General features: G+C 47.9%; 1 protein-coding gene and 1 long non-coding RNA gene across 6 annotated transcripts; both read right to left on the bottom strand.

Moving 5' to 3' along the window:
- Positions 1-26,079: 26,079 nt before the first annotated feature.
- ttll4 (tubulin tyrosine ligase-like family, member 4) lies at positions 26,080-105,081 on the bottom strand. Of its 5 annotated transcripts, none has more exons than XM_052492706.1 (19): positions 104,945-105,078; positions 102,170-104,049; positions 101,767-101,864; positions 100,565-100,625; positions 96,410-96,534; positions 81,769-81,879; positions 81,563-81,639; positions 74,550-74,744; positions 67,183-67,265; positions 66,825-66,953; positions 57,803-57,925; positions 53,722-53,820; positions 40,966-41,100; positions 39,701-39,829; positions 36,609-36,768; positions 35,321-35,531; positions 32,484-32,551; positions 28,530-28,591; positions 26,080-27,960 (listed from the first exon to the last, which is right to left on the bottom strand). In XM_052492706.1, exons 2-19 carry the CDS (start codon positions 103,966-103,968, stop codon positions 27,804-27,806), a joined length of 3,822 nt encoding a protein of 1,273 aa, XP_052348666.1. In that variant the 5' UTR covers positions 103,969-104,049; positions 104,945-105,078; the 3' UTR covers positions 26,080-27,803. The 5 variants fall into 5 exon arrangements, 4 of the variants coding, with proteins under 4 accessions (XP_052348666.1, XP_052348664.1, XP_052348667.1 ...); XM_052492704.1 differs by having other exon boundaries at positions 100,565-100,628; positions 104,945-105,077; XM_052492707.1 differs by having other exon boundaries at positions 36,672-36,768; positions 100,565-100,628; positions 104,945-105,075.
- On the bottom strand, positions 73,057-74,128 carry LOC127914919 (uncharacterized). The gene is made up of 3 exons (XR_008089403.1): positions 74,046-74,128; positions 73,842-73,909; positions 73,057-73,671 (listed from the first exon to the last, which is right to left on the bottom strand). It is a non-coding gene; the product is annotated as an uncharacterized LOC127914919 (long non-coding RNA).
- Positions 105,082-120,552: the final 15,471 nt, after the last annotated feature.

Genomic DNA, 120,552 nt, shown 5'->3' with positions numbered 1-120,552 from the left:
CAGATGTTATTGGTCACATGGTTAGCAGATGTTATTGGTCACATGGTTAGCAGATGTTATTGGTCACATGGTTAGCAGATGTTATTGGTCACATGGTTAGCAGATGTTATTGGTCACATGGTTAGCAGATGTTAATGGTCACATGTTTAGCAGATGTTATTGGTCACATGGTTAGCAGATGTTATTGGTCACATGGTTAGCAGATGTTATTGGTCACATACACATGGTTAGCAGATGTTAATGGTCACATGGTTAGCAGATGTTAATGGTCACATGGTTAGCAGATGTTATTGGTCACATGGTTAGCAGATGTTAATGGTCACATGGTTAGCAGATGTTATTGGTCACATGGTTAGCAGATGTTATTGGTCACATTGTTAGCAGATGTTATTGGTCGCATGGTTAGCGGATGTTAATGGTCACATGGTTAGCAGATGTTATTGGTCACATGGTTATCAGATGATATTGGTCACATTGTTAGCAGATGCTATTGGTCACATGGTTAGCAGATGTAATTGGTCACATGGTCATCAGATGTTATTGGTCACATGGTTAGCAGATGTTATTGGTCACATGGTTAGCAGATGTTATTGGTCACATGGTTAGCAGATGTTATTGGTCACATGGTTAGCAGATAATATTGGTCACATGGTTAGCAGATGTTATTGGTCACATGGTTAGCAGATGTTATTGGTCACATGGTTAGCAGATGTTATTAGTCACATGGTTAGCAGATGTTATTGGTCACATACACATGGTTAGCAGATGTTATTGGTCACATGGTTAGCAGATGTTATTGGTCACAAGGTTAGCAGATGTTAATGCTGAGTGTAGAGAAATGCTTGTGCTTCTAGTTCTGACAATGCAGTAATATCTAACATGTAATCTAACATTTCTCCAACAACTACCTTATACACACAAATCTAAAGGGGTGAATGAGAATATGTACATATAAATATATGGATGAGCGATGTCCAAGGGGGATAGGTAAGATGCAGTAGATGGTATAAAATACTGTATATATGTGATGAGTAATGTAAGATATGTAAACATTATTAGAGTGACAGTGTTCCATTTATTAAAGTGACAGTGTTCCATTTATTAAAGTGACAGTGTTCCATTTATTAGAGTGACAGTGTTCCATTTATTAAAGTGACAGTGTTCCATTTATTAAAGTGACAGTGTTCCATTTATTAGAGTGACAGTGTTCCATTTATTAAAGTGACAGTGTTCCATTTATTAAAGTGACAGTGTTCCATTTATTAAAGTGACAGTGTTCCATTTATTAGAGTGACAGTGTTCCATTTATTAAAGTGACAGTGTTCCATTTATTAGAGTGACAGTGTTCCATTTATTAAAGTGACAGTGTTCCATTTATTAAAGTGGCCAATGACTTGAGACTGTATGTAGGCAGATGATGTTTATGGCTTTCCTGTGACATACATAGAGTAAGATACAGTACAATAGTATAGAATACAGTGTTCCATTGAGATATTAATGCATGACAGTGATCCATTTATTAAAGTGACAGTGTTCCATTTATTAAAGTGACAGTGTTCCAGTTTATGAGATGAGTAATGCATAGACTAAGATGCAGCAGATGTATGTTTATAGAATACAGTATATACATATGAGATGAGTAATGCATAGACTAAGATACAGTAGAATAGTATATTATACAGTATATACATATGAGATGAGTAATGCAAGATATGTAAACATTATTAAGTGACTAAGATACAGTAGAATAGTTTAGAATACAGAATATACATATGAGATGAGTAATGTATAGACTAAGATACAGTAGAATAGTATAGAATACAGTATATACATATGAGATGAGTAATGCATAGACTAAGATACAGTAGAATAGTATAGAATACAATATATATGAGATGAGATGAGTAATGCAAGATATGTAAACATTATTAACATTTATTAAAGTGGCCAGGGGTTTCAGGTCTGTATGTTGGCAGCAGCCTCTCAATGTTAGTGGTGGCTGTTTAACAGTCTGATGGCCTTCAGATAGAAGCTGTTTTTCAGTCTCTCGGTCCCAGCTTTGATGCACCTGTACTGACCTCGCCTTCTGGATGGTAGCGGGGTGAACAAGCAGTGGCTCGGGTGGTTGATGTCCTTGATGATCTTTATGGCCTTCCTGTAACATCGGGTGGTGTAGGTGTCCTGGAGGGCAGCTAGTTTGCCCCCGGTGATGCGTTGTGCAGACCTCACTACCCTCTGGAGAGCCTTACGGTTATGGACAGAGCAGTTGCCGTACCAGGCAGTGATACAGCCTGACAGGATGCTCTCGATTGTGCATCTGTAGAAGTTTGTGAGGGTCTTGGGGACCAAGCCGAATCTCTTCAGCACCTTCTTCACAATGCTGTCTGTGTGAGTGGACCATTTCAGATCGTCAGTGATGTGTACGCCGAGGAACTTAAAACATACTACCCTCTCCACTACTGTTCCATCGATGTGGATAGGGGAGTGCTCCCTCTGCTGTTTCCTGAAGTCCACAATCATCTCCTTTGTTTAGTTGACATTGAGTGTGAGGTTATTTTCCTGACACCACACTCCGAGGTCCCTCACCTCCTCCCTGTAGGCCATCTCGTTGTTGTTGGTAATCAAGCCTACCTCTGTAGTGTCGTCTGCAAACTTGATGATTGAGTTGGAGGCGTGCATGGCCACGCAGTCATGGGTGAACAGGGAGTACAGGAGATGGCTGAGAACGCACCCCTGTGGGGCCCCAGTGTTGAGGATCAGCAAAGTGGAAGTGTTGTTTCCTACCTTCACCACCTGGGGGCGGCCCGTCAAAGTCCAGGACCCAATTGCACAGGGCGGGGTTGATTCTCAGGGGCTCCAGCTTGATGATGAGCTTTGAGGGCACTATGGTGTTGAATGCTGAGCTGTAGTAAATGGCATATATTATATTATTATATATTATATCATTATATTATATTATAACAGCATTCTTACATAGGCATTCCTCTTGTCCAGATTGGATAGGGCAGTGTGCAGCGTGCATGGCTTCATCTGTGGACCGGTATGCAAATTGGAGTGGGTCTAGGGTGGGAGGTGATATTATCCTTGACTAGTCTCTCAAAGCACTTCATGACGGAAGTGAGTGCTACGGGGCGGTAGTCATTTATTTCAGTTATCTTTGCCTTCTTGGGTATGTGAAGAATGGTGGCCATCTTGAAGCATGTGGGGACAGGACATGCATTGGGTTGGGTTAGGCTACTGGTTGGGCTAGGCTACTGGTTGGGTTAGGCTACTGGTTGGGTTAGGCTACTGGTTGGGTTAGGCTACTGGTTGGGCTAGGCTACTGGTTGGGTTAGGCTACTGGTTGGGTTAGGCTACTGGTTGGGTTAGGCTACTGGTTGGGCTAGGCTACTGGTTGGGTTAGGCTTCTGGTTGGGCTAGGCTACTGGTTGGGCTAGGCTACTGGTTGGGTTAGGCTACTGGTTGGGCTAGGCTACTGGTTGGGTTAGGCTACTGGTTGGGCTAGGCTACTGGTTGGGTTAGGCTTCTGGTTGGGCTAGGCTACTGGTTGGGCTAGGCTACTGGTTGGGTTAGGCTTCTGGTTGGGCTAGGCTACTGGTTGGGCTAGGCTACTGGTTGGGTTAGGCTACTGGTTGGGCTGGGCTACTGGTTCTAAAGCTATAAGATGAATTTGTTATCAGTATAAAAGACACCTGTCCACAACCTCAAACAGTCACACTCCAAACTCCACTATGGTCAAGACCAAAGAGCTGTCAAAGGACACCAAAAACAAAATTGTAGACCTGCACCAGGCTGGGAAGACTGAATCTGCAATAGGTAAGCAGCTTGGTTTGAAGAAATCAACTGTGGGAGCAATTATTAGGAAATGGAAGACAAGACCACTGATAATCTCCCTCGATTTGGGGCTCCAAATCGGGTCAATCGGGTCAAAATGATCACAAGGACGGTGAGCAAAAATCCCAGAACCACACGGGGGGACCTAGTGAATTACCTGTAGAGAGCTGGGACCAAAGTAACAAAGCCTACCATCAGTAACACTCTACGCCACCAGGGACTCAAATCCTGCAGTGCCAAAGCCAGTACATGTCCAGGCCCGTCTGAAGTTTGCTAGAGAGCATTTGGATGTCCAGAAGAAGTTGGGAGAATGGCATATGGGACAAAAATAGAACTTTGTGGTAAAAACTCAACTCGTTGTGTTTGGAGGACAAAGAATGCTGAGTTGCATCCAAAGAACACCATACCTACTGTGAAGCATGGGGTGGAAACATCCAGCCCCAACATGCTTTGGGGCTGTTTTTCTGCAAAGGGACCAGGACAACTGATCCATGGCTTCGTAAGAAGCATTTCAAGGTCCTGGAGTGGCCTAGCCAGTCTCCAGATCTCAACCCCATAGAAAATCTTTGGTGGGAGTTGAAAGTCCATGTTGCCCAGCAACAGCCCCAAGTCACCCATTCTCACCCACACCAATGTACTGACCACTGATTCCCGGACTGGGTCACCCATTCTCACCCACACCAATGTACTGACCACTGATTCACCCCCAATGACTGGGTCACCCATTCTCACCCACACCAATGTACTGACCACTGATTCCCGGACTGGGTCACCCATTCTCACCACCACACCAATGTACTGACCACTGATTCCCGGACTGGGTCACCCATTCTCACCCACACCAATGTACTGACCACTGATTCCCGGACTGGGTCACCCATTCTCACCCACACCAATGTACTGACCACTGATTCACCCCCAATGTACTGACTGGGTCACCCATTCTCACCCACACCAATGTACTGACCACTGATTCCCGGACTGGGTCACCCATTCTCACCCACACCAATGTACTGACCACTGATTCCCGGACTGGGTCACCCATTCTCACCCACACCAATGTACTGACCACTGATTCCCGGACTGGGTCACCCATTCTCACCCACACCAATGTACTGACCACTGATTCCCGGACTGGGTCACCCCATTGACCACTGATTCACCCACACCAATGTACTGACCACTGATTCCCGGACTGGGTCACCCATTCTCACCCACACCAATGTACTGACCACTGATTCCCGGACTGGGTCACCCATTCTCACCCACACCAATGTACTGACCACTGATTCCCAGACTGGGTCACCCATTCTCACCCACACCAATGTACTGACCACTGATTCCCGGACTGGGTCACCCATTCTCACCCACACCAATGTACTGACCACTGATTCCCGGACTGGGTCACCCATTCTCACCCACACCAATGTACTGACCACTGATTCCCGGACTGGGTCACCCATTCTCACCCACACCAATGTACTGACCACTGATTCCCGGACTGGGTCACCCATTCTCACCCACACCAATGTACTGACCACTGATTCCCGGACTGGGTCACCCATTCTCACCCACACCAATGTACTGACCACTGATTCCCGGACTGGGGTCACTGACCACCCAATGTACTGACCACTGATTCCCGGACTGGGTCACCCATTCTCACCCACACCAATGTACTGACCACTGATTCCCGGACTGGGTCACCCATTCTCACCCACACCAATGTACTGACCACTGATTCCCGGACTGGGTCACCCATTCTCACCCACACCAATGTACTGACCACTGATTCCCGGACTGGGTCACCCATTCTCACCCACACCAATGTACTGACCACTGATTCCCGGACTGGGTCACCCATTCTCACCCACACCAATGTACTGACCACTGATTCCCGGACTGGGTCACCCATTCTCACCCACACCAATGTACTGACCACTGATTCCCGGACTGGGTCACCCATTCTCACCCACACCAATGTACTGACCACTGATTCCCGGACTGGGTCACCCATTCTCACCCACACCAATGACTGACCACTGATTCCTGACCACTGATTCCCGGGTCACCCATTCTCACCCACACCAATGTACTGACCACTGATTCCCGGACTGGGTCACCCATTCTCACCCACACCAATGTACTGACCACTGACCACTGGGATTCTCACCCACCCAATGTACTGACCACTGGGTCACCCATTCTCACCCACACCAATGTACTGACCACTGATTCCCGGACTGGGTCACCCATTCTCACCCACACCAATGTACTGACCACTGATTCCCGGACTGGGTCACCCATTCTCACCCACACCAATGTACTGACCACTGATTCCCGGACTGGGTCACCCATTCTCACCCACACCAATGTACTGACCACTGATTCCCGGACTGGGTCACCCATTCTCACCCACACCAATGTACTGACCACTGATTCCCGGACTGGGTCACCCATTCTCACCCACACCAATGTACTGACCACTGATTCCCGGACTGGGTCACCCATTCTCACCCACACCAATGTACTGACCACTGATTCCCGGACTGGGTCACCCATTCTCACCCACACCAATGTACTGACCACTGATTCCCGGACTGGGTCACCCATTCTCACCCACACCAATGTACTGACCACTGATTCCCGGACTGGGTCACCCATTCTCACCCACACCAATGTACTGACCACTGATTCCTGGACTGGGTCACCCATTCTGTACTGACCACTGATTCCCGGACTGGGTCACCCATTCTCACCCACACCAATGTACTGACCACTGATTCCCGGACTGGGTCACCCATTCTCACCCACACCAATGTACTGACCACTGATTCCCGGACTGGGTCACCACTCACCCACACCAATGTACTGACCACTGATTCCCGGACTGGGTCACCCATTCTCACCCACACCAATGTACTGACCACTGATTCCCGGACTGGGTCACCCATTCTCACCCACACCAATGTACTGACCACTGATTCCCGGACTGGGTCACCCATTCTCACCCACACCAATGTACTGACCACTGATTCCCGGACTGGGTCACCCATTCTCACCCACACCAATGTACTGACCACTGATTCCCGGACTGGGTCACCCATTCTCACCCACACCAATGTACTGACCACTGATTCCCGGACTGGGTCACCCATTCTCACCCACACCAATGTACTGACCACTGATTCCCGGACTGGGTCACCCATTCTCACCCACACCAATGTACTGACCACTGATTCCCGGACTGGGTCACCCATTCTCACCCACACCAATGTACTGACCACTGATTCCCGGACTGGGTCACCCATTCTCACCCACACCAATGTACTGACCACTGATTCCCGGACTGGGTCACCCATTCTCACCCACACCAATGTACTGACCACTGATTCCCGGACTGGGTCACCCATTCTCACCCACTCCACTGATTCAATGACTGGATCACCCACACCAATGTACTGACCACTGATTCCCGGACTGGGTCACCCATTCTCACCCACACCAATGTACTGACCACTGATTCCCGGACTGGGTCACCCATTCTCACCCACACCAATGTACTGACCACTGATTCCCGGACTGGGTCACCCATTCTCACCCACACCAATGTACTGACCACTGATTCCCGGACTGGGTCACCCATTCTCACCCACACCAATGTACTGACCACTGATTCCCGGACTGGGTCACCCATTCTCACCCACACCAATGTACTGACCACTGATTCCCGGACTGCTGATTCCCGGACTGGGTCACCCATTCTCACCCACACCAATGTACTGACCACTGATTCCCGGACTGGGTCACCCATTCTCACCCACACCAATGTACTGACCACTGATTCCCGGACTGGGTCACCCATTCTCACCCACACCAATGTACCACTGACCACTGATTCCCGGACTGGGTCACCCATTCTCACCCACACCAATGTACTGACCACTGATTCCCGGACTGGGTCACTGACCACTGATTGCCGGACTGGGTCACCCATTCTCACCCACACCAACATACTGACCACTGATTCCCGGACTGGGTTACCCATTCTCACCCACTCCACTGATTCAATGACTGGTTCACCCACACCAATGTACTGACCACTGATTCCCGGACTGGGTCACCCATTCTCACCCACACCAATGTACTGACCACTGATTCCCGGACTGGGTCACCCATTCTCACCCACACCAATGTACTGACCACTGATTCCCGGACTGGGTCACCCATTCTCACCCACACCAATGTACTGACCACTGATTCCCGGACTGGGTCACCCATTCTCACCCACCAATGTACTGACCACTGATTCCCGGACTGGGTCACCCATTCTCACCCACACCAATGTACTGACCACTGATTCCCGGACTGGGTCACCCATTCTCACCCACACCAATGTACTGACCACTGATTCCCGGACTGGGTCACCCATTCTCACCCACACCAATGTACTGACCACTGATTCCCGGACTGGGTCACCCATTCTCACCCACACCAATGTACTGACCACTGATTCCCGGACTGGGTCACCCATTCTCACCCACACCAATGTACTGACCACTGATTCCCGGACTGGGTCACCCATTCTCACCCACACCAATGTACTGACCACTGATTCCCGGACTGGGTCACCCATTCTCTCACCAATGTACTGACCACTGATTCCCGGACATTCTCACCCACACCAATGTACTGACCACTGATTCCCGGACTGGGACTGACCACTGATTCCGGACTGGGTCACCCATTCTCACCCACACCAATGTACTGACCACTGATTCCCGGACTGGGTCACCCATTCTCACCCACACCAATGTACTGACCACTGATTCCCGGACTGGGTCACCCATTCTCACCCACACCAATGTACTGACCACTGATTCCCGGACTGGGTCACCCATTCTCACCCACCAATGTACTGACCACTGATTCCCGGACTGGGTCACCCATTCTCACCCACACCAATGTACTGACCACTGATTCCCGGACTGGGTCACCCATTCTCACCCACACCAATGTACTGACCACTGATTCCCGGACTGGGTCACCCATTCTCACCCACACCAATGTACTGACCACTGATTCCCGGACTGGGTCACCCATTCTCACCCACACCAATGTACTGACCACTGATTCCCGGACTGGGTCACCCATTCTCACCCACACCAACGTACTGACCACTGATTCCCGGACTGGGTTACCCATTCTCACCCACTCCACTGATCCAATGACTGGGTTACCCATTCTCACCCTCTCCACTGATTCAATGACTGGATCACCCACACCAATGTACTGACCACTGATTCCCGGACTGGGTCACCCATTCTCACCCACACCAATGTACTGACCACTGATTCCCGGACTGGGGTCACCACTGATTCTCACCCCCACACCAATGTACTGACCACTGATTCCCGGACTGGGTCACCCATTCTCACCCACACCAATGTACTGACCACTGATTCCCGGACTGGGTCACCCATTCTCACCCACACCAATGTACTGACCACTGATTCCCGGACTGGGTCACCCATTCTCACCCACACCAATGTACTGACCACTGATTCCCGGACTGGGTCACCCATTCTCACCCACACCACTGACCACTGATTCGGACTGGGTCACCCATTCTCACCCACACCAATGTACTGACCACTGATTCCCGGACTGGGTCACCCATTCTCACACCACACCAATGTACTGACCACTGATTCCCGGACTGGGTCACCCATTCTCACCCACACCAATGTACTGACCACTGATTCCCGGACTCACCCATTCTCACCCACACCAATGTCATTCCCGGACTGGGTCACCCTCACCCACACCAATGTACTGACCACTGATTCCCGGACTGGGTCACCCATTCTCACCACACCAATGTACTGACCACTGATTCCCGGACTGGGTCACCCATTCAATGTACACCACTGACCAATGTACTGACCACTGATTCCCGGACTGGGTCACCCATTCTCACCCACACCCAATGTACTGACCACTGATTCCCGGACTGGGTCACCCATTCTCACCCACACCAATGTACTGACCACTGATTCCCGGACTGGGTCACCCATTCTCACCCACACCAATGTACTGACCACTGATTCCCGGACTGGGTCACCCATTCTCACCCACACCAATGTACTGACCACTGATTCCCGGACTGGGTCACCCATTCTTCTACTGACCACACCTCACACCAATGTACTGACCACTGATTCCCGGACTGGGTCACCCATCACCCACACCAATGTACTGACCACTGATTCCCGGACTGGGATTTCACCCACCAATGTACTGACCACTGATTCCCGGACTGGGTCACCCATTCTCACCCACACCAATGTACTGACCACTGATTCCCGGACTGGGTCACCCATTCTCACCCACACCAATGTACTGACCACTGATTCCCGGACTGGGTCACCCATTCCAATGTACTGACCACTGATTCCCGGACTGGGTCACCCATTCTCACCCACACCAATGTACTGACCACTGATTCCCGGACTGGGTCACCCATTCTCACCCACACCAATGTACTGACCACTGATTCCCGGACTGGGTCACCCATTCTCACCCACACCAATGTACTGACCACTGATTCCCGGACTGGGTCACCCATTCTCACCCACACCAATGTACTGACCACTGATTCCCGGACTGGGTCACCCATTCTCACCCACACCAATGTACTGACCACTGATTCCCGGACTGGGTCACCCATTCTCACCCACACCACCGGACAATGTACTACTGACCACTGATTCCCGGACTGGGTCACCCATTCTCACCCACACCAATGTACTGACCACTGATTGACTGGGTCACTGATTCTCACCCACACCAATGTACTGACCACTGATTCCCGGACTGGGTCACCCATTCTCACCCACACCAATGTACTGACCACTGATTCCCGGACTGGGTCACCCATTCTCACCCACACCAATGTACTGACCACTGATTCCCGGACTGGGTCACCCATTCTCACCCACACCAATGTACTGACCACTGATTCCCAGACTGGGTCACCCATTCTCACCCACACCAATGTACTGACCACTGATTCCCGGACTGGGTCACCCATTCTCACCCACACCAATGTACTGACCACTGATTCCCGGACTGGGTCACCCATTCTCACCCACACCAATGTACTGACCACTGATTCCCGGACTGGGTCACCCATTCTCACCCACACCAATGTACTGACCACTGATTCCCGGACTGGGTCACCCATTCTCACCCACACCAATGTACTGACCACTGATTCCCGGACTGGGTCACCCATTCTCACCCACCAATGTACTGACCACTGATTCCCGGACTGGGTCACCCATTCTCACCCACACCAATGTACTGACCACTGATTCCCGGACTGGGTCACCCATTCTCACCCACACCAATGTACTGACCACTGATTCCCGGACTGGGTCACCCATTCTCACCCACACCAATGTACTGACCACTGATTCCCGGACTGGGTCACCCATTCTCACCCACACCAATGTACTGACCACTGATTCCCGGACTGGGTCACCCATTCTCACCCACACCAATGTACTGACCACTGATTCCCGGACTGGGTCACCCATTCTCACCCACACCAATGTACTGACCACTGATTCCCGGACTGGGTCACCCATTCTCACCCACACCAATGTACTGACCACTGATTCCCGGACTGGGTCACCCATTCTCACCCACACCAATGTACTGACCACTGATTCCCGGACTGGGTCACCCATTCTCACCCACACCAATGTACTGACCACTGATTCCCGGACTGGGTCACCCATTCTCACCCACACCAATGTACTGACCACTGATTCCCGGACTGGGTCACCCATTCTCACCCACACCAATGTACTGACCACTGATTCCCGGACTGGGTCACCCATTCTCACCCACACCAATGTACTGACCACTGATTCCCGGACTGGGTCACCCATTCTCACCCACACCAACGTACTGACCACTGATTCCCGGACTGGGTTACCCATTCTCACCCACTCCACTGATTCAATGACTGGGTTACCCATTCTCACCCACACCAATGTACTGACCACTGATTCCCGGACTGGGTCACCCATTCTCACCCACACCAATGTACTGACCACTGATTCCCGGACTGGGTCACCCATTCTCACCCACACCAATGTACTGACCACTGATTCCCGGACTGGGTCACCCATTCTCACCCACACCAATGTACTGACCACTGATTCCCGGACTGGGTCACCCATTCTCACCCCACCAATGTACTGACCACTGATTCCCGGACTGGGTCACCCATTCTCACCCACACCAATGTACTGACCACTGATTCCCGGACTGGGTCACCCATTCTCACCCACACCAATGTACTGACCACTGATTCCCGGACTGGGTCACCCATTCTCACCCACACCAATGTACTGACCACTGATTCCCGGACTGGGTCACCCATTCTCACCCACACCAATGTACTGACCACTGATTCCCGGACTGGGTCACCCATTCTTCAATCACTGATTCCCGGACTGGGTCACCCACCAACCAATGTACTGACCACTGATTCCCGGACTGGGTCACCCATTCTGACCATGTACTGACCTGATTCCCGGACTGGGTCACCCATTCTCACCCACACCAATGTACTGACCACTGATTCCCGGACTGGGTCACCCATTCTCACCCACACCAATGTACTGACCACTGATTCCCGGACTGGGTCACCCATTCTCACCCACACCAATGTACTGACCACTGATTCCCGGACTGGGTCACCCATTCTCACCCACACCAATGTACTGACCACTGATTCCCGGACTGGGTCACCCATTCTCACCCACACCAATGTACTGACCACTGATTCCCGGACTGGGTCACCCATTCTCACCCATGTACTGACCACCAATGTCACCCACACCAACTGACCACTGATTCCCGGACTGGGTCACCCATTCTCACCCACACCAATGTACTGACCACTGATTCCCGGACTGGGTCACTGACCACTGATTCCCGGACTGGGTCACCCATTCTCACCCACACCAATGTACTGACCACTGATTCCCGGACTGGGTCACCCATTCTCACCCACACCAATGTACTGACCACTGATTCCCGGACTGGGTCACCCATTCTCACCCACACCAATGTACTGACCACTGATTCCCGGACTGGGTCACCCATTCTCACCCACACCACTGACCACTGATTCCCGGACTGACCACTGACCACTGATTCCCGGACTGGGTCACCCATTCTCACCCACACCAATGTACTGACCACTGATTCCCGGACTGGGTCACCCATTCTCACCCACACCAATGTACTGACCACTGATTCCCGGACTGGGTCACCCATTCTCACCCACACCAATGTACTGACCACTGATTCCCGGACTGGGTCACCCATTCTCACCCACACCAATGTACTGACCACTGATTCCCGGACTGGGTCACCCATTCTCACCCACACCAATGTACTGACCACTGATTCCCGGACTGGGTCACCCATTCTCACCACCAATGACTGACCACTGATTCCCGGACTGGGTCACCCATTCTCACCCACACCAATGTACTGACCACTGATTCCCGGACTGGGTCACCCATTCTCACCCACACCAATGTACTGACCACTGATTCCCGGACTGGGTCACCCATTCTCACCCACCAATGTACTGACCACTGATTCCCGGACTGGTCACCCATTCTCACCCACACCAATGTACTGACCACTGATTCCCGGACTGGGTCACCCATTCTCACCACACCAATGTACTGACCACTGATTCCCGGACTGGGTCACCCATTCTCACCCACACCAATGTACTGACCACTGATTCCCGGACTGGGTCACCCATTCTCACCCACACCAATGTACTGACCACTGATTCCCGGACTGGGTCACCCATTCTCACCCACACCAATGTACTGACCACTGATTCCCGGACTGGGTCACCCATTCTCACTGATTCCCGGACACCCACCAATGTACTGACCACTGATTCCCGGACTGGGTCACCCATTCTCACCCACACCAATGTACTGACCACTGATTCCCGGACTGGGTCACCCATTCTCACCCACACCAATGTACTGACCACTGATTCCCGGACTGGGTCACCCATTCTCACCCACACCAATGTACTGACCACTGACCAATGTACTGACCACAATGACTGACCACTGATTCCCGGACTGGGTCACCCATTCTCACCCACACCAATGTACTGACCACTGATTCCCGGACTGGGTCACCCATTCTCATTCTCCCACACCAATGTACTGACCACTGATTCCCGGACTGGGTCACCCATTCTCACCCACACCAATGTACTGACCACTGATTCCCGGACTGGGTCACCCATTCTCACCCACACCAATGTACTGACCACTGATTCCCGGACTGGGTCACCCATTCTCACCCACACCAATGTACTGACCACTGATTCCCGGACTGGGTCACCCATTCTCACCCACACCAATGTACTGACCACTGATTCCCGGACTGGGTCACCCATTCTCACCCACACCAATGTACTGACCACTGATTCCCGGACTGGGTCACCCATTCTCACCCACACCAATGTACTGACCACCACTGATTCCCGGACTGACTGGGTCACCCATTCTCACCCACACCAATGTACTGACCACTGATTCCCGGACTGGGTCACCCATTCTCACCCACACCAATGTACTGACCACTGATTCCCGGACTGTCACCCATTCTCACCCATTCCCGGACTCCCCCACACCAATGTACTGACCACTGATTCCCGGACTGGGTCACCCATTCTCACCCACACCAATGTACTGACCACTGATTCCCGGACTGGGTCACCCATTCTCACCCACACCAATGTACTGACCACTGATTCCCGGACTGGGTCACCCATTCTCACCCACACCAATGTACTGACCACTGATTCCCGGACTGGGTCACCCATTCTCACCCACACCAACATACTGACCACTGATTCCCGGACTGGGTTACCCATTCTCACCCACTCCACTGATTCAATGACTGGATCACCCACACCAATGTACTGACCACTGATTCCCGGACTGGGTCACCCATTCTCACCCACACCAATGTACTGACCACTGATTCCCGGACTGGGTCACCCATTCTCACCCACACCAATGTACTGACCACTGATTCCCGGACTGGGTCACCCATTCTCACCCACACCAATGTACTGACCACTGATTCCCGGACTGGGTCACCCATTCTCACCCACACCAATGTACTGACCACTGATTCCCGGACTGGGTCACCCATTCCAATGTACTGACCACTGATTCCCGGACTGGGTCACCCATTTTCACCCACACCAATGTACTGACCACTGATTCCCGGACTGGGTCACCCATTCTCACCCACACCAATGTACTGACCACTGATTCCCGGACTGGGTCACCCATTCTCACCCACACCAATGTACTGACCACTGATTCCCGGACTGGGTCACATTCTCACCCACACCAATGTACTGACCACTGATTCCCGGACTGGGTCACCCATTCTCACCCACACCAATGTACTGACCACTGATTCCCGGACTGGGTCACCCATTCTCACCCACACCAATGTACTGACCACTGATTCCCGGACTGGGTCACCCATTCTCACCCACACCAATGTACTGACCACTGATTCCCGGACTGGGTCACCCATTCTCACCCACACCAATGTACTGACCACTGATTCCCGGACTGGGTCACCCATTCTCACCCACACCAATGTACTGACCACTGATTCCCGGACTGGGTCACCCATTCTCACCCACACCAATGTACTGACCACTGATTCCCGGACTGGGTCACCCATTCTCACCCACACCAATGTACTGACCACTGATTCCCGGACTGGGTCACCCATTCTCACCCACACCAATGTACTGACCACTGATTCCCGGACTGGGTCACCCATTCTCACCCACACCAATGTACTGACCACTGATTCCCGGACTGGGTCACCCATTCTCACCAATGTACTGACCACTGATTCCCGGACTCACCCCACACCAATGTACTGACCACTGATTCCCGGACTGGACCCATTCTCACCCTGACCACTGATTCCCGGACTGGGTCACCCATTCTCACCAATGTACTGACCACTGATTCCCGGACTGGGTCACCCATTCTCACCCACACCAATGTACTGACCACTGATTCCCGGACTGGGTCACCCATTCTCACACCACTGACCAATGTACTGACCACTGATGACCACTGATTCCCGGACTGGGTCACCCATTCTCACCCACACCAATGTACTGACCACTGATTCCCGGACTGGGTCACCCATTCTCACCCACACCAATGTACTGCCCACTGATTCCCGGACTGGGTCACCCATTCTCACCCACACCAATGTACTGACCACTGATTCCCGGACTGGGTCACCCATTCTCACCCACACCAATGTACTGACCACTGATTCCCGGACTGGGTCACCCATTCTCACCCCCACACCAATGTACTGACCACTGATTCCCGGACTGGGTCACCCATTCTCACCCACACCAATGTACTGACCACTGATTCCCGGACTGGGGTCACCCATGTTGACCACTGATTCCCGGACTGGGTCACCCATTCTCACCCCACCAATGTACTGACCACTGATTCCCGGACTGGGTCACCCATTCCCGGACTGGGTCACCCATTCTACCCACACCAATGTACTGACCACTGATTCCCGGACTGGGTCACCCATTCTCACCCACACCAATGTACTGACCACTGACCACTGATTGACCACTGATTCCCAGACTGGGTCACCCATTCTCACCCACACCAATGTACTGACCACTGATTCCCGGACTGGGTCACCCATTCTCACCCACACCAATGTCTGACCACTGATTCCCGGACTGGGTCACCCATTCTCACACCAATGTACTGACCACTGATTCCCGGACTGGGTCACCCATTCTCATGTACTGACCACACCAATGTACTGACCACTGATTCCCGGACTGGGTCACCCATTCTCACCCACACCAATGTACTGACCACTGATTCCCGGACTGGGTCACCCATTCTCACCCACACCAATGTACTGACCACTGATTCCCGGACTGGGTCACCCATTCTCACCCACACCAATGTACTGACCACTGATTCCCGGACTGGGTCACCCATTCTCACCCACACCAATGTACTGACCACTGATTCCCGGACTGGGTCACCCATTCTCACCCACACCAATGTACTGACCACTGATTCCCGGACTGGGTCACCCATTCTCACCCACACCAATGTACTGACCACTGATTCCCGGACTGGATCACCCACACCAATGTACTGACCACTGATTCCCGGACTGGGTCACCCATTTCTGACCACTGATTCCCGGACTGGGTCACCCATTCTCACCCACACCAATGTACTGACCACTGATTCCCGGACTGGGTCACCCATTCTGACCACTGATTCCCGGACACCCACCAATGTACTGACCACTGATTCCCGGACTGGGTCACCCATTCTCACCCACACCCACTGACCAATCACCCACACCAATGTACTGACCACTGATTCCCGGACTGGGTCACCCATTCTCACTGACCACTGATTCCCGGACTGGGTCACCCATTCTCACCCACACCAATGTACTGACCACTGATTCCCGGACTGGGTCACCCATTCTCACCACACCAATGTACTGACCACTGATTCCCGGACTGGGTCACCCATTCTCACCCACACCAATGTACTGACCACTGATTCCCGGACTGGGTCACCCATTCTCACCCACACCAATGTACTGACCACTGATTCCCGGACTGGGTCACCCATTCTCACCCACACCAATGTACTGACCACTGATTCCCGGACTGGGTCACCCATTCTCACCCACACCAATGTACTGACCACTGATTCCCGGACTGGGTCACCCATTCTCACCCACACCAATGACCACTGACCACTGATTCCCGGACTGGGTCACCCATTCTCACCCACACCAATGTACTGACCACTGATTCCCGGACTGGGTCACCCATTCTCACCCCACCCACTGACCAATGTACTGACCACCTGATTCCCGGACTGGGTCACCCATTCTCACCCACACCAATGTACTGACCACTGATTCCCGGACTGGGTCACACCAATGTACTGACCACTGATTCCCGGACTGGGTCACCATTCTCACCCACACCAATGTACTGACCACTGATTCCCGGACTGGGTCACCCATTCTCACCCACACCAATGTACTGACCACTGATTCCCGGACTGGGTCACCCATTCTCACCCACACCAATGTACTGACCACTGATTCCCGGACTGGGTCACCCATTCTCACCCACACCAATGTACTGACCACTGATTCCCGGACTGGGTCACCCATTCTCACCCACACCAATGTACTGACCACTGATTCCCGGACTGGGTCACCCATTCTCACCCTGATTCACTGATTCCCGGATCACCCACACCAATGTACTGACCACTGATTCCCGGACTGGGTCACCCATTCTCACCCACACCAATGTACTGACCACTGATTCCCGGACTGGGTCACCCATTCTCACCCACACCAATGTACTGACCACTGATTCCCGGACTGGGTCACCAATGTACTGACCACTGATTCCCGGAATTCACCCATTACTCACCCACACCAATGTACTGACCACTGATTCCCGGACTGGGTCACCCATTCTCACCCACACCATGTACTGACCACTGACCCGGACTGACCACTGATTCCCGGACTGGGTCACCCATTCTCACCCCACACCAATGTACTGACCACTGATTCCCGGACTGGGTCACCCATTCTGATTCACTGGGTCACCCATTCTCACCCACACCAATGTACTGACCACTGATTCCCGGACTGGGTCACCCATTCTCACCCACACCAATGTACTGACCACTGATTCCCGGACTGGGTCACCCATTCTCACCCACACCAATGTACTGACCACTGATTCCCGGACTGGGTCACCCATTCTCACCCACACCAATGTACTGACCACTGATTCCCGGACTGGGTCACCCATTCTCACCCACACCACTGATTCAATCACTGATTCACCCACACCAATGTACTGACCACTGATTCCCGGACTGGGTCACCCATTCTCACCCACACCAATGTACTGACCACTGATTCCCGGACTGGGTCACCCATTCTCACCCACACCAATGTACTGACCACTGATTCCCGGACTGGGTCACCCATTCTCACCCACCAATGTACTGACCACTGATTCCCGACTGGGTCACCCATTCTCACCCACACCAATGTACTGACCACTGATTCCCGGACTGGGTCACCCATTCTCACCCACACCAATGTACTGACCACTGATTCCCGGACTGGGTCACCCATTCTCACCCACACCAATGTACTGACCACTGATTCCCGGACTGGGTCACCCATTCTCACCAATGTACTGACCACATTCCCCAATGTACTGACCACTGATTCCCGGACTGGGTCACCCATTCTCACCCACACCAATGTACTGACCACTGATTCCCGGACTGGGTCACCCCATTCTCATTCTCCACACCAATGTACTGACCACTGATTCCCGGACTGGGTCACCCATTCTCACCCACACCAATGTACTGACCACTGATTCCCGGACTGGGTCACACCATTCTCACTGATTCCCGGACCCACACCAATGTACTGACCACTGATTCCCGGACTGGGTCACCCATTCTCACCCACACCAATGTACTGACCACTGATTCCCGGACTGGGTCACCCATTCTCACCCACACCCAATGTACTGACCACTGATTCCCGGACTGGGTCACCCATTCACTGATTCACCCACACCAATGTACTGACCACTGATTCCCGGACTGGGTCACCATTTCTGACCACTGATTCCGGACTGGGTCACCCATTCACCCACACCAATGTACTGACCACTGATTCCCGGACTGGGTCACCCATTCTCACCCACACCAATGTACTGACCACTGATTCCCGGACTGGGTCACCCATTCTCACCCACACCAATGTACTGACCACTGATTCCCGGACTGGGTCACCCATTCTCACCCACACCAATGTACTGACCACTGATTCCCGGACTGGGTCACCCATTCTCACCCACACCAATGTACTGACACTGATTCCCGGACTGGGATTTCCCAATGACTGGGTCACCCGGACTCTCACCCATTCTCACCAACCAATGTACTGACCACTGATTCCCGGACTGGGTCACCCATTCTCACCCACACCAATGTACTGACCACTGATTCCCGGACTGGGTCACCCATTCTCACCCACACCAATGTACTGACCACTGATTCCCGGACTGGGTCACACCAATGTACTGACCACTGATTTCTCACCCACACCAATGTACTGACCACTGATTCCCGGACTGGGTCACCCATTCTCACCCACACCAATGTACTGACCACTGATTCCCGGACTGGGTCACCCATTCTCACCCACACCAATGTACTGACCACTGATTCCCGGACTGGGTCACCCATTCTCACCCACACCAATGTACTGACCACTGATTCCCGGACTGGGTCACCCATTCTCACCCACACCAATGTACTGACCACTGATTCCCGGACTGGGTCACCCATTCTCACCCACACCAATGTACTGACCACTGATTCCCGGACTGGGTCTGACCACTGATTCCCGGACTGGGTCACCCACCCACACCAATGTACTGACCACTGATTCCCGGACTGGGTCACCCATTCTCACCCACACCAATGTACTGACCACTGATTCCCGGACTGGGTCACCCATTCTCACCCACACCAATGTACTGACCACTGATTCCCGGACTGGGTCACCCATTCTCACCCACACCAATGTACTGACCACTGATTCCCGGACTGGGTCACCCATTCTCACCCACACCAATACTGACCTGACCACTGATTGACCACCCGGACTGGGTCACCCATTCTCACCCACACCAATGTACTGACCACTGATTCCCGGACTGGGTCACCCATTCTCACCCACACCAATGTACTGACCACTGATTCCCGGACTGGGTCACCCATTCTCACCCACACCAATGTACTGACCACTGATTCCCGGACTGGGTCACCCATTCTTCAATGTACTGACCACTGACCGGACTGGGTCACCCATTGACCACTGATTGATTCCCGGACTGGGTCACCCATTCTCACACCAATGTACTGACCACTGATGGACTGACCACTGATTCCCGGACTGGGTCACCCATTCTCACCCACACCAATGTACTGACCACTGATTCCCGGACATTCTCACCCACACCAATGTACTGACCACTGATTCCCGGACTGGGTCACCCATTCTCACCCACACCAATGTACTGACCACTGATTCTCACCCACCCAATGTACTGACTGATTCCCGGACTGGGTCACCCATTCTCACCCACACCAATGTACTGACCACTGATTCCCGGACTGGGTCACCCATTCTCACCCACACCAATGACCACTGACCACTGATTCAATGACTGACCACTGGTCGGACTGGGTCACCCATTCTCACCCACACCAATGTACTGACCACTGATTCCCGGACTGGGTCACCCATTCTCACCCACACCAATGTACTGACCACTGATTCCCGGACTGGGTCACCCATTCTCACCCACACCAATGTACTGACCACTGATTCCCGGACTGGGTCACCCATTCTCACCCCACACCAATGTACTGACCACTGATTCCCGGACTGGGTCACCCATTCTCACCCACACCAATGTACTGACCACTGATTCCCGGACTGGGTCACCCATTCTCACCCACACCAATGTACTGACCACTGATTCCCGGACTGGGTCACCCATTCTCACCCACACCAATGTACTGACCACTGATTCCCGGACTGGGTCACCCATTCTCACCCACACCAATGTACTGACCACTGATTCCCGGACTGGGTCACCCATTCTCACCCACACCAATGTACTGACCACTGATTCCCGGACTGGGTCACCCATTCTCACCCACTCCACTGATTCAATGACTGGATCACCCACACCAATGTACTGACCACTGATTCCCGGACTGGGTCACCCATTCTCACCCACACCAATGTACTGACCACTGATTCCCGGACTGGGTCACCCATTCTCACCCACACCAATGTACTGACCACTGATTCCCGGACTGGGTCACCCATTCTCACCCACACCAATGTACTGACCACTGATTCCCGGACTGGGTCACCCATTCTCACCCACACCAATGTACTGACCACTGATTCCCGGACTGGGTCACCCATTCTCACCCACACCAATGTACTGACCACTGATTCCCGGACTGGGTCACCCATTCTCACCCACACCAATGTACTGACCACTGATTCCCGGACTGGGTCACCCATTCTCACCCACACCAATGTACTGACCACTGATTCCCGGACTGGGTCACCCATTCTCACCCACACCAATGTACTGACCACTGATTCCCGGACTGGGTCACCCATTCTCACCCACTCTCACCCACACCAATGTACTGACCACTGATTCCCGGACTGGGTCACCCATTCTCACCCACACCAATGTACTGACCACTGATTCCCGGACTGGGTCACCCATTCTCACCCACACCAATGTACTGACCACTGATTCCCAGACTGGGTCACCCATTCTCACCCACACCAATGTACTGACCACTGATTCCCGGACTGGGTCACCCATTCTCACCCACACCAATGTACTGACCACTGATTCCCGGACTGGGTCACCCATTCTCACCAATGTACTGACCACTGATTCCCGGATGGGTCACCCATTCTCACCCACACCAATGTACTGACCACTGATTCCCGGACTGGGTCACCCATTCTCACCCACACCAATGTACTGACCACTGATTCCCGGACTGGGTCACCGGACTGGACTGGGTCACCCATTCTCACCCACACCCACTACTGACCACTGATTCCACTGACTGGGTCCCATTCTCACCCACACCAATGTACTGACCACTGATTCCCGGACTGGGTCACCCATTCTCACCCACACCAATGTACTGACCACTGATTCCCGGACTGGGTCACCCATTCTCACCCACACCAATGTCTGACCACTGATTCCCGGACTGGGTCACCCATTCTCACCCACACCAATGTACTGACCACTGATTCCCGGACTGGGTCACCCTGATTCTCACCCATTCTCACCCACACCAATGTACTGACCACTGATTATGAATTATTCTTATGAAATACTTTTTTCTACTACATAGTTGAATGTGCTGACTACAAAATCACACAAAAATTATGAATGGAAATTAAATTTATCAACCCATGGAGGTCTGGATTTGGAGTCACACTCAAAATTAAAGTGGAAAACCACTACAGGCTGATCCAACTTTGATGTAATGTCCTGAAAACAAGTCCAAATGAGGCTCAGTAGTGTTTGTGGCCTCCACGTGCCTGTATGACCTCCCTACAATGCCTGGGCATGCTCCTGATGAGGTGGCGGATGGTCTCCTGAGGGATCTCCTCCCAGACCTGGACTAAAGCATCCGCCAACTCCTGGACAGTCTGTTGGTGGATGGAGCGAGACATGATGTCCCAGATGTGCTCAATTGGATTCAGGTCTGGGGAACGGGCGGGCCAGTTCATAGCATCAATTGCCTTCCTCTTGCAGGAACTGCTGACACACTCCAGCCACATGAGGTCTAGCATTGTCTTGCATTAGGAGGAACCCAGGGCCAACCGCACCAGCATATGGTCTCACAAGGGGTCTGAGGATCTCATCTCGGTACCTAATGGCAGTCAAGCTACCTCTGGCGAGCACATGGAGGAAATGAAAGAAATGCCACCCCACACCATGACTGACCCACCGCCAAACCGGTCATGCTGGAGGATGTTGTAGGCAGCAGAATGTTCTCCACGGCGTCTCCAGACTCTGTCACGTCTGTCGCGTGCTCAGTGTGAACCTGCTTTCATCTGTGAAGAGCACAGGGCGCCAGTGGTGAATTTGCCAATCTTGGTGTTCTCTGGCAAATGCCAAACGTCCTGCACGGTGTTGGGCTGTAAGCACAACCCCCACCTGTGGACGTTGGGCCCTCATGGAGTCTGTTTCTGACCGTTTGAGCAGACACATGCACATTTGTGGCCTGCTGGAGGTCATTTTGCAGGGTTCTGGCATTGCTCCTCCTTGCACAAAGGCGGAGGTAGCGGTCCTGCTGCTGGGTTGTTGCCATCCTACGGCCTCCTCCACGTCTCCTGATGTACTGGCCTGTCTCCTGGTAGCGCCTCCATGCTCTGGACACTACGCTGACAGACACAGCAAACCTTCTTCCCACAGCTCGCATTGATGTGTCATCCTGGATGAGCTGCACTACCTGAGCCACTTGTGTGGGTTGTAGACTCAGTCTCATGCTACCACTAGAGTGAAAGCACCGCCAGCATTCAAAAGTGACCAAAACATCAGCCAGGAAGCATAGGAACTGAGAAGTGGTCTGTGGTCCCCACCTGCAGAACCACTCCTTTATTGGGGGTGTCTTGCTAATTGCCTATAATTTCCACCTGTTGTCTATTCCATTTGCACAGCAGCATGTGAAATGTATTGTCAATCAGTGTTGCTTCCTAAGTGGACAGTTTGATTCCACAGAAGTGTGATTGACTTGGAGTTACATTGTGTTGTTTGTGTTCCCTTTATTTTTTTGAGCCGTGTTTAAACACATACACATCACTGGTTGAGTCTCAAAACAGCGCCCCCTAGCAGTCATCTAGTGTATATATACATATATATATACACACACATCACTGGTTGAGTCTCAAAACAGCGCCCCCTAGCAGTCATCTAGTATATATATATATATATATATATATATATATACATACACACACATCACTGGTTGAGTCTCAAAACAGCGCCCCTAGCAGTCATCTAGTATATATATATATATATATATACACACACATCACTGGTTGAGTCTCAAAACAGCGCCCCTAGCAGTCATCTAGTATATATATATATATATATATACACACAGTGAGGCAAAAAAGTATTTAGTCAGCCACCAATTGTGCAAGTTCTCCCACATAAAAAGATGAGAGACGCCTGTAATTTTCATCATAGGTACACTTCAACTATGACAGACAAAATGAGACATTGTTGGATTTTTATTAATGAATTTATTTGCAAATGATGTAACCCTTGGATTCCGCTGAGGCACGTCAATGTCTCATGAGACGGTTGAGGGAAAATAAGTTAATTATTTGAGTCAACCACCGTTGGCTTGGCAACCACCGTTGGCTTGGCAACCACCGTTGGCAGCTTGCAGTTCTCAGGAGATGTTGACTTCCCACACCACTCAGCGTCTTAAGTATTAGTTTCCCAGGGTGCCCAGGGGCATTCCCCACAGCTGTGTGTCAAGCATCCACAGGGGGTCAACTTTATTCGTTTCCTACCCAGGGTGCCCAGGGGCATTCCACACAGCCGTGTGTCAAGCATCAACAGGGGGTCAACTTTATTCGTTTCCCTCCCAGGGTGCCCAGGGGCATTCCCCACAGCCGTGTGTCAAGCATCCACAGGGGGTCAACTTTGACCTTTTAATAGTTGCTTGGTTGGTAGATTGTTGTAAAAATATGTTAAGTCCTTTTATCTAAACATTTATCCTTTAAAATGTTGAAAACTCCCTGCAATGTAACAACACGTTGAGATGTATTTAAAACTGCAAAACCCTTTGGCACCACTGCACTTTGTATACCAGGTCTTCTCTAGTCACTCGTAGGCTCAGGCACTGCTATACTTTTATTTATAAAGACATCTGGGGTTTACTACCTTTTTATTTGGGCATTTTTATTGTTCAGAAATGTGGTGGGTCGTCTCTTCGTTCGCTGGACTTTATCCTGCTAACTGTTCCAAATGTCCAAACTGAATTTGGTGAAAGGGCCTTTATGTACTCTGCGCCATCGTCTTGGAACGCCTCACAAAATACTTTTAAACTGGAAGAACTTGTCCCGATTGGTGTTTTTAAATCACTGATGGAGGATTTTCAGGCTGATTCCCTGACCTGTCAATGTTTTTAATTTACTGTTTTATACTTTTGTGAATTCTATGGTTTTTACTAGATTACTTGTAGTATTTCATGTTGTCTGTCTAATGTTTTTGTAATGACTTGGTGCTGACTATCTTGGCCAGGACGCTCTTGAAAAAGAGATTTAAAATCTCAATGAGCCCTTCCTGGTTAAGTAAAAAGGTAAAAAAAATTAAAAAAAATCCCTTTGAATTATTTAAAAGGAAAAGACTGAAATGAGTAATTCTTCAAAGATCAGTTTTAATGTATGAACCTGAGCAGTTATTTCCCTAATCTGGGACTGATAGAACGACTGTTAATTCAATTATTTATTCATAAGTTATTGTTACAACTTCAAATTGTGAAGCATATGTAAAATGACCAGCCAAATAAATGCAGATATATTTACCCATCCCATAGTAACAAGCCTGAAATGCAGTTACCCATCCCATAGTAACAAGCCTGAAATGCAGTTATATCTATATATACCCATCCCATAGTAGCAAGCCTGAAATGCAGTTACCCATCCCATAGTAACAAGCCTGAAATGCAGTTATATCTATATTTACCCATCCTATAGTAACACGCCTGAAATGCAGTTATATCTATATTTACCCATCCCATAGTAACAAGCCTGAAATGCAGTTATATCTATATATACCCATCCCATAGTAACAAGCCTGAAATGCAGTTATATCTATATTTACCCATCCCATAGTAACACGCCTGAAATGCAGTTATATCTATATATACCCATCCCATAGTAACAAGCCTGAAATGCAGTTATATCTATATTTACCCATCCCATAGTAACACGCCTGAAATGCAGTTATATCTATATATACCCATCCCATAGTAACAAGCCTGAAATGCAGTAATATCTATATATACCCATCCCATAGTAACAAGCCTGAAATGCAGTTACCCATCCCATAGTAACAAGCCTGAAATGCAGTTATATCTATATATACCCATCCCATAGTAAAAAGCCTGAAATGCAGTTACCCATCCCATAGTAACAAGCCTGAAATGCAGTTATATCTATATTTACCCATCCCATAGTAACAAGCCTGAAATGCAGTTATATCTATATATACCCATCCCATAGTAACAAGCCTGAAATGCAGTTACCCATCCCATAGTAACAAGCCTGAAATGCAGTTATATCTATATATACCCATCCCATAGTAGAAAGCCTGAAATGCAGTTACCCATCCCATAGTAACAAGCCTGAAATGCAGTTATATCTATATATACCCATCCCATAGTAACAAGCCTGAAATGCAGTTATATCTATATATACCCATCCCATAGTAAAAAGCCTGAAATGCAGTTACCCATCCCATAGTAACAAGCCTGAAATGCAGTTATATCTATATATACCCATCCCATAGTAAAAAGCCTGAAATGCAGTTACCCATCCCATAGTAACAAGCCTGAAATGCAGTTATATCTATATATACCCATCCCATAGTAAAAAGCCTGAAATGCAGTTACCCATCCCATAGTAACAAGCCTGAAATGCTAGAAACGAGCATCTCACTGCACCTGCAATAACAAAATTTGTGTACCAATAAATGTTAATTTATATTTGATGTAAACACACCTAGGAGTGGAACCTGATTGGACTGGCTCTAAGTAGGCAGAGCAGCCTTGGATTTTCTCCTCGGTCGATTGGCCAAAGCTGCTGTCTGTCCACCTGGTCCAGAGAAGACCCTCCCCCTTATCCAAGACCAACACTCCACATTATGAAAAACCCCCCATCAGAAAACCCAGCTGTTTGTCCCTCTCCAGTTCAGACTATGGTAGTGAAAAGAGGAATATGCATGGAGAGAGAGAGAGAGAGAAAGGTCTTGATGATGACCCTCCCATCACACCGACGGCGTTCACATCCCCTGCCCAAACGGGGGATGTGTTTCTGCCTTCTTTATGAAGTCAACAGTGTTAGGGTGCAGTGAGAGCCGGTTAACCCTCCAACTCCTCATCTCTGGGTGGCACGCTGGCTGTAGACTCGGTGGTCAGGCTGAGGCTGGAGGAGCCCAGGAGGGAGGTGGTGACCTCCTGGGAGAAACAGTACTCCTCCTGGTCTGGCTGGGGCCTGGTTCTGTGACTCACCACCACACTGGAATAGAGGAGGTGGAAACAGAGATTAGAGGTCAAAGGGAAACAATTCCAACTGTGGAGAAATGGAGTTATTTTCCCAATGGCGCTGTGAGCCACTAGGTGTGTGTGTGTGTGTGTGTGTGTGTGTGTGTGTGTGTGTGTGTGTAGTTACACTATAGAGAAGCTGTGAAGTTAGAGCCACTAGGTAGGTGTGGTGTGTGTGTGTGTGTGTGTGTGTGTGTGTGTGTGTGTGTGTGTGTGTGTGTGTGTGTGTGTGTGTGTGTGTGTGTGTGTGTGTGGTTACACTATAGAGAAGCTGTGAAGTTAGAGCCACTAGTGTGTGTGTGTGTGTGTGTGTGTGTGTGTGTGTGTGTGTGTGTGTGTGTGTGTGTGTGTGTGTGTGTGTAGTTACACTATAGAGAAGCTGTGAAGTTAGAGCCACTAGGTAGGTAGGTAGGTAGGTAGGTGTGTGTGTGTTGTGTGTTGTGTGGTGTGTGGTGTGTGGTGTGTGGTGTGTGGTGTGTGTGTGTGTGTGTGTGTGTGTGTGTGTGTGTGTGTGTGTGTGTGTGTGTGTGTGTGTCCACTCACCTCGATCTGCTTGGCTCCTGCCTGGGGTGATCAGACTTGGGAACGTAGGTCGACTTGGACCACTAGAAAATAACAGATAAATCATAAGGAATAAAGGTTTTGAAGTGTCTGTCCTATCTAGGAGATATAAGCTATGGAAATATATATACACACACACACACAGTGGGGCAAAAAAGTATTTAGTCAGTCACCAATTGTGCAAGTTCTCCCACTTAGAAAGATGAGGCCTGTAATTATCATCATAGGTACACTTCAACTATGACAGAAAAAATCCAGAAAATCACATTGTAGGATTTTTTATGAATTTATTTGCAAATGATGGTGAAAATAAGTATTTGGTCAATAACAAAAGTTTATCTCAATAGTTTGTTATATACCCTTTGTTGGCAATGACAGAGGTCAAACGTTTTCCGTAAGTCTTCACAAGGTTTTCACACACTGTTGCTGGTATTTTGGCCCATTCCTCCATGCAGATCTCCTCTAGAGCAGTGATGTTTTGGGGCTGAGGCTGGGCAACACGGACTTTCAATTCCCTCCAAAGACTTCCTATGGGGTTGAGATCTCCAGGACCTTGAAATGCTTCTTACGAAGCCACTCCTTCGTTGCCCGGGTGGTGTGTTTGGGATCATTGTCATGCTGAAAGACCCAGCCACGTTTCATCTTCAATGCCCTTGCTGATGGAAGGAGGTTTTCACTCAAAATCTCACGATACATGGCCCCATTCATTCTTTCCTTTACACGGATAAGTCGTCCTGGTCCCTTTGAGGAAAAACAGCCCCAAAGCATGATGTTTCCACCCCCATGCTTCACAGTAGGTATGGTGTTCTTTGGATGCAACTCAGCATTCTTTGTCCTCCAAACACGACGAGTTGAGTTTTTACCAAAAAGTTCTATTTTGGTTTCATCTGACCATATGACATTCTCCCAATCTTCTTCTGGATCATCCAAATGCTCTCTAGCAAACTTCAGACGGGCCTGGACATGTACTGGCTTAAGCTGGGGGACACGTCTGGCACTGCAGGATTTGAGTCCCTGGCGGCGTAGTGTGTTACTGATGGTATGCTTTGTTACTTTGGTCCCAGATCTCTGCAGGTCATTCACTAGGTCCCCCCGTGTGGTTCTGGGATTTTTGCTCACCGTTCTTGTGATAATTTTGACCCCACGGGGTGAGATCTTGCGTGGAGCCCCAGATCGAGGGAGATTATCAGTGGTCTTGTATGTCTTCCATTTCCTAATAATTGCTCCCACAGTTGATTTCTTCAAACCAAGCTGCTTACCTATTGCAGATTCAGTCTTCCCAGCCTGGTGCAGGTCTACAATTTTGTTTCTGGTGTCCTTTGACAACTCTTTGGTCTTGGCCATAGTGGAGTTTGGAGTGTGACTGTTTGAGGTTGTGGACAGGTGTCTTTTATACTGATAACAAGTTCAAACAGGTGCCATTAATACAGGTAACGAGTGGAGGACAGAGGAGCCTCTTAAAGAATAAGTTTAAGAAGGTCTGTGAGAGCCAGAAATGTTACTTGTTTGTAGGTGACCAAATACTTATTTTCCACCATAATTTGCAAATAAATTCATTAAAAATCCTACAATGTGATTTTCTGGATTTTGTTTGTCATAGTTGAAGTGTACCTATGATGAAAATTACAGGCCTCTCTCATATTTTTAAGTGGGAGAACTTGCACAATTGGTGGCTGACTGAATACTTTTTTCCCCCACTGTATATATTTTGTCCCGTGACACTTGTGGGGGGGTCGTAGAGCAAAACGGAGAACACCATCTCCGTCCCACAGGGCGGCACACAATTGGCCCAGCGTCATCCGCGTTTGTCCGGGGTAAGCCATCATTGTAAATATGTTACCTCTAGGTGGATTGAAACGCAGCCCATGGGGAAATAACAGAGATATCTAGGTGGATTGAAACGCAGCCCATGGGGAAATAACAGATATCTAGGTGGATTGAAACACAGCCCATGGGGAAATAACAGATATCTAGGTGGATTGAAACGCAGCCCATGAGGAAATAACAGATATCAAGGTGGATTGAAACGCAGCCCATGGGGAAATAACAGATATCTAGGTGGATTGAAACGCAGCCCATGGGGAAATAACAGATATCTAGGTGGATTGAAACGCAGCCCATGGGGAAATAACAGATATCTAGGTGGATTGAAACGCAGCCCATGGGGAAATAACAGATCTCTAGGTGGATTGAAACGCAGCCCATGGGGAAATAACAGATATCTAGGTGGATTGAAACGCAGCCCATGGGGAAATAACAGATATCTAGGTGGATTGAAACGCAGCCCATGGGGAAATAACAGATATCTAGGTGGATTGAAACGCAGCCCATGGGGAAATAACAGATATCTAGGTGGATTGAAACGCAGCCCATGGGGAAATAACAGATATCTAGGTGGATTGAAACGCAGCCCATGGGGAAATAACAGAGATATCTAGGTGGATTGAAACGCAGCCCATGGGGAAATAACAGATATCTAGGTTAAATTTACAGATTTTATTGTTATGTTACTTAAATAGACTCTTAAGGCTAGACTATAGACTCTTAAGGCTAGACTATAGACTCTTAAGGCTAGACTATAGACTCTTAAGGCTAGACTATAGACTCTTAAGGCTAGACTATAGACTCTTAAGGCTAGACTATAGACTCTTAAGGCTAGACTATAGACTCTTAAGGCTAGACTATAGACTCTTAAGGCTAGACTATAGACTCTTAAGGCTAGACTATAGACTCTTACGGCTAGACTATAGACTCTTACGGCTAGACTACAGACTCTTACGGCTAGACTACAGACTCTTACGGCTAGACTACAGACTCTTACGGCTAGACTATAGACTCTTACGGCTAGACTACAGACTCTTACGGCTAGACTACAGACTCTTACGGCTAGACTACAGACTCTTACGGCTAGACTACAGACTCTTACGGCTAGACTACAGACTCTTACGGCTAGACTACAGACTCTTACGGCTAGACTACAGACTCTTACGGCTAGACTACAGACTCTTACGGCTAGACTACAGACTCTTACGGCTAGACTACAGACTCTTACGGCTAGACTACAGACTCTTAAGGCTAGACTACAGACTCTTACGGCTAGACTACAGACTCTTACGGCTAGACTACAGACTCTTACGGCTAGACTACAGACTCTTAAGGCTAGACTACAGACTCTTACGGCTAGACTACAGACTCTTAAGGCTAGACTACAGACTCTTACGGCTAGACTACAGACTCTTACGGCTAGACTATAGACTCTTACGGCTAGACTATAGACTCTTACGGCTAGACTATAGACTCTTACGGCTAGACTATAGACTCTTACGGCTAGACTATAGACTCTTACGGCTAGACTATAGACTCTTACGGCTAGACTATAGACTCTTACGGCTAGACTATAGACTCTTAAGGCTAGACTATAGACTCTTAAGGCTAGACTATAGACTCTTACGGCTAGACTATAGACTCTTACGGCTAGACTATAGACTCTTACGGCTAGACTATAGACTCTTACGGCTAGACTATAGACTCTTACGGCTAGACTATAGACTCTTAAGGCTAGACTATAGACTCTTACGGCTAGACTATAGACTCTTACGGCTAGACTATAGACTCTTACGGCTAGACTATAGACTCTTACGGCTAGACTATAGACTCTTAAGGCTAGACTATAGACTCTTACGGCTAGACTATAGACTCTTAAGGCTAGACTATAGACTCTTACGGCTAGACTATAGACTCTTAAGGCTAGACTATAGACTCTTAAGGCTAGACTATAGACTCTTACGGCTAGACTATAGACTCTTAAGGCTAGACTATAGACTCTTAAGGCTTGCCTTCAACCCGTGACAGATTGAATCGTGGCCTCAGGATGACTGTGTGTAATGTCATCCACATATAGACATCTAATTGAACACCCAGAGAGACAATACTCACTAGATGTGCAGGGTCGGTGGTTCCTAGATGGACTCCTCTCTGACACAGACTCCTCAGCACACAGACTCCTACAAACAACAAGACAATGGTAATGAGTAGTGGGCCCCCTAGTGGCTGCATATGGAAGTGCATTAAGCATTCAGCAATACTGTCAACTTGCTTTAGACCAGTTTACATCCTAAATGAAACCTATTCCCTCTATAGTGCACTGCCCTTGACCAGAAACCTATTCCCTCTATAGTGCACTGCTCTTGACCAGAAACCTATTCCCTCTATAGTGCACTGCTCTTGACCAGAAACCTATTCCCTCTATAGTGCACTGCTCTTGACCAGAAACCTATTCCCTCTATAGTGCACTGCCCTTGACCAGAAACCTATTCCCTCTATAGTGCACTGCCCTTGACCAGAAACCTATTCCCTCTATAGTGCACTGCTCTTGACCAGAAACCTATTCCCTCTATAGTGCACTGCCCTTGACCAGAAACCTATTCCCTCTATAGTGCACTGCTCTTGACCAGAAACCTATTCCCTCTATAGTGCACTGCTCTTGACCAGAAACCTATTCCCTCTATAGTGCACTGCCCTTGACCAGAAACCTATTCCCTCTATAGTGCACTGCTCTTGACCAGAAACCTATTCCCTCTATAGTGCACTGCCCTTGACCAGAAACCTATTCCCTCTATAGTGCACTGCCCTTGACCAGAAACCTATTCCCTCTATAGTGCACTGCCCTTTACCAGAAACCTATTCCCTCTATAGTGCACTGCTCTTGACCAGAAACCTATTCCCTCTATAGTGCACTGCCCTTGACCAGAAACCTATTCCCTCTATAGTGCACTGCTCTTGACCAGAAACCTATTCCCTCTATAGTGCACTGCTCTTGACCAGAAACCTATTCCCTCTATAGTGCACTGCCCTTGACCAGAAACCTATTCCCTCTATAGTGCACTGCTCTTGACCAGAAACCTATTCCCTCTATAGTGCACTGCCCTTGACCAGAAACCTATTCCCTCTATAGTGCACTGCTCTTGACCAGAAACCTATTCCCTCTATAGTGCACTGCTCTTGACCAGAAACCTATTCCCTCTATAGTGCACTGCTCTTGACCAGAAACCTATTCCCTCTATAGTGCACTGCTCTTGACCAGAAACCTATTCCCTCTATAGTGCACTGCTCTTGACCAGAAACCTATTCCCTCTATAGTGCACTGCTCTTGACCAGAAACCTATTCCCTCTATAGTGCACTGCTCTTGACCAGAAACCTATTCCCTCTATAGTGCACTGCTCTTGACCAGAAACCTATTCCCTCTATAGTGCACTGCTCTTGACCAGAAACCTATTCCCTCTATAGTGCACTGCTCTTGACCAGAAACCTATTCCCTCTATAGTGCACTGCCCTTGACCAGAAACCTATTCCCTCTATAGTGCACTGCCCTTGACCAGAAACCTATTCCCTCTATAGTGCACTGCCCTTGACCAGAAACCTATTCCCTCTATAGTGCACTGCTCTTGACCAGAAACCTATTCCCTCTATAGTGCACTGCTCTTGACCAGAAACCTATTCCCTCTATAGTGCACTGCTCTTGACCAGAAACCTATTCCCTCTATAGTGCACTGCCCTTGACCAGAAACCTATTCCCTCTATAGTGCACTGCCCTTGACCAGAAACCTATTCCCTCTATAGTGCACTGCCCTTGACCAGAAACCTATTCCCTCTATAGTGCACTGCTCTTGACCAGAAACCTATTCCCTCTATAGTGCACTGCTCTTGACCAGAAACCTATTCCCTCTATAGTGCACTGCTCTTGACCAGAAACCTATTCCCTCTATAGTGCACTGCTCTTGACCAGAAACCTATTCCCTCTATAGTGCACTGCCCTTGACCAGGAACCTATGGCCCTCCTCTAAAGTAGTGCAGAGGAAAATAGGTGTCATTTAAGACATAGAAAGTACCTTTGCTCTTGTACAGACAGACAGACAGAGACCGAGGGACAGAGAGAGACCGAGAGACAGAGAGAGACCGAGACCGAGGGACAGAGAGAGACCGAGACAGAGGGACAGAGAGAGACCGAGAGACAGAGAGAGACCGAGACAGAGGGACAGAGAGAGACCGAGAGACAGAGAGAGACCGAGACAGAGGGACAGAGAGAGACCGAGAGACAGAGAGAGACCGAGACAGAGGGACAGAGAGAGACCGAGAGACAGAGAGAGACCGAGACACAGAGAAACAGAGAGAGAAACAGACAGAGAGAGAAACAGACAGAGAGAGAAACAGAGAAACAGACAGAGAAACAGAGAAACAGACAGAGACCGAGGGACAGAGAGAGACAGAGGGACAGAGAGAGACCGAGACCGAGGGACAGAGAGAGACAGAGGGACAGAGAAACAGACAGACAAACAGACAGAGAGAGAAACAGACCGAGAGACAGAGAGAGAAACAGACCGAGAGACAGAGAGAGAAACAGACAGAGAGACAGAGAGAGAAACAGACAGAGAGAGAAACAGACAGAGAGAGAAACAGACAGAGAGAGAAACAGACAGAGAGAGAAACAGACAGAGAGAGAAACAGACAGAGAGAGAAACAGACAGAGAGAGAAACAGACAGAGAGAGAAACAGACAGAGAGAGAAACAGACAGAGAGAGAAACAGACCGAGAGACAGAGAGAGAAACAGACAGAGAGAGAAACAGACAGAGAGAAACAGACAGAGAGAGAAACAGAGACAGAGAAACAGACAGACAGAGAGAGAAACAGACAGACAGAGAGAGAAACAGACAGACAGAGAGAGAAACAGACAGAGAGAGAAACAGACAGACAGATAGAGAAACAGAGACCAACCTTCTCTCCTGTTCTGTCCGTACTTAGTCTCCCACTGGTTGAGCAGGATGTTGAGGTAGCGTGGTTGTTTGAAGAAGCGCAGGTATCGTGATGAGCAGTGGGAGGGGAACACTCGTTCAAACTCCCCCTTCCTGCTCAGCTCGTCCTCCGTCTCAGCCAGGACACGTACGTCCTCTGGAGTCAGAACGTCCAGGATGGAGGAGAAGAAGTCCTACAGAGACAGAGGACATAGGCAGGTACATCAATATCGTGTTATAAAGCTGGTGTGTCTCACTCCCATCCTAACTGTACAATACAGAGGTTCTGACTGAGAAAGAAGCAGTGGAACGACCCTCCCAAGATGGACTCTTCAGTGGGAAAGTCAGAGATGGAGATGACGTCAGAGTTAACAAGTTGTGACATTTCATCACAGACCTTGAACCATTTCAACGAAAAGATTTTAAACTCATCAATGTGGATAATAAATGTAGCTAGTTTGACCATATTGTCAACGTTAAGCAAACTAGTTCACTTTATTTTTTAGCAATGTTAGCTAGCTCATCTATCTAGCTAAAACCTTACTGGTTGAAGAATGATTCAGACTTTAAAAGCACTTGAGGCCTCCCGAGTGTCACAGTGGTCTAAGGCACTGCATCGCAGTGCTCGCTGTGTCACAAGAGATTCTGGGTTCGAGTCCAGGCTCTGTCACAGCCAGCCGCGACCAGTAGACCCATGAGACTGCGCACAATTAGCCCAGCGTCGTCCCGGTTAGGAGAGGGTTTTGGCCCAGCGTCGTCCCGGTTAGGGGAGGGTTTGGCCCAGCGTCGTCCGGGTTAGGGGAGGGCTTGGCCCAGCGTCGTCCGGGTTAGGGGAGGGTTTGACCCAGCGTCGTCCGGGTTAGGGGAGGGTTTGGCCCAGCGTAGTCCCGGTTCGGGGAGGGTTTGGCCCAGCGTCGTCCCGGTTAGGGGAGGGTTTGGTCAGCAGGGATGTCCTTGTCCCATCGCGCTCTAGCGACTCCTGTGGCAGGCCGGGCGCAGTGCACGCTGACACGGTCGCCAGGTGTACGGTGTTTCCTCCGACACATTGGTGCGGCTGGCTTCCGGGGTTAAGCGAGCATTGTGTCAAGAAGCAGTGCGGCTAGGTTGGATTGTGTTTCAGAGGACGCACGGCTCTCCACCTTCGCCTCTCGAGTCCGTACGGGAGTTTCAGCGATGGGCCAAGACTAAATACTGGACAACTGGATAACAGGAAATTGGGAAGAAAAATGGTATAAAAATAATTTTTTGAACACAATCATGGCGGGACTTACGACTTCCTGTCTGGGAAACTTCCCAGTAGTTCCTTGGCTCTTCAGACGGCTGCATGACTGTACCTGATCTGCGAAGCGCTGGCTCAGGTAGAAGGCCCGCTTGACTTTCTCATCAGTTGAAATCTCAGGTCTGGATCTCTCCCGTGTCCCTCCACACAGACTACACAGCAGAATTCAACCCGTTATGACCCAATACATACAGCAGAAACAACAAGGCATTCATGAACAACTGACTTTTGTATGGGTGGTCCTCCTGTAGCTCAGTTGGTAGAGCATGGCGCTTGTAACGCCAGGGTAGTGGGTTCGATTCCCGGGACCACCCATACCACCTATACGTAGAATGTATGCACACATGACTGTAAGTCGCTTTGGATAAAAGCGTCTGCTAAATGGCATATATTATTGTTCACGGATGATGTTGATTTGAGCCCAGAGTGCGAAAGAGACAGACCCTGCCGGCCCCAATTCACTCCTTCGCCCTCGAACCCTTCAACGTCTGTCAAATTAAAGAAAAAGGTGAAAAGCTCAATCATTACACTGTCTATACCAATCCAGACCCTTCAGATTACACTGTTTATACCAATCCAGACCCTTCAGATTACACTGTCTATACCAATCCAGACCCTTCAGATTCCACTGTCTATACCAATCCAGACCCTTCAGATTACACTGTCTATACCAATCCAGACCCTTCAGATTACACTGTCTATACCAATCCAGACCCTTCAGATTACACTGTCTATACCAATCCAGACCCTTCAGATTACACTGTCTATACCAATCCAGACCCTTCAGATTACACTGTTTATACCAATCCAGACCCTTCAGATTACACTGTTTATACCAATCCAGACCCTTCAGATTACACTGTCTATACCAATCCAGACCCTTCAGATTACACTGTCTATACCAATCCAGACCCTTCAGATTACACTGTTTATACCAATCCAGACCCTTCAGATTACACTGTCTATACCAATCCAGACCCTTCAGATTACACTGTCTATACCAATCCAGACCCTTCAGATTACACTGTCTATACCAATCCAGACCCTTCAGATTACACTGTCTATACCAATCCAGACCCTTCAGATTACACTGTCTATACCAATCCAGACCCTTCAGATTACACTGTTTATACCAATCCAGACCCTTCAGATTACACTGTTTATACCAATCCAGACCCTTCAGATTACACTGTCTATACCAATCCAGACCCTTCAGATTACCAGATTACACTGTCTATACCAATCCAGACCCTTCAGATTTGACATTGAAGGTTTTAGGGCCAAGGAGCTAAATGGAACCGGCTATGGTCTCTGTGTCTGAGGACTTTAGTCCAGTGTTTATTAGGGGACTTTAGTCCAGTGTTTATTAGGGGGCTTTAGTCCAGTGTTTATTAGGGGACTTTAGTCCAGTGTTTATTAGGGGACTTTAGTCCAGTGTTTATTAGGGGACTTTAGTCCAGTGTTTATTAGGGGACTTTAGTACAGTGTTTATTAGGTGGCTTTAGTCCAGTGTTTATTAGGGGACTTTAGTACAGTGTTTATTAGGGGACTTTAGTACAGTGTTTATTAGGTGGCTTTAGTCCAGTGTTTATTAGGGGACTTTAGTCCAGTGTTTATTAGGGGACTTTAGTCCAGTGTTTATTAGGGGACTTTAGTCCAGTGTTTATTAGGGGACTTTAGTCCAGTGTTTATTAGGGGACTTTAGTCCAGTGTTTATTAGGGGACTTTAGTCCAGTGTTTATTAGGGGACTTTAGTCCAGTGTTTATTAGGTGGCTTTAGTCCAGTGTTTATTAGGGGACTTTAGTCCAGTGTTTATTAGGGGACTTTAGTCCAGTGTTTATTAGGGGACTTTAGTCCAGTGTTTATTAGGGGACTTTAGTCCAGTGTTTATTAGGGACTTTAGTCCAGTGTTTAGGTTTTAGGGGACTTTAGTCCAGTGTTGAGGACTTTAGTCCAGGGACTTTAGTCCAGTGTTTATTAGGGACTTTAGTCCAGTGTTTATTAGGGGACTTTAGTCCAGTGTTTATTAGGGGACTTTAGTCCAGTGTTTATTAGGGGACTTTAGTCCAGTGTTTATTAGGGGACTTTAGTACAGTGTTTATTAGGGGACTTTAGTCCAGTGTTTATTAGGGGACTTTAGTACAGTGTTTATTAGGGGGCTTTAGTACAGTGTTTATTAGGGGGCTTTAGTCCAGTGTTTATTAGGGGACTTTAGTCCAGTGTTTATTAGGGGGTCCTAACACTACACACCTGGGGTGGAATCATTATCCAAAACGCAATCCATTTGCTCCAAACAGAAAACGTTTCACAACGGAATCCATTTGCTCCAAATGTTGTGCAACAAAAACTACAGTTTCTATTTGACCATTTCAGTTTCCGTTTGGTTCCGATTGAAGAAAAGAAAATAAAAAACGGATTCCACTAATCAATGGTTTTGATGCTGCTGCCAATGACTGGAACGAACTATAAAAATCTCTGAAACTGGAAACACTTATCTCCCTCACTAGCTTTAAGCACCAACTGTCAGAGCATCTTACAGATTACTGCACCTGTACATAGCCCACCTATATTTTAGCCCAAACAACTACCTCTTTCCCAACTGTATTTAATTTATTTATTTTGCTCCTTTGCACCCCATTATTTGTATTTCTACTTTGCACATTCTTCCATTGCAAAACGACCATTCCAGTGTTTTACTTGCTATATTGTATTTACTTTGCCACCATGGCCTTTTTTGCCTTTACCTCCCTTCTCACCTAATTTGCTCACATCGTATATAGACTTGTTTGTACTGTATTATTAACTGTATGTTTGTTTTACTCCATGTGTAACTCTGTGTCGTTGTATCTGTCGAACTGCTTTGCTTTATCTTGGCCAGGTCGCAATTGTAAATGAGAACTTGTTCTCAACTTGCCAACCTGGTTAAACAAAGGTGAAATAAAAAATAAAAAAATAAATAAAATGATGAGTTCATTTGTGGTGCCAGGTGAAAGGTGTCAACATTTAGGTCCCCAGGACCATAAATAAGGAAACACTGTCTAATAGATATGGTGGAAGCCAGCATTATAACCCTCTCTCCATACCTGCTGGCAGAGCTGCTGGCGGAGGGAAGCACCTCTTCTCTCTGAGGCAGAAGGAACCCCGCCAGGTTCAACACGTCCCTGATCATCTGGCCCTTAATGGCCACGTCCAGAGCCGTGCTGGAGTGGAGGCTGTTGGGAGAGAGGAAGGAAGACAGTACTGGCACCGTCGGTGAGAGGCACCGGCCAGGACTATAAATAGTGCTAGTACTTGGGTTGCAAAAATTCCCAAAACGACCCCATGTTTTTCAGATATACAGTTGGAGGGTTTCTGGATTCAGCAGGAAATAGAATACCTGGTTCAGCAAACACCAGTCTTCTCCAACCCACCCTTAGACAGAGAACACCAGTCTTCTCCAACACCCCTTAGACAGAGAACACCAGTCTTCTCCAACCCACCCTTAGATAGAGAACACCAGTCTTCTCCAACCCACCCTTAGATAGAGAACACCAGTCTTCTCCAACCCACCCTTAGATAGAGAACACCAGTCTTCTCCAACCCACCCTTAGACAGAGAACACCAGTCTTCTCCAACCCACCCTTAGACAGAGAACACCAGTCTTCTCCAACCCACCCTCAGACAGAGAACACCAGTCTTCTCCAACCCACCCTCAGACAGAGAACACCAGTCTTCTCCAACCCACCCTTAGATAGAGAACACCAGTCTTCTCCAACCCACCCTTAGACAGAGAACACCTGTCTTCTCCAACCCACCCTTAGATAGAGAACACCAGTCTTCTCCAACCCACCCTTAGATAGAGAACACCAGTCTTCTCCAACCCACCCTTAGATAGAGAACACCAGTCTTCTCCAACCCCACCCTTAGATAGAGAACACCAGTCTTCTCCAACCCACCCTTAGACAGAGAACACCAGTCTTCTCCAACCCACCCTTAGATAGAGAACACCAGTCTTCTCCAACCCACCCTTAGACAGAGAACACCAGTCTTCTCCAACACCCCTCAGACAGAACACCAGTCTTCTGCTCTGCTATCCATGGATGGAGAGCATGTTGCGGGGTCAAGGACCCAACGATATGGGACTGAATGTCTTTAGGATATAAACCCAGCAGCACTCCAGTTCCCAGATCAAATCCCCCCTAATATTTTTCCAGCACCTGGCTTGAGATTTGCACCAACTAACTTCCGGGTACAGGTAGTTACAGGTACAGGTCAAACTCCTTAGCAACCAGGCTACCTACCAACAAGGAGGGACTCTTCCAACCAGGCAGAATGTCTGGTCTGTAGTGAAGGCTGTACTGTTTGTTACCTTGGTGAGATGTTGACCTCCAGAACCCAAGGCTTGAGGTTCTCATCCAGCATGATGTCAAAGCCAAACAGCTCGTGACAGCTGTAGGGGGAACGCAGGTGAAGCTTGACCAGTGTGTTGACATACGGGTCAGAGCTGAAACACAGAGAGACACAAAACATTACGATCTACTGCACGGGTCAGAGCTGAAACACAGAGAGACACAAAACATTACGATCTACTGCACGGGTCAGAGCTGAAACACAAAGAGACACAAAACATTAGAACACGTTATAAAGGCTCATATGTGCTTCTAACGATCTATGGAGGGTTATAACTGCATGTAGGGGTCAGACCTGAAACACAGAGAGAGGACATTATAAAGGCTCATATGCCCTATAACAAGCTAAAGCATTGCACCTGCATGTTTACCAAGACATAAACGCCCAGAGAACGACTGCCCCCCTCTCATTAAAACCATGGAAGATCAAAGCTGACCGCGGTACTGCAGGCATTGTTTGCAGAAGAACAGGATCCCCCATTATAGCGAATGAGAAAATTGCAATCTTTTGTGTAAAACTTTTTTGTGTGTGGGGGGCAATCATGGTAGAAAGAAAAAATAAAGACTGACAACCAATTCCAGCTTATTGAAACAGACAGAGCTGGGGATCCCCTGCTGCATACCCCCTGCTGCATACCCCTGTTGCATACCCCCTTCCCATACCCCCTGCTGCGTACCCCCTGCTGCATACCCCCTGTCCAGACCCCCTGTCCATACCCCCTGCTGCATACCCCTGTTGCATACCCCCTGTCCAGACCCGATGTCCATACCCCCTGCTGCATACCCCCTGCTGCATCCCCCTGTCCAGGCCCCCTGCTGCAGACCCCCTGCCCAGACCCCTGTCCAGACCCCCGCCGCCTCCCCCTTCCCAGACCCCCTGCCCAGACCCCCTACCAGACCCCCGCCCGCCAGAGAACCCCCTTCCCAACCCCCCGCCCAGACCCCCTTTCCAGACCCCCTTTCCAGACCCCGCCACCTCCCCCTTCCCAGACCCCGCCCAGACCCCCTTTCCAGACCCCCTTTCCAGACCCCCGCCACCTCCCCCCTTCCCAGACCCCCAACCCAGACCCCCTGCTGCATACCCCCTGTTGCATACCCCCTTCCCATACCCCCTGTTGCATACCCCCTGCTGCATACCCCCTGTTGCATACCCCCCTGTCCAGACCCCTGTCCAGACCCCTGCTGCATACCCCTGTTGCATACCCCCTTCCCATACCCCTGTTGCATACCCCCTGCTGCATACCCCCTGTTGCATACCCCCTGTTGCATACCCCTGTCCATACCCCCTGCTGCAAACCCCTGCTGCATTCCCCTGTCCAGGCCCCCTGCTGCAGACCCCCTGCCCAGACCCCTGTCAGACCCCTGCGCCTCCCCCTCCCCAGACCCCCCGCCCAGACCCCCTTTCCAGACCCCCTTTCCAGACCCCGCCACCTCCCCCTTCCCAGACCCCCAACCCAGACCCCCTGCTGCATACCCCCTGCCCAGACCCCCATCCAGACCCCTGCTGCATACCCCCACCCAGACCCCCGCCCAGACCCCCTTTCCAGACCCCCCACCGCCTCCCCCTTCCCAGACCCCTTTCCAGACCCCCTGCCGCATACCCCCTGCCCGACCCCCTGCTGCATACCCCCTGCCCAGACCCCCTGCTGCATACCCCCTGCTGCATACCCCCTCCCCAGACCCCCTGCTGCATACCCCCTACCCAGACCCCTCCCCAGACCCCCACCCAGAGACCCCCTGCCGCATACCCACCTCCCAGACCCCCTCCCCAATACCCCCTGCCCAGACCCCCTGCCGCATACCCACCTCCCAGACCCCCTCCCCAATACCCCCTGCCCAGACCCCCCACCCAGACCCCCTGCTGCAGACCCCCTTTCCAGACCCCGCCGCCTCCCCCTTCCCAGACCCCCCGCCCAGACCCCCTGCTGCTTACCGGAACGGCATTGATGTGAGATCACGTTTAGATAGTTTAGTTTAGTGTTTAGATAGTGTGAGATCACTTTTTGAGAACAAATTGTTTTTGGAGGAGCTGACAGGTGTATACAAATCGAGCACACAGCCATGCAGTCTCCATAGACAAACATTGGCAGTAGAATGGCCTTACTGAAGAGCTTGATGACTTTCAACATGGCACAGTCATAGGATGAAACCTTTTCAACAAGTCAGTTTGTCAAATTCCTGCCCTGCTAGAGCTTAACGGGTCAACTGTACGTGTTATTATTGTGAAGTGGAAACGTCTAGGAGCAACAACGGCTCAGCTGGTAAGTGGTAGGCCACACAAGCTCACAGAACGGGACCGCGGAGTGCTGAAGCGCGTAAAAATCATCTGTCCTTGGTTTCAACACTCACCAACGAATTCCAAACAACTGTTCGTTGGGAGCTTCATGAAATGGGTTTCCATGGCCGAGCAGCTGCACACAAGCCTAAGATCACCATGCTCAATGCCAAGCGTCGGCTGGAGTGGTGTAAAGCTTGCCGCTATTGGACACTGGAGCAGTGGAAACGTGTTCTCTGGAGCAGTGGAAACGTGTTCTCTGGAGCAGTGGAAACCTGTCCTCTGGAGCAGGGGAAACCTGTCCTCTGGAGCAGTGGAAACCTGTCCTCTGGAGCAGTGGAAACCTGTCCTCTGGAGCAGTGGAAACCTGTTCTCTGGAGCAGTGGAAACCTGCTCTCTGGAGCAGTGGAAACCTGCTCTCTGGAGCAGTGGAAAACTGTCCTCTGGAGCAGTGGAAACCTGTTCTCTGGAGCAGTGGAAACCTGTTCTCTGGAGCAGTGGAAACCTGTTCTCTGGAGCAGTGGAAACCTGTCCTCTGGAGCAGTGGAAACCTGTTCTCTGGAGCAGTGGAAACCTGTTCTCTGGAGCAGTGGAAACCTGTTCTCTGGAGCAGGGGAAACCTGTCCTCTGGAGCAGTGGAAACCTGTCCTCTGGAGCAGTGGAAACCTGTTCTCTGGAGCAGTGGAAACCTGTTCTCTGGAGCAGTGGAAACCTGTTCTCTGGAGCAGTGGAAACCTGTTCTCTGGAGCAGTGGAAACCTGTTCTCTGGAGCAGTGGAAACCTGTCCTCTGGAGCAGTGGAAACCTGTTCTCTGGAGCAGTGGAAACCTGTTCTCTGGAGCAGTGGAAACCTGTTCTCTGGAGCAGTGGAAACCTGTTCTCTGGAGCAGTGGAAACCTGTCCTCTGGAGCAGTGGAAACCTGTCCTCTGGAGCAGTGGAAACCTGTCCTCTGGAGCAGTGGAAACCTGTTCTCTGGAGCAGTGGAAACCTGTTCTCTGGAGCAGTGGAAACCTGTTCTCTGGAGCAGGGGAAACCTGTCCTCTGGAGCAGGGGAAACCTGTCCTCTGGAGCAGGGGAAACCTGTTCCCTGGAGCAGTGGAAACCTGTTCTCTGGAGCAGTGGAAACCTGTTCTCTGGAGCAGTGGAAACATGTTCTCTGGAGCAGGGAAACATGTTCTCTGGAGCAGTGGAAACCTGTTCTCTGGAGCAGTGGAAACCTGTTCTCTGGAGCAGTGGAAACCTGTTCTCTGGAGCAGTGGAAACCTGTTCTCTGGAGCAGTGGAAACCTGTTCTCTGGAGCAGTGGAAACCTGTTCTCTGGAGCAGTGTTCTCTGGAGCAGTGTTCTCTGGAGCAGTGTTTCTCTGGAGCAGTGGAAACCTGGCTGTTATTACAGCAATGTTCCAACATCTAGTGGAAAGCCTTCCCAGAAGAGTGGAAGCTGTTATCGCAGCAATGTTCCTACATCTAGTGGAAAGCCTTCCCAGAAGAGTGGAGGCTGTTATAGCAGCAATGTTCCAACATCTAGTGGAAAGCCTTCCCAGAAGAGTGGAGGCTGTTATAGCAGCAATGTTCCAACATCTAGTGGAAAGTCTTCCCAGAAGAGTGAAGGCTGTTATAGCAGCAATGTTCCTACATCTAGTGGAAAGCCTTCCCAGAAGAGTGGAGGCTGTTATAGCAGCAATGTTCCAACATCTAGTGGAAAGCCTTCCCAGAAGAGTGGAGGCTGTTATCGCAGCAATGTTCAACATCTAGTGGAAAGCCTTCCCAGAAGCGTGGAGGCTGTTATAGCAGCAATGTTCCTACATCTAGTGGAAAGCCTTCCCAGAAGAGTGGAGGCTGTTATAGCAGCAATGTTCCAACATCTAGTGGAAAGCCTTCCCAGAAGAGTGGAGGCTGTTATAGCAGCAATGTTCCAACATCTAGTGGAAAGCCTTCCCAGAAGAGTGGAGGCTGTTATAGCAGCAATGTTCCTACATCTAGTGGAAAGCCTTCCCAGAAGAGTGGAGGCTGTTATAGCAGCAAAGGGGGGGACCAACTCCATATTAATGCCCATGATTTTATAATGAGATGTTGGACGAGCAGGTGATCCGGTTGGTCATGTAGTGTAGTCATACGTACATTTGTGTGGCTCAAACTTTGGAACAGACGACGGTCCGTCGTTACGTTTACGTTGTAGCTGCCTTTACACAAAGACAGGGGGCAGCACTGAGCCTCCACCGTCACTTCCTGGAGTGGCCCAAACCCCCATGAGACGCCATCCGTCTTCATTAAGCTTCAATGAGCTATTGAGTCTTGACTCTTCGTATTCATTACTTTACACTTGTGTGTATAAGGTAGTAGTTGTGGAATTGTTAGTTAGATTACTTGTTGGTTATTACTGCATTGTCGGAACTAGAAGCACAAGCATTTCGCTACACTCGCATTAACATCTGCTAACCATGTGTATGTGATCATTAACATCTGCTAACCATGTGTATGTGATCATTAACATCTGCTAACCATGTGTATGTGATCAATAACATCTGCTAACCATGTGTATGTGATCATTAACATCTGCTAACCTAACCATGTGTATGAGGATCATTAACATCTGCTAACCATGTGTATGAGGACCATTAACATCTGCTAACCATGTGTATGTGATCATTAACATCTGCTAACCATGTGTATGAGGACCATTAACATCTGCTAACCATGTGTATGAGGACCATTAACATCTGCTAACCATGTGTATGTGATCATTAACATCTGCTAACCATGTGTATGAGGACCATTAACATCTGCTAACCATGTGTATGTGATCATTAACATCTGCTAACCATGTGTATGTGATCATTAACATCTGCTAACCATGTGTATGTGATCATTAACATCTGCTAACCATGTGTATGAGGACCATTAACATCTGCTAACCATGTGTATGTGATCATTAACATCTGCTAACCATGTGTATGTGATCATTAACATCTGCTAACCATGTGTATGTGATCATTAACATCTGCTAACCATGTGTATGTGATCATTAACATCTGCTAACCATGTGTATGTGATCATTAACATCTGCTAACCATGTGTATGAGGACCATTAACATCTGCTAACCATGTGTATGAGGACCATTAACATCTGCTAACCATGTGTATGTGATCAATAACATCTGCTAACCATGTGTATGAGGACCATTAACATCTGCTAACCATGTGTATGTGATCATTAACATCTGCTAACCATGTGTATGTGATCATTAACATCTGCTAACCATGTGTATGTGATCATTAACATCTGCTAACCATGTGTATGAGGACCATTAACATCTGCTAACCATGTGTATGTGATCATTAACATCTGCTAACCATGTGTATGTGATCATTAACATCTGCTAACCATGTGTATGTGATCATTAACATCTGCTAACCATGTGTATGAGGACCATTAACATCTGCTAACCATGTGTATGTGATCATTAACATCTGCTAACCATGTGTATGTGATCATTAACATCTGCTAACCATGTGTATGAGGACCATTAACATCTGCTAACCATGTGTATGTGATCATTAACATCTGCTAACCATGTGTATGTGATCATTAACATCTGCTAACCATGTGTATGTGATCATTAACATCTGCTAACCATGTGTATGTGATCATTAACATCTGCTAACCATGTGTATGTGATCATTAACATCTGCTAACCATGTGTATGTGATCATTAACATCTGCTAACCATGTGTATGTGATCATTAACATCTGCTAACCATGTGTATGTGATCATTAACATCTGCTAACCATGTGTATGTGATCATTAACATCTGCTAACCATGTGTATGTGATCATTAACATCTGCTAACCATGTGTATGTGATCATTAACATCTGCTAACCATGTGTATGTGATCATTAACATCTGCTAACCATGTGTATGTGACCATTAACATCTGCTAACCATGTGTATGTGATCATTAACATCTGCTAACCATGTGTATGTGATCAATAACATCTGCTAACCATGTGTATGTGATCATTAACATCTGCTAACCATGTGTATGTGATCAATAACATCTGCTAACCATGTGTATGTGATCATTAACATCTGCTAACCATGTGTATGTGATCAATAACATCTGCTAACCATGTGTATGTGATCATTAACATCTGCTAACCATGTGTATGTGATCAATAACATCTGCTAACCATGTGTATGTGACCATTAACATCTGATAACCATGTGTATGTGATCATTAACATCTGCTAACCATGTGTATGTGATCAATAACATCTGCTAACCATGTGTATGTGATCATTAACATCTGCTAGCCATGTGTATGTGATCATTAACATCTGCTAACCATGTGTATGTGATCATTAACATCTGCTAACCATGTGTATGTGATCAATAACATCTGCTAACCATGTGTATGTGATCATTAACATCTGCTAACCATGTGTATGTGACCAATTACATCTGTTAACCATGTGTATGTGATCATTAACATCTGCTAACCATGTGTATGTGATCAATAACATCTGCTAACCATGTGTATGTGATCATTAACATCTGCTAACCATGTGTATGTGACCATTACATCTGCTAACCATGTGTATGTGATCATTAACATCTGCTAGCCATGTGTATGTGATCATTAACATCTGCTAACCATGTGTATGTGATCATTAACATCTGCTAACCATGTGTATGTGATCACTTCCGGCATCGACTGAGATGGCCGCATTAACATCGCTAGGAAACTATGCAGCTTTTTGTTTTTTATGTTATTTCTTCATTAGTACCCCAGGTCATCTTAGGTTTCATTACATACAGTCGAGAAGAATACTGAATATAAGATCAGCGTCAACTCACCATCAGTACGACCAAGAATATGTTTTGATCATCCTGTGTTCTGCCTTACAAACAGGACACGGAATGGATGAGGACCATTGCAGCGACCCAAGGAAACGATACTGCTAACGGCGGTGTTCTGGTCAGACTCAAAAAGGGCACATCTGCGCACCACTTCCCAGTATTCTTCTTGCCAATGTCCAGTCTCTCGACAACAAGGTTGATGAAATCCGAGCAAGGGTGGCATTCCAGAGGGACATCAGAGACTGTAACGTTCTTTGTTTACGGAAACATGGCTTACTGGGAAACGCTATCCAGGGCGGTGCAGCCATGGGTTTCTCCACGATCGCGCGGACAGAAACAAACATCTCTCTGGTAAGAAGAGTGGCGGGGGCGTATGCCTCATGACTAACGGGACATGGTGTGATGAAGGAAACATCAGGAACTCAAATCCTTCTGTTCACCTGATTTAGAATTCCTCACAATCAAATGTAGACCGCATTATCTTCCAAGAGAATTCTCTTCGATTATAATCACAGCCGTATATATCCCCCAAGCAGACACATCGATGGCTCTGAACGAACTTTATTTAACTCTTTGCAAACTGGAAAACATTTATCCGGAGGCTGCATTCATTGTAGCTGGGGATTTTAACAAAGCCAATCTGAAAACAAGACTCCCTAAATTTTATCAGCATATCGATTGCGCAACCAGGGGTGGTAAAACCTTGGATCATTGTTACTCTAACTTCCGCGACGCATATAAGGCCCTGCCCCGCCCCCTTTCGGAAAAGCTGACCACGACTCCATTTTGCTGATCCCTGCCTACAGGCAGAAATTAAAACAAGAGGCTCCCACGCTGAGGTCTGTCCAACGCTGGTCAGACCAAGCTGACTCTACACTCCAAGACTGCTTCCATCACGTGGACTGGGACATTAACATCTGCGTCAGATGGGAATATTGAGAATACGCTGATTCGGTGTGCGAGTTCATTAGAACGTGCGTCGAAGATGTCGTTCCCATAGCAACGATAAAAACATTCCCTAACCAGAAACCGTGGATTGATGGCAGCATTCGCGTGAAACATCGCGAACCACTGCTTTTAATCAGGGCAAGGTGTCTGGCAACATGACTGAATATAAACAGTGCAGCTATTCCCTGAGGCTATTAAACAAGCTAAGCGTCAGTACAGGGACAAAGTGGAATCTCAATTCAACGGCTCAGACACAAGAGGCATGTGGCAGGGTCTACAGTCAATCACGGACTACAAGATGAAATCCAGCCCAGTCACGGACCAGGATGTCTTGCTCCCAGGCAGACTAAATAACTTTTTTGCCCGCTTTGAGGACAATACAGTGCCACTGACACGGCCTGCAACGGAAACATGCGGTCTCTCCTTCACTGCAGCCGAGGTGAGTAAGACATTTAAACGTGTTAACCCTCGCAAGGCTGCAGGCCCAGTGCATCCCCAGCCGCGCCCTCAGAGCATCGCAGACCAGCTGGCCGGTGTGTTTACGGACATATTCAATCAATCCCTATACCAGTCTGCTGTTCCCACATGCTTCAAGAGGGCCACCATTGTTCCTGTTCCCAAGAAAGCTAAGGTAACTCAGCTAACGACTACTGCCCGTAGCACTCACTTCCGTCATCATGAAGTGCTTTGAGAGACTAGTCAAGGACCATATCACCTCCACCCTACCTGACACCCTAGACCCAACCAATTTGCTTACCGCCCAAATAGGTCCACAGACGATGCAATCTCAACCACACTGCACACTGCCCTAACCCACCTGGACAAGAGGAATACCTATGTGAGAATGCTGTTCATCGACTACAGCTCGGCATTCAACACCATAGTACCCTCCAAGCTCGTCATCAAGCTCGAGACCCTGGGTCTGCCCTGTGCAACTGGGTACTGGACTTCCTGACGGGTGCCCCCAGGTGGTGAGGGTAGGCAACAACATCTCCTCCCCGCTGATCCTCAACACGGGGCCCCACAGGGTGCGTTCTGAGCCCTCTCCTGTACTCCCTGTTCAACCATGTGTACTGCGTGGCCACGCACGCCTCCAACTCAATCATCAAGTTTGCGGACGACACAACAGTGGTAGGCTTGATTACCAACAACGACAGACGGCCTACAGGGAGGAGGTGAGGGCCCTCGGAGTGTGGTGTCAGGAAAATAACCTCACACTCAACGTCAACAAAACTAAGGAGATGATTGTGGACTTCAGGAAACAGCAGAGGGAACACCCCCTATCCACATCGATGGAACAGTAGTGGAGAGGGTAGCTAGTTTTAAGTTCCTCGGCATACACATCACAGACAAACTGAATTGGTCCACTCACACTGACAGCGTCGTGAAGAAGGCGCAGCAGCGCCTATTCAACCTCAGGAGGCTGAAGAAATTCGGCCTGTCACCAAAAGCACTCACAAACTTCTACAGATGCACAATCGAAGCATCCTGGCGGGCTGTATCACCGCCTGGTACGGCAACTGCTCCGCCCTCAACCGTAAGGCTCTAACCAGAGGGTAGTGAGGACTGCACAACGCATCACCGGGGGCAAACTACCTGCCCTCCAGGACACCTACACCACCCGTTGTTACAGGAAGGCCATAAAGATCATCAAGGACATCAACCACCCGAACCACTGCCTGTTCACCCCGCTATCATCCAGAAGGCGAGGTCAGTACAGGTGCATCAAAGCTGGGACCGAGAGACTGAAAAACAGCTTCTATCTCAAGGCCATCAGACTGTTAAACAGCCACCACTAACAGTGAGTGGCTGCTAACACACTGTCATTGACACTGACCCAACTCCAGCCATTTTAATAATGGGAATTGATGGGAATTATGTAAATATATCACTAGCCACTTTAAACAATGCTACCTTATATAATGTTACTTACCCTACATTATTCATCTCATATGCATATGTATATACTGTACTCTACATCATCGACTGCATCCTTATGTAACACATGTATCACTAGCCACTTTAACTATGCCACTTTGTTTACTTTGTCTACACACTCATCTCATATGTATATACTGTACTCGATACCATCTACTGTATGCTGCTCTGTACCATCACTCATTCATATATCCTTATGTACATGTTCCTTATCCCCTTACACTGTGTATAAGACAGTAGTTTTGGAATTGTTAGTTAGATTACTTGTTGGTTATCACTGCATTGTCGGAACTAGAAGCACAAGCATTTCGCTACACTCGCATTTAACATCTGCTAACCATGTGTATGTGACAAATAAAATTTGATTTGATTTGATTTGAATAACATCTGCTAACCATGTGTATGTGATCATTAACATCTGCTAACCATGTGTATGTGACCAATTACATCTGTTAACCATGTGTATGTGATCATTAACATCTGCTAACCATGTGTATGTGATCAATAACATCTGCTAACCATGTGTATGTGATCATTAACATCTGCTAACCATGTGTATGTGACCAATTACATCTGCTAACCATGTGTATGTGATCATTAACATCTGCTAGCCATGTGTATGTGATCATTAACATCTGCTAACCATGTGTATGTGATCATTAACATCTGCTAACCATGTGTATGTGACCAATTACATCTGCTAACCATGTGTATGTGATCATTAACATCTGCTAACCATGTGTATGTGACCAATTACATCTGCTAACCATGTGTATGTGATCATTAACATCTGCTAACCATGTGTATGAGGACCATTAACATCTGCTAACCATGTGTATGTGATCAATAACATCTGCTAACCATGTGTATGTGATCAATAACATCTGCTAACCATGTGTATGAGGACCATTAACATCTGCTAACCATGTGTATGTGATCATTAACATCTGCTAACCATGTGTATGTGATCATTAACATCTGCTAACCATGTGTATGTGATCAATAACATCTGCTAACCATGTGTATGTGATCATTAACATCTGCTAACCATGTGTATGTGATCAATAACATCTGCTAACCATGTGTATGAGGACCATTAACATCTGCTAACCATGTGTATGTGATCATTAACATCTGCTAACCATGTGTATGTGATCATTAACATCTGCTAACCATGTGTATGTGATCATTAACATCTGCTAACCATGTGTATGAGGACCATTAACATCTGCTAACCATGTGTATGTGATCAATAACATCTGCTAACCATGTGTATGAGGACCATTAACATCTGCTAACCATGTGTATGTGATCAATAACATCTGCTAACCATGTGTATGTGATCATTAACATCTGCTAACCATGTGTATGTGATCATTAACATCTGCTAACCATGTGTATGTGATCAATAACATCTGCTAACCATGTGTATGTGATCATTAACATCTGTTAACCATGTGTATGTGATCATTAACCTCTGCTAACCATGTGTATGTGATCAATAACATCTGCTAACCATGTGTATGTGATCATTAACATCTGTTAACCATGTGTATGTGATCATTAACATCTGCTAACCATGTGTATGTGATCAATAACATCTGCTAACCATGTGTATGTGATCATTAACATCTGCTAACCATGTGTATGTGACCATTAACATCTGTTAACCATGTGTATGTGACCATTAACCTCTGCTAACCATGTGTATGTGATCAATAACATCTGCTAACCATGTGTATGTGATCATTAACATCTGTTAACCATGTGTATGTGACCATTAACATCTGCTAACCATGTGTATGTGATCAATAACATCTGCTAACCCTGTGTATGTGATCAATAACATCTGCTAACCATGTGTATGAGGACCATTAACATCTGCTAACCATGTGTATGTGATCATTAACATCTGCTAACCATGTGTATGTGACCATTAACATCTGCTAACCATGTGTATGTGACCATTAACATCTGCTAACCATGTGTATGTGACCATTAACATCTGCTAACCATGTGTATGTGATCATTAACATCTGCTAACCATGTGTATGTGATCATTAACATCTGCTAACCATGTGTATGTGACCATTAACATCTGCTAACCATGTGTATGTGATCATTAACATCTGCTAACCATGTGTATGTGATCATTAACATCTGCTAACCATGTGTATGTGATCATTAACATCTGCTAACCATGTGTATGTGATCAATAACATCTGCTAACCATGTGTATGTGATCATTAACATCTGCTAACCATGTGTATGTGATCATTAACATCTGCTAACCATGTGTATGTGATCATTAACATCTGCTAACCATGTGTATGTGATCATTAACATCTGCTAACCATGTGTATGAGGACCATTAACATCTGCTAACCATGTGTATGTGATCATTAACATCTGCTCACCATGTGTATGTGATCATTAACATCTGCTCACCATGTGTATGTGATCATTAACATCTGCTAACCATGTGTATGTGATCATTAACATCTGCTAACCATGTGTATGTGATCATTAACATCTGCTAACCATGTGTATGAGGACCATTAACATCTGCTAACCGTGTGTATGTGATCATTAACATCTGCTCACCATGTGTATGTGATCATTAACATCTGCTAACCATGTGTATGTGATCAATACATTTCATTTGATAAACTGTTGTATTTAACTCTGACTTACGCAATGATGGTTTTCATGACAATGTCCTTGATCTTCTCCCAGATCAGCGTGGTGTTGACTCCCTTACAACCCAGGTAGTGCCACAGCGCCTTCAGAGCCCTGCCACACACACACACAGGTGCACACACACACACACACACACACGAGTCCAATTATAGAATGAAAACCAAGTCGTGCTACCGACATGCATGTACACTACCGTTCAAAAGTTTGGGGTCACTTAGAAATGTCCTTGTTTTTTGAAAGAGTGTGCAAAGCTGTCATCAAGGTAAGGGGTGGCTATTTGAAGAATTTATAATATGTATATTAGAAAATGTATATTGAAATTGTATATATTTTTATATTTTTTTTTTTTGGGGGGGTTACTACATGATTCCATAATGTGTGTTATTTCATAGTGTTGATGTCTTCACTATTATTCTACAACAAAGAAAATAGTAAAAATAAAGAAAAACCCTTGAATGAGTAGTTGTGTCCAAAACGTTTGACTGGTACTGTGTGTCTTATGTGCTACTGGCATGTTATGTTATGTATGTATGTGTCATGACTGTCCTGATCAGGTCAGGTTACAGGAGACCACAACCCTACAGATGATCTCTCAACCCCAACAGAGGAGGAGAGATCTAGGCGTCTGAAGATGTGGAGGGGTTTTATGACCCCTGGTAAATGTTATGGAGTCTAGTTGATAGGTATTCCACTAGCCGGACTGTTCCCCGGACTCCATGTGTAGAGATTGTACAATACACAAACAAGGCTATTGAACCTGACATTGGTGTCTGTCTTTATTCCTTTATCCAACATATCGTACTGGAACAGTAAATCTCAGGCCACAGACAAATTCCTTTGTCCTGTTACTATGGAGAACCAGCCTCAGAACATTAAACATGAACTAAAGGGACTTTGGAACAACAACAATTCCATCAGCCACAATGGTTGTCATGACGATAGATGGACTATGAAAATGTATGTCATTTTTGTTTTGTTATTAAAAGTTTAATAGATGACGTTATTATGAAAACATTGTAACGTCAACAGTTTTCCTAGTATATGTTTGATGTTTATACATTGTACGTTGTGTGGAAAATGTCCAAAATCAAAGGGAATGTTTAGGGAAGATGAAATGTTAAGTTAGTTGTCTAAAATTGGTTTTGAGAAAATCCTAGACCTTGCTCTTAACTTGGTACGCCCAGAGAATTGCTCTAAAGGCGGTTACGCCCACTTCTGACCTGAGGGTATAAAACCTGTGAGTAAAGAATTTACAGAGAAGACTGACTACATGATCCAAGCTGCAGTCGAGGTAAAAAAAAAAAAAATCAATGAACCCAGAACGCAACAAGTTTGAAGACAAATAAATATTTTTCTACCCAAGCTACGGATGAGTAGCTGTGTCTAAGCGGGTGAATTCAAGCTGGACCCCCTAGCATCCAATCCCAGCGAATCGTGGTATCTAAATGGTTTCATCCCTATGCTGTGAGCTCTGAGCTACAGAGCTGTGTGTCCTCAGAAGACCCCTTCCAGAGCAAGGGCGAGGGAACAGACTCCTAAGCTAAAAGGACACTGACATCGTGAGGACGATCAGAGAGGTGCGCCGGAGAAGTGCGTCATCAAGCTGTCCCCTGAACGGTCCACGCAGAGAATCCCCCGAGGTCTTCCCCACGTAATTACATCATTATATTCTGACCCATAAGAGCAGCAGTTTGGGGCAAGGCTAGGGTTAGAATAGCATAGCTGACAAATTCACCCAAATGTATATTTCTCTCGTGTACTTTCTTTTTTCTCTCTCTCTTTTAAATCCCCATTGTGGGTAACAGGTTAATGAGTTAATAATTGCTTGATTCAGTTAATCACGCAATTAGAAACTTTTAATCATTCGATGAGCAACAGTCGTCACATTGACTAATACAACGTCACGACACGTTATGCATGTTATGTATGTTATGTATGTTATGTATGTTATGTATGTTATGCATGTTATGTATGTTATGTATGTATGTTATGTATGTTATGCATGTTATGCATGTTATGCATGTTATGTATGTTATGCATGTTATGTATGTTATGCATGTTATGCATGTTATGCATGTTATGTATGTTATGTATGTATGTATGTATGTATGTATGTATGTATGTATGTATGTATGTATGTTATGCATGTTATGCATGTTATGTATGTATGTATGTATGTTATGTATGTTATGCATGTTGTGCATGTTATGTATGTATGTATGTATGTATGTGCATGCATGTATGTATGTATGTATGTATGTATGTATGTATGTATGTATGTATGTATGTATGTATGTATGTATGTATGTATGTTATGTATGTATGTATGTATGTTATGTATGTAATGTATGTATGTTATGTATGTATGTATGTATGTATGTATGTATGTATGTATGTATGTATGTTATGTATGTATGTTATGTATGTATGTATGTATGTATGTATGTATGTATGTATGTATGTATGTATGTATGTATGTTATGTATGTTATGCATGTTATGTATGTAATGTATGTATGTTATGTATGTAATGTATGTATGTTATGTATGTATGTTATGTATGTTATGTATGTTATGCATGTTATGTATGTTATGCATGTTATGTATGTATGTTATGTATGTATGTTATGTATGTTATGTATGTATGTATGTTATGCATGTTATGTATGTATGTTATGTACGTTATGTATGTATGTATTTATGTATGTTATGTATGTATGTTATGTATGTTATGTATGTATGTTATGCATGTTATGCATGTTATGTATGTTATGCATGTATGTATGTATGTATGTATGTATGTTATGTATGTATGTATGTTATGCATGTTATGTTATGCATGTTATGTTATGCATGTTATGCATGTTATGTTATGCATGTTATGCATGTTATGTACGTTATGTATGTACGTTATGTATGTATGTTATGTATGTATGTTATGTATGTATGTTATGTATGTTATGTATGTTATGTATGTATGCATGTTATGTATGTATGTTATGCACGTTATGTACGTTATGTATGTTATGTATGTTATGCATGTTATGTATGTTATGTATGTTATGCATGTTATGTATGTTATGCATGTTATGCATGTTATGTATGTTATGTATGTTATGCATGTTATGTATGTTATGTATGTTATGTACATTATGCATGTTATGTATGTTATGTATGTTTATGCATGTTATGTATGTTATGTAATGTATGTTACGCATGTTATGTATGTTATGTATGTTATGCATGTTATGTATGTTATGTATGTTATGCATGTTATGTATGTTATGTATGTTATGTATGTTATGCATGTTATGTATGTTATGCATGTTATGCATGTTATGTATGTTATGCATGTTATGCATGTTATGCATGTTATGCATGTTATGCATGTTATGCATGTTATGTATGGTATGCATGTTATGCATGTTATGTATGTTATGTATGTTATGTATGTACAGTTGGAAGTCGGAAGTTTATACACTTAGGTTGGAATCATTAAAACTAGTTTTTCAAACACTCCACACATTTCTTGTTAACAAACTATAGTTTTGGCAAGTCGGTTAGGGCATCTACTTTGTGCATGACACAAGTCATTTTTCAACAATTGTTTACAGACAGATCATTTCACTTATAATTCACTGTATCACAATTCCAGTGTAAGTCGCTCTGGATAAGAGCGTCTGCTAAATGACTTAAATGTAAATGTAATTCATTCATTCATTCATTCACGTATGTATGTGTCTGTTATGTGCTACTGACATGCATGTAAGTCGCTTTGGACAAAAGAGTCAGCCAAATGGCATATATTTAAGCAATAAGGCACGAATGGGTGTGGTATATGGCCAATATACCACGGCTAAGGGTTGTTCTTAGTGCCTGGATAGAGCCCTTAGCCGTGGTATATTGGTCATATACCACACCCCCCTGAGGTGCCTTACTGCTATTACAAACTGGTTACCAACATAATTAGAGCACTAAAAATGCATGTTATACGGTCTGATATACCACGGCTGTCAGCCAATCAGCATTCAGGGCTCGAACCACCCAGTTTGAAATATCCATTAAAACATGGTTACCACTTGTGTCCCTGGCAGGCCTTGTCACTGTCATTGTTCTGATAGTCTGAGTTCCTCTTGTTCACGCTGTAGTTGGTCAGGTGCATGAACTTGTTGCCAAGGCTTTTCATAGACGACGAGTACCTACAGAGGAGAACAGATACAGTGACCAATCATTACACTGAACACCTGTCACAGTGACCAATCATTACACAGAACACCTGTCACAGTGACCAATCATTACACAGAACACCTGTCACAGTGACCAATCATTACACTGAACACCTGTCACAGTGACCAATCATTACACAGAACACCTGTCACAGTGACCAATCATTACACAGAACACCTGTCACAGTGACCAATCATTACACAGAACACCTGTCACAGTGACCAATCATTACACAGAACACCTGTCACAGTGACCAATCATTACACAGAACACCTGTCACAGTGACCAATCATTACACTGAACACCTGTCACAGTGACCAATCATTACACTGAACACCTGTCACAGTGACCAATCATTACACAGAACACCTGTCACAGTGACCAATCATTACACTGAACACCTGTCACGGTGACCAATCATTACACAGAACACCTGTCACAGTGACCAATCATTACACTGAACACCTGTCACAGTGACCAATCATTACACTAAACACCTGTCACAGTGACCAATCATTACACTAAACACCTGTCACAGTGACCAATCATTACACAGAACACCTGTCACGGTGACCAATCATTACACAGAACACCTGTCACAGTGACCAATCATTACACTGAACACCTGTCACAGTGACCAATCATTACACTGAACACCTGTCACAGTGACCAATCATTACACAGAACACCTGTCACAGTGACCAATCATTACACTGAACACCTGTCACAGTGACCAATCATTACACTGAACACCTGTCACAGTGACCAATCATTACACAGAACACCTGTCACAGTGACCAATCATTACACTGAACACCTGTCACAGTGACCAATCATTACACAGAACACCTGTCACAGTGACCAATCATTACACAGAACACCTGTCACAGTGACCAATCATTACACAGAACACCTGTCACAGTGACCAATCATTACACAGAACACCTGTCACAGTGACCAATCATTACACAGAACACCTGTCACAGTGACCAATCATTACACAGAACACCTGTCACAGTGACCAATCATTACACAGAACACCTGTCACAGTGACCAATCATTACACTGAACACCTGTCACAGTGACCAATCATTACACTGAACACCTGTCACAGTGACCAATCATTACACTGAACACCTGTCACAGTGACCAATCATTACACTGAACACCTGTCACAGTGACCAATCATTACACTGAACACCTGTCACAGTGACCAATCATTACACTGAACACCTGTCACAGTGACCAATCATTACACTGAACACCTGTCACAGTGACCAATCATTACACTGAACACCTGTCACAGTGACCAATCATTACACTGAACACCTGTCACAGTGACCAATCATTACACTGAACACCTGTCACAGTGACCAATCATTACACAGAACACCTGTCACAGTGACCAATCATTACACTAAACACCTGTCACAGTGACCAATCATTACACTGAACACCTGTCACAGTGACCAATCATTACACTGAACACCTGTCACAGTGACCAATCATTACACTGAACACCTGTCACAGTGACCAATCATTACACTGAACACCTGTCACAGTGACCAATCATTACACAGAACACCTGTCACAGTGACCAATCATTACACTAAACACCTGTCACAGTGACCAATCATTACACAGAACACCTGTCACAGTGACCAATCATTACACTGAACACCTGTCACAGTGACCAATCATTACACTGAACACCTGTCACGGTGACCAATCATTACACAGAACACCTGTCACGGTGACCAATCATTACACAGAACACCTGTCACAGTGACCAATCATTACACAGAACACCTGTCACAGTGACCAATCATTACACAGAACACCTGTCACAGTGACCAATCATTACACAGAACACCTGTCACAGTGACCAATCATTACACAGAACACCTGTCACAGTGACCAATCATTACACAGAACACCTGTCACAGTGACCAATCATTACACAGAACACCTGTCACAGTGACCAATCATTACAGAGACACAGTACATATGGGAACATGTTGACAGAGACACACACAGTACATATGGGAACATGTTGACAGACACACACAGTACATATGGGAACATGTTGACAGAGACACACAGTACATAAGGGAACATGTTGACAGACACACACACAGTACATATGGGAACATGTTGACAGAGACACACAGTACATATGGGAACATGTTGACAGAGACACACACAGTACATATGGGAACATGTTGACAGAGACACACACAGTACATATGGGAACATGTTGACAGAGACACACACAGTACATATGGGAACATGTTGACAGAGACACACACAGTACATATGGGAACATGTTGACAGAGACACACACAGTACATATGGGAACATGTTGACAGAGACACACACAGTACATATGGGAACATGTTGACAGAGACACACACAGTACATATGGCAACATGTTGACAGAGACACACACAGTACATATGGCAACATGTTGACAGACACACACACAGTACATATGGGAACATGTTGACAGAGACACACAGTACATATGGGAACATGTTGACAGAGACACACACAGTACATATGGCAACATGTTGACAGAGACACACACAGTACATATGGGAACATGTTGACAGAGACACACACAGTACATATGGCAGGCAACATGTTGACAGAGACACACACAGTACATATGGCAACATGTTGACAGACACACACACAGTACATATGGGAACATGTTGACAGAGACACACAGTACATATGGGAACATGTTGACAGAGACACACACAGTACATATGGGAACATGTTGACAGAGACACACACAGTACATATGGGAACATGTTGACAGAGACACACACAGTACATATGGCAACATGTTGACAGAGACACACACAGTACATATGGGAACATGTTGACAGAGACACACACAGTACATATGGGAACATGTTGACAGAGACACACACAGTACATATGGGAACATGTTGACAGAGACACACAGTACATATGGGAACATGTTGACAGAGACACACACAGTACATATGGGAACATGTTGACAGAGACACACAGTACATATGGGAACATGTTGACAGAGACACAGTACATATGGCAACATGTTGACAGAGACACACACAGTACATATGGGAACATGTTGACAGAGACACACACAGTACATATGGGAACATGTTGACAGAGACACACACAGTACATATGGGAACATGTTGACAGAGACACACACAGTACATATGGGAACATGTTGACAGAGACACACACAGTACATATGGCAGGCAACATGTTGACAGAGACACACACAGTACATATGGCAACATGTTGACAGAGACACACACAGTACATATGGGAACATGTTGACAGAGACACACACAGTACATATGGCAACATGTTGACAGAGACACACACAGTACATATGGCAACATGTTGACAGACACACACACAGTACATATGGGAACATGTTGACAGAGACACACACAGTGACAGAGACACACACAGTACATATGGGAACATGTTGACAGAGACACACACAGTACATATGGGAACATGTTGACAGAGACACACACAGTACATATGGGAACATGTTGACAGACACACACAGTACATATGGGAACATGTTGACAGAGACACACAGTACATATGGCAACATGTTGACAGAGACACACACAGTACATATGGGAACATGTTGACAGACACACACAGTACATATGGCAACATGTTGACAGACACACACAGTACATATGGCAACATGTTGACAGAGACACACACAGTACATATGGCAACATGTTGACAGAGACACACACAGTACATATGGGAACATGTTGACAGAGACACACAGTACATATGGGAACATGTTGACAGAGACACACACAGTACATATGGGAACATGTTGACAGAGACACACACAGTACATATGGGAACATGTTGACAGACACACACAGTACATATGGGAACATGTTGACAGAGACACACACAGTACATATGGGAACATGTTGACAGAGACACACACAGTACATATGGGAACATGTAGACAGAAACACACACAGTACATATGGGAACATGTTGACAGAGACACACACAGTACATATGGCAACATGTTGACAGACACACACAGTACATATGGGAACATGTTGACAGAGACACACACAGTACATATGGGAACATGTTGACAGAGACACACACAGTACATATGGGAACATGTTGACAGAGACACACAGTACATATGGCAACATGTTGACAGAGACACACAGTACATATGGCAACATGTTGACAGAGACACACACAGTACATATGGGAACATGTTGACAGAGACACACACAGTACATATGGCAACATGTTGACAGAGACACACAGTACATATGGCAACATGTTGACAGAGACACACACAGTACATATGGGAACATGTTGACAGAGACACACACAGTACATATGGGAACATGTTGACAGAGACACACACAGTACATATGGGAACATGTTGACAGAGACACACACAGTACATATGGGAACATGTTGACAGACACACACACAGTACATATGGGAACATGTTGACAGAGACACACAGTACATATGGGAACATGTTGACAGAGACACACACAGTACATATGGCAACATGTTGACAGAGACACACACAGTACATATGGGAACATGTTGACAGAGACACACACAGTACATATGGCAACATGTTGACAGAGACACACAGTACATATGGCAACATGTTGACAGAGACACACACAGTACATATGGGAACATGTTGACAGAGACACACACAGTACATATGGCAACATGTTGACAGAGTTGACACACAGTACATATGGGAACATGTTGACAGAGACACACACAGTACATATGGGAACATGTTGACAGAGACACACACAGTACATATGGCAACATGTTGACAGAGACACACACAGTACATATGGGAACATGTTGACAGAGACACACACAGTACATATGGCAACATGTTGACAGAGACACACACAGTACATATGGGAACATGTTGACAGAGACACACAGTACATATGGCAACATGTTGACAGAGACACACAGTACATATGGGAACATGTTGACAGAGACACACACAGTACATATGGCAACATGTTGACAGAGACACACACAGTACATATGGGAACATGTTGACAGAGACACACAGTACATATGGCAACATGTTGACAGAGACACACACAGTACATATGGGAACATGTTGACAGACACACACAGTACATATGGGAACATGTTGACAGAGACACACAGTACATATGGGAACATGTTGACAGAGACACACAGTACATATGGGAACATGTTGGCAGAGACACACAGTACATATGGGAACATGTTGACAGAGACACACAGTACATATGGGAACATGTTGACAGAGACACACACAGTACATATGGCAACATGTTGACAGAGACACACACAGTACATATGGGAACATGTTGACAGAGACACACACAGTACATATGGGAACATGTTGACAGAGACACACATGTTGACAGAGACACACACAGTACATATGGGAACATGTTGACAGAGACACACACAGTACATATGGGAACATGTTGACAGAGACACACAGTACATATGGCAACATGTTGACAGAGACACACAGTACATATGGGAACATGTTGACAGAGACACACACAGTACATATGGGAACATGTTGACAGAGACACACACAGTACATATGGGAACATGTTGACAGAGACACACACAGTACATATGGGAACATGTTGACAGAGACACACACAGTACATATGGGAACATGTTGACAGAGACACACACAGTACATATGGGAACATGTTGACAGAGACACACACAGTACATATGGGAACATGTTGACAGAGACACACACAGTACATATGGGAACATGTTGACAGAGACATATGGGAACATGTTGACACACAGTACATATGGGAACATGTTGACAGAGACACACAGTACATATGGGAACATGTTGACAGAGACACACACAGTACATATGGGAACATGTTGACAGAGACACACACAGTACATATGGCAACATGTTGACAGAGACACACACAGTACATATGGGAACATGTTGACAGAGACACACACAGTACATATGGGAACATGTTGACAGAGACACACACAGTACATATGGGAACATGTTGACAGAGACACACACAGTACATATGGGAACATGTTGACAGAGACACACACAGTACATATGGGAACATGTTGACAGAGACACACAGTACATATGGCAACATGTTGACAGAGACACACAGTACATATGGCAACATGTTGACAGAGACACACACAGTACATATGGGAACATGTTGACAGAGACACACACAGTACATATGGGAACATGTTGACAGAGACACACACAGTACATATGGGAACATGTTGACAGAGACACACACAGTACATATGGGAACATGTTGACAGAGACACACACAGTACATATGGCAACATGTTGACAGAGACACACACAGTACATATGGCAACATGTTGACAGAGACACACAGTACATATGGGAACATGTTGACAGAGACACACACAGTACATATGGGAACATGTTGACAGAGACACACAGTACATATGGGAACATGTTGACAGAGACACACACAGTACATATGGCAACATGTTGACAGAGACACACACAGTACATATGGCAACATGTTGACAGAGACACACACAGTACATATGGGAACATGTTGACAGAGACACACAGTACATATGGGATCATGTTGACAGAGACACACAGTACATATGGGAACATGTTGACAGAGACACACACAGTACATATGGGAACATGTTGACAGAGACACACAGTACATATGGCAACATGTTGACAGAGACACACACAGTACATATGGGAACATGTTGACAGAGACACACAGTACATATGGCAACATGTTGACAGAGACACACACAGTACATATGGGAACATGTTGACAGAGACACACAGTACATAAGGGAACATGTTGACAGAGACACACACAGTACATATGGGAACATGTTGACAGAGACACACACAGTACATAAGGGAACATGTTGACAGAGACACACACAGTACATATGGGAACATGTTGACAGAGACACACACAGTACATATGGGAACATGTTGACAGAGACACACAGTACATAAGGGAACATGTTGACAGACACACACACAGTACATATGGGAACATGTTGACAGAGACACACAGTACATATGGGAACATGTTGACAGAGACACACACAGTACATAAGGGAACATGTTGACAGACACACACACAGTACATATGGGAACATGTTGACAGAGACACACAGTACATATGGGAACATGTTGACAGAGACACACACAGTACATATGGGAACATGTTGACAGAGACACACAGTACATATGGGAACATGTTGACAGACACACACAGTACATATGGGAACATGTTGACAGAGACACACACAGTACATATGGGAACATGTTGACAGAGACACACACAGTACATATGGGAACATGTTGACAGAGACACACACAGTACATATGGGAACATGTTGACAGAGACACACACAGTACATATGGCAACATGTTGACAGAGACACACAGTACATATGGGAACATGTTGACAGACACACACAGTACATATGGGAACATGTTGACAGAGACACACACAGTACATATGGGAACATGTTGACAGAGACACACACAGTACATATGGGAACATGTTGACAGACACACACAGTACATATGGGAACATGTTGACAGAGACACACAGTACATATGGGAACATGTTGACAGAGACACACAGTACATATGGGAACATGTTGACAGAGACACACACAGTACATATGGGAACATGTTGACAGACACACACAGTACATATGGGAACATGTTGACAGAGACACACACAGTACATATGGGAACATGTTGACAGACACACACAGTACATATGGGAACATGTTGACAGAGACACACAGTACATATGGGAACATGTTGACAGAGACACACAGTACATATGGGAACATGTTGACAGAGACACACACAGTACATATGGGAACATGTTGACAGACACACACAGTACATATGGGAACATGTTGACAGAGACACACACAGTACATATGGGAACATGTTGACAGAGACACACACAGTACATATGGCAACATGTTGACAGAGACACACACAGTACATATGGGAACATGTTGACAGAGACACACACAGTACATATGGCAACATGTTGACAGAGACACACACAGTACATATGGCAACATGTTGACAGAGACACACACAGTACATATGGGAACATGTTGACAGAGACACACAGTACATATGGGAACATGTTGACAGAGACACACACAGTACATATGGGAACATGTTGACAGAGACACACAGTACATATGGCAACATGTTGACAGAGACACACACAGTACATATGGGAACATGTTGACAGAGACACACACAGTACATATGGGAACATGTTGACAGACACACACAGTACATATGGGAACATGTTGACAGAGACACACACAGTACATATGGGAACATGTTGACAGAGACACACACAGTACATATGGGAACATGTTGACAGAGACACACACAGTACATATGGGAACATGTTGACAGAGACACACACAGTACATATGGGAACATGTTGACAGAGACACACACAGTACATATGGGAACATGTTGACAGACACACACACAGTACATATGGGAACATGTTGACAGAGACACATAGTACAAGCCATTATAAAAGCTCACACATGCTATATAACATGCTATATAACACGCTATGAAACACGCTATGTAACACGCTATGAAACACGCTATGAAACACGCTATGTAACACGCTATGTAACACGCTATGTAACAGAACACATTACAAAGATGGAGATAAAGAACTGTGACTGAATGAAACATGTAACCTATGAAAACGAAATACTTACTTGCAGCTGGCGAAGCGGACAAGCCCGTCCTGGAAGATGTAAACGCGGAGCGGGTCGTAACAGGTCACATACACATAGATACGCAGGTCAAACTTATTCCCACTGATGAGGTAAGGCTTGTGCAGGTACCTGAGAGAGATACAACGACGTTTAGACTCGGAGACAAATCCCCAAACAACGCTACGACGTCAGCATAATCCATTGCAGGTTACTCTAGACTGGCTGGTCCCAGATCTGCCTGCTCCGTCTTGCCAACTCCTATAGTCGTGAGAAGGCAAGACGGCACAAACAGGTCTGGGACCAGGCTAAAAATCACATTCACAACACTAGGAGTATCATTCTCAGGGTGCTGACATACTTCTGAACCAGGAGTGGTCTCTTGCATGGCATCTGACTCCACTTGTGAATAACCTGGATTCCAATACCCCGAGCAGACGCAGGCTACAGGAGAGAGAGAAATAGAGGATTATTAAACCTGGCACCATCCCTACGGTGAAGCATCATGCTGTCGGGATGACTGGGAGACTAGTCAGGATTGAGGTAAAGATGAACGGAGCAAAGTACAGAGAGATCCTTGATGAAAACCTGCTCCAGAGCGCTCAGGACCTCAAACTGGGGCGAAGGTTCACCTTCCAACAAGACAACGACCCTAAGCACACAGCCAAGACAACATAGGAGTGGGTTTGGGACAAGTATCTGAATGTCCTTGAGTGGCCCAGTCAGAGCCTGGACTTGAACCCGATCTAACATCTCTAAAGAGACCTGAAAATAGCTGTTCAGCGACGCTCCCCATCCAACCTGACAGACCTGGAGAGGATCTGCAGAGAAGAATGGGATAAACTCCTCAAATACAGGTGTGCCAAGCTTGTAGCATCAAACCCAAGAAGACTGGAGGCTGTAATCACTGCCAAAGGTGCTTCAACAAAGTACTGAGTAAAGGGTCTGAATACTTACGTAAAATTCAACAAACCTGGTTTTGCTATGTCGTTATGGGGTATTGTGATGTCGTTATGGGGTATTGTGATGTCGTTATGGGGTATTGTGATGTTGTTATGGGGTATTGTGATGTCATTATGGGGTATTGTGATGTCGTTATGGGGTATTGTGATGTCGTTATGGGGTATTGTGATGTCGTTATGGGGTATTGTGATGTCGTTATGGGGTATTGTGATGTCGTTATGGGGTATTGTGATGTCGTTATGGGGTATTGTGATGTCGTTATGGGGTATTGTGATGTCGTTATGGGGTATTGTGATGTCGTTATGGGGTATTGTGATGTCGTTATGGGGTATTGTGATGTCGTTATGGGGTATTGTGATGTCGTTATGGGGTATTGTGATGTCGTTATGGGGTATTGTGATGTCGTTATGGGGTATTGTGATGTCGTTATGGGGTATTGTGATGTCGTTATGGGGTATTGTGTGTAGGTTGATGAGGGAAAGAAACAATTTAATCCATTTTTGATTCAGGCAGTAACGTAACAAAATGTGGGAAAAAGGTCAAGGGGTCTGAATCCTTTCTGAATGAAGTGTACAGCCATCCCCTATACTACCAGTACAAACACACATCCCCTATACCAACACACATCCCCTACACTACCAGTACCAACACACATCCCCTATACCACCACACATCCCCTATACCACCACACATCCCCTATACCACCACACATCCCCTATACCACCAGTACCAACACACATCCCCTATACCACCACACATCCCCTATACCACCAGTACCACCACACATCCCCTATACCACCACACATCCCCTATACCACCACACATCCCCTACACTACCAGTACCAACACACATCCCCTATACCAACACACATCCCCTACACTACCAGTACCACCACACATCCCCTATACCACCACACATCCCCTATACCACCACACATCCCCTATACCAACACACATCCCCTATACCACCACACATCCCCTATACCACCACACATCCCCTATACCACCAGTACCAACACACATCCCCTATACCACCACACATCCCCTATACCACCAGTACCAACACACATCCCCTATACCACCACACATCCCCTATACCACCAGTACCAACACACATCCCCTATACCACCACACATCCCCTATACCAACACACATCCCCTATACCAACACACATCCCCTATACCACCACATACCACCACACATCCCCTATACCACCAGTACCACCACACATCCCCTATACCACCAGTACCAACACACATCCCCTATACCACCAGTACCAACACACATCCCCTATACCACCACACATCCCCTATACCACCAATACCAACACACATCCCCTATACCACCACACATCCCCTATACCAACACACATCCCCTATACCAACACACATCTCCTATACCACCACACATCCCCTACACCACCACACATCCACTACACCACCACACATCCCCTACACATCCCCTACACCATCACACCCCTATACCACCACACATCTCCTAACCAACACACATCCCCAACACCACCGCACATCTCCTATACCACCACACATACCCTACACCACCACACATCTCCTACACCAACACACATCCCCTATACCACCACACATTCCCTATACCAACACACATTCCCTATACCACCACACATTCCCTATACCACCACACATTCCCTATACCAACACACATCCCCTACACCACCACACATCCCCTACACCACCACACATTCCCTATACCACCACACATTCCCTATACCACCACACATTCCCTATACCAACACACATCCCCTACACCAACACACATCCCCTACACCACCACACATCCCCTATACCAACACACATCCCCTATACCAACACACATCCCCTATACCACCACACATTCCCTATACCAACACACATTCCCTATACCAACACACATCCCCTATACCAACAGTACCACCACACATCTCCTATACCACCACACATTCCTTTACACCACCACACATCTCCTATACCAACACACATCTCCTATACCACCACACATCTCCTATACAAACACACATCCCCTATACCACCACACATCTCCTACACCACCACACATCTCCTATACCAACACACATCTGCTATACCACCACACATTCCCTATACCAACACACATTCCCTATACCAACACACATCCCCTACACCAACACACATCCCCTACACCACCACACATCTCCTATACCAACACACATCCCCTACACCACCACACATCTCCTATACCAACACACATCCCCTACACCACCACACATCCCCTATACCACCACACATCCCCTATACCAACACACATCTCCTATACCACCACACATCCCCTACACCACCACACATCTCCCCTATACCACCACACATTCCCTATACCACCACACATCTCCTATACCACCACACATCCCTTTACACCAACACACATCCCCTATACCACCACACATCTCCTATACCACCACACATCTCCTATACCAACACACATCCCCTATACCAACACACATCTCCTATACCACCACACATCTCCTATACCAACACACATCCCCTATACCACCACACATCTCCTATACCAACACACATTCCCTATACCACCACACATTCCCTATACCAACAGTACCACCACACATCCCCTATACCAACAGTACCACCACACATCTCCTATACCACCACACATCTCCTATACCACCACACATCCCCTATACCAACACACATCCCCTATACCAACACACATCCCCTATACCACCACACATCCCCTATACCACCACACATCCCCTATACCACCACACATCCCCTACACCAACACACATCCCCTACACTACCAGTACCAACACACATCCCCTATACCAACACACATCCCCTACACCACCACACATCCCCTATACCACCAGTACCACCACACATCCCCTATACCACCACACATCCCCTATACCACCACACATCCCCTATACCACCACACATCCCCTATACCACCACACATCCCCTATACCACCACACATCCCCTATACCACCACACATCCCCTATACCACCACACATCCCCTATACCAACACACATCCCCTATACCACCACACATCCCCTATACCACCACACATCCCCTATACCACCACACATCCCCTATACCACCACACATCCCATATACCACCACACATCCCATATACCACCACACATCCCCTATACCACCACACATCCCCTATACCAACACACATCCCCTACACCACCACACATCCCCTATACCACCACACATCTCCTATACCACCACACATCCCCTATACCACCACACATCCCATATATCACCACACATCCCCTATACCACCAGTACCACCACACATCCCCTATACCAACACACATCCCCTATACCAACACACATCCCCTATACCAACACACATCTCCTATACCACCACACATCCCCTATACCACCACACATCTCCTATACCACCACACATCTCCTACACCAACACACATCCCCTACACTACCAGTACCAACACACATCCCCTATACCAACACACATCCCCTATACCACCACACATCCCCTATACCACCAGTACCACCACACATCCCCTATACCAACACACATCCCCTATACCACCACACATCCCCTATACCAACACACATCCCCTATACCAACACACATCCCCTATACCAACACACATCCCCTATACCACCACACATCCCCTATACCACCACACATCCCCTATACCACCACACATCCCCTATACCACCACACATCCCCTATACCACCACACATCCCCTATACCACCACACATCCCATATACCACCACACATCCCCTATACCACCAGTACCAACACACATCCCCTACACCACCACACATCCCCTATACCAACACACATCCCCTATACCAACACACATCCCCTATACCACCACACATCCCCTATACCACCACACATCCCCTATACCACCACACATCCCCTATACCACCACACATCCCCTATACCAACACACATCCCCTATACCAACACACATCCCCTATACCAACACACATCCCCTATACCACCACACATCCCCTATACCACCACACATCCCCTATACCACCACACATCCCCTATACCACCACACATCCCCTATACCACCACACATCCCCTACACCAACACACATCCCCTATACCACCACACATCCCCTATACCACCACACATCCCCTATACCACCACACATCCCCTATACCACCAGTACCACCACACATCCCCTATACTACCAGTACCAACACACATCCCCTATACCAACACACATCCCCTATACCACCACACATCCCCTATACCACCAGTACCAACACACATCCCCTATACCACCACACATCCCCTATACCACCAGTACCAACACACATCCCCTATACCACCACACATCCCCTATACCACCACACATCCCCTATACCACCACACATCCCCTATACCACCACACATCCCCTATACCACCACACATCCCCTATACCACCACTACCACCACACATCCCCTATACCACCACACATCCCCTATACCACCACACATCCCCTATACCAACACACATCCCCTATACCACCAGTACCACCACACATCCCCTATACCACCACACATCCCCTATACCACCACACGTCCCCTATACCACCAGTAGCAAAACACATCCCCTATTCCAACACACATCCCCTATACCAACACACATCCCCTATACCAACACACATCCCCTATACCACCAGTACCAACACACATCCCCTATACCAACACACATCCCCTATACCACCACACATCCCCTATACCAACACACATCCCCTACACCACCACACCACCACACATCCCCTATACCAACACACATCCCCTATACCACCAGTACCACCACACATCCCCTATACCACCACACATCCCCTATACCACCACACATCCCCTACACCACCACACATCCCCTATACCAACACACATCCCCTACACCAACACACATCCCCTACACCACCACACACGCCCAACACCACCACACATCCCCTACACCAACACACATCCCCTACACCACCACACATCCCCTACACCAACACACATCCCCTATACCAACACACATCCCCTACACCAACACACATCCCCTACACCACCACACATCCCCTACACCAACACACATCCCCTACACCAACACACATCCCCTACACCAACACACATCCCCTACACCAACACACATCCCCTACACCACCACACATTCCCTATACCACCACACATTCCCTATACCACCACACATCCCCTATACATCCCCTATACCAACACACATCCCCAGTACCAACACACATCCCCTATACCACCAGTACCAACACACATCCCCTATACCACCACACATCCCCTACACCACCACACATCCCCTACACCACCACACATCCCCTACACCACCACACATCCCCTACACCACCACACATCCCCTACACCACCACACATCCCCTACACCACCACACATCCCCTACACCACCACACATCCCCTACACCACCACACATCCCCTACACCACCACACATCCCCTATACCACCACACATCCCCTATACCACCACACATCCCCTATACCACCACACATCCCCAGGAGAAAGGCACCATCACCTGGAAATGGACCCCAGGAGAAAGGCACCATCGCCAGGAATGTAACCCAGGAGAAAGGCACCATCGCCTGGGAATGGAAGCCAGAAGAAAGGCACCATCACCTGGGAATGGACCCCAGGAGAAAGGCACCATCATCTGGGAATGGAAGCCAGGAGAAAGGCACCATCACCTGGGAATGTAACCCAGGAGAAAGGCACCATCACCTGGGAATGTAACCCAGGAGAAAGGCACCATCGCCAGGGAATGCACCCCAGGAGAAAGGCACCATCACCTGGGAATGGAAGCCAGGAGAAAGGCACCATCACCTGGGACTGGAAGCCAGGAGAAAGGCACCATCACCTGGGAATGTAACCCAGGAGAAAGGCACCATCGCCAGGGAATGGACCCCAGGAGAAAGGCACCATCGCCAGGGAATGTAACCCAGGAGAAAGGCACCATCGCCTAGGAATGGAAGCCAGAAGAAAGGCACCATCACCTGGGAATGGACCCCAGGAGAAAGGCACCATCACCTGGGAATGGACCCCAGGAGAAAGGCACCATCACCTGGGAATGGAACCCAGGAGAAAGGCACCATCACCTGGGAATGGAACCCAGGAGAAAGGCACCATCGCCAGGGAATGGACCCCAGGAGAAAGGCACCATCACCTGGGAATGGAACCCAGGAGAAAGGCACCATCACCTGGGAATGGAACCCAGGAGAAAGGCACCATCACCTGGGAATGGACCCCAGGAGAAAGGCACCATCACCTGGGAATGGAACCCAGGAGAAAGGCACCATCACCTGGGAATGGACCCCAGGAGAAAGGCACCATCACCTGGGAATGGAACCCAGGAGAAAGGCACCATCACCTGGGAATGGACCCCAGGAGAAAGGCACCATCGCCAGGGAATGGAACCCAGGAGAAAGGCACCATCACCTGGGAATGGAACCCAGGAGAAAGGCACCATCACCTGGGAATGGACCCCAGGAGAAAGGCACCATCACCTGGGAATGTAACCCAGGAGAAAGGCACCATCACCTGGGAATGGAACCCAGGAGAAAAGGCACCATCACCTGGGAATGGACCCCAGGAGAAAGGCACCATCACCTGGAAATGGACCCCAGGAGAAAGGCACCATCACCTGGAAATGGACCCCAGGAGAAAGGCACCATCATCTGGGAATGGAAGCCATTTCAGACACAGCCCAAAACTGATTTAGATACACTATCCACCTACCGGCTTGATGATCCATTTCTGCCTGCTACCACTGTCCTCCCAGGCTTTTCTCAGTAGCTTGATGTCCTGAGGAAGAACGAAGGAGCGAGGGAAGAAGCTGAATTCCCTCTTACCAAACTGAGCCTGCATCTTAGACAGGTTCCTCCACAGACGGTCCTTACGACCGATCTGGAACGAGCCGGGGAAGTGGTTTAACTAGAGAGAGGACACACAGAGAGACAAGTCAATATGCAGATTGAATCAATAATAATCAATATGATTCTTGTTTGGCTGGTGCTTTCATCTAGTCCCAGATCCCTCGGGGCGTGACAATGACGAAAGGAGTTGGCAATATGGCACAAAATGATCTGGAACCAGGCTAGCATTATCCCTTCATAGGTTCTTTTTAAATCTGGAACCAGGCTAGCATTATCCCTTCATAGGTTCTTTTTAAATATGGAGCCAATTTCTTTTAAGCAATTTTATTTTGATGAATGATAAAAACATCTCGTCTCTCAGCAGCAGACAGTGGATTCATGAAGGAATTACTACTTGTTCTAAAATGGATTAAATAAATATTTTCACTCAATCTACACAGTACCCCATATTTTTGCAAATGTATTCAAAGTAAAAAACAGAAATACCTTTTATAGTACTCAGACCCTTTGCTATGAGACTTATAATTGACCTCAGGTGCCTCCTATTTCCATGAATCACCCTTGAGATGTTTCTACGACTTGATTGGAGTCCACCTGTGGTAAATTCAGTTGATTGGACATGATGATTTGGAAAGGCACACACCTGTCTATATAAGGTCCCACAGTTGACAGTGCATGTCTGAGCAAAAACCAAGCCATGAGGTCGAAGGAATTGTCCGTAGAGCTCCGAGACAGGATTGTCTTCGGGGCACAGATCTGGGGAAAGGTACCAAACATTTCTGCAGCATTGAAGGTCCCCAAGAATACAGGGGCCTCCATCATTCTTGAATGTAAGAAGTTTGGAACCACCAAGACTCTTCCTAGAGCTGGCCACCCGGCCAAACTGAGCAATTGGAGAAGGGCTTTGGACAGGGATGTGACCAAGAACCTAATGGTCACTCTGACAGAGCTCCAGAGATCCTCTGAGGAGATGGGAGAAACTTCCTGAAGGACAACCATCTCTGCAGAACACCACCAATCAGGACTTTATACTAGAGTGACCAGATGGAAGCCACTTCTCAGTAAAAGGCACATGACAGCCCGCTTGGAGTTTGCCAAAAGGCACCTAAAGGACTCTCAGACCATGAGAAACAAGATTCTCTGGTTCACCTTCAAACAGGACAACGACACTAAGCACACAGCTAAGACAACGCAGGAGTGGCTTCGGGACAAGTCTCTGAATGTCCTTGATTGGCCCAGCCAGAGCCTGGACTTGAACCCAATGGATCAACTCTGGAGAGACTTGAAAATAGCTGTGCAGCAACGCTCCCCATCCAACCTGACAGAGCTGGAGAGGATCTGCAGAGAAGAATGGGAGAAACTCCTCAAATACAGGTGTGTCAAACTTGTAGTGTCATACCCAAGAAGACTCTAGCCTGTAATTGCTGCCAAAGGTACTTCAACAAAGTACTGAGTAAAGGGTCTTATGTAAATGTGATATTTATGCTTTTCATACATTTGCAAACATTTCCAAAAAACTGTTTTTGCTTTGTCATTATGGGCTATTTTGTTGATTGAGGGGGCAAAACGATAATCAATTTTAGAATAAGGCTGTAACATAACGTTTTGGTCCACCAGCCACTGTGGCAGATACATCCACCAGCCACTGTGACAGATACAAATACATCCACCAGCCACTGTGACAGACACAAATACATCCACCAGCCACTGTGACAGATACAAATACATCCACCAGCCACTGTGACAGATACATCCACCAGCCACTGTGACAGATACATCCACCAGCCACTGTGACAGATACATCCACCAGCCACTGTGACAGATACATCCACCAGCCACTGTGACAGATACATCCACCAGCCACTGTGACAGATACAAATACATCCACCAGCCACTGTGACAGATACAAATACATCCACCAGCCACTGTGACAGATACATCCACCAGCCACTGTGGCAGATACAAATACATCCACCAGCCACTGTGGCAGATACATCCACCAGCCACTGTGGCAGATACAAATACATCCACCAGCCACTGTGACAGATACAAATACATCCACCAGCCACTGCGACAGATACATCCACCAGCCACTGCGGCAGATACAAATACATCCACCAGCCACTGTGGCAGATACATCCACCAGACACTGTGGCAGATACATCCACCAGCCACTGTGGCAGATACATCCACCAGCCACTGCGACAGATACATCCACCAGCCACTGTGACAGATACATCCACCAGCCACTGTGACAGATACAAATACATCCACCAGCCACAGTGGCAGATACAAATACATCCACCAGCCACAGTGACAGATACAAATACATCCACCAGACACTGTGGCAGATACAAATACATCCACCAGCCACTGTGACAGATACAAATACATCCACCAGCCACTGTGGCAGATACAAATACATCCACCAGACACTGTGACAGATACATCCACCAGCCACTGTGGCAGATACAAATACATCCACCAGCCACTGTGACAGATACATCCACCAGCCACTGTGGCAAATACATCCACCAGCCACAGTGACAGATACAAATACATCCACCAGCCACTGTGGCAGACACACCCACCAGCCACTGTGGCAGACACACCCACCAGCCACTGTGGCAGACACACCCACCAGCCACTGTGGCAGACACACCCACCAGCCACTGTGGCAGACACACCCACCAGCCACTGTGGCAGACACATCCACCAGCCACTGTGGCAGACACATCCACCAGCCACTGTGGCAGACACATCCACCAGCCACTGTGGCAGACACATCCACCAGCCACTGTGGCAGACACATCCACCAGCCACTGTGGCAGACACATCCACCAGCCACTGTGGCAGACACATCCACCAGCCACTGTGGCAGACACATCCACCAGCCACTGTGGCAGACACATCCACCAGCCACTGTGGCAGACACATCCACCAGCCACTGTGGCAGACACATCCACCAGCCACTGTGGCAGACACATCCACCAGCCACTGTGGCAGACACATCCACCAGCCACTGTGGCAGACACATCCACCAGCCACTGTGGCAGACACATCCACCAGCCACCACTCCACCAGCCACTGTGGCAGACACATCCACCAGCCACTGTGGCAGACACATCCACCAGCCACTGTGGCAGACACATCCACCAGCCACTGTGGCAGATACATCCACCAGCCACTGTGGCAGATACATCCACCAGCCACTGTGGCAGATACATCCACCAGCCACTGTGGCAGATACATCCACCAGCCACTGTGGCAGATACATCCACCAGCCACTGTGGCAGATACATCCACCAGCCACTGTGGCAGATACATCCACCAGCCACTGTGGCAGATACATCCACCAGCCACTGTGGCAGATACATCCACCAGCCACTGTGGCAGATACATCCACCAGCCACTGTGGCAGATACATCCACCAGCCACTGTGGCAGATACATCCACCAGCCACTGTGGCAGATACATCCACCAGCCACTGTGGCAGATACATCCACCAGCCACTGTGGCAGATACATCCACCAGCCACTGTGGCAGATACATCCACCAGCCACTGTGGCAGATACATCCACCAGCCACTGTGGCAGATACATCCACCAGCCACTGTGGCAGATACATCCACCAGCCACTGTGGCAGATACATCCACCAGCCACTGTGGCAGATACATCCACCAGCCACTGTGGCAGATACATCCACCAGCCACTGTGGCAGATACATCCACCAGCCACTGTGGCAGATACATCCACCAGCCACTGTGGCAGATACATCCACCAGCCACTGTGGCAGATACATCCACCAGCCACTGTGGCAGATACATCCACCAGCCACTGTGGCAGATACATCCACCAGCCACTGTGGCAGATACATCCACCAGCCACTGTGGCAGATACATCCACCAGCCACTGTGGCAGATACATCCACCAGCCACTGTGGCAGATACATCCACCAGCCACTGTGGCAGATACATCCACCAGCCACTGTGGCAGATACATCCACCAGCCACTGTGGCAGATACATCCACCAGCCACTGTGGCAGATACATCCACCAGCCACTGTGGCAGATACATCCACCAGCCACTGTGGCAGATACATCCACCAGCCACTGTGGCAGATACATCCACCAGCCACTGTGGCAGATACATCCACCAGCCACTGTGGCAGATACATCCACCAGCCACTGTGGCAGATACATCCACCAGCCACTGTGGCAGCATCCACCAGCCACTGTGGCAGATACATCCACCAGCCACTGTGGCAGATACATCCACCAGCCACTGTGGCAGATACATCCACCAGCCACTGTGGCAGATACATCCACCAGCCACTGTGGCAGATACATCCACCAGCCACTGTGGCAGATACATCCACCAGCCACTGTGGCAGATACATCCACCAGCCACTGTGGCAGATACATCCACCAGCCACTGTGGCAGATACATCCACCAGCCACTGTGGCAGATACATCCACCAGCCACTGTGGCAGATACATCCACCAGCCACTGTGGCAGATACATCCACCAGCCACTGTGGCAGATACATCCACCAGCCACTGTGGCAGATACAAATACATCCACCAGCCACTGTGGCAGATACATCCACCAGCCACTGTGGCAGATACAGATACATCCACCAGCCACTGTGGCAGATACATCCACCAGCCACTGTGGCAGATACATCCACCAGCCACTGTGGCAGATACATCCACCAGCCACTGTGGCAGATACATCCACCAGCCACTGTGGCAGATACAAATACATCCACCAGACACTGTGGCAGATACAGATACATCCACCAGCCACTGTGACAGATACATCCACCAGCCACTGTGACAGATACAGATACATCCACCAGACACTGTGGCAGATACAAATACATCCACCAGCCACTGTGGCAGATACAAATACATCCACCAGACACTGTGGCAGATACAGATACATCCACCAGACACTGTGGCAGATACAAATACATCCACCAGACACTGTGGCAGATACAAATACATCCACCAGACACTGTGGCAGATACAAATACATCCACCAGCCACTGTGACAGATACAAATACATCCACCAGCCACTGTGACAGATACATCCACCAGCCACCGTGACAGATACATCCACCAGCCACCGTGACAGATACAGATACATCCACCAGACACTGTGGCAGATACAGATACATCCACCAGCCACTGTGACAGATACATCCACCAGACACTGTGGCAGATACAACCACCAGCCACTGTGGCAGATACAAATACATCCACCAGCCACCGTGGCAGATACAGATACATCCACCAGCCACTGTGGCAGATACAAATACATCCACCAGACACTGTGGCAGATACAAATACATCCACCAGACACTGTGGCAGATACAAATACATCCACCAGACACTGTGGCAGATACATCCACCAGACACTGTGGCAGATACATCCACCAGACACTGTGGCAGATACAAATACATCCACCAGCCACTGTGACAGATACAAATACATCCACCAGACACTGTGGCAGATACAAATACATCCACCAGACACTGTGGCAGATACAAATACATCCACCAGACACTGTGGCAGATACAAATACATCCACCAGACACTGTGGCAGATACAAATACATCCACCAGACACTGTGGCAGATACAAATACATCCACCAGACACTGTGGCAGATACAAATACATCCACCAGACACTGTGACAGATACATCCACCAGACACTGTGGCAGATACATCCACCAGACACTGTGGCAGATACATCCACCAGACACTGTGACAGATACATCCACCAGACACTGTGACAGATACATCCACCAGACACTGTGGCAGATACAAATACATCCACCAGACACTGTGGCAGATACAAATACATCCACCAGACACTGTGGCAGATACAAATACATCCACCAGACACTGTGGCAGATACAAATACATCCACCAGACACTGTGGCAGATACATCCACCAGACACTGTGGCAGATACATCCACCAGACACTGTGGCAGATACAAATACATCCACCAGACACTGTGGCAGATACAAATACATCCACCAGACACTGTGGCAGACACAAATACATCCACCAGACGCTCAGATTTTTTACCAGAAAATATTTTCCCCATAATTACACACAAAAAAACATGAGCTTTGTAAGTAAGAAGTAAATAGAGTATATTTCTTAATTTCATTTTTGTAATCTACTTAATTTAATCAATGTATGTTAAAATCATTTTAGATACAATAGTAAAAAGTTATACAACTGAACATAAATAAATCAACAAAAAGTGCCCTGCAACAAAAACAGAATTTTACACCACGCGCTTTACAAGAAGTACACGATGTGCTCTTAAATAGAAACAGAGGCACACAAATAAATCTAGAAGAATGAAAGTGAGTGTTTTAACGATAACAAAATGACTAAAAGTTCACGAATAAAATATTAGGAGTTATCCATGCTCAAATCACACACAATCATTAAGTGAGACAAATATTCAGATGCCCCTTTAAAAGAAAGGGGCGGGCCGTTACCGTGGCAACTTGGAATCTCAGACTGATGACTTCCTAGCAGCAGACAGCTGCAGCTAACATTTTGAAAAACAAATTAGAGTTTGAACAAAACAACGTAACGAGCAAAGAAACACGAGGACAAAGTCATTTTTGTAAGTAGTACTTTGACAATTCCATCAACTTCTACAATGTGTCCTTAAAAAAAAGAATAAAATCATAAAATCAACAACAAAAAAAAAGTTCTGAAATGCTCTGTGCCAACATGGCTGTTCAAATACACCTTCCTGTCCAACAATGACCAAATATACCCATATTTAGCGAGTGTCAGGTGTGACATTTCCAACCCTATTCCCAGTCCCATCTAGCTTACCTTCTGGTATTCCCTGATGGCCTTGAACCCAGGAGACTTCATATGGTGACCCCAGCAGCCAAGCCAATCATGACTTCCTGCAACAACAATTAACTTCATTAACGTTTTTTTTATTTTTTATGAACAGATGAACAGACATACAAGACGTCTTTAAAATGTCAAATAGGCAAAAGACGGAGGGATTTCAAACCCCTTAAGGAACTCACTCTTGGTGACTTTAAAGTGTGACCTGGCGATGGTGTGTTTGACTATGTTGGGAGTCACAGTGCTCATCTTCCATTTGAGCAGCTTCCTCTGTTCTGGTGGCAGGGGCTCCACTGAAACAACACATTACAGCCACAGGAATAGGACTACAGATGGAAGCACATTCCCTACAGGCCCTGGTAGAACCAAGTGCACTACGAAGAGAGAAGGGTGTCATTTGGATTCAAATGATATACAATAGAGCTCTCGATGGGGCTAGAGAACGCAGTAGTCTCTACTGGGGGGGATAGGACTAGAGGCAGCAGCCTCTCTACTGGGGGGGATAGGACTAGAGGCAGCAGTCTCTCTACTGGGGGGGATAGGACTAGAGGCAGCAGCCTCTACTGGGGGATAGGACTAGGGGCAGCAGTCTCTCTACTGGGGGGGATAGGACTAGAGGCAGCAGTCTCTCTACTGGGGGATAGGACTAGAGGCAGCAGTCTCTCTACTGGGGGATAGGACTAGGGGCAGCAGTCTCTACTGGGGGATAGGACTAGGGCAGCAGTCTCTACTGGGGGGATAGGACTAGGGGCAGCAGTCTCTCTACTGGGGGATAGGACTAGAGGCAGCAGCCTCTACTGGGGGGATAGGACTAGGGGCAGCAGTCTCTCTACTGGGGGGGATAGGACTAGAGGCAGCAGTCTCTACTGGGGGATAGGACTAGAGGCAGCAGTCTCTCTACTGAGGGGATAGGGCTAGGGGCAGCAGTCTCTCTACTGAGGGGGGATAGGACTAGGGGCAACAGTCTCTCTACTGGGGGGGATAGGACTAGAGGCAGCAGTCTCTCTACTGGGGGATAGGTCTAGAGGCAGCAGTCTCTCTACTGGGGGATAGGACTAGGAGCAGCAGTCTCTCTACTGGGGGATAGGACTAGGGCAGCAGTCTCTCTACTGGGGGATAGGACTAGGGGCAGCAGTCTCTCTACTGGGGGATAGGGCTAGGGGCAGCAGTCTCTCTACTGGGGGATAGGACTAGGGCAGCAGTCTCTACTGGGGGGGATAGGTCTAGAGGCAGCAGTCTCTACTGGGGGATAGGACTAGAGGCAGCAGTCTCTCTACTGGGGGGATAGGACTAGAGGCTGCAGTCTCTCTACTGGGGGTAGGACTAGAGGCTGCAGTCTCTCTACTGGGGGATAGGACTAGGGGCAGCAGTCTCTCTACTGGGGGGGGATAGGACTAGGGGCAGCAGTCTCTCTACTGGGGGGGGAGTAGGACTAGGGGCAGCAGTCTCTCTACTGGGGGGGATAGGACTAGGGGCAGCAGTCTCTCTACTGGGGGGGATAGGACTAGGGGCAGCAGTCTCTCTACTGGGGGGGATAGGACTAGAGGCAGCAGTCTCTCTACTGGGGGGGATAGGACTAGAGGCAGCAGTCTCTCTACTGGGGGGGATAGGACTAGGGGCAGCAGTCTCTCTACTGGGGGGATAGGACTAGGGGCAGCAGTCTCTCTACTGGGGGGATGGGACTAGAGGCAGCAGTCTCTACTGGGGGATAGGACTAGGGGCAGCAGTCTCTCTACTGGGGGGATAGGACTAGGGGCAGCAGTCTCTCTACTGGGGGGGATAGGACTAGAGGCAGCAGTCTCTCTACTGGGGGGATAGGACTAGGGGCAGCAGTCTCTCTACTGGGGGATAGGACTAGGGGCAGCAGTCTCTCTACTGGGGGATAGGACTAGAGGCAGCAGTCTCTCTACTGGGGGGATAGGACTAGGGGCAGCAGTCTCTCTACTGGGGGATGGGACTAGGGGCAGCAGTCTCTCTACTGGGGGATGGGACTAGGGCCAGCAGTCTCTCTACTGGGGGATGGGACTAGGGGCAGCAGTCTCTACTGGGGGGATGGGACTAGGGGCAGCAGTCTCTCTACTGGGGGATGGGACTAGGGGCAGCAGTCTCTCTACTGGGGGGGATAGGACTAGGGGCAGCAGTCTCTCTACTGGGGGGATAGGACTAGGGGCAGCAGTCTCTCTACTGGGGGGGATAGGACTAGGGGCAGCAGTCTCTCTACTGGGGGGGATAGGACAAGGGGCAGCAGTCTCTCTACTGGGGGGGATAGGACTAGGGGCAGCAGTCTCTCTACTGGGGGGATAGGACTAGGGGCAGCAGTCTCTCTACTGGGGGGGGATAGGACTAGGGGCAGCAGTCTCTCTACTGGGGGATAGGACTAGGGCAGCAGTCTCTACTGGGGGGATAGGTCTAGGGGCAGCAGTCTCTCTACTGGGGGATAGGACTAGGGGCAGCAGTCTCTCTACTGGGGGAATAGGACTAGGGGCAGCAGTCTCTACTGGGGGATAGAACTAGGGGCAGCAGTCTCTCTACTGGGGGGATAGGACTAGGGGCAGCAGTCTCTCTACTGGGGGGGATAGGACTAGGGGCAGCAGTCTCTCTACTGGGGGGATAGGACTAGAGGCAGCAGTCTCTCTACTGGGGGATAGGACTAGAGGCAGCAGTCTCTCTACTGGGGGATAGGACTAGAGGCAGCAGTCTCTACTGGGGGGATAGGACTAGGCAGCAGTCTCTCTACTGGGGGGATAGGACTAGGCAGCAGTCTCTCTACTGGGGGATAGGACTAGGGGCAGCAGTCTCTCTACGTGGGGGGATAGGACTAGGGGCAGCAGTCTCTCTACTGGGGGGGGATAGGACTAGGGGCAGCAGTCTCTCTACTGGGGGATAGGACTAGGGCAGCAGTCTCTCTACTGGGGGGATAGGACTAGGGCAGCAGTCTCTCTACTGGGGGATAGGACTAGGGGCAGCAGTCTCTCTACTGGGGGGATAGGACTAGAGGCAGCAGTCTCTACTGAGGGGGATAGGACTAGGGGCAGCAGTCTCTACTGGGGGGATAGGACTAGAGGCAGCAGTCTCTACTGAGGGGGATAGGACTAGGGGCAGCAGTCTCTACTGGGGGATGGGACTAGGGGCAGCAGTCTCTCTACTGGGGGGGATAGGACTAGGGGCAGCAGTCTCTCTACTGGGGGGGATAGGACTAGGGGCAGCAGTCTCTCTACTGGGGGGATAGGACTAGGGGCAGCAGTCTCTCTACTGGGGGGATAGGACTAGGGGCAGCAGTCTCTCTACTGGGGGGGATAGGACTAGAGGCAGCAGTCTCTACTGAGGGGGATAGGACTAGGGGCAGCAGTCTCTACTGGGGGGATAGGACTAGAGGCAGCAGTCTCTACTGGGGGGATAGGTCTAGGGGCAGCAGTCTCTCTACTGGGGGATAGGACTAGGGGCAGCAGTCTCTACTGGGGGATAGGACTAGGGGCAGCAGTCTCTCTACTGGGGGGGATAGGACTAGGGGCAGCAGTCTCTCTACTGGGGGATAGGACTAGGGGCAGCAGTCTCTCTACTGGGGGGATAGGACTAGGGGCAGCAGTCTCTCTACTGGGGGATAGGACTAGGGCAGCAGTCTCTCTACTGGGGGATAGGACTAGGGGCAGCAGTCTCTCTACTGGGGGGATAGGACTAGGGGCAGCAGTCTCTCTACTGGGGGGATAGGACTAGGGCAGCAGTCTCTACTGGGGGATAGGTCTAGGGGCAGCAGTCTCTCTACTGGGGGATAGGACTAGGGGCAGCAGTCTCTCTACTGGGGGAATAGGACTAGGGGCAGCAGTCTCTCTACTGGGGGAATAGGACTAGGGGCAGCAGTCTCTCTACTGGGGGGATAGGACTAGGGGCAGCAGTCTCTCTACTGGGGGATAGGACTAGGGGCAGCAGTCTCTCTACTGGGGGATAGGACTAGGGGCAGCAGTCTCTCTACTGGGGGGGATAGGACTAGGGGCAGCAGTCTCTCTACTGGGGGGATAGGACTAGGGGCAGCAGTCTCTCTACTGGGGGGGATAGGACTAGGGGCAGCAGTCTCTCTACTGGGGGATAGGACTAGGGGCAGCAGTCTCTCTACTGGGGGGGATAGGACTAGGGGCAGCAGTCTCTCTACTGGGGGGGGGATAGGACTAGGGGCAGCAGTCTCTACTGGGGGATAGGTCTAGGGGCAGCAGTCTCTCTACTGGGGGATAGGTCTAGGGCAGCAGTCTCTCTACTGGGGGAATAGGACTAGGGGCAGCAGTCTCTCTACTGGGGGAATAGGACTAGGGGCAGCAGTCTCTCTACTGGGGGATAGGACTAGGGGCAGCAGTCTCTCTACTGGGGGGGATAGGACTAGGGGCAGCAGTCTCTCTACTGGGGGGGATAGGACTAGGGGCAGCAGTCTCTCTACTGGGGGGATAGGACTAGGGGCAGCAGTCTCTCTACTGGGGGATAGGACTAGAGGCAGCAGTCTCTCTACTGGGGGGATAGGACTAGAGGCAGCAGTCTCTCTACTGGGGGGATAGGACTAGGCAGCAGTCTCTCTACTGGGGGGATAGGACTAGGGGCAGCAGTCTCTCTACTGGGGGATAGGACTAGAGGCAGCAGTCTCTCTACGGGGGGAGTAGGACTAGGGGCAGCAGTCTCTACTGGAGGGGATAGGACTAGGGCAGCAGTCTCTCTACTGGGGGATAGGACTAGGGGCAGCAGTCTCTCTACTGGGGGGATAGGACTAGAGGCAGCAGTCTCTCTACTGGGGGGATAGGACTAGAGGCAGCAGTCTCTCTACTGGGGGATAGGACTAGGGGCAGCAGTCTCTACTGGGGGGATAGGACTAGGGGCAGCAGTCTCTCTACTGGGGGGGGATGGGACTAGAGGCAGCAGTCTCTCTACTGGGGGATAGGACTAGGGGCAGCAGTCTCTCTACTGGGGGATAGGACTAGGGGCAGCAGTCTCTCTACTGGGGGGATAGGACTAGAGGCAGCAGTCTCTCTACTGGGGGATAGGACTAGGGGCAGCAGTCTCTCTACTGGGGGATAGGACTAGGGGCAGCAGTCTCTCTACTGGGGGATAGGACTAGAGGCAGCAGTCTCTCTACTGGGGGGATAGGACTAGGGGCAGCAGTCTCTCTACTGGGGGGATGGGACTAGGGGCAGCAGTCTCTCTACTGGGGGATGGGACTAGGGGCAGCAGTCTCTCTACTGGGGGGATGGGACTAGGGGCAGCAGTCTCTACTGGGGGATGGGACTAGGGGCAGCAGTCTCTCTACTGAGGGGATGGGACTAGGGGCAGCAGTCTCTCTACTGGGGGGATAGGACTAGGGGCAGCAGTCTCTCTACTGGGGGATAGGACTAGGGGCAGCAGTCTCTCTACTGGGGGATAGGACTAGGGGCAGCAGTCTCTCTACTGGGGGATAGGACTAGGGGCAGCAGTCTCTCTACTGGGGGATAGGACTAGGGGCAGCAGTCTCTCTACTGGGGGATAGGACTAGGGGCAGCAGTCTCTCTACTGGGGGATAGGACTAGGGGCAGCAGTCTCTCTACTGGGGGGATAGGACTAGGGGCAGCAGTCTCTACTGGGGGATAGGTCTAGGGGCAGCAGTCTCTCTACTGGGGGATAGGACTAGGGGCAGCAGTCTCTCTACTGGGGGAATAGGACTAGGGGCAGCAGTCTCTACTGGGGGATAGGACTAGGGGCAGCAGTCTCTCTACGGGGGGATAGGACTAGGGGCAGCAGTCTCTCTACTGGGGGATAGGACTAGAGGCAGCAGTCTCTCTACTGGGGGGATAGGACTAGAGGCAGCAGTCTCTCTACTGGGGGATAGGACTAGAGGCAGCAGTCTCTCTACTGGGGGATAGGACTAGAGGCAGCAGTCTCTCTACTGGGGGGATAGGACTAGGCAGCAGTCTCTCTACTGGGGGGATAGGACTAGGCAGCAGTCTCTCTACTGGGGGATAGGACTAGGGGCAGCAGTCTCTACTGGGGGGATAGGACTAGGGGCAGCAGTCTCTCTACTGGGGGATAGGACTAGGGGCAGCAGTCTCTCTACTGGGGGGATAGGACTAGGGCAGCAGTCTCTACTGGGGGATAGGACTAGGGGCAGCAGTCTCTCTACTGGGGGATAGGACTAGGGGCAGCAGTCTCTCTACTGGGGGATAGGACTAGAGGCAGCAGTCTCTCTACTGGGGGGATAGGACTAGGGGCAGCAGTCTCTCTACTGGGGGATAGGACTAGAGGCAGCAGTCTCTACTGAGGGGATAGGACTAGGGGCAGCAGTCTCTACTGAGGGGATAGGACTAGAGGCAGCAGTCTCTACTGGGGGATAGGACTAGGGGCAGCAGTCTCTCTACTGGGGGATGGGACTAGGGGCAGCAGTCTCTCTACTGGGGGGGATAGGACTAGGGGCAGCAGTCTCTCTACTGGGGGATAGGACTAGGGGCAGCAGTCTCTCTACTGGGGGATAGGACTAGGGGCAGCAGTCTCTCTACTGGGGGATAGGACTAGGGGCAGCAGTCTCTCTACTGGGGGATAGGACTAGAGGCAGCAGTCTCTACTGAGGGGATAGGACTAGGGGCAGCAGTCTCTACTGGGGGATAGGACTAGAGGCAGCAGTCTCTACTGGGGGATAGGTCTAGGGGCAGCAGTCTCTCTACTGGGGGATAGGACTAGGGGCAGCAGTCTCTCTACTGGGGGATAGGACTAGGGGCAGCAGTCTCTCTACTGGGGGATAGGACTAGGGGCAGCAGTCTCTACTGGGGGGATAGGACTAGGGGCAGCAGTCTCTCTACTGGGGGATAGGACTAGGGGCAGCAGTCTCTCTACTGGGGGATAGGACTAGGGGCAGCAGTCTCTACTGGGGGGATAGGACTAGGGGCAGCAGTCTCTACTGGGGGGATAGGACTAGAGGCAGCAGTCTCTACTGAGGGGGATAGGACTAGGGGCAGCAGTCTCTACTGGGGGGGGGATAGGACTAGGGGCAGCAGTCTCTCTACTGGGGGATAGGACTAGGGGCAGCAGTCTCTCTACTGGGGGAATAGGACTAGGGGCAGCAGTCTCTCTACTGGGGGATAGGACTAGGGGCAGCAGTCTCTCTACTGGGGGATAGGACTAGGGGCAGCAGTCTCTACTGGGGGGGATAGGACTAGGGGCAGCAGTCTCTCTACTGGGGGGATAGGACTAGGGGCAGCAGTCTCTCTACTGGGGGATAGGACTAGGGGCAGCAGTCTCTCTACTGGGGGGATAGGACTAGGGGCAGCAGTCTCTCTACTGGGGGATAGGACTAGGGGCAGCAGTCTCTCTACTGGGGGATAGGACTAGGGGCAGCAGTCTCTCTACTGGGGGATAGGACTAGGGGCAGCAGTCTCTCTACTGGGGGGATAGGACTAGGGGCAGCAGTCTCTACTGGGGGATAGGACTAGGGGCAGCAGTCTCTACTGGGGGATAGGTCTAGGGGCAGCAGTCTCTCTACTGGGGGAATAGGACTAGGGGCAGCAGTCTCTCTACTGGGGGAATAGGACTAGGGGCAGCAGTCTCTCTACTGGGGGAATAGGACTAGGGGCAGCAGTCTCTCTACTGGGGGATAGGACTAGGGGCAGCAGTCTCTCTACTGGGGGATAGGACTAGGGGCAGCAGTCTCTCTACTGGGGGATAGGACTAGGGGCAGCAGTCTCTCTACTGGGGGATAGGACTAGAGGCAGCAGTCTCTCTACTGGGGGATAGGACTAGAGGCAGCAGTCTCTCTACTGGGGGATAGGACTAGGGGCAGCAGTCTCTCTACTGGGGGGATAGGACTAGGGGCAGCAGTCTCTCTACTGGGGGGATAGGACTAGGGGCAGCAGTCTCTCTACTGGGGGATAGGACTAGGGGCAGCAGTCTCTCTACTGGGGGATAGGACTAGGGGCAGCAGTCTCTCTACTGGGGGATAGGACTAGGGCAGCAGTCTCTACTGAGGGGATAGGATAGGACTAGGGCAGCAGTCTCTACTGGGGGATAGGACTAGAGGCAGCAGTCTCTACTGAGGGGATAGGACTAGGGGCAGCAGTCTCTACTGGGGGATAGGACTAGGGGCAGCAGTCTCTACTGGGGGTAGGACTAGAGGCAGCAGTCTCTCTACTGGGGGATAGGACTAGGGGCAGCAGTCTCTCTACTGGGGGGATAGGACTAGGGGCAGCAGTCTCTCTACTGAGGGGATAGGACTAGAGGCAGCAGTCTCTCTACTGGGGGATAGGACTAGGGGCAGCAGTCTCTCTACTGGGGGATAGGACTAGGGGCAGCAGTCTCTCTACTGGGGGAATAGGACTAGGGGCAGCAGTCTCTACTGGGGGGATAGGACTAGGGGCAGCAGTCTCTCTACTGGGGGATAGGACTAGGGGCAGCAGTCTCTCTACTGGGGGATAGGACTAGAGGCAGCAGTCTCTCTACTGGGGGATAGGACTAGAGGCAGCAGTCTCTCTACTGGGGGGATAGGACTAGAGGCAGCAGTCTCTCTACTGGGGGGATAGGACTAGAGGCAGCAGTCTCTCTACTGGGGGGATAGGACTAGAGGCAGCAGTCTCTCTACTGGGGGATAGGACTAGGCAGCAGTCTCTCTACTGGGGGATAGGACTAGGGGCAGCAGTCTCTCTACTGGGGGATAGGACTAGGGCAGCAATCTCTCTACTGGGGGGATAGGACTAGGGGCAGCAGTCTCTCTACTGGGGGGATAGGACTAGGGGCAGCAGTCTCTCTACTGGGGGGATAGGACTAGGGGCAGCAGTCTCTCTACTGGGGGATAGGACTAGAGGCAGCAGTCTCTCTACTGGGGGATAGGACTAGGGGCAGCAGTCTCTCTACTGGGGGATAGGACTAGAGGCAGCAGTCTCTACTGGGGGGGATAGGACTAGGGGCAGCAGTCTCTACTGGGGGATAGGACTAGAGGCAGCAGTCTCTACTGGGGGATAGGACTAGGGGCAGCAGTCTCTCTACTGGGGGATGGGACTAGGGGCAGCAGTCTCTCTACTGGGGGGATAGGACTAGGGGCAGCAGTCTCTCTACTGGGGGGATAGGACTAGGGCAGCAGTCTCTCTACTGGGGGATAGGACTAGAGGCAGCAGTCTCTCTACTGGGGGGATAGGACTAGGGGCAGCAGTCTCTCTACTGGGGGATAGGACTAGAGGCAGCAGTCTCTACTGAGGGGATAGGACTAGGGGCAGCAGTCTCTACTGGGGGATAGGACTAGAGGCAGCAGTCTCTACTGGGGGATAGGACTAGGGGCAGCAGTCTCTCTACTGGGGGATGGGACTAGGGGCAGCAGTCTCTCTACTGGGGGGATAGGACTAGGGGCAGCAGTCTCTCTACTGGGGGATAGGACTAGGGGCAGCAGTCTCTCTACTGGGGGGATAGGACTAGGGGCAGCAGTCTCTCTACTGGGGGATAGGACTAGGGGCAGCAGTCTCTCTACTGGGGGGATAGGACTAGGGGCAGCAGTCTCTCTACTGGGGGATAGGACTAGGGGCAGCAGTCTCTACTGGGGGGATAGGACTAGGGGCAGCAGTCTCTCTACTGGGGGATAGGACTAGGGCAGCAGTCTCTCTACTGGGGGGATAGGACTAGGGGCAGCAGTCTCTCTACTGGGGGATAGGACTAGGGGCAGCAGTCTCTACTGGGGGGATAGGTCTAGGGGCAGCAGTCTCTCTACTGGGGGATAGGACTAGGGGCAGCAGTCTCTCTACTGGGGGATAGGACTAGGGGCAGCAGTCTCTCTACTGGGGGAATAGGACTAGGGGCAGCAGTCTCTCTACTGGGGGAATAGGACTAGGGGCAGCAGTCTCTCTACTGGGGGGATAGGACTAGGGGCAGCAGTCTCTCTACTGGGGGATAGGACTAGGGGCAGCAGTCTCTCTACTGGGGGGATAGGACTAGAGGCAGCAGTCTCTCTACTGGGGGGGATAGGACTAGAGGCAGCAGTCTCTCTACTGGGGGGGATAGGACTAGAGGCAGCAGTCTCTCTACTGGGGGGGATAGGACTAGGCAGCAGTCTCTCTACTGGGGGGGATAGGACTAGGCAGCAGTCTCTCTACTGGGGGGGTAGGACTAGGGGCAGCAGTCTCTCTACTGGGGGGATAGGACTAGGGCAGCAGTCTCTCTACTGGGGGATAGGACTAGGGCAGCAGTCTCTCTACTGGGGGATAGGACTAGGGGCAGCAGTCTCTCTACTGGGGGGGATAGGACTAGGGGCAGCAGTCTCTCTACTGGGGGGATAGGACTAGAGGCAGCAGTCTCTACTGAGGGGGATAGGACTAGGGGCAGCAGTCTCTACTGGGGGATAGGACTAGAGGCAGCAGTCTCTACTGAGGGGGATAGGACTAGGGGCAGCAGTCTCTACTGGGGGGGATAGGACTAGGGGCAGCAGTCTCTCTACTGGGGGTAGGACTAGAGGCAGCAGTCTCTCTACTGGGGGATAGGACTAGGGGCAGCAGTCTCTCTACTGGGGGATAGGACTAGGGGCAGCAGTCTCTCTACTGGGGGATAGGAATAGAGGCAGCAGTCTCTCTACTGGGGGGGATAGGACTAGGGGCAGCAGTCTCTCTACTGGGGGGATAGGACTAGAGGCAGCAGTCTCTACTGGGGGATAGGACTAGGGGCAGCAGTCTCTCTACTGGGGGGGATAGGAGGCAGCAGTCTCTCTACTGGGGCGGATAGGACTAGAGGCAGCAGTCTCTCTACTGGGGGGGAAGGGAGGCAGCAGTCTCTCTACTGGGGGGGATAGGAGGCAGCAGTCTCTACTGGGGGGATAGGAATAGAGGCAGCAGTCTCTCTACTGGGGGGATAGGTCTAGAGGCAGCAGTCTCTACTGAGGGGGATAGGATTAGAGGCAGCAGTCTCTCTACTGGGGGGATAGGACTAGAGGCAGCAGTCTCTACTGAGGGGATAGGTCTAGAGGCAGCAGTCTCTACTGAGGGGGATAGGACTAGAGGCAGAAGTCTCTACTGGGGGATAGGTCTAGAGGAAGCAGTCTACTGAGGGGGATAGGACTAGAGGCAGCAGTCTCTACTGGGGGATAGGACTAGAGGCAGCAGTCTCTACTGGGGGGATAGGACTAGAGGCAGCAGTCTCTACTGGGGGGGATAGGTCTAGAGGCAGCAGCCTCTCTACTGGGGGGATAGGACTAGAGGCAGCAGTCTCTACTGGGGGGATAGGACTAGAGGCAGCAGTCTCTACTGGGGGGGATAGGTCTAGAGGCAGCAGCCTCTCTACTGGGGGGATAGGACTAGAGGCAGCAGTCTCTCTACTGGGGGGGATAGGTCTAGAGGCAGCAGTCTCTCTACTGGGGGATAGGACTAGGTGCAGCAGTCTCTCTACTGGGGGATAGGACTAGGGGCAGCAGTCTCTCTACTGGGGGGATAGGACTAGGGGCAGCAGTCTCTCTACTGGGGGATAGGACTAGGGGCAGCAGTCTCTCTACTGGGGGATAGGACTAGGGGCAGCAGTCTCTCTACTGGGGGATAGGACTAGGGGCAGCAGTCTCTCTACTGGGGGATAGGACTAGGGGCAGCAGTCTCTCTACTGGGGGATAGGACTAGGGGCAGCAGTCTCTCTACTGGGGGATAGGACTAGGGCAGCAGTCTCTCTACTGGGGTGGATGGGACTATGGGCAGCAGTCTCTCTACTGGGGGATAGAACTAGGGGCAGCAGTCTCTACTGGGGGATAGGACTACGGGCAGCAGTCTCTCTACTGGGGGATAGGACTAGGGGCAGCAGTCTCTCTACTGGGGGGATAGGACTAGGGGCAGCAGTTTCTCTACTGGGGGGATAGGACTAGGGGCAGCAGTCTCTCTACTGGGGGATAGGACTAGGGGCAGCAGTCTCTACTGGGGGATAGGACTAGGGGCAGCAGTCTCTCTACTGGGGGATAGGACTAGGGGCAGCAGTCTCTCTACTGGGGGATAGGACTAGGGGCAGCAGTCTCTCTACTGGGGGGATAGGACTAGGGGCAGCAGTCTCTCTACTGGGGGGGATAGGACTAGGGGCAGCAGTCTCTCTACTGGGGGATAGGACTAGGGGCAGTAGTCTCTACTGAGGGGGATAGGACTAGGTGCAGCAGTCTCTCTACTGGGGGATAGGAGGCAGCAGTCTACAGGGGGATAGGAGGCAGCAGTCTCTCTACTGGGGGATAGGTCTAGAGGCAGCAGTCTCTACTGGGGGGATGGGGTCTAGAGGCAGCAGTCTCTACTGGGGGATAGGACTAGAGGCAGCAGTCTCTACTGGGGGATAGGACTAGAGGCAGCAGTCTCTACTGGGGGATATGAGGCAGCAGTCTCTCTACTGGGGGATATGAGGCAGCAGTCTCTCTACTGGGGGATATGAGGCAGCAGTCTACAGGGGGATATGAGGCAGCAGGCTCTACTGGGGGGTTGGAGGCAGCAGGCTCTACTGGGGGGTTGGAGGCAGCAGGCTCTACTGGGGGGTTGGAGGCAGCAGGCTCCCACTGGGGGGTTGGAGGCAGCAGGCTCTACTGGGGGAGGATAGGAGGCAGCAGGCTCTACAGGGGGATATGAGGCAGCAGTCTCTACTGGGGGGATAGGAAGCAGCAGTCTCTACCTGGGGGATAGGAGGCAGCAGTCTCTACTGGGGGGGATAGGAGGCAGCAGTCTCTACTGGGGGGGATAGGAGGCAGCAGTCTCTACTGGGGGGGATAGGAGGCAGCAGTCTCTACTGGGGGGGATAGGAGGCAGCAGTCTCTACTGGGGGGGATAGGAGGCAGCAGGCTCTACTGGGGGATAGGAAGCAGCAGTCTCTACTGGGGGGATAGGAGGCAGCAGTCTCTACTGGGGGGGATAGGAGGCAGCAGTCTCTACTGGGGGGGATAGGAGGCAGCAGTCTCTACTGGGGGGGATAGGAGGCAGCAGGCTCTACTGGGGGGGATAGGAGGCAGCAGGCTCACTGGGGGGGGATAGGAGGCAGCAGGCTCCACTGGGGGGGATAGGAGGCAGCAGGCTCTACTGGGGGATAGGAGGCAGCAGGCTCACTGGGGGGGGATAGGAGGCAGCAGGCTCCACTGGGGGGACAGGAGGCAGCAGGCTCTACTGGGGGGGATAGGAGGCAGCAGGCTCTACTGGGGGGGATAGGAGGCAGCAGGCTCTACTGGGGGGGATAGGAAGCAGCAGTCTCTACTAGGGGGGATAGGAGGCAGCAGGCTCTACTGGGGGGATAGGAGGCAGCAGGCTCTACTGGGGGGATAGGAGGCAGCAGCCTCTACTGGGGGGATAGGAGGCAGCAGCCTCTCTACTGGGGGAATATGAGGCAGCAGCCTCTCTACTGGGGGGAATATGAGGCAGCAGCCTCTCTACTGGGGGGAATATGAGGCAGCAGCCTTTCTACTGGGGGGGATATGAGGCAGCAGCCTCTCTACTGGGGGGGATATGAGGCAGCAGCCTCTCTACTGGGGGGGATATGAGGCAGCAGCCTCTCTACTGGGGGGGATATGAGGCAGCAGCCTCTCTACTGGGGGGGATATGAGGCAGCAGCCTCTCTACTGGGGGGGATATGAGGCAGCAGCCTCTCTACTGGGGGGATATGAGGCAGCAGCCTCTCCACTGGGGGATATGAGGCAGCAGCCTCTCTACTGGGGGATATGAGGCAGCAGCCTCTCTACTGGGGGGGATATGAGGCAGCAGCCTCTCACTGGGGGGATATGAGGCAGCAGCCTCTCTACTGGGGGGATATGAGGCAGCAGCCTCTCTACTGGGGGATATGAGGCAGCAGCCCTCTACTGGGGGGATATGAGGCAGCAGCCCTCTACTGGGGGATATGAGGCAGCAGCCTCTCTACTGGGGGGGATATGAGGCAGCAGCCTCTCTACTGGGGGGGATATGAGGCAGCAGCCTCTCTACTGGGGGGGATATGAGGCAGCAGCCTCTCTACTGGGGGGGATATGAGGCAGCAGCCTCTCTACTGGGGGATATGAGGCAGCAGCCTCTCTACTGGGGGGGATAGGACTAGAGGCAGCAGGCTCAACTGGGGGGGATATGAGGCAGCAGTCTCTACTTGGGGTGCTGACTTCCCTTTACTCAAACTCAACCCAATATATTACCACACAATGACCTGTAGATATAAGCAAGGCCATAATGTGTCCGAAATCCCCAAGTAACAGCAAAAAAAGCCCACATAACATCAGCTCATACTTGGAATTGGAAGGAAGTACTTTTCTGTAGAAGCTTATTTTATCCCCAAAAAATTGTCAAGCAGTTTATTATCTGCTTCCCAAATGGCATCCTATGAGCGCTGGTCTAAAGTAGTGCACTACGTAGGGAATAGGGTGCCATAGGGCTCTGGTCAAAAGTAGTGCACTACATAGGGAATAGGGTGCCATAGGGAATAGGGTGCCATAGGGCTATGGTCTAAAGTAGTGCACTACATAGGGTATAGGGTTCTATAGGGCCCTGGTCTAAAGTAGTGCACTACATAGGGAATAGGGTTCTATAGGGCCCTGGTCTAAAGTAGTGCACTACATAGGGTATAGGGTTCTATAGGGCCCTGGTCTAAAGTAGTGCACTACATAGGGAATAGGGTTCTATAGGGCCCTGGTCTAAAGTAGTGCACTACATAGGGTATAGGGTTCTATAGGGCCCTGGTCTAAAGTAGTGCACTACATAGGGTTCTATAGGGCCCTGGTCTAAAGTAGTGCACTACATAGGGAATAGGGTTCTATAGGGCCCTGGTCTAAAGTAGTGCACTACATAGGGTATAGGGTTCTATAGGGCCCTGGTCTAAAGTAGTGCACTACATAGGGAATAGGGTGCCATAGGACACAGTGAAGGGGTGTCTTACCTCTCTGGTTGGCAGTGCTGAAATACAGTGTAGGGGGAATGAGAGGGAACATGCTGGGGACCAGAGCTGGCTTCAGCTCCCCCTCATCCTCTAATTCAGGGCTCATCAGCTCCTCATCCGTGATACTGGAACACAGAGGCATTAAAGCTATGACTCTGTACTAAATGGGAATATTACCAGAACAGACAGACGGGGATACTGGGAATATTACCAGAACAGACAGACGGGGATACTGGGAATATTACCAGAACAGACAGACGGGGATACTGGGAATATTACCAGAACAGACAGACGGGGATACTGGGAATATTACCAGAACAGACAGACGGGGATACTGGGAATATTACCAGAACAGACAGACGGGGATACTGGGAATATTACCAGAACAGACAGACGGGGATACTGGGAATATTACCAGAACAGACAGACTGGGATACTGGGAATATTACCAGAACAGACAGACTGGGATACTGGGAATATTACCAGAACAGACAGACTATATGGAACAGAAACAGATTCCTGCCAACTGTTATGTTCAACACGGTGTCACATGTTTTGCCACCGTGCCACAGACAACACAACTACCGCCTGGTCATCAATGTCCAGAGGAATAAAACAAGAATGGCACCAAGCAGGATAACTCACAGGTTTTAAATACTACCGTTTAACTCAAGAGGCACGGTCGGGCCATGTCTTTGGAAAGGCAGGAGACATTTTGAATTAAAAAGTATTTTCATAACCAAACCAACTCCCTCAAGATCAATCAATAAAACTCCAATCGAAATTCGATGACAAAAGTCTTCTTCACCATCTTCAAAGTAAAAACCATTTTTGTCAGATAAATTATCAAGATAAGAATTGAAACGACGACAACAAAACTCACATGACAGTCATGTAGGATTCTGTTGGTGCTGCTTGGTCCACCTGCTTCCAAATATAGTCCAACTCTCTACTGAGAGTGAGGGGCATTAAATTGGAGGTAATGGACCTACTCTACATTGGCTTTTGCTGTGAAGAAAACTAAAAACAGCCTCATACTAATCCTCCAATCAGCTGGGACGTCACGGTATGACAATGATCCCACAGTCCAAGCACTATTCGACCACACAGAGACTCGTGTGCCCATTATTGACGGATAGTTCCACTTTTATCACTGATTTACAATTGGGAGACCTTTCCACTAGCCTCTGTGCTTTCAACCTTCCCACCGGCAGCAACCACTAGAACAAAAAAGGTTCAATTCTCTCTCTTGGGTTTTGTCATCATCGTACCAGGGAACTGTCAGGTGCCCCAACTGGGAGGGCTATATGAGTTATGAATGGTCCTTCTACAGAGATCTAGTCACAATAGGATGCAACATGACACTACTGGCTTCACAGATTAATAAATGGGCATTTCTCAATCATTTGTGGGGTTTTTTGTCAGAAGTTGCTCTGTTTTAAGTGTACAGATCAACATAACTTCCTAGTATTGTAAATCTTCAAGTTATAGACTATAACGAACTGAACCTTCTGTTTATAAAAATAATCAACGACACGTAATGACTGTCAAAGTCTTCAAGTCAAATGGTGAAAGACCCCAGTCAGCTAGGTCACAGACGGTTGTCTCTGCTGGCTCACGACAAGCTGTACCTGAGGACCAGGTCACAGACGGTTGTCTCTGCTGGCTCACGACTAGCTGTACTGGAGGACCAGGTCACAGACATCTCTGCTAGCGCACGACTAGCTGTACCGGAGGACCAGGTCACAGACGGTTGTCTCTGCTAGCGCACGACTAGCTGTACCGGAGGACCAGGTCACAGACGGTTGTCTGTGCTAGCGCACGACAAGCTGTACCGGAGGACCAGGTCACAGACGGTTGTCTCTGCTAGCGCACGACTAGCTGTACCGGAGGACCAGGTCACAGACGGTTGTCTCTGCTGGAGCACGACAAGCACGACAAGCACAGACGGCTCACGACTAGCTGTACCGGAGGACCAGGTCACAGACGGTTGTCTCTGCTGGCTCACGACTAGCTGTACCGGAGGACCAGGTCACAGACGGTTGTCTCTGCTAGCGCACGACTAGCTGTACCGGAGGACCAGGTCACAGACGGTTGTCTCTGCTGGAGCACGACAAGCTGTACCGGTGGACCAGGTCACAGACGGTTGTCTCTGCTGGCCCACGACAAGCTGTACCGGAGGACCAGGTCACAGACGGTTGTCTCTAATAGCGCACGACTAGCTGTACCGGAGGACCAGGTCACAGACGGTTGTCTCTGCTAGCGCACGACTAGCTGTACCGGAGGACCAGGTCACAGACAGTTGTCTCTGCTAGCTCCGTAACAGCTTCGACCCGCTATAAGACTGCTGAACAATTCATCAAATGGTTACCTGGACTATTTACCTGATTATAGCCTCGTTATTGTCTAGTACACCTGTTGTATTCGGCATTTCACTGTAAGGTCTACTACACCTGTTGTATTCAGCATTTCACTGTAAGGTCTACTACACCTGTTGTATTCGGCATTTCACTGTAAGGTCTACTACACCTGTTGTATTCGGCATTTCACTGTAAGGTATAAAATATATATATGCCATTTAGCAGACGCTTTTATCCAAAGCGACTTACAGTCATGTGTGCATACATTCTACGTATGGGTGGTCCCAGGTCTACTACACCTGTTGTATTCGGCATTTCACTGTGAGGTCTACTACACCTGTTGTATTCAGCATTTCACTGCGAGGTCTACTACACCTGTTGTATTCAGCATTTCACTGCGAGGTCTACTACACCTGTTGTATTCAGCATTTCACTGCGAGGTCTACTACACCTGTTGTATTCAGCATTTCACTGCGAGGTCTACTACACCTGTTGTATTCAGCATTTCACTGCGAGGTCTACTACACCTGTTGTATTCAGCATTTCACTGCGAGGTCTACTACACCTGTTGTATTCAGCATTTCACTGCGAGGTCTACTACACCTGTTGTATTCAGCATTTCACTGCGAGGTCTACTACACCTGTTGTATTCAGCATTTCACTGCGAGGTCTACTACACCTGTTGTATTCAGCATTTCACTGCGAGGTCTACTACACCTGTTGTATTCAGCATTTCACTGCGAGGTCTACTACACCTGTTGTATTCAGCATTTCACTGCGAGGTCTACTACACCTGTTGTATTCAGCATTTCACTGCGAAGTCTACTACACCTGTTGTATTCAGAATTTCACTGTGAGGTCTACTACACCTGTTGTATTCAGCATTTCACTGTGAGGTCTACTACACCTGTTGTATTCAGCATTTCACTGTGAGGTCTACTACACCTGTTGTATTCAGCATTTCACTGTGAGGTCTACTACACCTGTTGTATTCAGCATTTCACTGTGAGGTCTACTACACCTGTTGTATTCAGCATTTCACTGTGAGGTCTACTACACCTGTTGTATTCAGCATTTCACTGTGAGGTCTACTACACCTGTTGTATTCAGCATTTCACTGTAAGGTCTACTACACCTGTTGTATTCAGCATTTCACTGTGGGGTCTACTACACCTGTTGTATTCAGCATTTCACTGTGAGGTCTACTACACCTGTTGTATTCAGCATTTCACTGAGGTCTACTACACCTGTTGTATTCAGCATTTCACTGTGAGGTCTACTACACCTGTTGTATTCAGCATTTCACTGTGAGGTCTACTACACCTGTTGTATTCAGCATTTCACTGTGAGGTCTACTACACCTGTTGTATTCAGCATTTCACTGTGAGGTCTACTACACCTGTTGTATTCAGCATTTCACTGTGAGGTCTACTACACCTGTTGTATTCAGTGCATGTGACAAATAACGTTTGATTTGATGGCCTGAAACCATGACTGGGGATTAAGGCTACTCTACAAACCGTTTCAGGTTTCAGGTATGACCCAGGTGAACTTGTGGTCTTGTAAATTACCAAAATACAGTTGAATTAAAAACATTGTCAAAATATGTAAGAACACAATAGAATAGTAATAACATGTTTTTCTTTCAATCAATCTAAACATATCAATCTAAACAAAATGCCTGAATAGGATAATAAATCATATCTTCAAAATGCACAAAGCATTCCAACAATGTCAACGATTAATCTAAAAAAATATTTTTTTTTAAATCACACAGAAAAACGATTCAACTTACTTTGGCAGGACGGGTATGGAGGCTGTGGACGAGGCATCATTCAAAGAGGAGCAGTCAGACCCTTCTGAGGAGAAAGAAGGTAGAGCATTGGATTCATTATGTTAGCCTAGCTACAGCGGTCCAACTATGTTAGCCTAGCTACAGCGGTCCTACTATGTTAGCCTAGCTACAGCGGTCCTACTATGTTAGCCTAGCTACAGCGGTCCTACTATGTTAGCCTAGCTACAGCGGTCCTACTATGTTAGCCTAGCTACAGCGGTCCTACTATGTTAGCCTAGCTACAGCGGTCCTACTATGTTAGCCTAGCTACAGCGGTCCTACTATGTTAGCCTAGCTACACCGGTCCAATTATGTTAGCCTAGCTACACCGGTCCAACTATGTTAGCCTAGCTACACCGGTCCAACTATGTTAGCCTAGCTACAGCGGTCCAACTATGTTAGCCTAGCTACAGCGGTCCAACTATGTTAGCCTAGCTACAGCGGTCCAACTATGTTAGCCTAGCTACAGCGGTCCAACTATGTTAGCCTAGCTACAGCGGTCCAACTATGTTAGCCTAGCTACAGCGGTCCAACTATGTTAGCCTAGCTACAGCGGTCCTACTATGTTAGGCTAGCTACAGCGGTCCAACTATGTTAGCCTAGCTACAGCGGTCCAACTATGTTAGCCTAGCTACAGCGGTCCAACTATGTTAGCCTAGCTACAGCGGTCCAACTATGTTAGCCTAGCTACAGCGGTCCAACTATGTTAGCCTAGCTACAGCGGTCCAACTATGTTAGCCTAGCTACAGCGGTCCAACTATGTTAGCCTAGCTACAGCGGTCCAACTATGTTAGCCTAGCTACAGCGGTCCAACTATGTTAGCCTAGCTACAGCGGTCCAACTATGTTAGCCTAGCTACAGCGGCCCAACTATGTTAGCCTAGCTACAGCGGCCCAACTATGTTAGCCTAGCTACAGCGGTCCAACTATGTTAGCCTAGCTACAGCGGTCCAACTATGTTAGCCTAGCTACAGCGGTCCAACTATGTTAGCCTCGCTACAGCGGTCCAACTATGTTAGCCTAGCTACAGCGGTCCAACTATGTTAGCCTAGCTACAGCGGTCCAACTATGTTAGCCTAGCTACAGCGGTCCAATTAAGTGGTGTAATTTTCACATGTCTAGTTGATTAGGGTTTAAATGAGTAGTTAAAGGAGTCTTCCTCACCATCATCATCATCACCACTGCAGTCATTCTCCAGCTCATCATCAGGATAGTCCTCTTCCCCTCTGTCTCCATCCTCCTGCATGGCAACACTCTGTGGACTGTATGGACAGACAGGAAACTCAAAGACAAAGCAAGACACATGATAGTAAAAAAGCTTCACACAACCTGACTCACTGAGTTCCCTAGACAAACAGACATGACAGAACATACTCTCAAGACACCAATACTTAAGCTGGTTAACACAACAGAGCTTAATGAATTAATTAAATTCATGTGACAATACATTCAGTACTGATCTACTTAAAACAAATAATGGAATGGATTCATATAGTCCCGTTCCAGCTCTCAAAACATGCTATGCCATCTTGTCTAACAACAGCTCGTAGTATGTGGGAGAACTGACCTGGAGAGCTGAGGTGACTCAGCCTGTTGTTCCTCCCCCAAGCCAGGAGGGGACCGGGAGGGGCTGTAGCCGCCCTGTAGAGACAGGACACTCCTCTCCTTGGTCAGGTGTATGGCTGATATCTGGGTGGTCACCGAGGTAACAGAAGGCCTCTGACTCTGAGAAGTATCTGAGGCGGACTCAGAACCCATCTCAGTGTTCTCTGGGATGGAACTAGCACCAGAACTAGCTGTGGCACTGTCCTGGGTATAGGACTGGGTCAGAGTTATCCCTGCAGTAGAAATAGCTGTGGCACTGGCCTGGGTAGAGGACTGTGTTGGAGTTATCCCTGCAGCAGAAATAGCTGTGGCACTGGCCTGGGTAGAGGACTGTGTTGGAGTTATCCCTGCATGGGGTAGAGGTGCCATGGAGGCTGTTGTGCTACTGCTGTTTGTTGTGGTGTTACTGTCGAGGCCAGAGGCACTGGAGGTCTCCATGGACACAGGCTGGTCTCTCATAGTAAGGCAGAGTGGTACAGAGGGTTTGGCTGGAGCAGGGCTGTGGCTGACAGAGATGACAGGGCTATTAGTCATTGCTTTGCCAATCTGGACTGGATCCACGTTGGACCCTGGTGTTCCAGTAGTAAAACTATTAACAGTCCCGTTCCTGGGATGAGGGGTGAGCGCGCTCCGTGACTGGGTCAGCTTCCTCACAGCCTCAGTAAACTCCACCTCAGAGTTGACCTTCCTGATCCTCTCTGTCGATGTGTTATGAGGAGCCCCAGGAGCCCCATGGACAGCAGCACAAAAGCCCAGCCTCTGGGAGTGACCCTCCATGTCTGCTGCCATCAGGCTCTCAAACTGATGCGGGTCCTGGAGCCTCCATGTCTGATCCAGTGAAAAATCCTGGTGGTGGGATGACCTATCCTGCAAAGGCACAGTGTTGGGGGGGTGGTGTGTGAACTTAGTCTGGGTTTTGCCATCCCCATTGTCCCCGCTACGGCAATAGGAGGCCGATTTGGTCTGGGGAGACAAAGGTTTTGCTGAGTCTCTTGTCTGGGTAGTCTCCTGTCTGGGACAGGAAGGCACTTTACCCATAGTGGGCCTCATAAACCCTTTGCTATTGTCTCTCAGCTTGCCACTGGTCCAGGGGACTGACTGGTTGGTGGGCATGCTGGTGGTGGTGGTGCTTTCAGCAGGCTGTGAAGCAGCGTTGTTCTGCGAGTCTGGGACACGTTCTGCCTTTGGTGGACAGGGGCACGTTGGATAGGGAGCAGGCTGGGGCGACAAGGCTCTTTTTCGGACCAAGATCCGTGATCTTAAATTTAGTGATTCCAAGTTGCAGCTGGGCCGATAGCTATTTACGGTTGGCTCTAACACACCGGGGTTATGTCTGTATGAGATAATGTCAGCACTAGATATCTGTGTACTCTTAGAGAGAACAGTTGGTTGACAGTGACCATTACTATGACCATTAGCTAAATTAGCAGCTGCGCTACCAGGACGCTGTGGCTTGTTAGCTAGGTAAGTGGCAGCAGGCACAGAACGGTTGTAGGCACGTTGTAGAGGGGTCCCTGAGGCAGTATGGAGGTGGTTGTTCTGAGTCTGACCCACCCTCGCATTCAGCTGACCTATAGAGTCACTGGTGACCCGGGGGACACTGGCACAGGATTTAAGGGACTTCTTCTCATGCGAGCTGAAGGGCCTAGTGGGACTGTCAGCAGCATGAAACACTGCTGACTTGGCTCGAATAATGAGAGTTGATGACCGGGAGCAGGAGGCCCTTGTATTCAACTTGTCTTCAGCTCCATTGGAGGCCATCAAGTGCCATCTCACACCCTCCTGGCATGGACTTTGGCTGACACATCAGGGAATTGAGGGAACCAATGGATCACCATGCCACTGAAACAAAACAAATCCATAGATGACATTAAATTAAAAATAAACGGAATAATGAAAGTTGACACAAGTGGTCTGGTTAAGTGACAACATGAATCTATAAATACAACGGCATGTGGAATAACAGCCAGCTAGATAAATTGCAAGCAATCCTAGTTCATAGTTAGCTTGGTAAGTTAGCCAACATGCTAACTAGTGGCTAAATATATCTGACAATCAATGTAAGCAGAGAAAAGTTAGTTAGCACCGGTAACGTTAGCTTAGCAATACGCTAGCCAGTTTACAAGTATCACGACGAAATAGATTTAGACACCATCGACCGAATGTATCTGCACTTTTAAATGCACGGTGACGGTACCGTAAGGGGAAAAGCCGGTCGTCAGCTAAAGTTAGCGAACCGGTAGGCAGCCATGTGGTTTCATCGTGAAGCTAACGTCAGGTTAGCTGGTCGTTAGCTTGCTGTCAAACACTCGCTAGCCCGCTAGCGTTAGCTACCGGTATATTAAATTCGTGATTCAGAATCAATTGCAATGGAATAGATCATATCGTTAACGGTACATATCGTTAACGGTACATATCGTTAACGGTACGATGACTAGAAATTAGACTCAAGTCAAACTGAAAGGGATTCCCGAAGCACGTCCTACGGGCCTAGCAACAAGCCTAGCAACAAGCCTAGCAACAAGCTAGTTGACGTTAGCTAGCTAGCTAGGTGTGAAATATGAACTCTTTTTAAAACTTTACATGCTCAGGACGACTCTCCCCTCCTCAACAAAAAAAAAACAATCAACTAGGAGCCAACAACCTCCTAATAACATTAACGAATTTCAGAGGCCTAGCTAGTTACTTCATATTAAAAACTGGCACATGGTTTACGATTGATAATGTTAATATTTACCTGCGCCCGAAGCGTGGCAACAGTAGTGGTGGTGGTGCTTTTCACACCATAACAAAGTGTCTATTTACCACAAGGGACTCCCTCCCTCAACGTGCTCAGAGCATGGCGTATCATCCTGGAGGTAAAACCCGACACCGACACACACACACACACACACACACACACACACACACTATTTAGTATTTGTTACGTTTCGTAGGCGTATTGGTATGTATTAATCGGTGGACTTCCATCATCCATTTCGTATAATTATGTCACGAAAATACAATTCGTATAATTATGTTACGAAAATACAATTCGTATGATATGTTACGAAAATACAATTCGTAGGATATGTTACGAAATACAATTCGTAGGATATGTTACGAAATACAATTCGTAGGATATGTTACGAAATACAATTCGTATGATATGTTACGAAAATACAATTCGTAGGATATGTTACGATTTGCAATTTGTTGTGTCTAAAGTAATTTTGCTTTACTGCACCACCAACTGAACTTTGCTCTGCCAGGACCCCTGAAGTACTCCCCATGTGCATTTTACCAGTAGGCCTGTGGTCTCATGAGTCTTCTGAAGTACCCCCAGGCGTCCTAGTACCCCTGGTTGGAAACCACTGATCTAGGTGGCTAGGTAGCCAGCTCTATGGGTTAGGGTTAGCTAAAAGGGTTCAGGTTAGGGTTAGCTAAAAGGGTTCAGGTTAGGGTTAGCTAAAAGGGTTCAGGTTAGGGGAAGGGTTAGCTAAAATGATTCAGGATAGGGGAAGGTTTAGCTAAAGGGTTCAGGTTAAGGTTAGCTAAAAGGGTTCAGGATAGGGGAAGGTTTAGCTAAAGGGTTCAGGTTAAGGTTAGCTAAAAGGGTTCAGGTTAGGGGAAGGTTTAGCTAAAGGGTTCAGGTTAAGGTTAGTTAATAGGGTTCAGGTTAGGGTTAGCTAAAGGGTTCAGGTTAGGGGAAGGGTTAGCTAAAGGGTTCAGGTTAAGGTTAGTTAATAGGGTTCAGGTTAGGCTTAGCTAGAGGGTTCAGGTTAAGGTTAGTTAATAGGGTTCAGGTTAGGGGAAGGGTTAGCTAAAGGGTTCAGGTTAAGGTTAGCTAAAGGGTTCAGGTTAGGGTTAGCTAAAAGGGTTCAGGTTAGGGTTAGCTAAAGGGTTCAGGTTAAGGTTAGCTAAAAGGGTTCAGGTTAGGGTTAGCTAAAAGGGTTCAGGTTAGGGTTAGCTAAAAGGGTTCAGGTTAGGGTTAGCTAAAAGGATTCAGGTTAGGGGAAGGGTTAGCTAAAGGGTTCAGGTTAAGGTTAGCTAAAGGGTTTAGGTTAGGGAAGGTTTAGCTAAAGGGTTTAGGTTAGGGAAGGTTTAGCTAAAGGGTTCAGGTTAGGGTTAGCTAAAGGGTTCAGGTTAAGGTTAGCTAAAAGGGTTCAGGTTAGGGTTAGCTAAAAGGGTTCAGGTTAGGGTTAGCTAAAAGGGTTCAGGTTAAGGTTAGCTAAAAGGGTTCAGGTTAGGGTTAGCTAAAAGGGTTCAGGTTAGGGTTAGCTAAAAGGGTTCAGGTTAGGGGAAGGGTTAGCTAAAAGGGTTTAGGTTAGGGGAAGGTTTAGCTAAAGGGTTCAGGTTAGGGTTAGCTGAAAGGGTTCAGGTTAGGGAAAAGACTGTTACCACTACCCGTTACACAAAGACTGTTACCAATACCCATTACACAAAGACTGTTACCACTACCCATTACACAAAGACTGTTACCAATACCCATTACACAAAGACTGTTACCAATACCCATTACACAAAGACTGTTACCACTACCCGGTACATAGTGTTACCAATACCCGTTACACAAAGACTGTTACCAATACCCATTACACAAAGACTGTTACCACTACCCATTACACAAAGACTGTTACCAATACCCATTACACAAAGACTGTTACCAATACCCGGTACATAGTGTTACCAATACCCATTACACAAAGACTGTTACCAATACCCATTACACAAAGACTGTTACCAATACCCGGTACATAGTGTTACCAATACCCATTACACAAAGACTGTTACCAATACCCATTACACAAAGACTGTTACCAATACCCGGTACATAGTGTTACCAATACCCATTACACAAAGACTGTTACCACTACCCATTACACAAAGACTGTTACCAATACCCATTACACAAAGACTGTTACCAATACCCGGTACATAGTGTTACCAATACCCATTACACAAAGACTGTTACCAATACCCATTACACAAAGACTGTTACCAATACCCGTTACAAAGACTGTTACCAATACCCGTTACAAAGACTGTTACCAATACCCGTTACAAAGACTGTTACCAATACCCATTACACAAAGACTGTTACCACTACCCGTTACATAAAGACTGTTACCAATACCCATTACACAAAGACTGTTACCAATACCCATTACACAAAGACTGTTACCAATACCCATTACACAAAGACTGTTACCACTACCCATTACACAAAGACTGTTACCACTACCCGTTACACAAAGACTGTTACCACTACCCGTTACACAAAGACTGTTACCACTACCCATTACACAGTGTTACCAATACCCATTACACAAAGACTGTTACCAATACCCATTACACAAAGACTGTTACCACTACCCATTACACAAAGACTGTTACCACTACCCGTTACACAAAGACTGTTACCAATACCCATTACACAAAGACTGTTACCACTACCCGTTACGCAAAGACTGTTACCAATACCCATTACACAAAGACTGTTACCACTACCCATTACACAGTGTTACCAATACCCATTACACAAAGACTGTTACCAACACCCATTACACAGTGTTACCAATACCCATTACACAAAGACTGTTACCAATACCCATTACACAAAGACTGTTACCACTACCCATTACACAGTGTTACCAATACCCATTACACAAAGACTGTTACCAACACCCATTACACAGTGTTACCAATACCCATTACACAAAGACTGTTACCACTACCCATTACACAAAGACTGTTACCAATACCCATTACACAAAGACTGTTACCACTACCCATTACACAAAGACTGTTACCACTACCCATTACACAAAGACTGTTACCAACACCCATTACACAGTGTTACCAATACCCATTACACAAAGACTGTTACCAATACCCGTTACACAAAGACTGTTACCAACACCCATTACACAAAGACTGTTACCACTACCCGTTACACAAAGACTGTTACCAATACCCGTTACACAAAGACTGTTACCAATACCCATTAAACAAAGACTGTTACCAATACCCATTACATAGTGTTACCAATACCCATTACACAAAGACTGTTACCACTACCCGTTACAAAGACTGTTACCAATACCCATTACACAAAGACTGTTACCACTACCCATTACACAAAGACTGTTACCACTACCCATTACACAAAGACTGTTACCAATACCCATTACACAAAGACTGTTACCACTACCCATTACACAAAGACTGTTACCAATACCCATTACACAAAGACTTACCAATACCCATTACACAAAGACTGTTACCAATACCCATTACACAAAGACTGTTACCACTACCAGTTACACAGTGTTACCAATACCCATTACACAAAGACTGTTACCACTACCCATTACACAAAGACTGTTACCAATACCCATTACATAGTGTTACCAATACCCATTACACAAAGACTGTTACCAATACCCATTACACAAAGACTGTTACCAATACCCATTACACAAAGACTGTTACCACTACCCATTACACAAAGACTGTTACCAATACCCATTACACAAAGACTGTTACCACTACCCATTACACAAAGACTGTTACCAATACCCATTACACAAAGACTGTTACCACTACCCATTACACAAAGACTGTTACCACTACCCATTACACAAAGACTGTTACCAATACCCATTACACAAAGACTGTTACCAATACCCATTACACAAAGACTGTTACCACTACCCATTACACAAAGACTGTTACCAATACCCATTACACAAAGACTGTTACCAATACCCATTACACAAAGACTGTTACCAATACCCGTTACACAGTGTTACCAATACCCATTACACAAAGACTGTTACCACTACCCATTACACAAAGACTGTTACCAATACCCATTGCATAGTGTTACCAATACCCATTACACAAAGACTGTTACCAATACCCATTACACAAAGACTGTTACCAATACCCATTACACAAAGACTGTTACCAATACCCATTACACAAAGACTGTTACCACTACCCATTACACAAAGACTGTTACCAATACCCATTACACAAAGACTGTTACCACTACCCATTACACAAAGACTGTTACCACTACCCATTACACAAAGACTGTTACCAATACCCATTACACAAAGACTGTTACCAATACCCGTTACACAAAGACTGTTACCAACACCCATTACACAAAGACTGTTACCACTACCCGTTACACAAAGACTGTTACCAATACCCGTTACACAAAGACTGTTACCAATACCCATTACACAAAGATTGTTACCAATACCCGTTACACAAAGACTGTTACCACTACCCATTACACAGACTGTTACCAATACCCATTACATAGTGTTACCAATACCCATTACACAAAGACTGTTACCACTACCCGTTACAAAGACTGTTACCAATACCCATTACACAAAGACTGTTACCACTACCCATTACACAAAGACTGTTACCACTACCCATTACACAAAGACTGTTACCAATACCCATTACACAAAGACTGTTACCACTACCCATTACACAAAGACTGTTACCAATACCCATTACACAAAGACTGTTACCAATACCCATTACACAAAGACTGTTACCAATACCCATTACACAAAGACTGTTACCACTACCCATTACACAAAGACTGTTACCACTACCCATTACACAAAGACTGTTACCACTACCCATTACACAAAGACTGTTACCAATACCCATTACACAAAGACTGTTACCAATACCCATTACACAAAGACTGTTACCACTACCCGTTACACAGTGTTACCAATACCCATTACACAAAGACTGTTACCACTACCCATTACACAAAGACTGTTACCAATACCCATTACATAGTGTTACCAATACCCATTACACAAAGACTGTTACCAATACCCATTACACAAAGACTGTTACCAATACCCATTACACAAAGACTGTTACCACTACCCATTACACAAAGACTGTTACCAATACCCATTACACAAAGACTGTTACCACTACCCATTACACAAAGACTGTTACCACTACCCATTACACAAAGACTGTTACCACTACCCATTACACAAAGACTGTTACCAATACCCATTACACAAAGACTGTTACCAATACCCGTTACACAAAGACTGTTACCAACACCCATTACACAAAGACTGTTACCACTACCCGTTACAAAGACTGTTACCAATACCCGTTACACAAAGACTGTTACCAATACCCATTACACAAAGATTGTTACCAATACCCGTTACACAAAGACTGTTACCACTACCCATTACACAGACTGTTACCAATACCCATTACATAGTGTTACCAATACCCATTACACAAAGACTGTTACCACTACCCGTTACAAAGACTGTTACCAATACCCATTACACAAAGACTGTTACCACTACCCATTACACAAAGACTGTTACCACTACCCATTACACAAAGACTGTTACCACTACCCATTACACAAAGACTGTTACCACTACCCATTACACAAAGACTGTTACCAATACCCATTACACAAAGACTGTTACCAATACCCATTACACAAAGACTGTTACCAATACCCATTACACAAAGACTGTTACCAATACCCATTACACAAAGACTGTTACCAATACCCATTACACAAAGACTGTTACCACTACCCGTTACACAGTGTTACCAATACCGATTACACAAAGACTGTTACCAATACCCATTACATAGTGTTACCAATACCCATTACACAAAGACTGTTACCACTACCCATTACACAAAGACTGTTACCAATACCCATTACACAAAGACTGTTACCACTACCCATTACACAAAGACTGTTACCACTACCCATTACACAAAGACTGTTACCAATACCCATTACACAAAGACTGTTACCACTACCCATTACACAAAGACTGTTACCACTACCCATTACACAAAGACTGTTACCAATACCCATTACACAAAGACTGTTACCACTACCCATTACACAAAGACTGTTACCACTACCCATTACACAAAGACTATTACCACTACCCATTACACAAAGACTATTACCACTACCCGTTACACAAAGACTGTTACCAATACCCATTACACAAAGACTGTTACCACTACCCATTACACAAAGACTATTACCACTACCCATTACACAAAGACTATTACCACTACCCATTACACAAAGACTATTACCACTACCCGTTACACAAAGACTGTTACCAATACCCATTACACAAAGACTGTTACCACTACCCATTACACAAAGACTGTTACCACTACCCATTACACAAAGACTGTTACCAATACCCGTTACACAAAGACTGTTACCAATACCCATTACACAGTGTTACCAATACCCATTACACAAAGACTGTTACCAACACCCATTACACAAAGACTGTTACCACTACCCATTACACAAAGACTGTTACCAATACCCGTTACACAAAGACTGTTACCAATACCCATTACACAGTGTTACCAATACCCATTACACAAAGACTATTACCAACACCCATTACACAAAGACTGTTACCACTACCCATTACACAAAGACTGTTACCAACACCCATTACACAAAGACTGTTACCACTACCCATTACACAAAGACTGTTACCACTACCCATTACACAAAGACTGTTACCACTACCCATTACACAAAGACTGTTACCACTACCCATTACACAAAGACTGTTACCACTACCCATTACACAAAGACTGTTACCACTACCCATTACACAAAGACTGTTACCAATACCCATTACACAAAGACTGTTACCACTACCCATTACACAAAGACTGTTACCACTACCCATTACATTTTTTAACCACTCCACAAATGTCTTGTTAAACCAACTACAGTTTTGGCAACTTTGTTCATGACACAAGTAATTTTTCCAACAATTGTTTATTGTTTAGACATAATATTAATATAATAATAATAATAATATTTCAGTTATTATTCACTAAGTTGACTGTGCCTTTAAAAGTTGACTGTGCCTTTAAAAGTTGACTGTGTCTTTAAAAGTTGACTGTGCCTTTAAAAGTTGACTGTGTCTTTAAAAGTTGACTGTGCCTTTAAAAGTTGACTGTGTCTTTAAAAGTTGACTGTGCCTTGAAAAGTTGACTGTGTCTTTAAAAGTTGACTGTGCCTTTAAAAGTTGACTGTGCCTTTAAAAGTTGACTGTGCCTTTAAAAGTTGACTGTGTCTTTAAAAGTTGACTGTGTCTTTAAAAGTTGACTGTGTCTTTAAAAGTTGACTGTGCCTTTAAAAGTTGACTGTGCCTTTAAAAGTTGACTGTGCCTTTAAAAGTTGACTGTGCCTTGAAAATTCCAGAAAATTATTTAATGGCTTTAGAAGCTTCTGATAGGTTAAATCAAATCAAATCTCATGTATTTATAAAGTCAGGTGCAGGTGTAGAAGCACGGTGGCTAGGAAAAACTCCCTAGAAAGGCCAAAACCTAGGAAGATACCAAGAGAGGAACCAGGCTGTGAGGGGTGGCCAGTCCTCTTCTGGCTGTGCCGGGTGGAGATTATAACAGAACAGGGAAGACATCCTCCTCCCTCATGTGGTACCCCTTCCTGCAGGCTCATCCTGACATGACCCTCCAGCATGACAATGCCACCCGCCATACTGCTTGTTCTCTGCATGATTTCCTGCAAAACAGGAATGTCAGTGTTCTGCCATGGCCAGCGAAGATCCCGGATCTCAATTCCATTGAGCACGTCTGGGACCTGTTGGATCGGAGGGTGAGGGCTAGGGCCATTTCTCCCAGAAAAGTCAGGGGACTTGCAGGTGCCTTGGTGGAAGAGTGGGGTAACATCTCACAGCAAGAACTATCAAATCTGGTGCAGTCCATGAGGACGAGATGCACTGCAGTACTTAATGCAGCTGGTGGCCACACCAGATACTGACTGTTACTTTTGATTTTGACCTCCCTTTGTTCAAGGACACATTATTATTCAATTTCTGTTAGATTTCTTGTGAGACTTGCTTTTAAAATGATTTTATTTGGAATGGCAAGCCAGATAACATCAAAGGCAAGGCAAGCCAGAACATCAAATGGGCCTATTTATGGAATGAATATGAATTCGGAAGGCAGACATTATTACATATTGAATCTCACTAAAGGCCTCAATCAGACAAAAGTTGTACTTAAATCCAAACTATCAGATTAGTAATAATGTCTCACCCCATGTTCAAGAAGGCCCTTTTTCCCTTTATTCAGATTACAACCTCTCACTTTCGGTTATTTGAAAATGAAAGAAATATCACTATTTTTAAAACAAGCTGAAAGCTGGTTGCAATTTCAGTTTAATCCACCTGAAAAGACAGAACAAATATTATGGTTAACCTCAAATATACTAATTAAGAAAAATAACAATATTAATATATATTTTTACAAACGGTATAATCTTTGTAAATGATAGAGAGTAGAGAGGGGGAAGGCTTGAGTATTCTATCACTTTCCGCCAGACCCTTTTTTAGTACCCATTTCACTAGCTGGCTGTTCCTCGTGTTGTTTCTACAGCTCTACTGAACACCGGTGTCACAGCTGGAGAGGATCTGCAGAGAAGAATGGGAGAAACTCCCCATCCAACCTATTATTTATATTATTTTATTTATATTTATAATTTATATATATTTGTAAAAATAAATGTTTTTGCTTTGATTATTATGGTGTGTAGATTGAAGAAAACTATTGAATCTATTTTAGAATAAGGTTGTAACGTAACAAAATGTGTAGAAAGTCAAGGGGTCTGAATATTGCATCTCCGACTGTATTTAGTATCTCTCTGTGTGCGTAATGATGGTTGCCAGGTGTGCGTAATGATGGTTGCCAGGTGTGTGTAATGATGGTTGCCAGGTGGGGGTAATGATGGTTGCCAGGTGTGTGTAATGATGGTTGCCAGGTGTGCGTAATGATAGTGGTCCTTCTGTAGCTCAGTTGGTAGAGCATGGCGCTTGTAACGCCAGGGTAGTGGGTTCAATTCCCGGGACCACCCATACGTAGAATGTATGCACACATGACTGACTGTAAGTCGCTTTGGATAAAAGCGTCTGCTAAATGGCATATATATTTATTATATTATATATTATTGCCAGGTGTGCGTAATGATGGTTGGCAGTACCAGTGACTGTATTTGCTATCTCTCTGAATGGCACACGTACACAATCCATGTCTCAATTGTCTCAAGGCTTTAAAATCCTTCTTTAACCCGTCTCCTCCCCTTCATCTACACTGATTGAAGTGGATTTAACAGGTGACATCAATAAGGGATCACAGAATCCAGACATTAAAACCGAATTCAATAATATATATTTTTTTAATAGAATTTAGTAGGAAATCAACGATATGTATTGAATTTAGTAGAAAATTCACTAATTTCTCCAAGTTACTCATAAGACATGAATAAAACGCATCAGCGATTAGAATTCCCTGCAACTTTCTGAAATGGCACAGGTGTGTGTGTGTGTGTGTGTGTGTGTGTGTGTGTGTGTGTGTGTGTGTGTGTGTGTGTGTGTGTGTGTGTGTGTGTGTGTGTGTGTGTGTGTGTGTGTGTGTGTGTGTGTGTGTGTGTGTGTGCGTGGTCAAACAAAACATTAGACGTGAAGATGTTGAGTCAACGTTGAAAACTGATTGGATTTGAATCAAGTAAATCAACTTTAAGGGGGTTTAGTATCTTTAAGGGGGTTTAGTATCTTTAAGGGGGTTTAGTATCTTTAAGGGGGTTTAGTATCTTTAAGGGGGGTTTAGTATCTTTAAGGGGGTTTAGTATCTTTAAGGGGGTTTAGTATCTTTAAGGGGGTTTAGTATCTTTAAGGGGGTTTAGTATCTTTAAGGGGGTTTAGTATCTTTAAGGGGGTTTAGTATCTTTAAGGGGGTTTAGTATCTTTAAGGGGGTTTAGTATCTTTAAGGGGGTTTAGTATCTTTTTCAAATAACGTATTATTATATTTTTTAATGTTTTACATTTTATTGAATATTAAAACATACAATCTACTTGCAGTGAAGCTGTTCAACATCACATTTAGATGTACGGTCCCCTGTAGGGGAGGGTCTGGGTGGGCGTCTGTCCGCGGTGGCGGCTCTGGCGTGGGACGTGGACCCAGTTGAGAACACCTTTATTTAACCAGGAGGGCTAGTTGAGAACACCTTTATTTAACCAGGTAGGCCAGTTGAGAACACCTTTATTTCACCAGGTAGGCCAGTTGAGAACACCTTTATTTAACCAGGGAGGCCAGTTGAGAACACCTTTATTTAACAAGGTAGGCCAGTTGAACACCTTTATTTAACCAGGGAGGCCAGTTGAGAACACCTTTATTTAACCAGGGAGGCCAGTTGAGAACACCTTTATTTAACAAGGTAGGCCAGTTGAACACCTTTATTTAACCAGGGAGGCCAGTTGAGAACACCTTTATTTAACCAGGGAGGCCAGTTGAGAACACCTTTATTTAACCAGGGAGGCCAGTTGAGAACACCTTTATTCAACCAGGTAGGCCAGTTGAGAACACCTTTATTTAACCAGGAGGGCTAGTTGAGAACACCTTTATTTAACCAGGTAGGCCAGTTGAGAACACCTTTATTTAACCAGGTAGGCCAGTTGAGAACACCTTTATTTAACCAGGTAGGCCAGTTGAGAACACCTTTATTTAACCAGGTAGGCCAGTTGAGAACACCTTTATTTAACCAGGTAGGCCAGTTGAGAACACCTTTATTTAACCAGGTAGGCCAATTGAGAACACCTTTATTTAACCAGGGAGGCCAGTTGAGAACACCTTTATTTAACCAGGTAGGCTAGTTGAGAACACCTTTATTTAACCAGGTAGGCCAGTTGAGAACACCTTTATTCAACCAGGGAGGCCAGTTGAGAACACCTTTATTTAACCAGGTAGGCCAGTTGAGAACACCTTTATTTAACCAGGAGGGCTAGTTGAGAACACCTTTATTTAACCAGGTAGGCCAGTTGAGAACACCTTTATTTAACCAGGTAGGCCAGTTGAGAACACCTTTATTTAACCAGGTAGGCCAGTTGAGAACACCTTTATTTAACCAGGTAGGCCAGTTGAGAACACCTTTATTTAACCAGGTAGGCCAATTGAGAACACCTTTATTTAACCAGGGAGGCCAGTTGAGAACACCTTTATTTAACCAGGTAGGCTAGTTGAGAACACCTTTATTTAACCAGGTAGGCCAGTTGAGAACACCTTTATTTAACCAGGTAGGCCAGTTGACAACACCTTAATTTAACCAGGTAGGCCAGTTGAGAACACCTTTATTTAAGCAGGTAGGCCAGTTGAGAACACCTTTATTTAACCAGGGAGGCCAGTTGAGAACACCTTTATTCAACCAGGTAGGCCAGTTGAGAACACCTTTATTCAACCAGGGAGGCCAGTTGAGAACACCTTTATTTAACCAGGTAGGCCAGTTGAGAACACCTTTATTTAACCAGGAGGGCTAGTTGAGAACACCTTTATTTAACCAGGTAGGCCAGTTGAGAACACCTTTATTTAACCAGGTAGGCCAGTTGAGAACACCTTTATTTAACCAGGTAGGCCAGTTGAGAACACCTTTATTTAACCAGGTAGGCCAATTGAGAACACCTTTATTTAACCAGGGAGGCCAGTTGAGAACACCTTTATTTTACCAGGTAGGCCAGTTGAGAACACCTTTATTTAACCAGGTAGGCTAGTTGAGAACACCTTTATTTAACCAGGTAGGCCAGTTGAGAACACCTTTATTTAACCAGGTAGGCCAGTTGACAACACCTTTATTTAACCAGGTAGGCCAGTTGAGAACACCTTTATTTAACCAGGTAGGCCAGTTGAGAACACCTTTATTTAACCAGGTAGGCCAGTTGAGAACACCTTTATTTAACCAGGTAGGCCAGTTGAGAACACCTTTATTTAACCAGGTAGGCCAGTTGAGAACACCTTTATTTAACCAGGTAGGCCAGTTGAGAACACCTTTATTTAACCAGGGAGGCCAGTTGAGAACACCTTTATTTAACCAGGTAGGCCAGTTGACAACACCTTTATTTAACCAGGTAGGCCAGTTGAGAACACCTTTATTTAACCAGGTAGGCCAGTTGAGAACACCTTTATTTAACCAGGTAGGCCAGTTGAGAACACCTTTATTTAACCAGGTAGGCCAGTTGAGAACACCTTTATTTAACCAGGTAGGCCAGTTGAGAACACCTTTATTTAACCAGGTAGGCCAGTTGAGAACACCTTTATTTAACCAGGGAGGCCAGTTGAGAACACCTTTATTTAACCAGGGAGGCCAGTTGAGAACACCTTTATTTAACCAGGTAGGCCAGTTGAGAACACCTTTATTTAACCAGGTAGGCCAGTTGAGAACACCTTTATTTAACCAGGGAGGCCAGTTGAGAACACCTTTATTTAACCAGGTAGGCCAGTTGAGAACACCTTTATTTAACCAGGGAGGCCAGTTGAGAACAAGTTCTCATTTACAACTGCGACCTGGCCAAGATAAAGCAAAGCAGTTCGACACATACAACAACACAGAGTTACACATGGAATAAACAAAACATAGTCAATAATACAGTAGAACAAAAGAAAACAAAAAGTCTATATACAGTGAGTGCAAATGAGGTAAGTTAAGGAAATAAATAGGCCATGGTGGCGAAGTAATTACAATATAGTAATTAAACACTGGTATGGTAGATCGGCAGAAGATGAATGTGCAGGTAGAGATACTGGGGTGCAAAGGAGCAAAATAAGTAAATAAATACAGTATGGGGATGAGGTAGATAGATGGGCTGTTTACAGATGGGCTATGTACAGGTGCAGTGATCTGTAAACTGCTCTGACAGCTGGTGCTTAAAGCTAGCGAGGGAGATGGGAGTCTCCAGCTTCAGAGATTTTTGCCATTCGTTCCAGTCATTGGCAGCAGAGAACTGGAAGGAAAGACGACCAAAGGAGGAATTGGCTTTGGGGGTGACCAGTGAGATATACCTGCTGGAGCACGTGCTACGAGTGGGTGCTGCTATGGTGACCAGTGAGCTGAGATAAGGTGGTGCTTTACCTAGCAGAGACTTGTAGCCAGTGGGTTTGGCGACGAGTATGAAGCGAGGGCCAACCAACGAGAGCGTACAGGTCGCAATGGTGGGTAGTGTATGGGGCTTTGGTGACAAAACGGATGGCACTGTGATATACTGCATCCAGTTTGTTGAGTAGAGTGTTGGAGGCTATTTTGTAGATGACATCACCGAAGTCATGGATCAGTAGGATGGTCAGTTTTACGAGGGTATGTTTGGCAGCATGAGTTAAGGATGCTTTGTTGTGAAATAGGAAGCCGATTCTAGATTTCATTTTGGATTAGAGATGTTTGATATGGGTCTGGAAGGAGAGTTTGCAGTCTAGCCAGACACCTAGGTACTTATAGGTGTCCACATATTCAAGGTCGGAACCATCCAGTGTGGTGATGCTAGTCGGGCATGCGGGTGCAGGCAGCGATCGGTTGAAAAGCATGCATTTGGTTTTACTAGCGTTTAAGAGCAGTTGGAGGCCACGGAAGGAGTGTTGTATGGCATTGAAGCTCGATTGGAGGTTAGATAGCACAGTGTCCAATGACGGGCCGAAAGTGTATACAATGGTGTCGTCTGCGTAGAGGTGGATCAGGGAATCGCCCGCAGCAAGAGCAACATCATTGATATACACAGAGAAAAGAGTCTGCCCGAGAATTGAACCCTGTGGCACCCCCATAGAGACTGCCAGAGGACCGGACAACATGCCCTCCGATTTGACACACTGAACTCTGTCTGCAAAGTAATTGGTGAAGGCAGGCAGTCATCCGAAAAACCGAGGCTACTGAGTCTGCCGATAAGAATATGGTGATTGACAGAGTCGAAAGCCTTGGCAAGGTCGATGAAGACGGCTGCACAGTACTGTCTTTTATCGATGGCGGTTATGATGTCGTTTAGTACCTTGAGTGTGGCTGAGGTGCACCCGTGACCGGCTCGGAAACCAGATTGCATAGCGGAGAAGGTACGGTGGGATTCGAGATGGTCAGTGACCTGTTTGTTGACTTGGCTTTCGAAAGACCTTAGATAGGCAGGGCAGGATGGATATAGGTCTGTAACAGTTTGGGTCCAGGGTGTCTCCCCCTTTGAAGAGGGGGATGACTGCGGCAGCTTTCCAATCCTTGGGGATCTCAGACGATATGAAAGAGGTTGAACAGGCTGGTAATAGGGGTTGCGACAATGACGGCGGATAGTTTCAGAAATAGAGTGTCCAGATTGTCAAGCCCAGCTGATTTATACGGGTCCAGGTTTTGCAGCTCTTTCAGAACATCTGCTATCTGGATTTGGGTAAAGGAGAACCTGGAGAGGCTTGGGCGAGGAGCTGCGGGGGGGCCGGAGCTGTTGGCCGAGGTAGGAGTAGCCAGGCGGAAGGCATGGCCAGCCGTTGAGAAATGCTTGTTGAAGTTTTCGATAATCATGGATTTGTCGGTGGTGACAGTGTTTCCTTGCCTCAGTGCAGTGGGCAGCTGGGAGGAGGTGCTCTTGTTCTCCATGGACTTCACAGTGTCCCAGAACTTTTTGGAGTTGGAGCTACAGGATGCAAACTTCTGCCTGAAGAAGCTGGCCTTAGCTTTCCTGACTGACTGCGTGTATTGGTTCCTGACTTCCCTGAACAGTTGCATATCGCGGGGACTGTTCGATGCTATTGCAGTCCGCCACAGGATGTTTTTGTGCTGGTCGAGGGCAGTCAGGTCTGGAGTGAACCAAGGGCTGTATCTGTTCTTGGTTCTGCATTTTTTGAACGGAGCATGCTTATCTAAAATGGTGAGGAAGTTACTCTTAAAGAATGACCAGGCATCCTCAACTGACGGGATGAGGTCAATGTCCTTCCAGGATACCCGGGCCAGGTCGATTATAAAGGCCTGCTCACAGAAGTGTTTTAGGGAGCGTTTGACAGTGATGAGGGGTGGTCGTTTGACTGCGGCACCGTAGCGGATACAGGCAATGAGGCAGTGGTCGCTGAGATCCTGGTTGAAGACAGCGGAGGTGTATTTGGAGGGCCAGTTGGTCAGGATGACGTCTATGAGGGTGCCCTTGCTTACAGAGTTAGGGTTGTACCTGGTGGGTTCCTTGATGATTTGTGTGAGATTGAGGGCATCTAGCTTAGATTGTAGGACTGCCGGGGTGTTAAGCATATCCCAGTTTAGGTCACCTAACAGAACAAATTCTGAAGCTAGATGGGGGGCAATCAATTCACAAATGGTGTCCAGGGCACAGCTGGGAGCTGACGGGGGTCGGTAGCAGGCGGCAACAGTGAGAGACTTGTTTCTGGAGAGAGTAATTTTCAGAATTAGTAGTTCGAACTGTTTGGGTATGGACCTGGAAAGTATGACATTACTTTGCAGGCTATCTCTGCAG

Source organism: Oncorhynchus keta, chromosome 34 (assembly GCF_023373465.1).
Source record: "Oncorhynchus keta strain PuntledgeMale-10-30-2019 chromosome 34, Oket_V2, whole genome shotgun sequence".
Taxonomy (NCBI): Eukaryota; Metazoa; Chordata; class Actinopteri; order Salmoniformes; family Salmonidae; genus Oncorhynchus; species Oncorhynchus keta.
Note: the sequence above shows the minus strand (reverse complement) of the source record. Positions and strands in the feature narration are given on the sequence as shown.

Excerpts from the sequence above, each read along its gene's own strand:
- ttll4 (XM_052492704.1), bottom strand. The coding sequence starts at position 103,968 with ATGGCCTCCAATGGAGCTGAAGACAAGTTGAATACAAGGGCCTCCTGC. Across the intron at positions 67,266-74,549 it reads AGAAATGGATCATCAAGCCG|CCTGCGTCTGCTCGGGGTAT; the intron begins GTAGGTGGATAG and ends TCTCTCCTGTAG. Across the intron at positions 41,101-53,721 it reads GTCATGAAAACCATCATTGC|CTCTGACCCGTATGTCAACA; the intron begins GTAAGTCAGAGT and ends TCTGTGTTTCAG.